We start from the raw sequence: 143,068 nt of genomic DNA on the forward strand, positions 1-143,068 counted from the left end.
CGTGGATTTAGGATGTTCACCAGCTGGGACGTGTCCGAAGGAGGCCATGCCAGCTTCTGTGGAAGGTCCTGTGCCCTTCCCAGCGCGGCTGCGTCGGCAACCCTGGGGCTCCTTCTGCTGCACTGAGCCCACAGAGCAGGGCAGCATTTGCTGATGGACTGAGCCATTCCTAAAGACCCTGTTGGGTTGTCTTAGACACTTGGGGTGAGAGATTCCTTCCGAGCTGGGCCATTTTGGGTTGGCTGGGGGCAGCCCCAGGGCAGGGCAGGGTGTGTGCAGGGGCCCTTTGTGACATGGTGCAGCACGGTCACTGTGGCATGGAACGGGTGTCCAAGGGCCCTTTGTGACACATAGGAGCTGGTGGTGACAAGACCACGCCACAGCGCTTGGATCACACGACGGGGCAGAACGGGACAGAACGGTGCCGTGAGGAGGCCCCGCACAGCGCACTCGTTCCTGTCTGACCCGGAGCCTTTCCGAGGCGTTAATCCTGCAGCTGACCTTGAGGACAGACCACAGAACTTGGTACCCCAGAGGCATCTCCCATCCCTGCCTCCAGTGCCCTCGAGGCCAGACCACAATCCTTGACAGGAGTCTCCTGCCCTTGTGGCAGGAGCCCTCGAGACCACAGTGCAGGACTTTCTGTCCTGTAGCCTTTCCAAGGCTTCTGTCTTGAAGGTGCCTTCCAGGCAGGACTGCAGGACTTGCTAACTCGGAGCTTTTCCGAGGCATCTCTCCTGCAAGTAGCCACAAATCCAGTCACTGACATGGAGCAAAGACCCCCAAGAGTGCCCAAGCTGGCCTGGCTGGAAGAGGAGGAAGAAGGCCCTGGAGTTGCCCCAGCACATCAAACCAAAGAGGTGGTGCCACTTGAGCTGCCGCAGGAGGGTGAGTGCCAGAGCTGGGCCACAGGGTTGGTGCCTGCACCAGCTTGGCGCCTTTGCATCCCATCCCATCCCATCCCATTCCATCCCAGTCCCTGGGGACGTGCCCATGGACAGGACAGAAGAGGGGCCAGGCAGACACCCTGCAGGGGCCGTGCTCCATCCCCTGAGCCATCCAGGGACTGTCCCTGCCTGGGGAGTGCAGGGCTGGGCCGTGTTCTCCGGCCTCTCCCGCAGCCCCTCAGCTCTGGCTGCGCTCGCTCTTTGCCAGGTGCAGCCCTGCAGCGCACACAAGAGCAGGACCCCGCCCGCGGCCTCTTCCGCAGAACAGCCCAGGTACCTGCAGCCATTCCCACCTGGGCTGGGCCTGCTGGCACCGTTCTTGGAGCATTCCCTGCAACATCCATGGCTTCTTGCCCTTCTCCTACAGCTGGTTTGCCAATTCATGAGGAGAATTCGGGAGGAAGAGGCCAGCCCCATGGGCACTGGGCTCAGAGCATATTCGCACATCTTCAAAACCAAGACCTGTGCTGCCCTGCTGGATATGCTCGTAGAGGAGGGCTTTACCAATCCAAAGCAAGTAAGCTGCCTGTGGCCAGGGTTTGATCCTCCCAGCAATTGCTTGACCACACCTGCTGGTTACTGGAAGCCTTTGAGGCCATGGCAGTGTGGTGGGAAGGGAAGCATTTCGCTGGGGACATTCCTCCCTCTGGCAGCTTTCCAAGTCTCCCCGTGCCTTCTCCAGGTTCCTGCCCTGGTCAGGTACATCCACCAGTGGCTCCTGGCCAATCAGTTTGCTGAGCACAGGCTGAACAGGACCCTGCTGGATCTCACGGAAGCACAGCCCGCTGACGTGGTCATGACGCTCCTGCGTGTGGCCCCGTCCTGTGACAGGTATGGGCCCCACCTGCCCAGAGGGCTCAGGGCTCACCAGCCCATCAGCCTGTACAGCCTGGCCCAGGTGTCTGACCAACAGAGAGTTCCAGGGCCCTCTGGCTGCTCCATTGGCCAGCCCTAGCACGTCAGTCCCCGAGCCTGCTGCCGTGCTCCCTCGCTGCCCCTCAGGGGCCTGTCCCCACAGGGCTGGGCTGCCTGGGTGCTGCTGGTGAGTGGCAATGGGCAGAGGCAGAGCTAGCAGCCAGCTCAGGCCCCCACTGCTGCCCAGGCCATGGTGCTATGTCTGAGACCCCCCTGAGACAGAGCTCTAACCCCACAGAGCTGCTTTGACCATGTGGAAGAGCATCATGTGCTCGCCCAGGACTGCAGAGCCGGCGCTGCTCATACTCCTGGATGTCCTGGGGAGCTGGCCAGAGCACAGCACGTGCACCTCCGATGGGGACAAAACGGGTGTCTTTGTCCTGGCTGTGAGTTTCTGTAACGGCCTTTGCTGGCCCCAAGGCTCCCTCTCCAGCAGCTCTCCATCCTCCTTCCCCCAGTGCATCTCCCTGCCTCAGGCGCTGGGTTGAAACCCGGCCCAGGGGCAGTTTCAGGCCCACCAGGCCCCGTGCTCCCGTTGCATGTCTCTGGGCCTCTCCCTCCCCTGCTCAGGCCCTGCCACATGGACACCTCGGCACTGAGCCCTGTCTCGGGGTCTTTGTCCTTTGCAGGCAACTGTGGTGATGTGGAAGATCCTCCAGGTGCCCTGTGTCCCACATATGGTGACGGTGTATTTCCCTCGCTTCTTTGTACATCTGCTCTCCCAAGTGTTCTTGAGCACTCTGGATATGCCAGAGGAGGTTGATGCATTCTGGAAGGAATGCCAGGAGGAATACGGCCTTGCCACCAGCCCCAACAGGTGCTCCATCCTACTCCTCCTGTCTCTGCCATGTCCCTGGCCAAGAGCCAGTGAACCCAGCATGACCTGGGCTTTGCTGTGCACGCAGATTTGCAGTGAGGACCCTGAAGTCCCTGCTCTGCCGAATGCAGCACGAGGATGTGGTGGTGGCAATGGAACGCAATTGTGGCTGGGACACGCTGCTGTGTGCTGACACCCACCACTATGCCGTGGCTCTGCTGGCCAGGTGAGACCCCCTTCTCCCCACTGCCTATGACATTTGTGCTCCGTGCCCGGGGAGCTCCACACAGTCCCCAAGGTTGTGGGCCAGAGGGCCTTGTCACTGAGGGATGGCCAAGCAGACTGGAAAAGGCTGGCAGAGGAGGGTGCCCACCAGGAGCTGCCTCCCAAATAGCCCAGGGCCCCTTGCAGGATGCTGGGGAAACACCAGACCTCTGTGTATCAGTGCTGGCAGAGGCTTGTGCCTATGGCCCACAGTCTTGGTTCCTTTTCCTCCTGCCAGGGAGATGTGCTGTGTCTCCATCCCCTTGTGTTCCCGGATCGCTCGCTACCTGCTCCGGCTACTCAGCACACAGGAGCCACGCTGGGAGCTGCCTGCCCTGGCGTTCCTTGTGGAGGTGAGCCTGATGGCCAGCGCTGCCTGGCTGAGCTGCCTCCCAGCTCTCTGCCCTCTCGGTGCCCGCGCCCTGTGCTGCTGCCTGGGCCCAGCCCCGTGTGGCTCTGGGTTCCTGCCGGCCGGGTCCCTGTCACTGCCCTGTGCCTTTCAGGTCCTCGAGTTCCTGGACTTGAGTGAACATGGTGCTAACAAAGTCCTGCAAATCTTGTCAAGGCAGCTGCAGAGCGAGTGCAGGGAGAGGCGTCGCCTGGCGCTCAGGGCCCTTCTCGAGCTCATTGAGGAGCCCTCAATGGTGAGAAGGGGGCAGCGGCTGAGGCTGAGCTGGGGAATGCACTCGCTTGGGCTTGGCAGGGCTTTGAGTGCTGGGGCAGCTGCTCCCAGCTCTCCTGGCTTCCAGTTCAGCTGCCCGAGTGCTTCGGGACAGGCCTTTGGCCTCTGGGCCCTGCGGCAGCAGGATGGCGTTTCTCAAACTTGTGTTCCACACAGACCAAAAAAATGTGGAGCCTGACTGAAGGTCTTGTGGAGTTCCTGTGGGATGCAGATGGAGAGATAGTTTTAATGACAGTCATGCTACTCAGCTTTATCATCTTGGACAATGACATGCTGATGCCCAGCCCCATCACACTGCAGCTGCTTGAGGCACTCCTGCCACTCTTTGACCATGTAAGGCTCACTGCTCCCAGCCACAGCCACTGGGTGTTGCCCGGACACTTTGTGCCCTGTGGATTTGCAGGCCTGCGCCAAGCTGAGCCCCGTGCAGCCTCAATGCTGAGGTCTTTTTTTCTTCCTTCCATACGGAACAATAGCCAGGTGCAGCTGCTCTCCATACTGCTCTCCCGAACACTGGTGACTCTTCCAGAAAGGGAAAAGGAAAAAAAGGCCCTGATGACACTCCTGCGCAAGAGCCTGCTGCCCCTCTTCTTCCACTGCCATGATGAGAATCGGCTTGTGGCACAGGTGAGGATTCGTGGGCTGCTGCTGTCCCCCTGGCAGGAGGCTCGGCTGCCTCCTGCCCTGGCACCTGCCGGGCTGCAGCCTCCTCCAGGCCTTGGCACAGGGACACGGGTCCTGCACCCTGGGCTGTGGGGCCATCTCTGCCTTTCTGCTCTTCTCCAGGCTTCTCAGGAAACGCTGCTATGTGTGGCCGAGTTCCTGAAGAGGAGGGATCTTGAAAGACTGGTGAAGAACCAGAATCTGTGGAAGTTCAGCGAGTGTCTGGTAAGGACGGCCTGCAAGCCCCACCCTCAGCCCGGAGAAGCTCCCTGAGCGCGGTGCTCAGTGTGCGGGCCGGGCAGCTGTACCCCTGCACCCAGAGGCCCCGCGGGCTCTTCTCCAGGCTCCCGATGGAGCCCTGGCCCGGCGGGGCTGCGGGGCTGCGGGCCGGAACCGCGGCTCCCCGGGCAGCAGCCGGCCCTCTGCCCCTCCCTTTCGGGAGGCCGGCGCCGGCGGCTCCTGGCCACGCCTCAGGGCTCTGCGGGCAGGGGAGGCCGGGGCTGGATGCAGGCAGCGCCCGGCCTAGGAGCTGAGCCCGCGCCAACCCTTCCCTCCTGCCGCTCTCTCCAGCTGGCAGAGGACAGGAGCAGAGCGGCCGAGCACCTGCACCGGGCCCTGCCCTACCTGCAGAGCCCACAGGAGCCCCTGCGAGCGGCGGCCATCAGGTTCATCGGTGAGCAACGAGCCCGGGCTCCCTCCCCGGCCCGCCACAGCTCGGCCCCAGCCCCGCCTGCTGCCCCGGCAGCGCCAGCCGGGCCCGGTGCCGTGGAGCCCCGCCTGGCCTGGGCATTGCTGCTTCTGCCCTCTGGCAGCCGTGCCCTGGGGCGGCAGCGTGCGGCAAGGGCGGGCTGAGCCCTACCGGGCCAGCAGCCCGTGTGGTCACAGCGCCGGCAGCGCCGCTGGCAGGGAGCTGTGCCGCTGGCGCCGTGACAGGCTCTGTGTTCACAGGGATGGCCGCGCAGCACCTGAGGGGGAAGAAGGTAGAGCTCTGGCTCATCTGCAACGGTGAGTGAGGGCAGCGGGCTGGCAGCTGGGACTGCCGGGGGAGCTGCAAGCCCTGCCCCGGCTGCGGAGGGCTCTGCTCCCTGTGCGGACCAGGGGCGGCGTGGGCAGAGCACACAGAGATCTCAGGGCCACCTGGGCGATTCATGGCCAGCAGCTTCGGGCTGCTCCCGTTGTTCCCTGCTCCCTCCTGGCCATGGCTAGAGCCGGCTGGGATGGCCCTGGCAGGGGGCCCTCCTCGGCTCCGCGCAGATCCGGGATCTGACCATGGCTCTGTTCCTTTCTCTTTCAGCCCTTGAACACCTGACAGAGGACATCAGCAGTGCCGTGTCAGATCTGGCACTTGAAACATTGTATGTCCTCCAGGCACTGCGGAGTGAGCATTATTCCATCTTCCAGAGGGTGCAAGATCAGCTCTGCTGGGCATGGAGGACACGGCCTCGTCTGTCCGGGCTCGGCTGGCTGCGCTGCTGGAGCTCTGCAGAGAGCTGATACCTCTGTCTGCTGAGGCCACCTGAGCCAGCGGGAATTTTCCATTTCTTAAAGATTTTTCTTTTTGTTCTCTTCTATTTGTTTTTTCTTTAGGATATAAATATGGAGTGTGTTATAATACACAGACTCCCAGGAGCTTTCTTTTGCTGCCCAGGGTCTGCAGGGCATAGGGGAAGAGGGGGAAAAGGGTCCTTGTGCTCAGAAAGCTGCCCAGGCGTGCAGTGTTGCAGGGAAAATGGCCAGAAGCCCCTTAGCCTGTGGTGGTTCTGCTGAAGCCTTTGTGCTGGTGACAGAGCGGCTGGGCAGGGGCCAGGGCTGCGGGGATCCCTGTGAGAGCAGTGCCTGGAGATGGCCACAAGCCCTGTGCCAGGCAGGAAGCGCCATCCGTGTCCTCCTGCCCGTGTGCTGCTGGCTGGATTGCTGAGGGCTCCCAGATGCCTCTGGATGGGGCTGCTCTGGAGCTGCTGTGGGGCTGCGGCGCTGCTGCTGGGCAGCTTGGCCGGGCTGGGGCAGAGCCTGAGGGGACGGGGCCAGGAAGGGAAGAGGGGCTGGGAAGCCCTGACAGGACACGGCAGAGGGAAGGCACGGGGGGGATGTGTGAGGGAGTGGGTGGCTGTAACATTGGCTGGGGGGCAGTGGGTTGGAGACAGAGAGAGCACTCACCCCATTGTTCATGTGGCAAACAGAGAGCGTTTATTCTCAAGCCCTTCCTTCTAAAGGGCTTTTGAAAAACCCAGTCTGGAGAATTTCATTGCTCTGATCTCTATGCCTTGTCAGATTCTGGCCAGTGAAATGCTGCAGCCCTGGGAGAGATGTGACTGGGCAAGGCCCCTGGCAGTCAAACCAGGGCTGGTACATTCACACAGCATGAGCCAGCCTGCACTGTGACACATGGCCACAGAGTGCAAGGCACAGCTCCGGGTGCTCCCCAGGAACCTCACCTCTGGGAGCACTGTCTCCCCCAAGCTCCAGAGGCTGCAGTGGGAGCCCGGCTGGGCTCTGCCCTGGGGCCATCCTGCAGGGACAGCTGGAAATAAGGAGCATTCCCTTGCCACAAACAGCCAAGCCAGGGCTGCAGGGCAGCTGCTCCAGCCCGGACTGCACTGTTGTGTGCTGTGCTCTGGGGCTGGGGCTCCCTGCACAGGGCACTGGACTGATGTGCCACAGGAGACAGAGAAGCTTCAGCTTCACCCTAACTGAGGGAGGTGCATGGGCTGGGAAGAGTGGGGAGGCTCAAGGGGATTCACAGAGCTCATCCTGCTGCAAGGATGAGGAAAAGGGAGTGGGAGCTCAGCAGTGAGGAGAGCTGAAGGCTGGAGAGTGGCTCTGAGTGACACTAAAATCCCACTAAAATCCCACTGGACCTCTGAGACATTGCTGCTCCTCAGCCAGTGACAGGATGAGTCCCTAAGCCTGGGGCTCTGCCTTCCTCGTGGAGAGGGGCACCAAGGAAGGCAACAGTGTGATGGAGACTGCAATGGCCTGGGAACTCACTGCGGGAAAAGAGGGAGCAATTGGGAAGTAAAAGGCAGGTGGGGGGTAGAGAACTGTTCAGAGAAGGGCTGAGCTACAGCTTCAGCAAGCTGAAAAATGTCATTTGGGGTCCTCCCAGATTGATTTCATTTCAGAAGTTACTGAACAAGTTTATTTTTTGAGGGGTGTCATGTTTTCCCTTGGAGGTGTACACTCTGCAGACTTGAGCTGTGCTGCCAAAATGCTCAAGCAAGTCTGTGCTGCAGGTCACACCATTTCTTCTTTGGCTGATTCCGGCCCGGTGCTGAGCTCCAGCAGAGCCCTGGCAGAGCCCAGAGCAGCCTCAGCACCCACAGAGCCCGGCTGCAATGAGAGAAAGCAGAAACTGCCCGTCAGCTGAGGGCTCCTGTGCCCTTGTCCCAGCCACCCGCGGTGCCCAGGCCGTGCTGGCCGTGCTCAGAGCGGTGCCCAGAGCTGCCCATCCCTGCTGCCTTTGGCACCGAGCAGGAGGGCAGGACATGTGCCCAGCCTGCAGCCAGCCAGGGCACATGTGACGGTGGTCAAAGGGGTCTTTGCATGCAGGAAGAGACGAGGATTTGACTCCATATTTCAGAAGGCTTGATTTATTATTTTATTATATATATATGTCATGGTTTGACATTGGCACAAAGCCAGTGCCCCCATGAAAATACACTCTCTCTGGTTTCTGCTGTGAGATGTGACCAGGAATAAGCAAAGCAGGGCCGCACTTGGAAATAAAGAAAAGAAAACTTTATTAACGACACTACAAGTAAAAAGAAACACACAGGGAAAATGAAAACCTTCCAAAAACATTTCCTCCTCCCCCCACCAAATTTCCAATACATCCATCCCTCAGATCACCAACTCTCGGTCCATCACCACCCTTTAGATAATCAATTCTCTGTTCATCAAGAGGAGAGGAGTCCTTCTTGTGCCATAAGTTTCCCCAGGAAACACCGTCAAAACCTCATGTTTGGTACGCTGGCAGTTTATATACAGACGCGAACAGGATGGGGCTGCTTTGATCAGTGTCTAGAGCTTTTTATGTTTTCAGCATCAGTCTCATTACATAGTTATGACAATGGAAAGATGCGTACAGCTCGCTGACCAGGCAGCAGGCCAAAGAAACTTAATGTTTATACGTCTCAGCCAATTACATAGAGCAAAAGCATACCAACAGTAGTTCTATCCAATCATCTTAAACACACGTAGCTTTGCTTAAAACGATAGGGGCCAATTCTCCAAAACAATGGCTTGTTTATAAGAGACAACGAATAAAGCTGTATTCATAAGCACAACCTTCTAGATATATACTAAATAAACTTGTTGCAACTTATCAGGCCCATTACACAGCCCTGCTGTCTTCGCTACAGCTTATATATCTCTTTCTGCTGCTTTAGCACTTCACAATTCTTGCTGTTTCTGCGGCCTGTCCTTTTTACAACCTTCCTAAAACTCTCTGATTTTTATGGATTCCCACACATGTGTTTCCATGTCACTGGTGGCACCACCTGGAGAACATCTGCCATCGTGACCTCTTCCTTCCATGTCCAGTGCTCTCACCACTGCACATGGACCAGAGCTGCTTCTAGGGTTTTCCTTTTAAGGATGCTTTGTCCCGGTCCAAAAAGAGCACAATCTCTCACTTTCGGGACACCTGTCCCCCGCAAATTTCACCCCCTGGGGCCAAGGTATCTCATCACTTAACCCTCTTGGCTTTGAGCCATTGCCTCCCCCTGGATGCAGTCTCTGTGTCACAAGAAACATGATTCTGTCCAGGGCTATACAAGAAAAGACCAGCTAAGGCCACTGCATCATCTCTTCTCACCTAAGATTCTTCCCCACTCTTCTGACATCTTTCACTTGCAGGAACTTTCATCACACTTGCCCATTTCTTCCTCTGTTTCATCTCTATCTCTCTTCTAGGAAGGTTACTGTTCTGCAAAGTTTTCATTGTCCAAAATAAGGGTTAAAATCTCGGGCTCTGCCTGCCCAGAACTCCCATAGCAGCCGGACACCTTCTTGCTGCACCCCCCGCTCCCTCCCTTCTCCTTCTCATCCGTGCTGCGGGCACACGTTATCAAGTTTCAAGGTAGCACAGGCACAGACACAGGCTGGCGTGCTCTCTCGCTCTCTCTCTCTCTCTCTCTCTCTCTCTCTCCTGGGGGTGGGTGGCTGCCCGATGCCTCTCGGTGCTCTTCCACCCTTCCACCCTTCCATCCTTGGGGCCAGACCTTCCTCACCTGGCTGCATGGCTTCCCCTACCCCGCCGAGCAGGCAGCTGGGCATGGGAGCTCGGACCTGCTTCCCTCGCCGGAACCCAAGAGAGCTTCCCCTGGGAGTTCTCTCTCTGCTTTTAACTCCTGTGTTCTCAGAGATGTATCCATGTCCACAGTGGCCACACCAGGTGCCAATATTCAATCTGAGCACCCATTGGTTAGACCACAGCATCCCAAAAACCTCACTTCCTCTCAAACCACGACCACGACGTATGACTTAAAGTTTGTAAAAACTATATTTTAGCATTGATCTATGATCCTTCTAATAAGCTGTGTTCACACCCTTGGCATACAGAAGAGAAAGTTTAATGGGACCAGAACTTACGTTTCACCTTCTAATGTCTTTATCTGTTCACTTTTAGGCCACCCAAGCCTCCAGATACTACATCAGCTCAACTCAGAGGATGCTGCCGTTTGTTGCCGCTGCCGCAGGAATCTGGATGCTCTTCCCTGAGCCGCGTGCCTTCAGCTGGGTGCTTCCACAGTCAAGCCCTAATTTCTTGCCCAAGGCCATGGCTGTCAGGCATTTGAAGGCATGTGTTTTTTCAACCTGCTGTCACAGAGGGAGTCAATATACCAGAGCATCCAGCTGATAGAAGATCAAGGAAACAAGATCCAGATGGAAAGCAACAACGACTGGTTCAGTGGACTTTTCAAACACTGGGGGATCAAAAGCTGGCTCTCATCTCTAGTTAAGACTGTTTTGTGGGCTTTGTTTATTGTATTCATTGTGCTGGTTATTGTATCCATTTTTGCTAAATGCCTGCAAAACGCTGTGGCAGAAGCCTTCTTGATAGAAAACAAAAAGGAGGGAGAGGTGAGGGCCCAGGGGCCTGCCATTGGAACTGTAATACCTCAGGGCAAAGTGACCAAGGTAAAAGAGAGACACCGCTCTGAATGCAATGGTGACACCCATGGGCATTTGCAGGCTCATGCTGATGCCGCACGTTTTGCTGGTATCACCCAGTTCAACTGCTGAATTTTCCTTATATGAAGTCCCTCTAGAACGTTCCCCACTCTCTTATACCCTATTGGTCCTGGCTTACTGTAATGCTCTGCTGCCGTTCCCCTCCCCCATATAAAACGCTGTGACCCCAGCCCCATTTTGTCTCCCAGGACCCTCTTCATCGCAATACACAATGTTTGGAGTTCCACACAAAGATCCCTTTAGATCCTCATTCACCAGAAGTTTGAGCAAGCGTGCTCCCAGCTCTGGGAGTGCAGGTCACTCACTGAGGCTGGCTGTGGGCAGGCCACCACACAGGAACTGAGTGCACCAGGGAACATGGCCTCCAATAAAAGGCATGAATCCCACAGCCCACCCAAATCAATGCCTTGCATGTCTCTACTTTTTCCTCCTACTCTCATCTCTCTTGTCACGGGAAAGAGAGATTTTATCTGAGTGGGAGCTTGGCTTCTCTCTCCTGTCTGCAGGTTCAGCCACACGTGTGACCCTGCAGGAACAGCCTGACCCACAGGGAAGTGGGAGAGGACTCTTTGTCAGGAACTGTAGTGACAGGACACGGGGGAATGGAATCAAACTGCAAGAGGTGGAAGAGATTTGATGATGGGAAGAAGTTCTTTACTCTCAGGGTGCTTGTCCCGGACACCGGGACCAGTGCAGAGAGGCTGTGGATGCCCCATCCCCAGCAACATCCAAGGCCAGGTGGGACAGGGTCCACAGCAACCTGGTGTGCTGGGAGGTTGCTCAGCTTGGAACCAGATGATCTTTAGGGTCCCTTCCAAGCCAAACCATTCAAGGATTTGATCATTCTGCCATCCCCATCTCCCACTGCGCAGCAGCCCTGAAATTTCAGTGACATCACAGCTCCCAGAGGGTTGCAGGTGGAACGTCCAGGACCTGGAAACGAGCAGAGCAGGCACTTCACTGGCTGCCAAGGGTCAGTTGCCACTCGCTGTGTGCTCTGCCCCTCACTGCTGAGCTGTTGCTGCTGACTGGGCTTTTCCCACTGCCTGCTCTGGAGCATCGATCCAAGCAGGATGTGCACTGCTGGGCCAGTGGAGGTACCTTGCCATTCCAGGCAGGGGGGCACCCGGCTTGGGCAGGCTGCAGCCATGTGGGAATGGATGGTGTGGGACAGGAAGCCCACTGGGAGATTGTGCTGCCCCTTGCAGAGTGCCAGAGACTCTGTGGAGGAGATGGAAGTGGACATGGTGCTGGAGAGGGAAGAGAAGATGGAGGTGGACGAGGAAGATCCTGTGGAGGACATGGAAGTAGAGGAGGAGGAAAACATAGAAGAGATGGAGGTTGATGAGGAGGATTATGATATCGAGGACATGGAAGTCGATGACGATGATGAGGAGGAGCCCATGGTCCTTAGATGAAGATGGAGCCCCACAGGTAAGACAGGCAGCTGCTTCCCACGCCCTGCCCACAGACGCACTGGGTCCCCTGACGCCAGGTTGGGGCTGGGCTGGATGGCCCCACTAAGGGACACGGTGCCCGCAGGGGGCCTGGATTGTGGTGGCACAAGCACCAGCCCCGGCCTGTCCTGCGCTTGCCTGGGGCCACGCCAGCCCTGCCAGCCCCGTCCAAGCCCCTGGGGCTCAGCTCCCAGCCCTGCTGGGCCCAGTGCTGGCAGCTGAGTCAAGCCCTGCTGCTTCCTTTCTTCCAGGACTGATGCAGACGATGGCGCAGATGCCACGCCTTTGTAAATATGTTTGAAAGCTTCAAGTTTCTTGTAAATATGTTCACTGCCTTCGAAGATTTCTGTAAATATGTTTTGAAGATTGTTAGTCCATCGGATCCCATGTAAATATCTTCTGTACATTGTTGTTGTTATAAGGATTTTTCAAATGAAACATGTTCTGTAAATCCGAGCTTTTGCCAATGTTCGGCAAATAAATACTGTTTCTTTTAAAAACATCTCTACTTTTTGCCATTCTTTTGGGCACAGGCAGCGTTTGCACACTTGTGGGTTCCTCTTGATCCGAGTTCCCAGGGCTGGAGGTCCCTGCGGGTGGTGGAACAGCCACCCTGGGGCTGGGGGTCCCTGTGCACAGGGGCTCCCACTGACACCACTCCTGGCACTGGGCATTGCTGCTCTTCCTGCCCTGGGGCACAGCGCTGTCCCCAAGAGCTCAGCTGTCACCAGCTCTCACCCAGGGGGCTCTCACAGCACTGGCCCCTGCAGCCATGCCACCAAAGCAGGCAGCAAACCTTCAGCCACCCTTCCTGCTGGAGCCACAGGGGCTCCTGGGCCCAGAGCCGGCAGCAGGCCACAGGTATGCAAAATCCACCTGCATGCTCTGAACACCACCACAGCCTTGGCAACTGGGGCACCTGCATTTGGGCTGCATCAGGGGCTGATCTTTAAGGCTTGCAGCTTCCAAAGACCCCAGCCTCTGCTTCCCCGCCTGCTCTGCACTGCCCTGAGCCCGCATTGTTCAAGAGACAAATACCAAGCCAGGGCATCCTCACCCTGCCCGCATTCCTGCTGCTGCCAGCGGCCACTGGTCCTGGGCCCCACTCGGGTGACAGCTGCAGGGACAGGGCAGGCTGTGCTGGGCAGGGGGCACGGGGCTTTGGCCCCTGTGGCTGCTGCTGCTGCTGCTGCTGCTGCTCCTGGGGGCCATGGGCCCAACAGGGCCCCGAGCTCAGCCCCTGCCCGGGAGCTGCCCCCAGAGCCCCACACTCCCCAAGCATCCCCATCACAGCTGCCAGGGGGAAATTCCACGGGGTTTAGGAAAGAAATTCTCCATACCTACTAAACCAAGGGCTCCAAGGGGAAAGTCAGCACCAACTGATGTTTACAGCACCTTTACAAAGGTGGCTGCAGAGCAGGTGAGATCTCCAGGGCCTCTGGCAGTGCCTGCTCTGCTGGTGAGGCTGTGGGCCTGCTCCCAGTGGGACACAGCACAGGGCTCAGGCCAGCACTCAGCCCCTCACAGCTGATCCCAAGGAGCAGGCTCAGAAAGCAGTTTCAGACCACTTGCTGCAGATATTTCAAAGGACTAAATGTCATTCAAAGAAGCCACCTTGCACATTTAGTTTTGGTGTTGTGGCATGAGAAGCCATGTAGGTGCGTCTGAATGTGCACTCAGGGCACTTCCACTGCCATCCCAAAGGGAAGACAAAGGACAGGCCTCTGCTTTCAGCACTAGTGAGCTACTCCTCCAGCAATGAAATCTCAGGAAGACGTAGGAATTGTGTGCACCAGGGAACCTGGCCTCTAATAAAAGGCGTAAATCCCACAGGCCACAAAACCCAAAGCCTTGCATGTCGATACGTTTTTCTCCTTCTCTCATCCCTCATGTCACTTTCCCCAAAACCTACCATTGCACAAATGGTTGAGGCATGCACCCTTAGGGCATCCTAACACCTTTATGCCAGCCTAAATAAGGCTACCAGTCAGAGTGTATTTGTGGTGCTAGTAGCCTCCCAAGTTATTTCCCAACATATACATGAAAAAAGACCTTGCATTAAATGTGGGGAAATGAGGCATTTTCAACAGAATTGTAAAAATACAGGCTATTACCAGGGACTTTCTAGGTGTCACAACCACTGTCCTCACTGCCCCCCGCATCCACATGCTTTCCAAAACCAGCAAAACCAGTAGTCTGCAGGAAACCCCATACAGACGTGGAAAGGCCCTGCGCAGTGACACCAAATGCGAGGCTGTTCAGCCCTACTCTCCCCAACATCGGGAAGAACCAGCCCAGCGACCTTCTCAGATCCATCGGAACAGCTCGATTGCTGCAGAAACTCGACAGAATACAGCTCTGCCCTGGAACCCAAAGGCAGCTGGTAGGAGCGTTTTCAGATCTAATCCACAATATTTATGTTCACCATATTCCAACAGGCCAATACGGGCCTGAAGAACGGTGCAGAGACATTTTGATTTTAACCAACACCAGGGAAAGGATGGAGACACTCACTATATTATCTGATATAGTCGCCTTGACATTTTTGCAGTAGATAACTGTCCAGGCTCTATTCTTAGATCCTCCCTTTTTCATTTCAAAAGGAACAGTTACAGCCAGAGCCTACCTCCTACTGGACATGATCACCACACCAGCTGATCCAATGGTGATGTGGGCACAGATTACGGGCCAAATAGACCCGTTCTAAAGCATACTATGTCGTGTTAAGGGAGAAAAAATGTCTTTCACGATTATTAGATACAGGACCTGACATCATGATAATTTCCTGCTCTGATTGGCTAAAGGATGGCCCTGGTTCCAAATCCTGGGGAAATTTTAGCCATCGCGAGAGCCACTACCAGCTTCTGGAGTCTAGACACCATCTGCATGGAAGGTCCTGAGGGCACAGTTGCTGCAGTAAGATCATTCATCACCTGGGCACCAATAACACTTTGGGGAAGATACCTCTTGTCCCAGTGGGGGACAAGGCTAGAGATCCTATCAACACCTCAGGGTTTCTAGACGGGGCCACTGAGCAGTGCGCCACCCTACAGTTAACCAGGAAGACCAACGACCCCATATGGGTGGATCAGTGGCCCCTCCCAGGCAGAAAGTTAAAGGCCCTGCAGTCCCTCGTGCAGGAGCAGCTTTCTGTGGGCCACATTGTACCATCTACTAGCCCCTGGAATGCGCCTGTCCTTGTCATACAAAAGCCTGGCAAAGACAAGAAGCGGCTCCTGCAGGACCTTAGGAAAATCAATGAGGTCATTGAGGACATGGGTCCCCTCCAGCCCAGCCTGCCCTCAGCCTGCATGATACCCCGAGATTGATAGACGGTTGTTATAGAACTAAATGATTGATTTGTTGACTCCCCCTTGCACCCTAATGACAAATCTGGTTTGCCTTTTCCATCCCTCTACCGACAAGCACCTTTACAGAGGTACCAGTGGACCCTATTTCCTCAGGGAATGAAGCAGAGCCCTGCTATTTGTCAATGGCTTGGAGCCCAAATTCCCTTACCCATCCAGAAAAGACATCCTCACACTATCATTTTTCATTATATGGACGATACACTCATTTTTGCAGAAGCTCAAATCATTTTGGACGTTGCAGTAGAAGACGTCATCACTGCAGTACAGGAGAAAGGTTTTGAGATTGCAACAGATAAAGTCCGAAAGAGAGCCCCCTGGATGAACCTTGTCCTAAAAAGCACAGAGAGAACCATCACACCCCAAACACTGCAAATCAAGGACAACCCAAAGACTCTGCGAGGACTCCAAAGGCTCTGTGGAAGCATCAGTTGGGTACATTCACTGCTGGGAATCACCACAGAAGATCTTGCGCCACTGTTCCTGCTGCTCCTTAAAGGCAGTGAAGAACTCAACTCCTCTTGATCACTGACACCGGCAGAGGAAGCAGCTGTACAAAAGGTACTCCAGGTGATTCAAACTAAACAGGCACACGGATACCACCCTGATTTTCCTTTCTCCCTGGCAATCCTTGATGTAAGTCCAAAATTGCATGCATTTATGTTTCAGTGGGACTCAACTACCTCAGATCCCCTGACCGAAATGCAATGTGTTTTCAGAGCACACCAACCTTCTAAAACTATTATAACCCCACAGAAAGTTACTGCAAAACTGATCAGGAAAGCTAGAGAGCGTCAGTGCTCCCTTGCAGGAACAGACCTTGTGAATATGTACATACTTCCCACTCAAAAACACCTCAATTGGCTACTTCAAACATCTGAACCACTTCAATACGCCCGAGATAGTTTTGGAACAGGCTAGGATCAGCCATCACTTTGATAATCAAAATATTTCTGTGCTGCTTAGGATCTTCAAAATTACCTGAGACCAGTCAAGATCCACTGGAGCCACCTGCCCAAATGATCAGGAACATGGCCTTGCTTCTGTCAGAGCTGGAGCCAATCCAAGTGGATGAGAGAGTCTCCACATCTGGCCATCAGACATCACACACTAAGGCACTTTGGCAGACTAAAATACATCCACGTCTCAATGGATGCCTTTTCCAGTGCGGTTTTTGCCTCTGCCCATGTTGGTGAAGAAATCAAAAGACACCATAAAACATCACTTTTTAATTTTATGCACCTTAGCAGTTCTACAGGAGATTAAAACTGATAATGCTCCTGCTTATACCTTCTACTGATTCCAACACGTTTCTCACCACCGGGGTATGAAATATGAGACAGGCATACCACACTCTGCCACAGGACAGTCCCGAGTGAAGAGGGCTCACTGATCCATCAAAAGGATCCTTGATCACCTGGGTGGGGAGTCCAGATATTATCTCCCTTTGAGAGACTGGCCAAGGCTCTTTAGATATACAACATTTTGAACAACTCATTGATGGAGAAAACTCCCCCAATCATTAGGCATTTTACTTATTCAACTGAAGCCCAATTAAAAGAAAAGCCACCTGCGTTGATCAAAGAACCTGAATCTAAAGAAATTATGGGCCCGTTCCCATTAATTACTTGAGAAAGAAAATACACTTGTGTCTCTCCAGCAGCAAACCCAAGACGGACCCCAGCAAAATCATAAAACCATTTCTGGGAACGGCGAGGCAAACACTAGGGCCACCATCAGAAGAACAGAATGAAAGCCGAAGAGTGAGACCAGCAGCCTGAGAAAGAGAAAGGATAAAAGGACAGACAAAGATCTCCTAAGCAGCGTTGACCACCCACACCAAGACCAAGATAGCTCACACAGCTCTAACCAGGATATATGATTTGACATTTGTAAAAACTAAATTTTAGCATTGATACATGATCCTTCTAATAAGCTGTGTTCACACCTTTGGCATACAGAAGAGAAAGTTTAGTGGGACCAGAAGTCACGTTTCACCTTCTAATGTCTTTATCTGTTCACTTTTAGGCCACCCAAGCCTCCAGACACTACATGAGCTAAAGTCAGAGGACGTTGCCGTTTGTTGCCACTGCAGCAGGAATCTGGATGCTCCTCCCTGAGCCGCGTGCCTTCAGCTGGGTGCTTGCACAGTCAAGCCACAATTTCTTGTCCATGGCCATGGCTGACAGGCATTTGAAGGCATGTGTTTTTTCAACCTGCTGTCACAGAGGGAGTCAATATGCCAGAGCATCCAGCTGCTAGAAGATCAAGGAAACAAGATCCAGATGGAAAGCAACAACGACTGGTTCAGTGGACTTTTCAAACACTGGGGGATCAAAAGCTGGCTCTCATCTCTAGTTAAGACTGTTTTGTGGGCTTTGTTTATTGTATTCATTGCGCTGGTTATTGTATCCATTTTTGTTAAATGCCTGCAAACCTCTATGGCAGAAGCCTTCTTGATAGAAAACAAAAAGGAGGGAGAGGTGAGGGCCCAGGGGCCTACCATTGGAACTGTAATACCTCAAGGCAAAGTGACCAAGGTAAAAGAGGGACACCGCTCTGAATGCAATGGTGTCACCCATGGGCATTTGCAGGCTCATGGTGATTCCGCACGTTTTGCTGGTGTCACCCAGTTCAACTGCTGTATTTTCCTTGTATGTACTCCCTCTAGGATGTTCCCCACTCTCTTGTGCCCTATTGGTCCTGGCTTACTGTAATGCTCCGCTGCCATTCCTCCCCCATAATAAACGCTGTGTCCCCAGCCCCATTTTGTCTCCCTCCCTGGACCCTCTTCATCGCAATACACAATGTTTGGATTTCCACACAAAGATCCCTTTAGAACCTCATTCACCAGCATTTTGAGCAAGCGTGCTCCCAGCTCTGGGAGAGCAGGTCACTCACAGAGGCTGGCTGTGGACATGCCACCACACAGGAACTGAGCGCATCAGGGAACCTGGCCTCCAATGCAAGGCATGAATCCCACAGCCCACCCAAATCAATGCCTTGCATGTCTCTACATTTTCCTCCTACTCTCATCTCTCTTGTCACTTTCCCCATTTTCTCTGAGTGGGTACATGGCTTCTCTCTCCTGTCTGCAGGCTCAGCCACACGTGTGACCCTGCAGGAACAGCCTGACCCACAGGGAAGTGGGAGAGGACTCTTTGTCAGGAACTGTAGTGACAGGACACAGGGGAATGGGATCAAACTGCAAAAATTGGAAAGGATTGGATGATGGGAAGAAGTTCTTTACTCTCAGGGTGCTTGTCCCTGACACAGAGATCAGTGCAGAGAGGCTGTGGATGCCCCATCCCCAGCAACATCCAAGGCCAGGTGGGACAGGGGCCACAGCAACCTGGTGTGCTGGGAGGTTGCTCAGCTTGGAACCCGATGATCTTTAGGGTCCCTTCAAAGCGAAACCATTCAAGGATTTGATCATTCTGCCATCCCCATCTCCCACTGCGCAGCAGCCCTGAAATTTCAGTGACATCACAGCTCCCAGAGGGTTCCAGGTGGAACGCCCAGGACCTGGAAACGAGCAGAGCAGGCACTTCACTGGCTGCCAAGGGTCAGTTGCCACTCGCTGTGTGCTCTGCCCCTCACTGCTGAGCTGTTGCTGCTGACTGGGCTTTTCCCGCTGCCTGCTCTGGAGCATCGATCCAAGCAGGATGTGCACTGATGTGCCAGTGGAGGTACAGTGCCATTCCAGGCAGGGGGGCACCCGGCTTGGGCAGGCTGCAGCCATGTGGGAATGGATGGTGCAAGACAGGAAGCCCACTGGGAGATTGTGCTGCCCCTTGCAGAGTGCCAGAGACACTGAGGAGGAGATGGAAGTGGACATGGTGCTGGAGAGGGAGGAGAAGATGGAGGTGGACGAGGAAGATCCTGTGGAGGACATGGAAGTAGAGGAGGAGGAAAACATAGAAGAGATGGAGGTTGATGAGGAGGATGATGATATCGAGGACATGGAATTCGATGACGATGATGAGGAGCAGCCCATGGTCCTTGGATGAAGATGGAGCCCCACAGGTAAGACAGGCAGCTGCTTCCCACGCCCTGCCCACAGACACACTGGGTCCCCTGACGCCAGGTTGGGGCTGGGCTGGATGGCCCCACTAAGGGACACGGTGCCCGCAGGGGGCCTGGACTGTGGTGGCACAAGCACCAGCCCCGGCCTGCCCTGCGCTTGCCTGGGGCCAGGCCAGCCCTGCCAGCCCCGTCCAGGCCCCTGGGGCCCAGCTCCCAGCCCTGCTGGGCCCAGTGCTGTCAGCTGAGTCCAGCCCTGCTGCTTCCTTTCTTCCAGGACTGATGCAGACCATGGCGCAGATGCCACGCCTTTGTAAATATGTTTGAAAGCTTCAAGTTTCTTGTAAATATGTTCACTGCCTTCGAAGATTTCTGTAAATATGTTTTGAAGATTGTTAGTCCATCGGATCCCATGTAAATATCTTCTGTACATTGTTGTTGTTATAAGGATTTTTCAAATGAAACATGTTCTGTAAATCTGAGCTTTTGCCTATCTTCGGCAAATAAATACTGTTTCTTTTTAAACATCTCTACTTTTTGCCATTCTTTCGAGCGCAGGCAGGGTTTGCACACTTGTGGGTTCCTCTTGATCCGAGTTCGCTGGGCTGGAGGTCCCTGCGGGTGCTGGCACAGCCACCCTGGAGCTGGGGGTCCTGCGCACAGGGGCTCCCACTGATACCACTGCTGGCACTGGGCACTGCTGCTCTTCCTGCCCTGGGGCACAGCGCTGTCCCCAAGAGCTCAGCTGTCACCAGCTCTCACCCAGGGGGCTCTCACAGCACTGGCCCCTGCAGCCATGCCACCAAAGCAGGCAGCAAACCTTCAGCCACCCTTCCTGCTGGAACCACAGGCGCTCCTGGGCCCAGAGCAGGCAGCATGCCACAGGTATGCAAAATCCACCTGCACGCTCTGAACTGGGGCACCTGCATTTGGGCTGCTGCAGGGGCTGATCTTTAAGGCTTGCAGCCTCCAAAGGCTCTGGCCTCTGCTTCCCAGCCTGCTCTGCACTGCCCTGAGCTTGCATTGTTCAAGAGAAAAAAGCCAAGCCAGGGCACCCTCACCCTGCCCGCATTCCTGTTGCTGGCAGCGGCCACTGGACCCTGGGTCCCACTCGGGTGACAGCTGCAGGGACAGGGCAGGCTGTGCTGTGCAGGGGGCACGGGGCTTTGGGCCCTGGGGCTGCTGCTGCTGCTGTGGGGGCCATGGGCCCAACAGGGCCCCGAGCTCAGCCCCTGCACGGGCAGCTGCCCCCAAAGCCCCACACTCCCCAAGCATCCCCATCACAGCTGCCAGGGGGAAATCCCACGGGCTTCAGGAAAGAAATTCCCCATTATGGCAAAACCAAGGGGTCCAAGGGGAAAGTCAGCACCAGCTGATGTTTACAGCACCTTTAAAAAGGTGGCTGCAGAGCAGGTGAGATCTCCAGGGCCTCTGGCAGTGCCTGCTCTGCAGGTGCGGCTCTGGGCCTGCTCCCAGTGGGACACAGCACCTGGCTCAGACCAGCCCTCAGCCCCTCGCAGGTGATCCCAAGGAGCAGGCTCAGAAAGCAGTTTCAGACCACTTGCTGCAGATATTTCAAAGGACTAAATGTCATTCAAAGAAGCCACCTTGCACATTTAGTTTTGGTATTGTGGCATGAGAAGCCATGTAGGTGCGTCTGAATGTGCACGCTGGGAAAGTCCACTGCCATCCCAAAGGGAAGACAGAGGAGAGGCCTCTGCTTTCAGCACTACTGAGCTCCTCCCCCAGCAATGATATCTCAGGAAGTAGTAGTTTTGTGGAGGTCCTGGGGCCTACCACTGGAACTGCAATACCTCAGGGCAAAGATAATGAATTAAAGTGAGACACTCCTCTAAATGCAATGATCTTGCCCAATGGCTTTTGCAGGCTAATGGGGATTCAACAGGGTTTCTTGGTATCATGAATTTCTTTTTTTCCTTATATGTACTCCCTCTAGGATGTTCTCCCCTCTCTTAACCCCTATTGGTCCTGGGTTGCTGCATGTAAGACCCTTTTATCCCCCATATAAACCCTGTGTTCCCAGCCCCATTTTGTCTCTGGCCCTGGACGCTCTTCAGAACAATCCATAGTGTTTGGACTTCCACACAAAGATCCCTCTGTTGCCTCACTCACCAGCAGTTTAAGCAAGCGTGCTCCCAGCTCTGGGAGGGCAGGTCACTCACAGAGGCTGGCTGTGGACAGGCCACCACACAGGAACTGAGTGCACCAGGGAAACTGGCCTCCAATAAAAGGCATGAATCCCACAGCACACCCAAACCAATGCCTTGCATGTCTCTACTTTTTCCTCCTACTCTCATCTCTCTTGTCACTTTCCCCATTTTCTCTGAGTGGGTACATGGCTTCTCTCTCCTGTCTGCAGGTTCAGCCACATGTGTGACCCTGCAGGAACAGTCTGACCCACAGGGAAGTGGGAGAGGATTCTTTGTCAGGAACTGTAGTGACAGGACATGGGGGAATGGGATCAAACTGCAAGAGTTGGAAAGGAGATGTGATGATGGGAAGAAGTTCTTTACTCTCAGGGTGCTTTTCCTGGACACAGAGACCAGTGCAGAGAGGTTGTGGATGCCCCATCCCCAGCAACATCCAAGGCCAGGTGGGACAGGGGCCACAGCAACCTGGTGTGCTGGGAGGTTGCTCAGCTTGGAACCAGATGATGTTTAGGGTCCCTTCCAAGCCAAACGATTCAAGGATTTGATCATTCTGCCATCCCCATCTCCCACTGCGCAGCAGCCCTGAAATTTCAGTGACATCACAGCTCCCAGAGGGTTCCAGGTGGAACGTCCAGGACCTGGAAACGAGCAGAGCAGGCACTTCACTGGCTGCCAAGGGTCAGTTGCCACTCGCTGTGTGCTCTGCCCCTCACTGCTGAGCTGTTGCTGCTGACTGGGCTTTTCCTGCTGCCTGCTCTGGAGCACCGATCCCAGCAGGATGTGCACTGCTGGGCCAGTGGAGGTACCTTGCCATTCCAGGCAGGGGGCACCCGGCTTGGGCAGGCTGCAGCCATGTGGGAATGGATGGTGTGGGACAGGATGCCCACAGGGAGATTGTGCTGCCCCTTGCAGAGTGCCAGAGACTCTGTGGAGGAGATGGAAGTGGACATGGTGCTGGAGAGGGAGGAGAAGATGGAGGTGGACGAGGAAGATCCTGTGGAGGACATGGAAGTAGAGGAGGAGGACAACATGGAAGACATGGAGGTTGATGAGGAGGATAACACCGAGGAAATGGAGGTCAATGAGGAGGATGAGGAGGAGCCCATGGTCCTTGGATGAAGATGGAGCCCCACAGGTAAGACAGGCAGCTGCTTCCCACGCCCTGCCCACAGGCACACTGGGTCCCCTGACACCAGGTTGGGGCTGGGCTGGATGGCCCCGCTCAGGGACACGGTGCCCACAGGGGGCCTGGATTGTGGTGGCACAAGCACCAGCCCCAGCCTGCCCTGCGCTTGCCTGGGGCCACGCCAGCCCTGCCAGCCCTGGCCCAGCCCCTGGGGCCCAGCTCCCAGCCCTGCTGGGCCCAGTGCTGGCAGCTGAGGCCAGCCCTGCTGCTTCCGTTCTTCCAGGACTGATGCAGATGATGGCACAGATGCCACGCCATTGTAAATATGTTTGAAAGCCTTAAGATTCTTGTAGATATGTTCACTGCATTAGAAGATTTCTGTAAATATGTTTTGAAGATTGTTAGTCCATCGGATCCCATGTAAATGTCTTCTGTACATTGTTGTTGTTATAAGGATTTTTAAAATGAAACATGTTCTGTAAATCCGAGCTTTTGCCTATCTTTGGCAAATAAATACTGCTTCTTTTTAAAACCTCACTTCACTTTGCCATTACTTTGGGCGCAGTCAGCATTTGCACCCTTGTGGGTTCCTCTTGATCCGAGTTCCCAGGGCTGGAGGTCCCTGGGGGTGCTGGCACACCCACCCTGGGGCTGGGGGTCCCTGTGCACAGGGGCTCCCACTGACACCACTCCTGGCACTGAGCACTGCTGCTCTTCCTGCCCTTGAGCACAGCGCTGTCCCCAAGAGCTCAGCTGTCACCAGCTCTCACCCAGGGGGCTCTCACAGCACTGGCCCCTGCAGCCATGCCACCAAAGCAGGCAGCAAACCTTCAGCCACCCTTCCTGCTGGAGCCACAGGGGCTCCTGGGCCCAGAGCCGGCAGCAGGCCACAGCCATGTAAAATTCACCCGCACGTTCTGAACGCCACCAGAGCCTTGGCAACTGGGGAAACTGCATCTGGGCTGCTGCAGGGGCTGATCTTTAAGGCTTGCAGCCTCCAAAGGCTCTGGCCTCTGCTTCCCAGCCTGCTCTGCACTGCCCTGAGCTTGCATTGTTCAAGAGAAAAAAGCCAAGCCAGGGCATCCTCACCCTGCCCGCATTCCTGCTGCTGCCAGCGGCCACTGGTCCTGGGCCCCACTCGGGTGACAGCTGCAGGGACAGGGCAGGCTGTACTCGGCAGGGGGCACGGGGCTTTGGGCCCTGGGGCTGCTGCTGCTGCTGCGGGGGCCATGGGCCCAAAAGGGCCCCGAGCTCAGCCCCTGCACGGGCAGCTGCCCTCAGAGCCCCACACTCCCTGAGCATCCCCATCACAGCTGCCAGGGGGAAATCCCACGGGCTTCAGGAAAGAAATTCCCCATACTGACTAAACCAAGGGGTCCAAGGGGAAAGTCAGCACCAGCTGATGTTTACAGCGCCTTTAAAAAGGTGGCTGCAGAGCAGGTGAGATCTCCAGGGCCTCTGGCAGTGCCTGCTCTGCAGGTGAGGCTGTGGGCTGCTCCCAGTGGGACACAGCACCTGGCTCAGACCAGCCCTCAGCCCCTCACAGCTGATCCCAAGGAGCAGGCTCAGAAAGCAGTTTCAGACCACTTGCTGCAGATATTTCAAAGGACTAAATGTCATTCAAAGAAGCCACCTTGCACATTAAGTTTTGGTGTTTTGGCATGGGAAGCCATGTAGGTGCCTCCGAATGTGCACTCAGGGCTCTTCCACTGGCATCCCAAAGTGAAGACAAAGGACAGGCCTCTGCTTTCAGCACTACTGAGCTACTCCCCCAGCAATGAAATCTAAAGAAGAGGCAGGAATTGAGTGCACCAGGGAACCTGGCCTCTAATAAAAGGCATAAATCCCACAGGCCACTAAACCCAAAGCCTTGCATGTCAGTGCGTTTTTGTCCTTTTCTCATCCCTCATGTCACTTTCCCCAAAACCTACCATTGCACAAATGGTCGAGGCATGCACCCTTAGGGCATCCTAACACCTTTATGCCAGCCTAGATAAGGCTACCAGTCTGGGTGTATTTGTGGTGCTCGTAGCCTCCCAAGTTATTTCCCGACATATACATGAAAAAAGACCTTGCATTAAACGTGGGGAAATGAGGCATTTTCAACAGAATTGTAAAAATACAGGCTATTACCAGGGACCTTCTAGGTGTCACAACCACTGTCCTCACTGCCCCCCGCATCCACATGCTTTCCAAAACCAGCAAAACCGGTGGTCTGCAGGAAACCCCATACAGACTTGGAAAGGCCCCGCGCAGTGACACCAAATGCGAGGCTGTTCAGCCCTACTCTCCCCAACATCGGGGAGAACCAGCACAGCGACCTTCTCAGATCCATCGGGACAGCTCAATTGCTGCAGAAACTCGACAGAAGACAGCTCTGCCCTGGAACCCAAAGGCAGCTGGTAAGAGCCTTTTCAATTCCAATCCACGATATTTATGTTCACCATATTCCAACAGGCAAATACAGGCCTGAAGAACAGTGCAGAGACATGTTGATTTTAAGCAACACCAGGGAAGAGATGGAGACACCCACTGTACTACCTGATGTCGTCGCCTTGACATCTTTGCAGGAGATAACTGTCCAGGCTCTATGCTTAGATCCTCCCCTTTTTCATTCCAAAAGGAACAGTTATAGGCAGAGCCCACCTCCTACTGGACATGATCACTACACCAGCTGATCCAATGGTGATGTGGGCACAGATTACGGGCCGAAATAGACTTGTTCTAAAGTGTGCTTTGTCGTGTAAGGGGAGAAAGAGATGTCATTCAGGATTATTAGATACAGGAGCTGACATCATGATAATTTCCCGCTCTGACTGGCTAAAGGATGGCCCCTGGTTCCAGCTGCTGGGGAAATTTTAGCCATCAGGAGAGCCACTACCAGCTTCTGGAGTCAAGACACCATCTGCATGGAAGGTCCTGAGGGCACAGTTGCTGCAGTAAGATCATTCATCACCTGGGCAACAATAACACTTTGGGGAAGATACCTCTTGTCCCAGTGGAGGACAAGGCTAGAGATCCTATCAACATCTCAGGATTTTTAGACGGGGCCACTGAGCAGCACGGCACCTTACAGTTAACCTGGAAGACCAACGACCCCACATGGGTGGATCAGTGGCCCCTGCCAGGCAGAAAGTTAAAGGCCCTGCAGTCCCTCGTGCAGAAGCAGCTTTCTGTGGGCCACATTGTACCATCTACTAGCCCCTGGAATGTGCCTGTCCTTGTCATACCAAAGCCTGGCAAAGACAAGAAGCGGCTCCTGCAGGACCTTAGGAAAATCAACGAGGTCATTGAGGACATGGGTCCCCTCCAGCCCAGCCTGCCTTCAGCCTCCATGATACCCCAAGATTGATAGACGGTTGTTATAGAACTAAATGACTGATTTGTGGACTCCCCCTTGCACCCTAATGACAAATCTGGTTTGCCTTTTCCATCCCACAATCAACAAGCACCTTTACAGAGGTACCAGTGGACCCTATTTCCTCAAGGAATGAGGCAGAGCCCTGCTATTTGTCAATGGCTTGGAGCCCAAATTCCCTTACCCATCCGGAAAAGACATCCTCACACTATCATTTTTCATTATATGGACGATACACTCATTTGTGCAGAAGCTCAAATCATTTTGGACATTGCAGTAGATGACGTCATCGCTGCGGTGCAGGAGAAAGGTTTTGAGATTGCAGCAGATAAATTCCAATAGACAGCCCCCTGAAAGTACCTCGATCTAAAAACCACAGAGAGACCCCTCTCACCCCAAACACTGCACCTCAAGGACAGCCCAAGGACTTTGCAGAACTACACCAACGCTGTGGAAGCAGTTTTGTTATCGTGGCATGGGAAGCCATGAAGGTTCCTCTGAATGTGCACTCAGGACACTTCCACTGCCATCCCAAATGGAACACAAAGGACAGGCCTCTGCTTTCACCACTGCTGAGCTCCTCACCCAGCAATGGAGTCTCAGGAAGAGGAAGGAATTCAGAGCGCCAGGGAACCTGGCCTCTAATAAAAGGCATGAATCCCACAGCCCACATAACCCAATGCCTTGCATGTCTGTACCTTTTCCTTCTTCTCTCTTCTCTTGTGCCACTTTTCCCATTTTCTCTGTCTGGGAGCTTGGCTTCTCTTTCTCCTGTCTGCAGGTTCAGCCGCATGTGTGACCCTGCAGGAACAGCCTGACCTGCAAGCAAAGTTACATTGTTTCAGAGCACTGAGCGGCTCCTGCTTGAGGAGGAGTTGGGAGCTGGAGACACATGCTCCTCCTTGGGAGGAGCTCCTCCCCATCCCACACAGTCAGGAGTGGGATATCCACCACTGACCCCCCTCCCATCCAGCAGCACCCCTAAAGTGCTGCTTTTCCTTCCCAGAAATGCCACCCTGAGCTACAAAAGGTGTCCCCCTGCTGCCAGGCTGGCTCTGATCCACAGTGGAGGTGGAACCCTGAGCCCAGCAGACACTGGTTCCTTCCTCCCTTCTAGCCCAGGTCCTAGCAGAGCACTAAAACTCCACACCAGGAGTGGATTTGGAGGCTACATGGAGAAAGGGGAATTGTTGTTGATTGGGGCAGACAGAATAAAATGCAGCTGCCAAAGAGAAATCAAAGCATCCCACAGGGTACAGCCAGGTATGCTGCACATCAAGGCTGTGTTGGTGTGGAAATACTGTATTAAAAGGAATTTAAGATCACTACTATCTGCCAACAAAAATACGCAGAATACATTAAGCTTCCGTTTTAAGTGCAGAAAAGATAAGAAATTCAGAGTGGTTTTCATCAGTTCACCACAAACACATCTCAATGGCCAGCCCAGCACTGGGGTGAAGGGGAGGCAATATTTGGTTGCTACCTCTTATGGCCTTTCTTCTTCTCCTAATGCAGGAATTTTGCCTGCCCAGGACAGTGAGTCTGCAGGTGAACGGCCACAGAGCTGCTCACAGATGGACAGACAGACCAAAGCTGCTCACCCTCCCCCCTTATGTGGAGGATTCCTTATTTAGCTTTTCCTATCTCTCTTCCTTTTACCTAAAAAGACACCTGGGATAGAGTAACAGCTTGCAGGAGACAGGGAGCATCTCCTACCAAAGGGAAGTGAAGGCAAGGGTAATTATTTTATAGAATAAATACATGTACTCAGAGATAAAAACTCTGGTCTTGGGAACAAATGGATCAATCCCTCCCTGTTCAAGACCAAAGAGACATTTCCCTGATCAACGGACCTGGTCCTTCCTGTGTAAGACTGGGATGTTTGTCACAATTCAGACAGAAACATTTCAAAGTCTGTAGTCATCCAATAGGTATAAATGCATTTGGAAAGTGCAGGAAAATCCATCTTGGAGGATTTCCTATTAAAACAAGGTTTGCATTTCTGGAAGACTCTCTTTCTCGCCATCAGTCCTGTCCATTGGAAGTTGCATTGGTTGGATATGTGAGAGGACAGGTGTGATTATCTCCCTATTTTAGGGGAGAATAGGCTACATGGGCCTCCTCCACACTTGGAATGCTTTCCATGGACAGATCCCAACCTCCTCCTGCTCCTTACATTTGTGATACACAGGACCTTTAATCTCTGTCTATCTATGGGAGCATCCTCCCACGCTGAGAAGTTTGGCTCTGCAGGAATATGGTGCCATCACCAATCTGTGCCCCTTGCTGGTGGTGGAGTGCTGGTCAGAAAGGAGTTTGTAGGATCTCCATGAAAAGAGCAACATCACATCTCCTGTCCCTGGCTCGGGCAACACCAGGACAGGGCTCTGCCAGCAAGGAAAACACGGCCAATGCCAAACCTGCTCTAGTGGGAGACGTCCCTGCCCACGGCAGGGAGGTGGAACAAGGTCAGCTGTGAGGTCCCTTCCAGGCCAGGCTCTGTAGGATGAAATGCCATCGCGGGCTGAACGGGAGGCGGGAGGACGATCCCCTCCTCCGCAGACACCGCCGGGGCCGGGCTGCCTCCCCACAAAGCCCAAAGCTTTCCTGACTGTGCCACCAGCGCTGGGCAGGCCAGGTCACAGCCCCAGCAGTGGCTGTGGCAGCTCTGGGCTGTCACACAGCCGGGAATGGCCCCTGACAGGGAGCACAGCACAGCTCCAGCTGCATCCTGCCAGGGGAGAGGAAGGAGGGGGATGGAATCCCATCGAGGGAATCACCCAAAGGGAAAGCACAGGAGCAGGCTCCAGAAGGGTGGGGGGCTTGGGGGCCCAGCCCTCTATTCTCAGTGTGAGAAATGCTACTCACTTCCAAAAACTTTAAAAGGTTTATTAAAACCCTATCAAAAATACAACGGAAGACTGAATAGAGAAAATATGACAGTGCTGGGAGCAGAGGATTTTCCCCACCATGTGCTCACCCACACCATGGAGGTTTCACCTTTTAACCCTTTAGCCCCCCCAAAGTTCTGTCCATCGACTCCTCCTTCCCTGCCCAGGGGTGGAGATCCCTTCCTGACACCTTGAGTGGGGGTCAGGTGCTGCCACAGCAACGAGTGACCCTCCCAAATGTCCCAAACCCAGGGCACCCCTGATAACAACACAAGGGGGTAAAACACAACCATAAAACTTCTCTTAATATTTTCCTTTTAATTGTGAGAGTCAACCATGGCATTACTCATCTGTCTCATCAGCATGCAGGAAACAAAATGAAATCCAGGCCTGGTGCTCATGAGCTGCACCCCCAGCACAGCCAAATCCCCAAGGCTGCATCAGCCAAGGCACAAACCCTTCCTGCTCCTCCTTTGCACACTAAATGGGATTTAACAAGGAGCATCCGAACCCCAGAGCAAAACTCACAGCCCTGATGTGTTTAAGCAGCTCTTGGTGCTCCAGAGATTTCCCCTCTCCACCCAGCACAGCAGCCCAGGTTCATTGCACAGCAGGACAAATGTGCTGCTTTAATAAATAAACCATGAAAAACATCTCTGTTTTCAACAAAAAGATTGACACTGACACTTAAAAATGTTATAGCTGTTCAAGGAAGGTCTTCTGTCTTATTTAGTTTGGGGTATTTTGAAGTCAAAAGTGTGTTTTAGGGTGGGTTGGCTTGAATAATGTGATTAAAATTGCTGATTTAGACGAGTAAGCTGGAAATCTTGAATTTTAGTCATATTTCAGTATGTAGCTTCTAGACAATTCCCTTAAAAATAGTTGATTCTCTTTGATTCCTATAATTTGATACTATTCAACAACTGGGAGCACACACTGGAGCAATACATGTGTAAACAATTACACAGCTTCACACGCTGCTAAAACAGAGCTATTCTGTTAATAGCTCTTTCCCGAGAGAAATTATTTTTTACTTATTGTTTGCATTAAGTTGCATTTGGGAAATGAAACTCAATTAAAAAAATACGAAACCACTTTTTCATTTAAGCCATTTCGTAACATTTTTTCTCCTTGACACCTCAGACAAATAAAATATGTGTATCCACAGGTAGGCACTGCATAGATGTGTTACTGAATCATCCCTCTTCCCTGAGAGCTGCAAATCCTACAGCTGCCAGACCTCATCCCTTGCTCCTCATAAAGGGAAAGAAGAGTTTCCATTCTAGTTAATTTCCCAGCTCTAAATCAACTACCCAGTGAGCAGAAATAGCTGTGAAATCCCCTCCACAAACCTGCGAGAAGGGTTCCAGCTGTGGAGGGGGAAGCAGCAAACTCCTGCTCCCACAATTGGTTTGGAATCCTTACCAATTAAAAACTATCCCACTCTTGGGATTTTTTTAACCACAACTAAAATAAATTAAAATCAATTAAAAATAAGATCACAGAATCCCAGAATGGCTTGGGTGGAAAGGAACCTTAAAGCTAATCCAGTGCCACCCCCTGCCATGGCAGGGACACCTCCCACTGTCCCAGGCTGCTCCAAGCCCCATCCAGCCTGGCCTTGGGCACTGCCAGGGATCCAGGGGCAGCCACAGCTGCTCTGGGCACCCTGTGCCAGGGCCTGCCCACCCTCCCAGGGAACAATTCCTCCCTAATATCCAATCTGAACCTGCTCTCTGTTTGAATAGGTGTTATTGCATTGCCTTGGGATGATGGATCAGGAGAAAGCCCCAGGGCGTGAGCAGAGCTCCCAATGCTTTTGCTGGGGACGTGCCACCCACCTGCCCCTCAGTCACTCAGCTGCCTCACAGCCAAAAAGACAGTGTCCAACAGGAAAAGTACTCCCAGAGGATGAAACCCTTGTCACTGCACAAATGACAGGTCTTTATTGGAAAGAAATGTCAAAGCAGAGCGACAGCGTTTATTTTCCAAGCAGGAGACACTGATCCTTTGGCGACACTGCAGGGATGGTGTTATTCCTGTTCCTGGTTTATTCCCTTTATCAGCTGCAGAAGCACCAGGACAGGCTTTGGTCTCCCATGCCAGCTCTGACTGACTGTCCCCACAGGCTGTCCCCACCCCTGGGTGCTGCCTCTGCAGCCCAAAACACCTGGAGGTCCCTCTGAGCACTGGCACTTCTTCATTTGGATGCGCGCTGTCCATAAAGACACTTAAAGAGACGCCGAGGAAGACTTTAATTTATAGCCCCATTCTTTTAATCTCGGTCAGCCAGATTTTTTCAGACATCTGTTTATATCTCCTTATAATATATTGGCTGGAGCAGCAGCACCAGGCAGCAGCTCCCTCGCAGGGGCTCTGCTGGTATTTATAAACCAAAGCGATTTCTATCATGTGCTTTGTGTTATCAGCTAAACCTGTCCACTTAAATTATTGCCTTGTAACCAAATCACAACTATTTGTTACTCTGCTCTGTGCACCTTTCCCAGGCTCTGTACCAATATCAAGCTTTGCAGAGGCTGAAAACAAGATGATAAATTAATGAACAAATGGAAAAACGGACATGTTTTCACTAGGCTCACAACTGAGGGAGGATCGGGCACGTTGTGCACCACATTAGTAAAAGCAGAGGGCTGCTGTGTGGAATATGCAGCACGCAGTGATAACCAAAGAACCCCATCTCTCTTCTCCTAGAGCAACCAAATGACCAGCTGTGTTTCCTCACTAAAGGAGAAAGGTCTCATCCTGGGCTCCTTTCCAGCACATCATTCCACATTCCACAGGTGGGTTTGTGTTCCAGCATGGGGACAGGGCTGAGCCCCAACTCACTGCACAGCTACAGGCTGGCAAGTTGTACATCACACACTGACCTGCAAACCTCCCACCAAGGTTCTGCAGTAACTCACTGCACTCCTGGCAGTGGCTTCCCCATGCCATGCCATCCCATCCCCTACCATGCCATGCCATGCCATGCCATGCCATGCCATGCTATGCCATCCCATCCCATCCCATCCCATCCCATCCCACGCAATCCCCACCCCTTAACAAAGCTGCCAGCCACTGACTGCCCATCAAGAGGAGCCCAAGAGGGACAGCAGACTCTCCCCTGCAGCACCACCCTGTCCCCCTTGGCACAGAAATGTCCCCTGGGAAGGCTGGAGCAAGCAGAACAAAGGTGATCCAGCTCACTGAGGCAGATTCCTGGCTTGTCCCCAAGTGTGCATCCTTGTTTGCCATTGTAAAAGAATTCAAAATCTATTAAGGGTTTGAAAACAAGCCCCAGTTATGAGTCAGTAAGTGGCTCTGCAGCTCTCAAAAATTACCTCGGTGTGTGAGCAAGCCTCAGATAACATCTACCTTCCTTTACTCTTTTTTTCTCTCCACGCAGGGAGTGAGGGAAAAGCGACTTTCTTTCTAGTACCGGCAACAAAGGAATTTGGAATCAATATGTGAATGTTCCAGCAAAACACACTGGCAGTGCTGCAGTACTGAAATAATCACACCGCCAGAGCATCCATAATAAGTTCTCTGACGGCACCACACCTTCTCCCTTAATATAATAATTATTAAAAACTACCAGGAGACAAATCCCAGCGAGCAGCGGACCTCCCCACAGCTGCGTCCCCAGCTCCAGGAGCCACCAGTGCCAGGGCTGGGGACCTGGCTGAGGCTGGGGCATCCCGTGCTGGTGGCACACAGGGGACACTGTGCCTGACTCCAGCACTGTGCCTGGGTGGATGGGATGTCCCACACCAGCGTGCTCAGAGGAAAACAGAGGAGCCAGGCCCAGTCTGGGGGCTCAGCTCACACCTGACCCCAGACTCTGGTTAGAGCTGCTGAGCAAGGAAGCAGCAAAGCCTGCCTCCATTTTTCTTTCCTTTCTTTCCTACAAAGGCAAGTCTACCACTCTCCAGATTGCTTGTTACTTCAAAAAAAAGCATTTTTACACACAAAAGGAAGACATGTAACAGACACAGGTAAGAATGAGATGGATTACTGATGGGAAGAAGAGGCCCAGAGCCTGAATCTCATTTTATTTCTTTCTGTCCCTTCTTCACTCAGCCTTTTCCATTAGTTCACTGTCTGGCATTTACTGCTCCTCCCAGTTAAGTGCCACTGGAAAATGTCATTAATATGCTCTATGTCACCTCCTCCTGATAGCTGATGGAGAGGTTTCACAGCACCAGGCCTGGAAGCTCCCCCAGCAGCTGCCCCAGCACCCCCAGCATTCCCCACCTCAGGCAGGGAGGAAGCTCAGACACCTCACAAGTGTGAGTGCACATCCCAAGTACAAACTCCTGTGACAAACTCCTCTTCCTGGGGAAGAAATGCTTTACAAATGCACTCCCTGGGCAGCTTTTCCTCCCACGGCACTGCTGGGGAGCCAGAGCTGCCTGCTGAGTGCAGCATCTCCTCAGAGCAGCACCAGCCTGGGCACTGCCTCTCCATTGCTCAGGTAACCAGGGACAGCAGGGGCTCTGCAGGGGATGGGATGCAGAAGGAACCCCTGGGGTGATGCACCATGCCCAGTGCCATGGTGCCACCTCTCCCAGGCGCTGCTCAGCTCGGGCTGGATGAGCTGGGCTGCCTCTGCCTGCGAGTGACCAGCCCTGGTGCTGCCAGCCTGTTTCATCGCTGTTCTGTCTGATCATTGCCCAGAGGGATGACAAGGACAGACATGTCCTTCTCTTCCTGGGATTGCAGAGGAAACCCTAAGAGAGGAGTTTTGTCCTTACAGCATGAGCAAACAATTGGCACTGCTGCTTCCTTCTGCCTCCCAGGGCACCCAGATGGAGCAACACAGGGGTTTAGATGGTGGATGCTGCTGCCTATTTCCCAATAAGCATCTCCTGTGGAAAAGCTGCTTGGGTAAACATTTAGGGAGAGCAGCCAAGTCCACACACCAGACTCACCATGGCCAGTTCAGCCACGAGAGGCAGAAGGGCCTTTTGTATGACAAATTCCAGCAAAGGTTTATTCCAGCACGCCAAAGGGGAATCGGAGACAAAAGATCTGGCCATGTGGTGTGCACAGGGTTAATTAGGGGTCAGTGGCCAATGGTCCAAAGGCACTGGGGTGGCACAAAGGGCAGGGCAAAGGGCAGTGCCCTACAGGGAAGACACAGAGCCAGGCACCAGGGATACCACAACCAATGAGGGAACAGGGAAAGGAGAAACTACCAGAATTTGGGACATATGGGGAAAGGAACTGGGGTGGTTCATAGTGTTGTGCAAGGCTCCATGGGGAAGTTTTCTCTTGCAGCCTAGGTGGAGACTCTATAGCATATTCTTCCAGGGCAAGGCCCTGGGGATTGCCCTGAGGGATTCAAAGGATTCCACACCCAGACACACAGGGAGCAGGCAGGGCCTGATCCCCCAGCCACAGACCTTGCAGAGGCTCTTCCAGAAAGGCCTGAATGAGATGAATTGTTGAGAGACTAAATGAAGAGTTCAAAGCACCTCAATAAAACCAAGGAAGTCTCATGTAAGAACTTCAGTTGGCTAGTTTATCTGACAAACCTTTCTGTGACATTCCAAGCTATGTTAATAAACATCCTGAAAATCGACCTGTCAGAATGGTGATGTCTAAGTATGACATCTTCTCCAACATCTGATTTTGTTCTGTGCTGCACTGGAGCAGGGACAGAAGCCATCTGAAATGCTTTCAAGCTTGCCAAGGGTGAATCTGTCCCCTGTCCAACATCCAGCACAGCTGCTGGCAGCAAAGGCATTCCTGGGAAAGCCCCAGAGCCACCCTGTTCTGATACATCCCAACAGCAGGTGTGTTCCTGCCCAGGTTCCTCACAGGTCCCAAAGCAGCAGCACTGCTTTCTGCTTGAACCCCACTTGAACAGGGGCAGGGAAAGAATTGTGGAATGGTTTGGTTGGAAGGGACCTTAAAGTTCATCCAGTTCCAGCCCTCCTGCCACAGTGATGCCACCCCAAAAGGGCTGATCCCGTTGCAGTTTCTCATTTATCGAGAGAGAAGGGACCCACTGGTGCTTGCTGTGCTACTGCTCTCCCGTGGCTGATGCCACAGAGCTCACTGGGTGGACTCAGGGTGTTAAGGGCTGCTCACACCAGGATTACAGGGAGACAACCTCCACAGTAACCCCTGGGAGAACTTTCTTGCACCCAGTGATTTTTAATGCCAACCTTGCTGCAGTGGCCACATCTTTAAGCACCATCCATCAGGCCTTCAGCTCAAACATTTGTTTGGCTGAAAAGGGTTTTAGAGCCACTCTCTTGTCACAGTGCTGAGAGGTCTTCTCTGTAATTTGTTCCTCTTAGCAAATAGAATAAAAACGTTTTTAAAATGATGCCAGAATCCAATCCCTCCTCCTGTGATTCAATCAACAGCTAGCAGAGAACAAAGCCTCACAAGGAAGGGGCTCTCCACTAAGTAACCCTTGATTAGAGATGTGAAAGCACCATTCCATTTGGACACTGGGCTGGACAGCGCTCACAACTGGCCCTTTTCCCTGAGCCAAGGCTCTCCTGTGACACTGGGATTTATGTTCTCCCAGCTGATCAGCCGGTGCCAAGTGCTCTGAACACTGCTATTCAAACAGAGGCGCCCCTCTGGGTGAGGCTGGGCTGGGCTCTCTCCTCACACCGCCTGCCCAATCCACTTGGCTTCTCCTGCAGCTCCTGCAGCAAGAGGGAAGGAGGGGCAGGCGAGCCCCTGGGACAGGCAGGGCCGTGGGGACAGGCAGGCTATGGCTGGCAGTGCCAGAGCAGGTCCCTGTGACTGCCACCCACCCTCCACGGCAGCCAAGGTGACGATGATGATGGTGGCACACCAGGGGGCCCAGCCTCATGCCCAGAGCTGAGCCTGCTGAACACACACCAAACCTCATCCCTCCCGTGCAGGGGAGCCACAAGGACAGGAGGGGTGTCTGTCACACACAGGGCACAGCGTGGCCCTCCCTTGAGGTGCCTGGGCCCCCTGGGAAGTCTGGAAGTGATGGAATTGAAGGTGGAGGCCAGCGAGGAGCCTGCAGAGAAGGGATCTCAGGGAAGGAGGGGTGACAGGAGGGCTCCAGGGAGAAATACAGGGCCTCTGATGGGGGCACTGCTGCAGCATCTGCTGATGTACCTGCTGCTGCTGCTGCTGCAGGAAGGAAATGCTTTCTGTGGCAAAGAGCTCATCCAACAAGTGCTCCATTCTCCACCTCCCTGCTGGGAGGGCCGCTCTGCCTTCAGTGCAACAGCAGCAAACACACCAGGAAAAAATAACCACAGGGCAGGAAGAAGAAGGGGTGCCCTTTTGTAGAGTGGGGTCAACATGCTTTCACTTTGCCAGAAAACCCTTCTCCCCAGTTTCAAGGCAGGCACTGCAGTGAGTTAGGGTGCAGCAGGAGCCATGTGCTGAGGATTTAATACCAGGCATTTGATTTATTTTTTCTTTTGATACTGGGCTTGAAGTCTGTGAACTGCAGCAGTTTAGAGAGTTTAATCCCACAAAGGTCCGAGCAGAAGAAACAGAGAGCCCAGAAGTATTCAGTCACACTCTGATATCCCATCTGTCAAATGGCACACCAGGCTGCACAGACACTGCAGCGACCTTTGTCTCACCATGTCCCCAAGTCAACATCCATGAGAAGCTTACTTACAAAAGCCAGTTTTAATCCCTTTCAAACTCACTACCTTATTTATCCCCAAGCCAATGCTACAATCCATTCAGTAATTGTCATTCCTCAGGTCTATTTGTTACTCCAGAAAGACCATCTGGGATGCTGAAGACTTAGCTATGTTCAGAGAAGATCAATGCAGGATGTAGGCAGAGAAGAACAAGGCAGCTGACCAGGAGAATTGAGAACCTGACAAAAGGAACCGAGGATGATATTAATTTTGTGGAATTTTAGGCATCTAATACCTTTTTAGAGAGACTTCTTTACTATGATGGAGGTTAGCACCTCCAGAACATCATCAACCATCGTGTCTCCCACATGTGTCACTCTCAGAGAGCCTCTCCTCCTCTCTCAGCAATTCAGGAGAGGGCCACCAAAGAACCTGGCAATGTGGAGGCACAAAAAGGACACAATAGGGGGAGATATTCCATCAGGACCAACACCAGTGTGAGAACCAGGAGGTTTAAAACAGCCATGGTTAATCTGTTGTTGGAAATGTGGAGTTCAAGCCCAAAAGGGCTCAACTTGAGGAGGGCAAAAGAGCAAAAAAGGAAACTATTTCCCAGGGAAGGGCTGGGAAGCTCAAGAAGGGAATTCATGATGAGGCCTCAGCACTCTCTGTTTCTGTCCTCAGGGTCTGAGTCTGTAACTCAGTGCTGAAATTGCAAGGATGAGACACGCACGACACAAACTCCCTTCTCCCAGCTCCAGCTCCCAGTGGGAGCGATTCAGGACACGCTGTGCCGCTGTCAGGGCGTGCAGCTGACTGCCTTGGATCCCCTCTGTGCTCAATGGGTGTCAGCTGCCTGCCCTCACCCAGGCCCCAGCCCCGTCCCAACAGTGGTGCCCCCGAGCCCGGAGCCTCCCCGGGGCCGAGGGCTCCGTGGGGCTTGGCCAGCACTGCCCGGTCCAGCCTGGGAGGTGCTCCTCCCACCCCCTGGCTGCCAGACCAGCAGGATGGATGGGAAGAGTTGCCTGCCTGCCCTGCTGCCAAGGCAGAGTGAGAACAAATTTGGATAATAAAAGCTGGAATAAGGAGATGCCTTGGAGAGGGCATTGGAATAGCGCTTTGCAAAGCTTCAATTTAAAGCCTTGTTTCTATAGCTAACGCAGTCGTAAGGGACATTAGCCTAATTTCTGTCAAGAGAACTTGTCAGCACTGCAGTATTTAAGATAGACACTAAAGATGTGTTTTATCTCACAGATAGATCACCAGGGAAGGAAGGAGCTGTGTCACACTTGGTTCACAGGAAAATAAACTGACGTTCTCCCTGGGCCTAATTGGTGGATGCTGTTTTATAACACCACAGGCACGAGCAGCCTCCCATTTTATCAGTGTGCAGCTGAGGTTGGTGCCAAATCCACTAGATAGTGGGGTTAGATACAGGAACCCACAGGGACGTGCTTCAAATGGGCACCCAAAGACACAGAGCTGGGCATTTTCCAGCCACAGAGTATCTGAAACATTGGGCCATGTCCTGAAGGGTCAGGTCCTTCTACTGATGGTGCTCACCAGCTGAGCCACAGCTAGCGGGGTGGAATTTCAGGGTCAAGGGGAGAAAATTGGTGATAGAAGAAGAGAACTGTCTTGGCTTCCTCAGGACCACCAGCAGGAACTCACCTGGCCTGGTTTTCAGAGACGGTCCATGGTGAGTCAATAGAAAGCAAAGAAAAGAGAGGTTGTACCCTGCAGCTTTAGGAGAGCATGCTCCTGCTCCCATCATACCCCACTTTGGGGAACTAAAATATTCCCAGGAGTCCGAGTGTATTAAGGCTGGCATGGCTCCACGCGTCCCACGTGCCAGCCTTGGAGCTGGGTTTGAGACATGCCCAAGATGATGCTGGTGCCATGGCACAAAGGCTTGTCCCAGACCTGCAGCTTCTGCAGTGGAAAGTTGAAAATGCCCTTTTATTTGCAGTTGTTACACGGAAATAACAGCCATGTAACCTTGTCTCAGCCTTGGAACAGAAATCAGCTTGCAGAGGAAGCCTGAGGGAGCGCGACCCTGAGCTGCAGGCTTGAGGGCAGGAGAGTGGCTCTGCTCTGCCATGGATTCTGCCCTTGCAGAAGAACTAAATCACTACAACAGACAGAAATGTCCCTCGGGAAGGAAATCCTCTCAAAGATAAATCAATAACTCAGTGTAATTTTAGCAGCCAGAAGAGTATACATTGCCAGGAAGGCTGAGAGCTCTGCCACAGAGACAGAAGCACAGCATCATCAAACAGCCCTGCAGCAGACTCTGCACAGAGCTCGGGCTCTGGGTGTTCACTGCCAAGCCACGAGGCGGGGCTCTGCATTTTGGGACCCCACAGACCCAAATCACAGGGACAGCAGCAGGGATATGGTCCAGCCAAACTCCCTTGGGACAAACCCACCTTTCCCTTTTCTCCTCTGCGGCAGCAAGGCTGCAATCATGGCAGTGCTGGCAAACACTCCAGATCCTGCAGGGTGAGACACACAAAGCTCAGCTAAACCAGGCTCAGGAGCAGAGGGGGAGTGCTCCAGCCACAGCTTCCACCCCTGGCCGGGGGGTTCCCACCAGCTGAGCCACTCGGGAAACAGCACAACAAGGATGTGCCGCAGCCCCCGGTGATTAATGAGACTGCAATTTATGTAATTATATTAATGCTAAGTACATTCGGAGCAGTAAGTTCAAGGGAACTGATGACACTATAGAGGACAGTTCAACACTGAGCAGTAACTCCAGCAAAAAGGGGGGAGAAAAAAAAGCCCCTAATTATTCAGTAGCTCTTCTCCCAGATTCTCAGGGTCAGCTTGGAGGAGAAGGTGGCCTGAATTATATTTTCATTTCCAGAACACCAACAGAATTGCTAAGTGAGTTCCAGCAGCAGTGTCAAAGCCTGCCCTTGGTATGCGTGCCAGCCCTGTCCCCTCCCCAGCTCTGCAGGGCCAGGCAGGGCTGGGCTGCCGTGTCCCTGCCAGCGCTGCCACCACCAAGCCCTGCTATCCCGGGGACACAGGACCAGCTCCTGTGCCAGTGTTTGTCCTGGTCCCCAGCACGGACAGACAAACTGCAACAACCAATTCCTCAGAAGCCAGGTGTAGCCTGCATGTCTGAAGGTGCAGGAGCCTGTCCAGGATAAGCCTGAGGAGCAAACAGCCCAGTCCAGCCAGCAGAGGTTTGTGCACACCCAGCCCTCTCCAGAGTGCCTGTTGGCACAGCCACAGCCCCTGGCAGATGTGGAGCCTGTGCCAGGGCATGCAGAGCTGGGAAGGACTGTGCCCACACATAGAGCTCTTCCCCTGCATGCCCACCGGGAGCCACAGAAGCATTTTGGAGCCCCCGTGCTGGCCACAGTCCTGTCACTCCTCACAGGTTCCTTTGGTGCCAACAAGCTCTCACACAGATTGTGCCATCAGTGCTGATGAGCTCCAAGAGCCTGAGTCTGCAAATCCAGCTTTACAGCAGCTACCAATGCACACTGGGCTTCTGCATTGCTCCATTGAGACTTGAACCTTTACAGGGGCCTGGAGTGCCAGGACACAGGGAATGGTTTCCACTGCCAGAGGGCAGGGATGGATGGGATATTGGGAATTAGGAATTGTTCCCTGGCAGGGTGGGCAGGCCCAGGCACAGGGTGCCCAGAGCAACTGGGGCTGCCCCTGGATCCCTGGCAGTGCCCAGGGCCAGGCTGGACATTGGGGCTTGGAGCAGCCTGCGATGGTGGAAGGTGTCCCTGCCATGGCAGGGGATTGGAATTGGATGAGTTCAAGGCTCCCTTCCAACCCAAACCATTCTGGGATCCAATGACTCTGCACCTCTGAAATGCTGAGATCTGCCTGCAGAGCTGCCCCACGGGCCAAGGTCAGTGCTGGAAGCTAAAGGTGCCTTATGACCACTCCACACAAAGCCAGGACAATGACTTGTTTTGCTCCTACATCACAGAACACAAAGCTGCCAGAAAAGCCAGGGCAGAAGAACTCTGCAAAGACTACACAAAAGAGGAGACCCCACAAGCCTCATGTGACCCCTGTGTCTGATTGAAAACCAAACCCAAATTAAATGAGCAGTCACAAGTTTGGTGTCTCAGGATTGCACTCAGAGCTCTCCTGGTGCCTTCCAAGATCAGCAGCCGCATCCAGCAACAGGGAACATGCAGAAGGCAACTCAGTGATGATTAGGAAGACACATATGTAGTTATCCATCACAGAACAACCTGTGTGCACCTACATGTCCTGCAGTGCAATCAGAAATCAATAGCAAGATGCAGAAACCCTCAACCACTCAGTAAAATATAAAGAACAATTGTAATATTGATTTTAAAAGCACCTCTGTAAAGACAGTTGAGAAGAAGCCTGAGAAAGCAAAGCAAAATGCCTGAATTGAAACCTTTTTTTTTCCCTCAGAAAGACATTAATAATGGATTTTCAATGCAAGAAGAAAAACTGAAACCCACACCAGATTCTCCTGGTAATATCAGCTTTCTGCAAAGCCCAGCTATTAATGTAACAGGGACGTCCATCAATCAAGCACACAGAAAGTACATTGAGAGCTAAAAAAGAGCATGCAAACATCTGCTTTTGGCAACTTAAATTTTGTCCCTAAGCATAAGGAACATAATAAATTATCAGGAGGTTGGGCTTGACTTGTTTTCCTCCATCCTGGGCCTAAATGCTGAGGATAAGGATGAAGGTACACAACATGCTGCTGCTGAGATTTGTCATGACAAAAAGTGGGCGAAAGGAGCACGATTTCATTTGTGTTTTCATCTGAAAACACTGGTGCAAGAGGCCACCAAGCAGGGGTGTAGCATCTCCCTGTCTGCAGTTCAGGGAGCTCCTGTGAACCCTTTTCCACCTCCAGCATCCTCAGCACATCCAAGACTTCTGGAGTGGTCCCACAGTGGAGTGACAAATGTGCCAGTGTGCTCCAAGGTGCCCATGGCTCCCTCCTCGCCCAGCTCCTTCCCTGCTCCCTGTGGAGCTGTGGTGATTTTGGCAGCTCCTCAGTCCCTCAGTGTTCTCTTCAACCATCAAATCACACTTGGGGTCCATCCATGCAGCCAAGCACTGCCTGGGGTGTCCCAGCAACCCCAGAAAAGCTGGATTGGCACCAGGGGAATGGCTACAGAAAGCAGCTGGGGTGTCCCCACGCCTCCAGTGTCTCCCCCCTTGTAAAACACAGCAGGTCAGAGCAAGTGCTGGAGAAAATGAACACAATTTACGGATTCCAGCACAGGAGGCTGCAGGCATGGCTGCAACTAAGTCTTAATAAATTCTGAAGAGTGACACCATAAAATGGCATTATGGAAGGCTGTATTTATTGTCTCCCCATGCTTCCGTCTCCAAGGTGCCACGTTACACTTAATAACAGTTTTCTCCCCAGCTGCCAGTGTTGCAAACCCTGACAAGCTAATGGTCGGGCCAGCCCTCCCCAAACACACACATCTCACCCAGTACACAGCTTCCATGGCAAGAACAGGCAAAAACGATTAAACCAGTGCTGCCCAGCCTGTCCCCTCCGTGCTGGCTCTGCAGGGCTCCATGCCACGCAGCAGGACAGGACTTTTGCCCCTGGAAGTGATGCAGAGGAGGAGCAGCTGCTGTGGGGTGGTACCTGCATGCCCAGTGTCCTGCTGGGACAGGAGCATCCCTGCCCTGCCCTGCTGGGAACACCAGGGCCCTGCCAGCAGAGCAGCCCCACCTGAAACTGCTGCCTGCTGTCACAGCAAGCTCTGGGCAAGGCACCAGCACAGCCCTGGGGGGAACCATGGGGAACCACGGATCCTCATGGAGAACCAGAGATCCTCATGGAGGACCAGAGATCCTCATGGAGGACCATGGGGAACCAGAGGTCCTCATGGAGAACCATGGGGAACCAGAGATCCTCATGGAGAGCCAGAGGTCCTCATGGAAGACCATGGAGAACCAGAGGACCCCTGGTTCCTCGTGCCAGAAGGACAGGAAGCCTCACCATTCAGCATTCCCAGCTTCACTACAACTGCAGTGTGCACTTCCATGGTTCCATATTTAGCTTTTGGACCGTGGATACAGTTTTTCTGGAGCATAATCTCCACTGAGCTTCTTGTTCTCCCTGCTGGTGTAGTGTTCAAAGCCTGCAACAAAATCACTTTGAGCTTCAGGCTAAGCCTTGGGTGTGGATGGAGACTTGACAAGTATAAAGATGCTGCTGTTCCATCCCTGCCTGCATCGCCTGCACTGCAGAAGGCACAAAAAAAAAATGTGAACCATCTTTAGTTCTCTTCAGAATACAAAAAGGTAACAAAAATCCCCAAACTCACATATATCAGTTTATCAAGTACAGCAAACAGTACAAACAGGAGTGCAGGTGTGTTTGGCCTGAGAAAACTCGCAGTGGATGGAGATGAGTGTGAACATCTCCTCACCCAGTGTCCCCCCCTCTGGCCTCCGTGTCCCTCCCCTCTTGCCAGCTGACAGCGACCACTCTCCTCAGCAGCCTGGCTCTGCTCCTCCTCCAGGACAAGTCCTTTCCCCTTCAGAAAGCAAACCAAAGGTTTAGAGCATCTGAAGAGATCAGTGTGTGGAAGGATGATGAAACAGGAGTCAAGTGAAAAGTGGTAGATAGGGACAGGCGATCGGAAGACCACACGATGTGACGGAAAGTGGTAGGACTCCTTTTCCCCTAATCTCTTAAGATAAGAGATCACTTTAGGAATGTAACTAGGAATGTAGCCCCCCTAACGATAGTAATGCCAGTAACTTTCCACTCCTGGTAACTTTCCACTTTTTACTAACCATAGATGGTATTGCAGACCCCCTCTGACGTAGAGAAGCCCTTAGACTATAAAACCCCAGGAGAAGAGATAATAAAGGCCTTTGACCGGCTACCACATTGGTGTCTGCGTGCTTTTTGGCCCAAGCGACCCTGGAGAGTTTGGTCGCCGTGCTGTTCCTCGAAACCAGGTCGCCTTGCCTTGTATCAGAAGGCAACAACTGGTGCCGACACCCGGGAAGAAGCTCGGGTAACAGGAATTCGCCTGGACAGAGGACGGCGGCTGCAGCGGCGTGACCGTCTGCAGCGGGGGGGACACCCCCGGACCAGCGTGGACCATGGAGTCCATAGCGAAGGTCGTAACTCAGATGCATGCGCAATGGGGTATTGAGTGTAAGATTAAAGATTTAAGTCTTGCATTGCCGAGACTGATTAAGCTTGGGGCTATAGAAAGCCCGATAGATATCCTCCATTCAGGGGTTTGGGATAATTGTACAAAAGCTCTGGCCGAGGAAGCTATGTCCTCAGGCTCAGGGAAAGCCCTAAAATCGTGGGGCAGAGTTATCCAGGCTCTGCAAAAAGCTCAACAAGAGCAAGAAACCTGGAAAGTCGCGCGAGCTTGTTTATTGACCACCCCTCAGTTGGGGGTGGGCGCGGCGATGCAAACCGCGGAGGATTTTGACTCGGGCGAACACATGGAGGCGCGAACGTCAGAACCCCCTCAGCGAGCGGACTCACCATAGGGGGGGGGGGGGAACACGCGCAGGCGTTCTGGCAGGGGCTCGCGGAGGAGGCGCAGAACACGGCCGGATTGTCAGACCCCGTAGGGATCGATAAAAATGCCCCCCCACCCTATGCGTTTGAAAATGGCACCGAACCGCATGGTCAGGGCGGAAAAGAAGACATGGAGGGTGGAAATGCAGTCAGCCTGCTTAACAACGCATGCGCGGGCGAGCGGGGAGAAGGGGCGGCCCCCGCGGAGGAGCATAAGACCAATCAGAGCGCTATATTAAAATTAGGTCCTTATAGGGCAAGGACCTCCCCCAGCAGGAGGCGGGGGGACCCCAGGGAGAGGTTACGGCCCAACCCCCGCAAGAAGGGGCAGGGTCGGAGCCCGAGAAAACAGGTGAGCAGCCCGGAAACGTCCGGCCAGTCGACTTCCGGCTCGGACTCAGACTTGACCTCCGAGCTCGAGAGGGAATTGGAGAATTCTGATTCTGTTTCTAGTTTTAACAGAAAGAGAGCAGCGGCATGTAAGGTCACTAGTCACAGCGCTCCCGCGTGGGTGAAGGGGTTATCAGAGAAAGACTGAACCCCGCTTACAGACTGGCGGAAAATAAAAATAGCGTGCGCGGAGTGGGCTCAGTCTGCCACACTGGTGTTCCCGGTCCGTGTGGGGCGGCATGCGGAAATCAAAGGACCTATTCCCCCGTAAACCGGAAAGACGTGCAGGCAATTCATAAAGCGATTGCAGACAAGGGAATTAATTCTGCCATGGTTTCCACACTCATTGACGGCGTTTTTAGAGGGGACGACATGTTACCCTTTGATATTAAGCAGACCTGCAGAATGATTTTCAATAGGCCAGAGATGATCGTTTTTAAACAAGAGTGGGAGGACGACTGCATAAAGCAGCTAGCCTTGGTAACGGGAGCTGACCATCCACTGCACAGCTCCAGCATACAGAGGTTAATGGGAACAGACCCCACTATGATCACCCCCCAGGCGCAGGCTGAGGGCTTGCGGGCCCATGAGGTTATGACAACAACCCGTGCTGCCCGAGAAGCCATCCGTGTTGCTTCCAAAGTAATAGCCAAAACCTCCCCATGGTCATGTATAAAACAGAGTGAGAGTGAGAGCTTCACTCAGTTTGTGGACCGTCTTCAGGCAGCATTAGATTCCTCTGCATTACCCTCAGAGGCGAAGGGTCTTGTGGTAGCAGAGTGCCTACGCCAGCAATGCAACTCAGCCACCAAGGACATTTTAAGATCACTGCCGCAGGGGTCTAATATAGCTGCCATGATCAGACACGTTGCAATGGAAGAACACCTAGCTCCCATTCAAGCAGCAGTTCACACTGCAATAACCAGCGTGATGGCGTGCCTTAAGTGTGGCCAGGCAGGCCACTTGGCAGTAAACTGCCCCCAGCCAAGACGCTCATCAGCAGCTGCTCCATCACGCCAAGGGGGACTTAGGGGACCATGCTGGGCATGTGGAAGGAAGGGGCATTTAGCTAAGGAATGCAGATCTAGACCTCAGGAAAATGGGAGAGGGAGGGGGCAGCTGGGCCGTATCCACGCTCCTCCCACCTGGAATATGCAGCGGCCCAGCTACAGCAACCCCCAGTGGGGCAGGGGACCCTCATACCCCATGCCCCCATAGGGAGCAGTCAGTTTCGCATCCCCGCCAGCAGCACAATGGCAGAGTTGTGCAGCACTGCCAGTAATACTTTCGCACCCTCCACCGCCACAAGCCGCGCCGGTGCCACAGGGCCAGCAGGGGACGCCTCAGAGCGGGACCCCTGGGTGGCCCTTGCCATGAAAATAGGGAAGGAACCCCTGATGGTGTGGGGGACATGCTGCCTTTATGGCAGTCAAGATCCCCACGTCATAGGATTTCAGTTTTGGATGGACACGGGATCAGACTGCACAATTTTTCCCCAAGCGCATTGGCCCGGACATTGGCAATTCAAAGAAGTCCCTCCAGTGAACGGAGTGGGAGGGCAGTCCCGGGCATGGAAAAGCACCCAGCTGGTGGCTATAACACTTCACACGAAAAAGGGACCAGAACAGACAGTAGCAATCTACCCCTACATTTTGCAAAATTCTCCACCCCTGATAGGAAGGGACGTCCTTGCTATGCTAGGAGTCAGGATTTCAAATTTATCATGAGGGCCACTGCCGTACACCCTCCGCTGCCAATCACATTGACTTGGAAATCATCAGACCCCGTATGGGTCAAGCAGTGGCCCCTGACAGAGCCTCGAGCGGCAGCCTTGCTGGAACTGGTCGACTGCAAACTGCAAAAGGGTCCCATAGAACCCTCCATCAGTCCATGGAACACCCCTGTATTCGTGATCCCCAAAAGGCCCGGAGAAGGTTATCGCCTCATCCACGACCTGAGAGAAGTGAACAAGACAATCTGACCCATGGGTCCAGTTCAGACACTGCTACCCACGAACACAACCATCCCCGCAGGGCAGCCATGCGCAGTGCTGGACATCAAAGACTGTTTCTTCTCGATACCCCTACACCCTGAGGACAGAGAACGATTCACCTTTTCCGTGGCATTTCGGAACAGCGAGCGGCCCAACCTCCGCTTCCAATGGCGAGTATTACCACAAGATCTGGTAGACAGCCCCACTATATGTCAAATCACCGTGGACAAAGCATTGATGCCAGTCCAACACTCCCACCCCACCGTGACCATCATTCAATACATGGACGACATCCTAGTCGCAGCACCATTGGCAAGCCAAGTAGATCACCTGGTGTCCACAATCACGGAAACCCTTCAGGCCAACGGCTTCGAGATCGCAAGCGCAAAGATCAAGACAGGACCCTGCATGACCTTCTTGGGAGTGGGGACCACAAGCTCCTACGTGACACCCCCCAAGGAGAAGGTCAGTCGAGACATCAAGACGCTCCATGACATGCAACGCCTGATGGGATCGCTGCAGTGGCTTCGCAGCATCATCCTGATTCCTCCCGAGGTCATGGACCCTTCATATGACCTCCTGAAAGGAAAGCACCCCTGGGAACCCAAGGAGCTGACGCCGCAAGCAACAAGCTCCCTCGACTTCATCGAAAGCCAGATGACCACTGGCACACTTGCCAGGTGGAATCCAGCCATGCCCCTGGACCTATACGTCCACTTTACACCGAAGGGGGGAGTGGGAACACTGGCTCAAGGAGTTTCCGAAAAGGCCCAACCAATCCAATGGGTGGTCCTCGGAAGACCTGCTCGTGCATTCTCCCCGGGAATCGAATGCATCGCTAACCTCATCATGAAAGGCAGGAAACTTGCCTTGAAACACCTAGGAACCGAGCCGACAAGCATCCACCTTCCATTTCGCGAGCAACCGACCACGGAGTCAGCCACAATATCGGAGTACCTGGCCCTTGCTCTCACCGGCTTCGGAGGAGAAATCTCCTATTCTGCCACACCGCCCTGGACTCAGCTGCTGACCGTAGTCGAAATGGACATGCCGCCGAAGGTCAAGGACCGACCGCAGCCAGGACCAACGGTCTTCACAGACGCTTCCTCCACGACCTCAACTGTAACGGCAGTGTGGCAGGCAGGAGAGCAATGGCATTGCGTCAAAGTGTGTGACTCCACACTGTCAGTGCAACAACTGGAGGCAGCAGCAGTGGTTTTGGTGTGCGGACTCTTCCAAGAAGAACACCTCAACATAGTAATGGACTCTATATTCATGGCAAGGCTTTGCCTGGCCATGGCAGGACCAGGAGTGTCAACATCTGCAGCAGCCCTAATGCTGGAAGAAGCACTCTCCTCGCGACAGGGCACCATGTCAGTCATCCACATCAACAGCCATGACCCAGACAAAGGTTACTTCCAGATTGGCAACGACAAAGCGGATGCCGCAGCAAAAGGCGTATGGACCTTGCAAAGAGCTCGTTAACTGCACGAGTTGCTCCACATCGGAGCCAAAGCACTGGCCAAGAGATGTGGAATCCCAACAGCGGACGCGAAACATGTGGTAGCCACTTGCCCTCATTGCCAGAAGTCACCCCTATGGACCTGCGGGGTCAACCTGAGAGGTCTCAAGCCTTCAGAGATCTGGCAGTTGGACTTCACCTGGTGTCAACTGCTGAAGCCCCGAGCATGGCTTGCAGTGACAGTAGACACTTATAGTGGAACGATCATAGCCACACAGCACCCCAAAACAAACTCCAAGGCCACAATCCAGTGCTGGCTGACAGCCATGGCTTGGCTCGGTATTCCCAAGCAGATAAAAATGGACAATGGTTCCAATTTCACCTCCAAACCAGCACAAGAATTCGCCTACAAATGGGGCATCACATTAGTGCAAGGTATCCTGTATAACAGTACCGGGCAGGCCATAGTTGAGGGAGCAAATCAGACCCTGAAAACCAAGCTAGAAGTGTTGGCGAAAGCAGAGGGCTTTGCCAATTCCATTCCCCCAGGAGATCAGGCGCGTATACTGGCAACCGCTTTGCTAACACTGAATCAATTCCCTAGGGGAGATGAAACAAACAGTCCCGTTCAAAAGCACTGGGCCACCCGAACGCTAGAGGAGGGCCCGCAGGTGGTGATCAGAAACAAGCTGATGCTCACGGGGCGAGGGTACGCAGCTATCAAAAAGGACGGCAAAATCAGGTGGTGTCCACTTAAGTCAATCAAGCCCGACCTTCACAATGAGCGGAATGAGACTGATGAGAGTTGTGAGTTTCTGTTTACAGGACATGCTCATGGGACGTCCTCGTGATGCGTACATCCCCATTCCAGAGGAAAGTGACAGACCACCAAGCCGCCAGGCAGCGCCCGAGAGACCCGCACGGGTGGGACCCAAGCATCAAAGGTGTTTCTGTGTGATTTTGCTGTTGGGGCTTGTCGCCAGAGGGCAAGCCAGCCCAAATCACTACCCCCATCGGCCATTCAGGTGGGTCATGCGAAACCTTAGTAGTGACAAAGTGCTCAAAGAAATCACCCCACCGAATGCCCCATTCTTCGTGTTCCGCATCACCGACCTGTTTCCAGGACAGCCAAAGGTAGACCCCCATTCCCCACACGCCACACACATGTACCTATCCTGCTGGTGCCCAGCTTCAAACCCTGGGAAAAGCTACTGCAATCACCCAGGGTGGCGACATTGTGGGCACTGGGGCTGCGAAACCATTGTCACAGATGCCAGACCGTCAGGGCCTGGGTGGGATCCACAAGAGCCCAACAAATTCTTACAGTTCACCTGGGCACCCACCAGTTGCAAAACACCCATCTTCCTCCACGGAAACTTTTATCGAAACCGTCATAAAATCCCCAAATTTCGGAAATGCACAGACTACAACATGACAGTTTTGCAGCCAGATCACCCTAGCTGGGCCATAGGCAAAACGTGGACAGTAGTCCTTCAAGGGTCAAAAGAGAGGGTGAATGTGCCAATTATTAGGCTCCAACCTTCACCACCCCGAGCAGTCGGACCCAACAAAGTGATTAAAAGCGTGCCAAAAGGGAGAAACACGACCCACCCCAAAGCCTTGCCCACAAGGGTCGCTGATATCCCGACCGGCCATGCGGAAGCCTTTCAGATGGGCCGTTCAGCCGAGTCAGACTCAGACCCAATCCTTCGTATGTTAGAAGCTACATTCCTATCCCTGAACGAATTTAACCCTAACCTAACCGAATCCTGCTGGCTTTGTTACGATGTCAAGCCTCCCTTTTACGAAGGAGTCGCTTTAAACACTCCCTTCAGTTACTCCACAGCAGATGCACCCAACCAATGTAGATGGGACACCCCCCGCAAAGGAATCACCCTGAGTCAAGTCACAGGCCGGGGCAGATGCTTTGGCAATGCAACCCTAGCTAGGCGGAAAGGCAATGTCTGCACCAAAGTTGTCAAACCCAACAGGAAAAACAATAAGTGGGTAGTCCCATCCGCATCTGGGATGTGAGTTTGCCAGCGATCTGGAGTGAGTCCGTGTGTGTTCCTTGCCAAATTTGATGACTCTAACGACTTCTGTGTCCAAGTTCTGATTGTTCCTAGGGTCCTGTACCACGCAGATGAAGAAGTGTATCACCTTTTTGAGGAACCCAGCCGGCTCCACAAAAGAGAAATAATAACAGGTATAACTATCGCAATGCTGCTGGGCCTAGGAGCAGCCGAGACGACCACAGGAGTCTCAGCCTTAGCGACACAGCACCAAGGACTGTCACAGCTGCAGGCAACAATTGATGAGGACCTGCAGAGGATTGAGAAATCCATCTTCTTTCTAGAGAAGTCAGTCTCCTCACTCTCAGAAGTAGTCTTGCAGAACAGGCGAGGACTAGACCTCCTGTTCATGCAGCAAGGGGGCCTGTGTGCCGCCTTGAAGGAGGAGTGCTGCTTCTATGCAGACCACATGGGAGTCATGAGAGACTCCATGGCAGAAATCCGAAACAGACTGGCTCAGAGACAGAAAGACAGGGAAGCCCAACAGGGTTGGTTTGAGTCCTGGTTCAATCGATCACCATGGCTAACCACCCTAATTTCTACCCTAATAGGTCCATTGGCAATGCTACTTTTAGCTGTCACCTTCGGACCATGCCTGCTGAACAAGCTAGTCTCATTCGTTCAGACCCGCCTAGAACGGGCCAACATCCTGTTCATAGGCCGGCAGCAACTGCTGTGAATTCGACCAGGGAACACTGCCAGTCACAAGATCTTCTAAACTTGCCCGGCAAAAAACTTACCCAGGTTTACCAAACCCCTTTTTTTGTCAACAACCTCATGCCTCATCTCAGTACCTATGTATATGACTACCTCGTTCATTTGTGAAAAAGGGGGGGGGAGATGTGGTAGATAGGGACAGGCGTTCGGAAGATCTCGCGATGTCACGGAAAGCAGCAGGATTCTTCTCCCCCTAACGCCTAGTGATAAGGGATCACCCAAGAATGTAGACCACCCTAACACTAGTAACTTTCCACTCCTTATCAACCAATCACAGTAAGGTAAGACCCCCTGACGTAGAGAAAAACCTCCCAGATTATAAAACCCCAAGAAACGGGGCAATAAAGGCCTTTGGACCGTCCACCATATTGGTGTCTGCATGCGCCTTTGGCCCCAGTGACCCTGGGCAGTGGTTCGCCGTGCCGTTTCCTCAGAACCAGGTCGCCTTGCCTTGCATCAGAAGGCAACACCTTTCAGGTTAGTTTCTGTGTGTCTTCTATTGGGGTGGCTGTTGCCTCTATCACTTGCACACAGGCTGGCCACCCTCTGGCTACTGGATCTGGTAACTTGGAGAGAGATGTGACTGGCTTCCTGCACCCTCCCCAGTCCTTTGTAAGGACTCCGCAAGCTATCCCCTCTTCCATGTTTACCAATAGGTCAAAAATCTTTTAAAGGTCTGGCAGGCTCAGTACAGGGGCAGAGGACAATTTAGTTTTCAGATTCCGAAGCTGTTCCTCGTCATTTGAGGCCCAGGTTACAGGCTCTGAGTCTATCAATTTTTCATATGGAAATTTAACGCTTTTAGTGATTTAATACTGATCAAGCCATAATCTGCAATACTCAAACAAACCTAATAATTTTCTAACATCTCTTTTGGTCTTTGGGGCAGGGATGGACAGAATTCCCAAAATTCAGGAGGCCACGAAAGGCTTAGACAAAATGAAAATTATTCACTATTGTATGGAAGTCTGGCCTAAGTTAAACCTGCAGGGGGAGTGGCTATGGTATGGGACAAGAGATCCATGGATGTGTTCCCAATTAAACCAACACCTGAAAACCCAAGAGAGTCCCAATCTTCAGCAGTTAACATATGCTGCATGTTCGCAGAGGCATACCACCAGCAATGTATAAAAATCTGTAAACTACAAAAACGGAAGGAAAATAATGAGGGGAGAGAAGAGGTTAGTGTTAAGTGGGACCCCCTTGATTACTTACCTCCTCCTCCATTCCCTCCTATTTACCTGGCAAGGCCCCAGGCTCCTCTCCCAGATCCCCCAATTTTACCTCTGGCCTCTCCATCCTCAGAATCAGCAGCTGCTCCGATCCCATTACCACCTCCGATTAACACTCCTATGGTTATTACTCCTACCCTAACCACAACTCCCTTACCTGCTCCAAACACTCGTGTCCCACCTCCCTCTAACCCAGTTATTTCTCCAGTCTCCCCCTCAGCCTTTTCAACTGTTTCTCCAGCCCCACCTCCAGTGTCCCTTCCTACAGGTTCAGTTTATTTCCCCTTACCTACTGCTATACAATTACTCCCTCCTAACTGGGAGGTGAGCACCTCCATCTCTAACCCAGTTAGACTCAACTAGCCCCACTCCTCCTGTTTCTTCCCAGAAGGGTAACCTCACGGAGGGACCTTACTGTAACACAAGATCTAAAACATCTAAAGTGGAGAAGCTTTTTCCTCTTAGAGACGTCCCCTTGGGTGGGATACGTGGGGGACTTGGGTTTGTGAATGCCCCATTAACAGCCACTGAAATTCGAGGCTTTGAAAAAGAGTTAGGGAAGTTAGTGGAGGATCCAGTAGGTATATCGAACCAAGTAAATCTATTTCTAGACCTTAACATTTACACCTGGGGAGAGCTGAACTCTATTTTTAAAATTTTGTTCAGCGCTGAAGAAGTGAGGATGATCAGGGCCACAGGAATGCGGATCTGACAGTGAGAAAATCGTTCAGGAGATCCCAGTGACCAGAAATTATCCCTACAGGACCCTGAGTGGGACCCTAATGAAGAGAAAGATAGAAGGAACATGGAAGAGTATAGGTCCCTGATGGTTAGAGGAATAAAGAAATCAGTTCCCTGAAGTAATAACACAAAACTAGCTTTTGATAACATGCAAGAAAAGGATGAAACCCCAGCTACTTGGCTTAACAGATTAAAGAGGAACTTCCAATTATATTCCAATATAGATCCTGATAGCTCTTAAGGCTAAGTACTTCTAAAAGTGCAATTGGTTACAAAATCGTGGCTGGACATATGGAGAAAGTTAGAGAAAATGGATGACTGGCAGGAGAAGGGAATAAATGAACTGTTAAAGGAAGCTTTAAGGATATATTTAAGGAGAGAAGAAGAGAAAACTAAAGCTAAAGCTAGAATCATTGTAGATGTAGCCAGGGAAATGATAGGGGTAACCAGAGATCAGCAGGGACAACCATCGAGAATCAGTGAAAATGGACAAAAGTCCTCCTTTGAAACACCCAAAGATAAACCTATACTACCTCCATGGGTGGATACAAACAAGAGACCAGGGACACCACTGAGCGACAGAAAACGTTATTATTGTGGAGAGATAGGACACATAAGAAGGGATTGCAATAAACTCTCTTTGGATGAGGCAATGGTAAAAGAACAAGAAGCTCTTGAGAGACTCCTGAGGGATGACAACAAGGCGTGTCAGGGGCTTTACATGCTAGGGGACCCAATGTACCATCAAGAAGAGCCTCTGGTAAACTTTGAAGTCGGTCCCCAAAGTGAGGAATTTGAATTTTTAGTTGATACCGGAGCAGATAGATCAAGTATAATGGAATTACCTGCAGGAGTGACGACTGGGAGAAAGGTCTGTGAGGTGATGGGAGCAGAGGGAAAACCATTTAGAGCCTCCATAGCTGAAAACGTAGAAATTAAAGGAAACGGAAGGCAGTGTGTGGCTGACTTGATCTATTTACCTAATCTAGAACGTAATTTACTAGGAAGGGACCTACAAGTCTCATTAGGAGTGGGGATTATCCCAAAGGATGGGAGAATGATAGTCCAGATCATGAAATTGACATCAGGAGATACAGAGCAAATAAAACCAGAGGTTTGGGCAGGAGAAGGAAAGAGGGGCTATCTAGACATCCCACCAATAAGAATTGAAATGCAAAAAGGAATTCCTCCCGTTCAAGTAAAGCAATACCCAAGGTCTATTGAGGGAAAAAAGGGACTGACCCCTGTGATTGAGCAGCTATTAGAGGAAGGTATCCTGGAGCCGTGTATGTCTCCCCACAACACCCCTATTTTAGCAATCAAGGAGGCAGGTGGAAAATACCAATTTGTCCAAAACTTAAGGAAGAAAAATGAGAGAACTATAACCAGGCATCCAGTGGTCCCAAATCCCTACACCCTCTTCAGTCAGATCCCAAGGGAGCATGCCTCGTTTACTATTATAGATTTAAAAGATGCATTTTGGGCATGTCCTCTTGCTGAGGAATGTAGGGATTGTTTCGTGTTTGAGTGGGAACATCCAGAGAAGAGGAGGAAACAACAATTAAGGTGGATGTGCCTACCCCAAGGATTTACCGAGTCCCCAGATCTCTCCGGGCAGGCCTTAGAAGGCCTTTTAGAACAATTCAACCCTGAGAGCGAAGTACAAATTCTACAATATGTAGATGACTTATTATTATCTGGAGAGGAACAGAATAATGTCAGGGCAACAAGTATACGCCTGTTAAATATCCTAAGAGCAAAGGGTTTAAAAGTATCTCAGAATAAATTGCCATTTGTGGAAGCGGAAGTTACTTATCTGGGACACATCATTGGGAAAGGATATAAAAAATTAAGTCCTGAAAGAATTTCAGGCATACTATCCATACCAGCACCAAAAACTAAGAGAGATGACAGAAAACTATTAGGCTTATTTCGGTACTGTAAGTTATGGTTAGACCAATATACCCAAAGTGTAAAATTTTTATATGACAAATTAGTAAACGCTGACACCATAGAATGGAGAAATGAGGATGACAAAAAACTAAATAATTTGAAAGATAAACAATCCTCAGCACCTGTCCTAAGTTTGCCCAATCTGGAAAAAGAATTTGACCTATTTGTAAATACCGAAAAAGGAATTGCATATGGGGTGGTAGCCCAAGAGTGGGGAGGGTGTAAGAAACCAATAGCTTACATCTCCAAACTGCTAGACCAAGTAGCTAGGAGGTGGCTCGCCTGTATTCAAGCCGTTGCTGCAGCAACCACCTTAATTGAAGAGACTCAAAAACTGACCCTGCGATGTAAAATAAGAATCCATACACCACATGATCTAAAAACAATTTTAGGGCCAAAGAGCCCAGAAGTGGCTTACTGCCTCCAGAGTATTAAAATATGAAATAATCTTAATAGATACTGATAACCTAGAGCTGGAAACCTCTAAAACTCTAAATCCAGTGCAGTTTCTCTCTGGAGAGCCATTATTAGAACTCGAGCATAACTGCTTGGAACTAGTGGACTTTCAGACAAAAGTTAGGGAAGATCTAGAAAAGATACCTCTACCTTATGGAATAAAATTATTTACTGATGGGTCTTCGAGAGTAGTGGAAGGAAAAAGGATGTCTGGATATGCAATAATTGAAACTACAGAAAAGGAAGACATGAGAATTACCGAGAAGGGCAAACTGCCTTCTAATTGGTCAGCTCAGTGTTGTGAAATCTATGCCTTAAAGAGGGGACTTGACTTATTGGAAGGGGGCCAAGGGACAATTTACACTGACTCACGGTACGCCTTTGGAATCGTTCATACATTTGGAAAGATTTGGGAGGAACGTGGGTATCTGAACTCCAAAGGAAAAAAACTTAGTGCACACAGAACGGATAAGATCAATATTAGAATCTCTACCTAAACCTGCAGAGATCGCAGTGGTACATGTTAAGGGACATCAGCAAGGGGATACCATCGAGGAAAAAGGGAATCACTTAGCTGACCAAGTGGCTAAGGAGGCAGCATTAGACCCAGGGGAGCCAGTGAAATTGCTCAGGTTAAACAAAGTGTTAGGCGAAGAAAGGAAAGGAAAACTAGTATTCAGTGAGAAAGAACTAAAAGCAATAAAAGAATTATAAATGCATCGGGGGAACCAAGGGGAGTGGTTGACACCAGATGGGCATAAATTTTTAAATAAAGCCCTAGCCCAGAAAATCTTAACAGAGATACATGAATCAACCCATTGGGGGGTCCAAGGGTTATGTGATCACTATTTAGGAGAAAATTTATGTATCGGAATACATGAGGTAGCAAAAGCAGTAACTCAGGGGTGCCTAATTTGCAAAAAACTAAATCAAAAAGTGATGAGGCAGACCATACGAGGGGGAAGAGAATTAGCCCAAAGACCATTCCAAAACATTCAAATAGACTTTACTGAAATGCCCCCTGTACAGAGTTGCAAACACTTATTGGTAATAGTTGACCACCTCACTCATTGGGTAGAAGCCTTTCCAACTAGAAAAGAGACCGGAAAAGCGGAAATAGTAGCCAAGATTATCTTAGAATTCTAACATCAATCCCCGATACGGGTTGGTGAACAATATTGATTCAGACAGGGGACCACACTTTATCGCACAAGCATTACATAAAATAATTGAGGTTTTAGGAATAAAACGGAGATTACATACCCCATGGCATCCCCAGAGCTCTGGGAGGGTAGAAAGAATGAATAAAACCCTCACAAATATATTAACAAAATTAATTGCAGAAATGTAGATGAACTGGCTCAAATGCCTACCCCTTGCCCTTTTAAGGATCAGGACAGGACCCCGATCAGATATAGGGGTTCCGCCCTATGAAATGATGTTTGGACTCCCATTTTTAATGACTCCATATAGTAGTGGGGACTATTTAGAAGGGGAAACCGCTACCTGAAAGTAAATAGAAACCATTGGAAAGACCCTAGAGAGTCTGAGAAAAAGAGGAAATCTTCCCCAAACTTCCCCCCTTGATACAGATGTGCACCAAATAAGTCCGGGAGACTGGGTACTAATGAAGTCATGGAGCAATACGCCATTAACTCAAAAATTTGAAGGATCCTTCCAGGTATTACTCATGACGCACACTGCAGGAAGGACACGAGAAAGAGGCTGGACTCACATCACTCCAGTCAAAGGACCGGTACCACCCCCCCCCAAACAGCAGACTGGATCCAACAGCACCAGCTACAGACGCTTCCACATGGGTTGCAATCCCGAACTCAGACAATCTCAAAGTTACCTTTAGAAAGAGACCAAAGGTTGCTTAGAAAGACTGATAAAAGTACAAGAGACTAATAGATTAAAATTGTTATAGTTTTTATTCAAGTCATCATTATTTATTGTTTTTGTTGTTTACTTATGAATGTAGAATTTTTAGTTTGTGTTGGAGCCTTCATTTGTTTTGGAGTATATTATGATATTATTGGATTAGAGATTAGAGTGAACATTTTGTTAACTGTTTGGTGTAAAGATTTCATATATTATCTTGAATATAGAGAATGGGTTCCTCCATCTCTTTTAAACTGTTCAAGGTTACAAGCTGAAGAGTTATAAGAATTAAATGTTAGTATGATAGTTAAGTTCAAAAGGTTCAATAGAGTTCTAATAATCTATTTTTCTCCAAGGAAAACCGCGGGGGTTTCAAACCTACTCTCCTACAGAACATTCCTCAGGAGCTATTAAATTGATAGAAAGTGGGAGGAAAGAGAAGGGAGAAAGTTCCCCAATCCTTAGAGGCAAGGCTGGGTGAGATCATGGCAATGGTTCATATTGGACTCTTGGGAGGACTGGTGTTATTCCTGTTTAAGGAAAGTATAGGGAGTAAGGAAAATCCATGTACTATCACCCCCTACACGATGGGGAGAACCTTGGGTCACTGATAAGGCTTCACACCAATGTAAATCCTTATTTTTTAACTACTCCCAGTTATTTACCTGTCAAGAGGACGGGAAAGTCTATTGGATTGCGAGAAGCATTGCCTCATTTAGGCAATGCTTACTTGGAGAATGCCCTGTAGGAAAAACTTGGTTTTGTTTTGAGCATGAAAGTAATCAGGAAGGACTGAAAGATCCAATAAAGGAAAGACAATTAACAGTAACCACCAAAAAGGATGAAATAGAAATGCCCTTAGGGAAGGATCTATTCCTAGACCTAGATGAAAGAATTAGTAAGGAACTAAATCTAACCAACTGCTGGGTCTGTGGGAGTACTAAAATGACAGAAATTTGGCCATGGGAGGGAATTAGTTTAGGACCATTAGAAATTCTAAGGTGGGAACAATCAGGACAGAAACCTCACATTTTAGGACAAAGAAGGAAAGAACAATGGGACTTAAAATCTGAAGTAATTGGGGAAAAATGCATAATAAGGGCAGGGAAGAGATATAATACCCCAGTGGGAAAGATGGCATGCAAGAGGTATCTAAAGATTGAAGACTTAAATGCTAGATGGATGCCCCAAGAGCCAAATCAATAATGGTCCACTGGGAAAAAGGAAAAGGGCTGCATTTATCCTGAAGGCTATAGGCTGCACAAATGTGCAGAAAAAGGGATAAACCCCTTTTGGGGAATAAGACAAATATGTAAATATTGAGAATACCCTTGGGAAGTCCGAGACATCTTTTGGAAAGTCCCCGATCATCTATTTTGGATTTGTGGCAACACAGCCTATACTACTCTTCCAGGAGACTGGATGGGAAGCTGCACTATAGGTGTCATCAAACCTGCTTTCTTTCTATTGCCAAAGGAATCAGGGTCAAGTTTAGGGGTTCCATTGTATGACAATTTGAGAAAGATTAACCATAAAAAGAGGAATATAATTGACCTGGGGGGAAAACAAACCTGGAAGGGAACAATCTGGACAGCAGAAGAGACAATTAACACATATGGACCTGCAACTTGGGCCCAGGATGGATTCTGGGGATATCGTACTCCAATTTACATGCTCAGTAGGATCATTCGACTCCAGGCAGTACTAGAAGTAGTGCCCAACAGAACATCACTTGTCCTTGACCATATTAATTACCAATTGGCCCAAACTAGAACTGTCATCTACCAAATTTGACTCGCAGTTGATTACTTAGTAGCTGATGAAAGAGGGATATGTGTAAAATTTAATTCATCAGAGTGCTGCCTGAAAATCGATGATAGAAGTGAGGTAATAAGAAACATCTCAACAGAAATACGAAAAATAGCCTATGTGGGAAATCAGGAGTGGACTCCCCTAATAGGCACCAGTTGGTGGGATGATTTTTGGTCTTTTAAAGGGAAATGGTGGAAGAAAGTAATCTTTATAGTAGTGGCAGCATTAATAAGTTTAATAGTCTTACCTTGCCTACTCCCATGTTTAAATAGGATTATATCATCTACAATTCAAGCTAGTACAGAGGTTTCAGAAACAACTGCTCAAGCCAAAACCAAAATAATGATGATTGAAAGTCAAGAAGGAGAACATAAAACAGCTAAAAGTGTTTATGACCAGTATCAGAAGTTAAGGAAGTTTTATGTCCACAAAACAGAAATTACATATTGATGTGGGCTTAAACTGAATTAAAAAGAAAGAGGGGGGATACTGTGAGGAATGAAAATCCTGGAGATGACAGTTCTTTTTCAGAGTAGTAATTGGTAGTTGATGTTAAGGAAGTTGATAAGGTCTTAATTTGAAGTGTTTGGTCTGTTGTTAAACATTGAATGTTAGAGTTCTAGGACTTGACTTTAGTTGCTGTTTATAAATGTTGCTATTTTACCCTCTATTTGTATCTCTCCTCGTCATACTCTCTACTGGTACCCCATGTTAGTCTGCTGCTAAACATTGAATGTTAGAATTCTAAGACTTGCCTTTAGTTGCCGCTGTTAGATGTTACTATTTTACCTTGTATTTGTATCTTTCGCCGTCATACTCTGTATTTGTACCCCTTTCCCTCTCACCCGGGATTTGTATCCATTCCCATGGGGAACCACTTCCCCTGCTCCCCAGAGGATGTGCACCCGGACTGAATTCAAATGAGAGGCTGTGGGAACTATATGAACCCTCTCAAAACAACAAACCAGCGCATAAACTTTGACTTTAACCCACCAGAACCACACTAAGTCAGCCACTCTAGACCAGAGCTGGATTCCATCCTGTCACCATAACTTTGATAGTACCCAACTTGAAAGGTACCCCTGGACTATGAGCCAACATCACCTTCCTAAGGACTCTCGTGAGGACGGAAGCCCCAGCTGTGCCGAAAGACAAAGCTGCACTCCTCCTCCTCAGTGTTGTCCAGTGGGAGCAGTGGCGGTGTGCGCAACCCCTCGGGTTCCCCAACCAGAGCTGACTTTAATAAAGGCCTTTTAAAGGAGCTGGTCTCCTGGCCCTATTTATCACAGCTGGCAGGGGCTGCAGGTTGATGCCATTTGTCCTTGCTGCCCCTCACATCCCCCTGGCCCACCAAGAGCCCCGAGGCAGCCGTGAGGGACAGGCCCTGCTGGCCCAGGCTGGGCTCAGGGCTTGGCCTTTCTGCTTCCTGCAGCCAAGCCAGGCCTTGCTCAGCATTGCAGTTCCCTGCTCACAGCCTTGGGCTCCCTGCAATCCTGCCCTCAAGGATCTGCTCTCACCAGGCCCTGGGCAGCCTTGGGCACTCCCCGCCCTCCCTGGGGCCCAGCCATGCTCCAAGGCACTTGGAGTTTTGCTGCTGACTCCTTGAGCAGCTTCTCCATCCTTCTCTGTGTGCCTGAGGCTCCTGGAGCCAGCCCCAAATCCAGCGTGGTGCTGATTAAAATACAGAAAGCCCTCAGGAGCTCTTTGTCTCCCTTCCATTGTCTTTGAGTCTCCAGGGCTTGTGCAGGGATTGGAGTCAGTTTGGAGTTGTCTTCAGGAGGGAGATTCCAAAATGCACCTCCTGATTGGTTTTTAATCAAGGGTGCATTTTATTGTTTTTCAGTTCATTGAAGAGGTGACAGAAGTGTTCCCCAAGTGATCTTGATGCTGACTGGTTCCTTAGGAGGTCTGGGCATGGATAAGAATGAGCCTCTTGCAGGCTGAGCCTGTTTGGAAAACCTGACCCGCACCCCCAACCTCACTGAGATCCCAAAACATCCAAAAATGTTCATGCAATTTATTAATTTTTATTCTATAATGCATTATTTAATGTTAATATTTTAGTATTTATATATTTATTATATTTATTGATATTTATAACTACACTATTGGTTTTTATTATCTTGTCTTTATATTTATATAGAAAAAATCAAGGCATTTTTAGTAGCCAAGAAAATTAATGCTCAATGTTTCTAAGTAAGACAATTCCCTTTATTAAAAGTGCATATATATGGCTCCATGCAGATATTTACCACATGTATTTTGATTTCTTGATTAGTAGTGCTGTATTAACATTTTAATACTAAATGTAGTCTTGTAATTAAAAGGTAGCTTTTGTAGTTAAAATGGGAACTATGTTAGTGGGATTTTTAAGAACGGAATGAGGCACTCACAGCAGATAGCAGCCCCAGGACACCTAAATATTTCAGAGAAAAAGAATTTTTTGCCCTCTTATCAGAAGAAACAAACTTCTTCCCGCCTCAAAGGCACTGTTCCGATTAGAAGGAAGAATTTGATGATGACCAGAAAGAATCCTGTATTTGAATGGAATTTATGCATCATGTATGAAGTCTATGACTATGCAACGGGCTATTGGTTTAAGGGTTAATCCTTTGATAACGGGTGTCCTTTACTGGGCTCGTGCTGCCCAGAAAAAGGTACCTGGATGTCCGTAACTCTTTCTCTTTATTCTCTCATATTATCCTAATTCAAATTGTCCAAATTATTATCACTCAAATTGTATTACTATTTTTATAACCATTCTAATATTATTAAACTTTTAAAATTTTAAAAACAAGTGATTGGGGTTTTTCACACCTTCATTAATTATTAAGTTCTAGCAGTAATTTATTTATTCCTCTTTCTGGTAATCAGATACATTTGTACTCTTTTTGTCATCTTTTTAAAATTCTTTTTACAATAGAGGGCCGGGGGGGAGGGAGGGTGAAGGAACCTTGGAATCCATGGAGACGTTTCGGGAACACATTTGGGATAGTTTTGGGTCTGGGGAGGGAATTCAGAGAGAGCTTGGGGACACTTGGGGGAGCCGGGTGGGCAGTTGAAGGGGCACTCAGGGATTCTGAGGGACAGTTCGGGGTTCGGGGCAGCACTTGGGGGTCCAGGGGGGCCCTTGGGGGACTCGAACGGGGCTGTCTGGAACGCGGGGGGTGATGGGAGTTGTAGGCGCGGGAATCATACGGTTTAAAGGGGCCACGGAGCATCACGGGAGTATGAGGCGCAGCTGCAATGGCTCTCGGTGGGGCGCGGGGCACGACGGGAGATAAAGTCCCGTCTAGAATAGCGCCGGCGGTTCGCCGCGGAGCATGATGGGAGCTGTAGTCCCGAAAATGGTTTGAACACGCTATTTGGAGGTCAGAGAAGGCTCTTGGGGGACACTTTTCTGTCCGAGCCGCGACTTGAGGGCCTCGAGGGGAACGTAAACGTCTTTGGAGCCCTTGGGAGGAGGTCTGGGATCTCTAACCGGGCTCTTTAGGGCACGGGTCACAGCAGGAGTTTTAGGCGCAGGACTGTGTTCTGAGGGGCTCTGGGGCCGCGGGGGATGAGAGGAGATGAATTCTCAGAAGTGGCTGTACCGGGGATCTGTGGGGTTGGGAGCACTCAGGGGATCCGGGGACGCTTTTGGGGGAGTCCGGAATGGGCGCTGAGGGGGCACTGAGGAATCCTGGAGGGTCTGGGAGACACTTATGGGACAGATGGGGGCGGATCCCCGGGGTTGTTTGGAGCGCAGGGCATTTACGGGAGTTGTAGTCCCGGCTTCAATGGGGCTGTATCCGGCCGTGGGACATGATGGGAGATGTAAGCAAAAAGAAATATGGTGCCACTCTAGGCACCGCCCCCAGACCCGAATGCCAGGTGCTGATTGGCTGCAACTGCTGATGGGCGGGAGCCTCGGCAAGTAGGATGCGTTGTAGGTGGGAACAGCCAAATCACCCTCCTCCAGTCCCTCCCAGTACAGCCCAGTTCATTCCCAGTACAGACCAGTATAACCCCAGCAAAGTCCATTTCATCCCAAGTAGAACCCAGTTCAACACCAGTGCCCCTCCAGTTCCTCCCAGTGCAGCCCAATCTATCCCAACACACCCGAGTTCATTCCCAGTTGTTCCCAGTTCCTCCCAATGTCATCCACAGGATGCCCCAGTGTCCCCCAGTCTTCCCTGCAATATCCCCAGTGTCCCCAGTTTCTCCCAGTATCACCCAGTGTCACTCCCAGTATGTCCCAGTGTCTCCCACAGCGTTCCCAGTGTTCCCCAGTATGTCCCAGTCCTCCCCAGTGTTTCCAAGGACAGTTTAATTTCTCTCGGTGGCCGTGGCAGCCAAACCCAGCAGTGGGGTCAGTGCAGTGCCCATGGCCACAGCCCCTTGCAGTGGCCCAGTGCAGCTTGGGCTGATGATCCACCCTCACAGCTGGCCCAGGGCAGCTCTGCAGTGGCTTTGGTGGCACCTGGGGCTGGCACACACCTGAGCAGTGTGTCTGTTTGCAGTGGGGAAACTCAGGAGTTTCAGATTGCTTCAAAAAATCCCAAAAAGTGAAAACCCCTCTTAGGCTGAGTGCAGCCAGCTCTGCAAGCATAGCAGGTCCCAGGGGAGTGAGGACAGACAGGATGGGGCTGGGCAATGTGGAGCAAGGTTGTCCACACTGGGTCAGAGCTCAAGGCACAGCTTCTGTGAGCAGGCCAGAGCTGCTGAGGAGAGACCCTGGGTCAATATCAATCACAGAATGCTGCAATCATCTCTGATGTAAAGAGAAATAAATTAAAATACTTCATTTCAAATAGGAATGTGTATTTCTTACAAGTTCTTTGAAATCTTTCCCAATAACATGACTAGCAAAAATTTAATGACCCTCACAGGGCATTGATGTTGTTTACATCAGACTCAGTGACTGAGAGTGACTTCAAAAAACTTCTCAAGAACTCAAAGTTAAATTGAAACTCCAAAGTTCCTTGAAGTTTTAATGGGTCCCACTGAGGGACACAACTCAGAAAGTGTCCCCAGGTTCCAGTTAGAGCAGAACACTGGAGGCAGTGATGACAGCTGGGGACAAACAAGGCCGAGGTGTCTCTGGTGCTCAGCAAAGCTGGATGTGTTTGAGGAATGCAAAGGGCCAAGGCCTGAGCCCCAGCCCCTGACCAGGCAGATGCTGTCCCTCCCTCCTTGCTCAGGGCTCTTGCCGGGATGGGCACTGGCATGTGGGGATGTGCAATGGCAAGGGCAGGAGCATGGGGCGGCCCCTGCCAGGCTGCTGAGCAGGGACAAGGAGGCAATGAGGCCCCAGGCCTGCAAGGGTCGCTTGTCTCCTGCTCCTGCCTCAGGCCCAGGCCCAGCAGCCATGGCCAAAGTGCTGCCCAAGGTGGCTCTGGCAGGGCTGTCTTGCAGCTGCTGCACATGCCTGTGCCCTGTGCAGCCCAGGCTGTGCTGCGGTGTCCCTGCCCTGCACCTCTGTCCCTGCAGGCTGTCAGCATCCCCCGGCTGCCCCACCTGGCTGGCCCCTTCCTTTGCTGACAGCTCTGCCTCCTGCCTGCCCCTGCCTGCCCACACAAAGCCTGGGGCTGATACCAAAAGGCTTCATTCCATGTTTACCCTGCCTGTGAACTCTCAGCACAGGAACAAGGCATGCAGGGGCTGCTTCCCCAGCAAGGATGGTTGGAAGAAAAGAAGAAGACATCTGGCTCAAGGGTGCAGGGATAGAGAAAACAAGGAGTGAATCTGGGAACTTGGAGTGGGTTTTTTGGAAGTGGGTAAATTGTAATTCATATTTAGGGTCTGTATATAAGGAACACCCTGGTACAATTACATGTACACATATGGTTAGGAGTTATCCCATTTTGGACCTTAAGCCTGAATAAATGATTCCCTCTTAATTGGAAATTAGTGGTAGGGAGCCTTATTCTGATATTTCAGAGATTTGGTGATAGTGGTCCCTCACAGACCCAAGGAGTCAGCTGTGACACTGTGCAAACTCATGGAACAAAGGGTCCATGGTGACACAGCAGAACCCCACAGAACCAAAATCCATTTTGGCACCTTGGGGCCACATTGAACCAATGATCCATTGTGATGCTGTGGATCCAAGGAGACCATTGTGACCTGAGAAACCTCTTGGAACCAAGGGACCATTGTGATGCAGGAAGGCCTGGTGCAACCAGGAGCCAGGAGCAGGAGACAAGTGACCCTTGCTGGCCCGGGGCTTCATTGCCTCCTTGTCCCTGCTCAGCAGCCTGGCAGGGGCCGCCCCATGCTCCTCCCCTTGCGTTGCACATCCCCACATGCCAGTGTCCATCCCATCAAGAGCCCTGAGCAAGGAGGGAGGATCAGGATCTGCCTGGCCAGGGGCTGGGGCTCAGGCCTTGGCCCTTTGCATTCCTCAAACACATCCAGCTTTGCTCAGCACCAGAGACACCTTGGCCTTGTTTGTCCCCAGCTGTCATCATTGCCTCCAGTGTTCTGCTCTAACTGGAACCTGGGGACACTTTCTCAGTCATGTCCCTCAGTGGGACCCATAAAACTTCAAGAAACTTTGGAGATTGATTGTGACTTTAAATTCTTGAGAGCTTTCTTCAACTCTCTCTTAGGGACTGATGTTCAGGGACTCAGCACCCAACCCACAAGAGAAGTCCTTGTGCAGTGTCTCTGCTGCTGGGATGGGCCAGGCTCCTGGCACAGAGGCAGCTCCTGGCAAGGGCAGCAGAGCTGCAGAGAGACAGCTCTGGCCAGGAGCAGCTCCTCTCCCAGCCCAGCAGGGCTGGGGCTCTGCCTGCAGCCACCCGGGCACAGCACAGAGGCACAGAGAGAGCAGAGGCAGCCTGGGCTAGGAGGGTGATTGAGCTCTTGCCAGGGGACAAATTTTCCCAGGGTTTGAATGAATAATTCTCTGCCTCTAGGAAAGTTAAAATTCCATTCCTGGAGGCTTCTCCTAAGGCTGGCACATCCCACAGTTTCCATGATCTTTTGCAAGCCCTCACCCAGTTCCTCCTCTGCAGAGGAGGCGGCCATAGGGCAGACAGGGGAGTATCTGCAGGCGGCAAGGGCAGGCAGCACAAGTGACGAAGAGGTTAAAGGTGTGGGGTGGGCAGACAGGAGAGACCACATCAGGGGAGAAATCTGCACAGCCCCTGGACACAGTGAGTCTCTGGCTGCAGAGCAATGCAGGTGAGTTCCTGGAAGTGTCTCTGACAATGCCAGCACTGACAGGACCTGTCAGGATGGCTCTCCTGGATGTCCTGGTGTGGAGCAGAACAAGCTCCAGAGTGAGGCTTCCCTGCTGCCCCCTCAGAGGCACAGGACAGGTCCCTGCAGGGACAGGCAGAGCTGCCCCAGGGCCGTGGGGTGGAGATGGGCTCTGTGAGCCCTGGCAGGGAGCGGAGCTGGGCACAGCGAGACGCTGCTGGCAGCAACAGCCCCACTCAGCAGAGACACGGGCAGGGAGGGACAGGGAGCTGCTGCCACAAATGCTGGCCTGGGGGATGTGGCACCTCCCTGCTGTCCCTGTGGCTCAGGCACCTTCCCCCATCAGCTCCTCCCTGGGCTCCTTTCCCATCCTAAACAGAGCCCCTGCCCTCATCCCACGGGGGCTCGGCTGTGCAGAGCCCCTGCAGCAGCCAGAGCCCAGGGAAGGAAGGACAAGCCCCTGATTTCCATCAGTCTCTATGTCCCTGCTGTCCCCTGGCAGGAGCATTGTGACATTTCTCTGCCATCTCCAGGTGCCTGTGCTGTCCTTTTTGCCACCATTGGGGTTTCTGAGGCAGAGCCAGGGTTTGGGGCTGGCAGGTGCCCGTCCAGGCAGGGACCCCTTGGATCCTGCTGCGGAGATGTGTCTGTGGGAGCAGAGTGCCCAGGTGCCCTCAGGGCCGTTCAGCTCATTCCCTGGGTGTCCTGCAGGGCTGCAGGGTGCTCTCCAGAAGGGCACAGCTCTCCTGTGCTGTTTCTGGGCTGCCTGGGATCCCCATGGAAGAGACAGCTCAGTGGCAGGGCCAGGGAAATGCTGCTGGGCAGCTGCACCTGGGCACTGCAATGATCCCTCTGTGCACCAGCCTGGCAGGAGACAGCTGAGATCCTCATGAGGCACTCTGGGAGAAGGCGAGGGCTCTGTCCATGTGCTCTCTGCCCAGAGCCCTCTGCCCTCAGCACTGCCCTGTTTCTCTGAGGGGAACTCCTCTGGGTGCCTCTCCTTCAGCTCCAAGCTGCCAGCAAGGGGCAGCTGAGAACAGCCCTGATGGGCAGAGCTGGTCTCTTGTCCCTGCACTGAGAGTCCATCCCTGTGCCTCTCACACCCACACGGTTTCACCTGCAGTGCTTTAGAAATGTCAGGGATTTCAAACACTCGCAACCAGTCCTAACTGTGGCAGGTGCAACTGGATGAAAAAAGACAAGGACTTTCCTCAGCTCAGTTCTTCAGATGGGCAAATTGTAAACAGCAGGACTGAAAAGCATTCTGGTGTTTCAGGAGTCCATTTAATTGGTGATCACCCAGCCTTCTCAGTTGCCTCTCACTGAACAAAAAGAAGGAATCCTCTGGAGCCTGTTTGGGAGCCCCTGGTCTCAATGCCTGAAAAACCCAGGTCCCAGGTGAGGAGAATGCAGAGAAGTGGTTCCAAAAAGAGAGATCCTGAATGTTGAATTGCTGTAGGATATGCAATATATCTTGCTCTGTGTTGAGCCCGGCTCTGTCCTGCCTTTTCCTCCTCAGCAGAAAACCATTTCCTAAGGCAGCAAATGTTCAACAGCAGCTCCATCAGGCACTTCCTCCTGCTGGCATTGGCAGACACGCGGCAGCTGCAGCTCCTGCACTTCTGCCTCTTGCTGGGCATCTCCCTGGCTGCCCTCCTGGGCAACGGCCTCATCATCAGCGCCGTAGCCTGCGGCCACCACCTGCACATGCCCATGTTCTTCTTCCTGCTCAACCTGGCCCTCAGCGACCTGGGCTCCATCTGCACCACTCTCCCCAAAGCCATGCACAATTCCCTCTGGGACACCAGAGACATCTCCTACTCAGGATGTGCTGCACAGGTTTTCTTCTTTCTCTTCTTTATCACAACAGAATTTTCCCTCCTGACCATCATGTGCTACGACCGCTACGTGTCCATCTGCAAACCCCTGCACTACGGGACCCTCCTGGGCAGCAGAGCTTGTGCCCACATGGCAGCAGCTGCCTGGGCCAGTGCCTTTCTCAATGCTCTGCTGCACACAGCCAATACATTTTCCCTGCCCCTGTGCCATGGAAATGCCCTGGACCGGTTCTTCTGTGAAATCCCACACATCCTCAAGCTCTCCTGCTCCAAATACTACCTCAGGGAACGAAAAGTTTCTGTTTTCACTGTCTCCGTAGCTTTTGGTTGTTTTGTGTTCATTGTTTTTTCCTATGTGCAGATCTTCAGGGCTGTGCTGAGGATCCCCTCTGAGCAGGGACGGCACAAAGCCTTTTCCACCTGCCTCCCTCACCTGGCTGTGGTCTCCCTGTTTTTCAGCACTATCGTGTTTGCTCACCTGAAGCCCCCCTCCATCTCCTCCCCATCCCTGCATCTGGCAGTGTCAGTTCTGTACTCGGTGGTGCCTCCAGCCCTGAACCCCCTCATCTACAGCCTGAGGAACCAGGAGCTCAAGGCTGTAATGTGGAGACTGATGACTGGATGGTTTCAGAAACAATAAACTGCTGGCCAGTTTCTGCAAGTCACTCCTAATAAGAGTCATCTTTGATAGTACTTGGGTTTGGTCGTTTGTTCTTTTTATTCCTTTGTTTTAGTTTTTAAATATTGTCCCCAAAGGCATGCCATTGTTTGTGCCATTTCTCATTTTGTTTCTCTCCATCTTCCCTGTGGCCACAGATTGTACCAATAAGGTCCTGTGCTCTCAGTGGCTTTAAATAAACTAAAGGATCTCCCAGAAAAGTTTTCTGCAGAGATACCCATTTCCTTGCCTACTATGGACCTGCAGCAGCAATGTCTGTGTGCAGAGCTGGGGGTATGTCAGGGGCTGCACAGCAGCTATGCTCCTGCTGGCCACACCACTCCTAATCCAGGCCAGGAGCCATTGGCCTTCTTGCCCACCCGGGTGTGGGATTTCTCAGCTGTTCAGATGGTCTGGGGAAAAGCCCAAAGAGGCCTTGGGCCCCCGGGTTCGAAAGGACGAGAGGAAGCTTCAGATTTGTTCTTGGTCTTGGTGTTTATTAATTGCTTATCTAAAAGATTTTCTCTTGGCCTGACAGAGTTCTGCTCAGCAGTCAGCCATGGGCACACACTGAAAGCCCCTGGGGCGGTCACCTATCTTTATACCCGGAGTTACGTATACAATATTTATCATTTTTCTCCAATACCCTCTACCCTTATTAACCAGTGTTCCCCTAGTAAGGTCCAATCCCGGAGTGCCAACATCACCACAGAAGATGGAGGCCTAGAGGAAGAAGAAGAAGGAGAAGGGCACGCCCCAATCCCTCCATCTTGCCTCTCTAGACCCCCCTGTACAGGGATCTTAAACCCTGTATCTCACACTCCAATTAACTTGTCCCTTCACCATTCACCCCAGTGAAATCCTCCCGTCCTCATACTGATGTCATCTCCCATGTGGGATCAAAGTCCAGCCACCAGACATCTCTGGCAGCATTCCAGGACTCCCGAGCCCCCCAGGGGGGGTCTTCTTCATCCTGCACCCCAGTTCTGAGAGACTGAGATCCCACATCTCCCCCTTCTGTTTGCACCAAAAAGATCTTTTTCGCCATCCGATTCATTGCATGTTTTAAACATGCAAATATGCATGGGACAACAAGTATGAGGACTAGGAGAACTATTAAAACATAAAACCCTATTTTTAAGATTCCTCTCCAAATGGGAGAGATGTCAAAGAATTCTGCCAATTGATCGATCCATGATCCTGTGATCTCACCAAGCTTATTTATGCTGTCCTTTATATTTTTGATATTTTCATGAATTGACTTTGAATGATCTGAGAGATTCATGCAGCACATCCCTTCGAACTCTTCACACCCATGTCCATGAGCGAGCAATAGATAATCGATTGCTGCTCTATTTTGAAGAGTCGCCTGTCTCACACTACCGACGTCTTTTAACATATCATCCAATGTGACAGACACAGACCGCGCATGTTTGCTCAACCAACAACCCATGCGGTCGATCTGAGTCAAGGCCACCCCCGATGCTGTCTGAGGTGAGAAGATTGCTGTAGCAATACTCGTTTTCTTGTCCCAAGAAAACATTTCATCATTGCAATCTGCCGCATATTGCTGTATTGATCTTTTTTCTCTGTGCCTTTCCTCTCTTAACATGTTCAAATCAGGCGATAGCATTGAAATTTCCCCAATGCTGCATGGACCTCCCGTGGCATTAGCAGGAATGCCGTGCCAAATTCTGTCCCCGCAAATTAAGAACAGACCCCGCGGCAATTGCACCGGAACTTGGATCGATCCTTTGGTAGTTCTCTTTGTATATTTACACCAAGCTGAGGCATTCTTATAAAATTCATGAGTGGGAGTTAAATCAATAGTTTTCACCTTTGTGACTTTCGGAGCTTCAAACTGCATGCAGAGTCTCATTGTCATGGACCCAAAAATCTCCAATTCCTGAGGTTCTGTAGAAGCCACAGGAAGCAGGTGTGTCCAAGCACACCACTCTTTTATAGGATTTTTAATGACCTGCGAAATGTTAATTGCAGAGTGCCCTGGAACTGGCCATTGGTCCACTGGCAATCCAACCATGCATGCTGAAAACGGTTTACCTGGTCTTGAATGTGTCAGGCAGATGCTGTCTAAATTCGCTGCCCGAGCTAAAGCCTCCCATACATTTTGCCTTGGTTGACTAACAGGTAAATCTCCCCCACTGCTTACTGCAATGAATGAAAGAACGATGCACATAAGCATCATGAAACCCATTACTTTGCTTTTGTGTGAAAACCCCCCAGAGTCCTTGGTTTCTTTTTTATTTCTCTTCTGGGTCGTTTTTCGCAGTCTGAGTCTCGACTTCTGTCTGAGTACTCGTCTCTCTGCTTCTTGGATCAGCATTCTCGTGTTCTCGCGTTCGGAATGGCTTCACATGCCGCGCTGACACCCACTTCAGACCTCGATCTGTGGAGATACAAGCGAAACCCTTTCCCCAAGCGATTAGTCTGAAAGGACCCTCTATTTGTCCGGTCTCTGGGTTCCTGATCAAAACTAAAGGATTTTCCCTTAGCTTTGCCTGTGTGTTGTTTAGAAAATGTCTCACGATCGGTGGATCAGATGGATAATCCCTTTGTCGTGTTAACATTGTTTTCTTCGAGGCGCTTTTCTTTTTATATATTGTTGGAAAAAATTGCTGCATTGTTGCAGTCTCGCCACGAGATGGCGCTGTGGCTCCGCCGAGCCGACCCGGCATGTCGTGCACTTCTGCCCTCCTGCCACTAGGTGGCGTTGTCACCGGCCTCCCTGGCTCGGATGACGGTGCAATCTCGACTACCCTACTTCCTCTTCCGGCTCGGCGTCTCCCATGAAGGGAAGGAACTGAAACTCCGAGGCTCGAGACCAAAGGCGCCAGATCTGGAGACGGAGTGGAGCCCTGGGACGTAGAATCCCTAACACGGCCCCTCCTCACCCGCGACGTCACAGGGGACCGGGCTCGGGCCCGCCCGCGTCTTACTCTCTGCGCGTGCGTGCTCTCTGAGCTACTTCCGGTGTCCCCCAAGGTAACGTCATCATCGTCTCCCCCCTGTTTCACCTCCGAGGTTCCCGCCCCTCGGTCTGTCCCGGAATCCGACCCCTCCTCCTCTGATGTTGTGTTCGCCTCCCCCGCCGGCACCCCGGCTCTACCCGCGATTCGAGCTGATCGTCGCACCGGCTCTGACGTTACACCCGCGCGCCTCCTGCGTCCCGCCGCGGCGGCCCTCCGGGGCTGCGCGTTTTCCCTCAGCCCGCCTTGCGCGCTCGCCGCCCCCGCGCTGGTATGTGAGTCTATCCCCCGGTTTTTGCGAGTTTCGCCCTCCGCGGGCGTGTCCTCATCCTCACCGGCGCTGCTCGCGCCCGCCGCCGCCGCCGCGTCGCCGCTTTCGCCGCGAGCAGGCCCCCCCCCCGATCCCTTATCTTCCTGCTCCCCCCCTTCTGCTCCTGACTCCTCCACACTCTCTGGAGTTTCAGGACGCCCTTGGGGTTTGTTGCATTTTTTGATCGGGGGTTTTAATATTTTTTCCTGCTCTCTTTTTTCGAGAGCCCTTTCCCCCTGGCCTTTCAAAGCCAGAGCAATTTTTTTCCCGGAGCTCTGCCGCTCCGCCCCCTCCTCTGAGGGTGCCGCAGCTTCTCGCTGCTTTTCCAGTTTTTTAGACTGGACTGCAATACCTTGTAACATGATTCTTGCCGGCGAGAGTAGCTTTAACGCTGTCTCATCTTTTTTTGTTGCTAAAATATATAAATGCCTATTAATCTCTTGCCAAAACCCGACTTCGAACAAAAGATATGTTTCTGCAAGTGGGTAATTGAGCCTTGCCCATAATAACAGCTGTTTTAATTCTTTCTTTGGGATCCCTTCTGTATATAATTCTGCTACACTTTGTAAGGTGGATAAGATTTCCCGTTGTTCTTGGGAGAGTGTTGCCCCCATAGTATTATTTTGGCCTTCTTACCGAATCTGTCGCCAGCGTGGTCTGGAGGCCCTTGTTCTCCGTCCAGCAGATTACGAGGGATGGATCAGAGGCGCCTTTCTGGTCCCAGTCCAGGCCGCTCTGCTACGAGCTGTCTTCAGCAGAAGCTGAGAGATGGGATTTCTCAGTGACTGCTGATTTTTGCAGCTTCTCCCGGCCGGTTTTTTCTTTTTCTTCTTTCTTTCTTCAGGCTTCCCTCCTCTGGAGTTATCAGTGCTGTTCTCTTGGCTCTTCAGCTCTTCAGGGCTTTCCCCCCCCCGAAAGGTTTGGTGGGAGATAGCCCGCACAGCGGACGCCAATTGTGGGATTTCTCAGCTGTTCAGATGGTCTGGGGAAAAGCCCAAAGAGGCCTTGGGCCCCCGGGTTCGAAAGGACGAGAGGAAGCTTCAGATTTGTTCTTGGTCTTGGTGTTTATTAATTGCTTATCTAAAAGATTTTCTCTTGGCCTGACAGAGTTCTGCTCAGCAGTCAGCCATGGGCACACACTGAAAGCCCCTGGGGCGGTCACCTATCTTTATACCCGGAGTTACGTATACAATATTTATCATTTTTCTCCAATACCCTCTACCCTTATTAACCAGTGTTCCCCTAGTAAGGTCCAATCCCGGAGTGCCAACATCACCACAGAAGATGGAGGCCTAGAGGAAGAAGAAGAAGGAGAAGGGCACGCCCCAATCCCTCCATCTTGCCTCTCTAGACCCCCCTGTACAGGGATCTTAAACCCTGTATCTCACACTCCAATTAACTTGTCCCTTCACCATTCACCCCAGTGAAATCCTCCCGTCCTCATACTGATGTCATCTCCCATGTGGGATCAAAGTCCAGCCACCAGACATCTCTGGCAGCATTCCAGGACTCCCGAGCCCCCCAGGGGGGGTCTTGTTCACCCTGCACCCCAGTTCTGAGAGACTGAGATCCCACACCCGGGCACAGTGCTGCCTCATGTCCAGCCTGCTGTCCATCAGTGCCCCAGGTCCCTTTCTGCCTGGCCGCTGTCCAGCCACTCTGTCCCCAGCCTGTAGCGCTGCAGGGGTTGTTGTGGCCAAAGTGCAGGACCTGGCACTTGGTTGTGTTCAACCTCACCTTGTTGGATTTGGGCCCTGGATCCAGCCTGTCCAGGGCCCTCTGCAGAGCCCTCCTACCCTTGAGCAGATCCACACTCGCACTCAACTTTTGATATCCCTTGCTTCATGAGCCCCTGGAGTGTCACAAGGGTCTCCATGATTCCAGGAGGTTCCACAGAGTCACAATGGCCTCTTGATTCTAAAGGGCCCCTCGGTTTCACAGTGTTCTGTGTTCTCCCTGGACCCCGCAGTGTCACAATGGCCTCTTAGTCCCAAGGGGCACCACATTGTCAAAACTGTTTCCTTCATTCCATGAGTGTGCTCAGTGCAAAAATGGGCTCTTTGTTCCATGGGGCCCTGCATTGTCAGAATGGCCCCATTGTCACACAAGGCCGCACAATGTCACAACAGTCTCCTCATTTCTACAAAGCCACACAGTGTTACAACAGTCTTCTGAATTCCATGAGGCGGCAGAGTCCCAAAATGGACTCCTTGGTTTGATTTAGCCCTGCACTGTGAGAAGAGACCCTTGGTTTTATGATGCCACGCAGTATCACAATCATCACAGAATCACAGGCTGCAAAAGACCTTGGAGATCAGCAACTCCAACCTGTGACCCAACACCACCTTGTCACCCAGACCATGGCACTGAGTGCCACATCCAGTCTTTCCATAAACACCTCCAGGGACAGCTCCAGTGAGTCCATCAGCTCCCTGGGCAGCCCCTTCCAATGGCCAATCGACTTTTCTGTGAAGAACCTGTTCCAAATGTCCAGTCTAACCCTCCCTTGGCACATCTTAAGCTGTGTCCTCTTGTCCTGTCACTGTTCCCTGTCAGAAGAGCCCGATCCCCCCTTGGCTGCTCCCTCCTGTCAGGGAGTTGCAGAGGGTGAAGAGGTCTCCCCTGAGCCTCCTCTTCTCCAGGATAAACAACCCCAGCTCCCTCAGCCACCCCTCATAGGACTTGTGTTCCAGACCCCTCACTGGCCTTCTTGCCCTTCTCTGGACACGCTCCAGCCCCTCCATGGCCTTCCTAAATTGGGGGCCCAGGAATGGACACAGCAGTAGAGGTGTGGCCTCAGCAGTGCTGAGTGCAGGGGAAGAATCACTGCCCTGCTTCTGCTGGCCACACCATTCCTGATCCAGGCCAGGAGCCATTGGCCTTCTTGCCCATCTGGCTCAGCAGGTCCCCAGCTGCTTCCTTCTGGATTTCAGGCGGGCTGTTCTGCTCCCTGTGCCCATCCACCAGCTCAGGAGAACACTTGTCCTGAGGGCAACCTGTCCTAATGTTGAAAACTGGGGCAAAGAAGGTGTTAAGCAGCTCAGCTTTTCCTTATCCTTAGTTACTCTACTCCTCACTGCATCCAATAAAGATTAGATGTTCTACTTATCCGTCCTTTTGCTATTAATTTATTTTTAAAAACATTTTTTAATATTTTTCACAGAAATGGCCTGGTTAAGATCTAATTGACCTTTCACCACTCTACTTTTCCTTCTGCATGACCTAACAACATCCTTAAACACTTCCTAAGATGCCTGATCTTCTTTCCAATGGTGATTCACCCTCTTTTTTCCTGAGTTCCCACAAAAGTTCATGCCCAGCCAGGACAATAATTTTCCTCTCTGGTTCAACTTCGGCACAGAGGGACAGGCTGCTCCTTCCCCCTTAAGATTCCTTTCTTGAGGTGTATCCATCCTTCCTGGACACCTTTGTTTTTAAGGGCTGTTTCCCGTATAAAATGAGTACCTGATTCAGTACTCTCCAAATCTGCATCCTGAATCCAAGGTCTGCCCTCCCTAATTCCAGTGATAAAGTTTTGTTGCTGCCCCTCCTTCTTTCACAGAATATTGGAAACTTGATTATTTCATGGTCACTGGACGGAGGCAGCCTTCAACCACCATATCTCCCACCAGCCCTTCTCTGTTTGTGAACAGCAGCAGACAGAGCTCTCCTTGGGAGTGGGATTGTTACCAAAAATTTGGCACAATAATATAACTCCATTACCCCAGTGTAGCATTAAGAAGCAGCATTCTTTATTTGGCCAGATGCACAGGGGGATAGCTCTTCCCAAAGCCATGCATGCTGAGGGCAGGAAAATTTCTGTTTATATTCTGTATTTTGCACACATATTCATTGATTTTCCTGAACTAAACAAACGTATGATAATCATGTCTCCAAAATCATTAACATATGTCCCTCCCCTTTTGCATGCATTCTCCTGTCCTGGGGGGTCTCTGGTGGTCCCTGGTGCTCATGGACCCCAATGTTCCAGTGGGCCTGGCTGAGATGGCAGGACACTGAGGCTGGTGAATTTCAGTTCTCCTTCTCACACAATGGGCATTGTGTGGTTTCCACAGGCCTGGGGTTTTGGAGAACCAGCATTGTGTGTGTTCACCTGGTGTAGACAATTTATCATCTGGTAACATGAGATCACAGAGTGGGCTATGACATTACAGAGTGAGTTATGTGATGTCATCAAGCAGCTACGGCATCATAGGCTGTCTCTGTGACATCACAGAGCCAGCTGTGAAACCACAGGGCAGAGGTCAGACATCATAGAGGAGATAATGACAACACAGAGTTGGCTGTGACATCAGAGACCATCTGTGTGACATTGATAATGAGTTGTGACATCACAGAGCAGGCTGTGACATCACGGGGAGGGGGTGGGAGCGTGACGTCACAGAGCGGACTATGCCACCAGAGGGTTGACTGTGACATCAGAGACCATCTGTGTGACATTGATAATGAGTTGTGACATCACAGAGCAGGCTGTGACATCACAGGAGATCTGTGTAAAGTCACTGGGTTGGTCACTCTGCCCCAGCTCCCCCTCACAGTTTCCCTCTGTGGGATCTCAGTCTCTCAGAACTGGGGGGCTCAGGAGTCCTGGAATGTTGCCAGAAATGTCTGGTGGCTGGACTTTGATCCCACATGGGAGATGACATCAGTATGAGGACGGGAGGATTTCACTGGGGTGAATGGTGAAGGGACAAGTTAATTGGAGTGTGAGATACAGGGTTTAAGATCCCTGTACAGGGGGGTCTAGAGAGGCAAGATGGAGGTACTGGGGCGTGCCCTTCTCCTTCTTCTTCTTCCTCTAGGCCTCCATCTTCTGTGGTGGAGTTGGCACTCCAGGATTGGACCTTACTAGGGGAACACTGGTTAATAAGGGTAGAGGGTATTGGAGAAAAATGATAAATATTGTATACGTAACTCCGGGTATAAAGATAGGTGACCGCCCCAGGGGCTTTCAGTGTGTGCCCATGGCTGACTGCTGAGCAGAACTCTGTCAGGCCAAGAGAAAATCTTTTAGATAAGCAATTAATAAACACCGAGACCGAGAACAAATCTGAAGCTTCCTCTCGTCCTTTCGAACCCGGGGGCCCAAGGCCATCTTTGGGCTTTTTCCCCAGACCATCTAAACAGCCCAGAAAACCAACAACTGGCGTCCGCTGTGCGGGCTATCTCCCACCAAACCTTTCGGGGGGGGGAAAAGCCCTGAAGAGCTGAAGAGCCAAGAGAACAGCACTGATAACTCCAGAGGAGGGAAGCCTGAAGAAAGAAAGAAGAAAAAGAAAAAACCGGCCGGGAGAAGCTGCAAAAATCAGCAGTCACTGAGAAATCCCATCTCTCAGCTTCTGCTGAAGACAGCTCGTAGCAGAGCGGCCTGGACTGGGACCAGAAAGGCGCCTCTGATCCATCCCTCGTGATCTGCTGGACGGAGAACAAGGGCCTCCAGACCACTCTGACGACAGATTCGGTAAGAAGGCCAAAATAAAATCATGGGGGCATCACTCTCCCAAGAACAACGGGAAATCTTATCCACCTTACAAAGTGTAGCAGAATTATATACAGAAGGGATCCCAAAGAAAGAATTAAAACAGCTGTTACTATGGGCAAGGCTCAATTATCCACTTGCAGAGACATATCTGCTGTTCGAAGTGGGGTTTTGGCAAGAAATTAATAGGCATTTATATATTTTAGCAACAAAAAAAGATGAGACAGCGTTAAAGCTACTCTCGCCGGCAAGAATCATGTTACAAGGTATTTCAGTGCAGTCTAAAAGACTGGAAAAGCAGCGAGAAGCTGCGGTACCCTCAGAGAAGGGGGCGGAGCGGCAGAGCTCCGGGAAAAAAATTACTCTGGCTTTGAAAGGCCAGGGGGAAAGGGCTCTCGAAAAAAGAGAGCAGGAAAAAATATTAAAACCCCCGATCAAAAAATGCAACAAACCCCAAGGGCGTCCTGAAACTCCAGAGAGTGTGGAGGAGTCAGGAGCAGAAGGCGGGGAGCAGGAAGATAAGGGATCCGGGGGGGGGCCTGTTCGCGGTGAAAGCGGCGACGCGGCGGCGGCGGCGGACGCGAGCAGCGCGGGTGAGGATGAGGAGACGCGCGCGGAGGGCGAAACTCGCAAAAACCGGGGTATAGACTCACACGCGGGCGCGGAGGCGCCGAGACGCAGGAGGCGCGCGGTTGTGACGTCAAATCCGGTGCGACGGTCGGCTCGAATCGCGGGTAGAGCCGGGGTGCCGGCGGGAGAGGCGAACACAACGTCAGAGGAGGAGGGGTCGGATTCTGAGACAGACCGAGGGGCTGGAACCTCGGAGGTGAAACAGGGGGGAGACGATGACGTCACCTTGGGGGACACCGGAAGTAGCTCGGAGAGCACGCAGGCGCAGAAAGTAAGACGCGGGCGCGCCCGAGCCCGGTCCCCTGTGACGTCGCGAGTGAGGAGGGGCCGTGTTAGGGATTCTACGTCCCGGGGCTCCACACCATCTCCAGATCTGGCGCCTTTGGTCCAGAGCCTCGGAGTCCCAGTCCCTTCCCTTCATGGGAGACGCCGAGCCGGAAGAGGAAGTGGGGCAGTCGAGATCGCTCCGTCATCCGAGCCAGGGAGGCCGGTGACAGCGCCACCTAGTGGCAGGAGGGCAGAAGTGCACGACATGCCGAGTCGGCTCGGCGGAGCCACAGCGCCATCTCGTGGCGAGACTGCAACAATGCAGCAATTTTTTCCAACAATATATAAAAAGAAAAGCACCTCGAAGAAAACAATGTTAACACGACAAAGGGATTATCCATCCACTTCGGGATTTCATGAAGATGATGAAAGCTCAGATGAAGAACAGCTACAAGGAGAAGATGTCATAAGGATCACAGCATCGGAAGGTGTCCCAACATGGATGCTATCAGCAGCAGAAGCAGCAAAAAGCTTCTTGCATTCATTCGATGCAGTAAAGAAGAAATATCAACAGGATCCTCGAGTTTCCTTTTCGGATTTAGGAGCAAGGCCAAAAACCTCAAGGCGAAAAATGAGACACTATGAATCACCGATGACATCTACAACACCATTATTCATGCAAATCCCAATGGAATCTGATGAAGAGGGGTTTCAAGAGCCGGTGAAGACAATGGATTGGAGGCAAATCAGAGAAGCATTGGAAAAGGAAAAGCATTTATTCCCGGGATCAGGGGATTTGACAATGCCAGTGACATATGATGCCCAGGGACAGAATCCAAGGTGGGAAAGGATGGGTCATGAGACACTCAAAGACTTAGGGAAGGCAGCTCAGACTTTTGGGCTGAACTCACAATACTTCAAACAGCTATTAAGAGGGACATTCTCTATGTATGATCTCACACCATATGACATTCGAAGTATTGTGGCAATGATCCTCACTGACACACAGAGTCTTGTCTGGGAAAAAAGGTGGAGAAAATATCTTGCTGAGTTGCGGAACAGATACCAAGGTAGGCCGAATGCGAACCTCACAGAAGGGCAATTAGCAGGGGATCCTCCAGATGATAATCCAGGGGAACAAGCAGCGCGGCTTCCACGAAGAGTGTTAAGCGACATCAAAGAAGCAGCGCGATTGGCAATCATGCAAATTACGCCGACAGGAGCTCCGGATGTCCCGTTCTCTTGCATCAGGCAAGGTCCCACAGAGCCATTCATGTCATTCATCGACCGACTCACGCAAGCCGTGGATCGACAGGTGACAACAGAAGAAGTGAAGAGGCCTCTCTTGGAGAATTTAGCTTTCGGCAATGCCAACCCGGATTGTCAACGGGTGATTAGCACCATGCCAGGACGGCCATCCTTGGCAGAGATGGTGGAGGCATGCAGCAAGGTGGGGACGCCTCAGCACGTCGCAGCGATTGTAAAGGATGAATTAAAAGAGGAATGGGAGAAACAGCTAAAGGGACGCTCAGAAGGGCAATCAGAGGACAAGACATTGGAGAAGATGTTCGAGAAATTGCTCCAGCAACAGGACGAAAATATCAACAAAGTTCTTGCGGCAATGCAGAAAAGGAACAGACCCCAAGGAGGACAGTGCTACGGATGTGGGGAATCTGGGCACATGAAAAGGAATTGCCCACGGACACATATACCAACGCCAGCCCAGAGAGCGGAAAGACCAATTTGCGCACGGTGCGGAAGAGGAAGACACTCTGTGAAAGAATGTTATTCCCGGACAGATGTGGAAGGAAATCCGTTGCCGCATCCGGGAAACGGGAAATTGAGCGCGGGAAACCCCCGGCGCGCTCCGACACAAATACTGGCGGTGTCACAAGAACAGACAGGGCAGTCATCAGTGAGCGACAAGCAGATGCCCTCAGCAAAACCCTCAGTCGATTCCACAGTGACCCAGACCTCCTCCCACCAGGGGCACAGTGTGCATTGGCAGCTTCAAAACTAGTATGCTTTCTAGATGAAAGTCATGCGGAGATACCAACAGGTATCCGCGGGGACTCATACAAGAAACAAGATTTTTTGATAGTTGGACAAGATAAGTGCAGTATTCTTGGGCTCATTGTCTATCCGACAGTTGTCTCAGCAGACAAAAATACAGAGTTAACAGTTTTGGCAAGAGCGCTTCGTCCACCATTGACTGTGCCGGAAAATACTGTGGTTGCGAGAGCCTTCGCATTGCCACCACACGCAGTTGGAGAGGTCATGTCAATCTTCGACGAAGAAGGTCTCCCTATGAAAGAGCATGTTGAAGTACATACAACATGGGTGAAGCACATAGGTCGAGACCGACCCACGCTCACGTGCCAATTGACGTGTGGGGACAGGACAATATCGATCAGAGGTATGCTCGACACAGGGGCGGATGTAACAGTAATATCGTACATCTTTTGGCCACGCAATTGGAGCTTGTTCGCGCCATTGGGCTCTCTCTCAGGCATCGGGGGAGCATCTCTGTGTCTGCAAAGTGAGAATTCCGTCGTTGTCACGGGACCAGGAGATAAGACGGCGATCATTCGTCCTTTTGTCGTTCAAAAGCCGATCACAGTCTGGGGTCGGGACCTTTTGGCACAATGGGGCGCGAAGATCGAAATGGATTTTTAATAGGGGTCACTGCAGCACTCGCCACACTGAAGCTGACATGGAAAACAGATGATCCAGTTTGGGTGGATCAGTGGCCCCTTGAGCGGAAAAAATTGAGTGCTTTGAAAGACCTGGTCCAAGAACAATTGCAGAAGGGACACATCAAGCCAACAGACAGCCCTTGGAATTCTCCGGTGTTTGTCATCAAGAAAAAGCTGTCGGGCAAGTGGAGGTTGTTACACGACCTCAGGAAGATCAACGAAGTCATAGAAGACATGGGGCCACTTCAGTTGGGACTTCCATCTGTCTCGATGATTCCCAGAGATTGGCAGCTTGTGGTCATTGACCTCAAGGATTGCTTTTTCAGTATCCCACTCCATCCAGATGATGCTCCGAGATTTGCCTTTTCAGTCCCGAGTATCAACAGGGAAACGCCTCTGCAGCGGTACCATTGGGTCTGCCTTCCACAAGGCCTGAAAAATTCTCCGACGATCTGTCAATGGTACGTGGCGCGAGCTTTGGCACCAGCACGAAAGAAATTTCCGAAGGCGAAGATCATTCATTACATGGATGATTTGCTCATCACAGCATCAACACGACAGGAGCTGCAAGAAGCTCGTGACTGTGTGATTGCAGGGGTGCAAAAGGCAGGTCTGGAAATCAGCATTTCAAAGATTCAAGAGGTTGCACCTTGGAAATATCTAGGGTGGAAAATCTCAGAGAAAACAATAAAGCCTCAAAAGGTGGAGATCAGCACAAAGGTCAACAATTTGCATGATTTGCAACAGCTTTTGGGAGAAATCAACTGGATGAGACCAGTTTTGGGAATCACAAATAGCGACATTCCAGCACTGCTTGATCTCTTGAGAGGAGACACGGACATTCGTTCTCCCAGGACACTCACACCAGAAGCAAGAAAAGAATTGGAGAAAATCTCGGACGCGATACAGAAAAGGCAGGCACATCGATTTGTTCCATCGTTGCCTTTTCAGTTGGCAGTGCTGGGGAAGAAAACGCAGTTCCATGGTTTGATCTTCCAATGGGATGAATCGCAAAAGGACTCTTTGATAATCATAGAGTGGATTTTCCTACCGCACAGGCCCGCGAAAACGATTCTCACAGATCTGGAGATGGCAGCACAAATCATCATAAAGGCGAGAACAAGGCTGCTGACAATGGCAGGAAGAGAATTCTCAGTCATCAGGTTACCTCTGAAACGAGACTACTTCGATTGGGCAATGCAACAATCGAAAGACCTATTAATCGCATTGTTAGCGTTCCCAGGAACTTGCACAATCCACTTTCCCCAACACAGAATACTGCAATCGCAAATATGCTATAGAGCAAAACCACAGATAAGTGAAGAACCTTTGGACGGGATCACCGTGTTCACGGATGGCTCGGGGAAGGCACACAAGTCAGTGATCACGTGGAGAGACTCAACGACAGGGGATTGGGAATCAGACGTGAGGATGGTTCAGGGCTCTCCACAAATTGTGGAGTTGGCAGCCGTTGTCCGAGCATTTCAGTTGTTCAAACAGCCTCTCAATCTGGTGACAGATTCCGCATATGTTGCGGGTGTGGTCAAGAGATTGGAGGGTTCGCTCTTGAAAGAAGTCAGTAATGAGGTTTTATACTCATACCTGACAAGCTTGAAAACACTGATAGAGAGCAGGGAAAGGGAGTATTTTATCACACACATTAGAGCGCACACAACACTTCCAGGGTTTTTAGCGGAAGGGAATGCTCGGGCGGACAGGTTGACAATGCCCATTTTGCAAACACTGCCGGACATTTTTGAGCAGGCAAGGTTAAGTCATGCGTTCTTTCATCAGAATGCGCAAGCACTGATGGAGTCCTTTCGTCTCACAAAGAGTCAGGCGAGGGAGATCATTAGTGCTTGTCCAGACTGTCAGCTTGTGCAGCCACCTTCTTCTACCGGGGCCATCAATCCGCGGGGGCTGCAAAGTCTTCAGTTGTGGCAAGCTGATGTCACAAAATACCCATCTTTTGGGAAGCTCAAAAATGTTCATGTTTCTGTAGATACATTCTCAGGTGCAGTCTTTGCTTCAGCACATGCTGGGGAAACAGCAGACCATGCTTGCCGACACTTTCTGCAGGCATTTGCAGCATTAGGTGTGCCTCAGGAGATAAAAACAGATAATGGTCCAACATACACAGGCAGGGTGCTTGACAGATTCCTGAAAAGATGGGGTGTCAGACACACGTTTGGTATTCCGCATTCACCCACAGGTCAGGCAATCATTGAGAGAACACATCACACCCTAAAATCCCTTCTGGACAGACAGAGAAGGGGTGAGCCAGAGGCAACACCTCACGTGAAATTAAATAAGGCATTGTATGTGCTGAATTTCCTAAATAGCTCATCCTCGGAACCTGATCCACCGATCGTGAGACATTTTCTAAACAGCACACAGGCAAAGCTAAGGGAAAATCCTTTAGTTTTGATCAGGAACCCAGAGACCGGACAAATAGAGGGTCCTTTCAGACTAATCACTTGGGGAAAGGGTTTCGCTTGTATCTCCACAGATCGAGGTCTGAAGTGGGTATCGGCACGGCACGTGAAGCCATTCCGAACGCGAGAACACGAGAATGCTGATCCAAGAAACAAAGAGACGAGTACTCAGACAGAAGTCGAGACTCGGGCTGCGAAAAACAACCCAGAAGAGAAATGAAAAGAAACTAAGGACTTTGGGGGGTTTTCACATAAAAGCGAAAAAGGTCTTTTGGTGCAAACAGAAGGGGGAGATGTGGGATCTCAGTCTCTCAGAACTGGGGGGCTCGGGAGTCCTGGAATGTTGCCAGAAATGTCTGGTGGCTGGACTTTGATCCCACATGGGAGATGACATCAGTATGAGGATGGGAGGATTTCACTGGGGTGAATGGTGAAGGGACAAGTTAATTGGAGTGTGAGATACAGGGTTTAAGATCCCTGTACAGGGGGGTCTAGAGAGGCAAGATGGAGGTACTGGGGCGTGCCCTTCTCCTTCTTCTTCTTCCTCTAGGCCTCCATCTTCTGTGGTGGAGTTGGCACTCCAGGATTGGACCTTACTAGGGGAACACTGGTTAATAAGGATAGAGGGTATTGGAGAAAAATGATAAATATTGTATACGTAACTCCGGGTATAAAGATAGGTGACCGCCCCAGGGGCTTTCAGTGTGTGCCCATGGCTGACTGCTGAGCAGAACTCTGTCAGGCCAAGAGAAAATCTTTTAGATAAGCAATTAATAAACACCGAGACCGAGAACAAATCTGAAGCTTCCTCTCGTCCTTTCGAACCCGGGGGCCCAAGGCCATCTTTGGGCTTTTTCCCCAGACCATCTAAACAGCCCAGAAAACCAACACCCTCCAGAAGTCCAATGCTGCTCATGCCCAGCAGGGTCCCTGTCCCCCTGGTGTAGTAAACACCACAGGTTTAGCAAAGGAGCCATGAAGGATCTGAACAATAGGAATGCAGACACAGCAGCAAAGAAGCTTCCTGACTCCATGGACATCTGCCCTATAACCTATCCCTATAGCCATGTAAGTCAATATCTTGTTAACCCTACTATTGGTCACTTATGGTCCCTCTAACCCTTTGCCATTGGTCAAGATTGGATTGGGGCCAAGGCTATAAAAGTAGCATATTGTACCCCTACTAACTTAGAAGAAGAAGAAGAAGAAGAGCTGAGACCCTTCACGGACCCCTCCAATAAAGCCATCTTTGTGGAATGGCCAGTGTCTTCTTCTTTCTCCTCTCTTTCCGTCTGCTGAAGCCTCAAGCCAAGGGCAAGCTGCCTAGCAAGCAAAGCTGAAATCATAAAAGCTGGCTAATCACTATAAGAGCTGAATATCCCCCTGCTTGCTAGGGGCTGACCCGCGACCTTGATCTAAGCGAGCTGGCCTCTGGCACTCCGTCCCCTTGGAGGCTGAGCTCTGGAGCTGTAATACCTTGCCCTAGGATAAGACCAATTAAGGCTTCATTACCCCGGAATCCCCCCAGCCCACCTAAAGGCACAGCCCCCCTCAAGGATGTTCCTAAAGATCAACCCCAAAAGCTGACATGAGGACAAGGGGCAAGGGCCGGGTGACCAGGACATCCGGGATGTGGATTATCCAGGTCACTGGGGCCTGGTTTGGGGTCCCAGGACAGGAAAGATGTCTGGCAGCTGGAGCAGGGCCTGGGAAGGGCCTCCAAGGTGAGGCTGGAGCCCTTGGGCTGTGAGCAGAGGCTGAGGGAGCTGGGCTGGTCCAGCCCAGAGCAGGGAAGGCTGAGGGGCTCCTCATCCCAGCCTGGCAGTGCCAGCCAGGAGGGGATGGAGAACACAGAGCCAGGCTCTTCACCGGGGGGCCTGGGGGGAGACAAAAGCCAATGGGTGGGAGGGGAAAGAGGGGAGATCAGCCAGGACAGGAGGAGATGAAATGAGTCAGGCTGGTTTCAGCATTTTCTCAACACCAAAAGCAGCCTGAAACCCTTCTCCATGTACCACTGACAGCTTTGCAAATCAGGAACTGTTCAGGCTGCTTTGCCCCTACTCCAGGATGGGCATCCTGATACAAGAACTTCACTGTGTTTATATCTATCACAGAAACATATTTTTCTAAAAGATATTTTAGTATGGAAATCACTTGCGGATGGTGGACATGTCAGACGCTGCTGAGACCATGCACATGGCTCAGGGAAGAGCATGATTGTTATTGAATTGTGTCCTGTTCAACCATGGTCTGTTGGCCATAAAGAGAAACTTTCTCTGCTCTGAGTCCCACCAGTTCCTGACCGCCAAAGGACACAAACCTGGTGAGTTCTGGCTCCCACTCCAGTGGTGGCACTTGCACCTCCCTCCATCCCCAGAGCAGAGCTCCCTTGTCCCAGAGAGTCCCTGGCAGTGCAGGGATGAAGGAAACAGGACAGGCTGTGGGGATCAGGGGCAGGGCACAGCCAGGGATTTGGGGTGGTTGTGAGCCCAGGGCAGGACGTGGCCCTTGGCCTTGGTGAACCTCATCCCATTGTCCTGGGCCAATGGCTCCAGCCTGGCCAGATCCCTCTGCAGAGCTTCCTGCCCTCCAGCACAGCCACACTGCCACCCAGCTTGGGCTCACCTGGGAACTGACTGAGGGTGCCCTCGATGGCCTCATCCAGATCAGCAATAAAGAGATTTCACTGACCTGGCCCCAATCCTGAGCCCTGGGAACACCCCTGGATGTGACTCCATTCCTCAGCTGCTCTGAGTGACAGGGGTTGGATGAGGGAAATGGTGGGGAGGGGGTAGAGACAAAATGTGATTGATTGCCAGCCATGAAGGGTCTTGATTTTCATATCTGTTCAGACTGCATGAGGAGGGGCTGGGGATCAATATCTACTGGGGATTGCTGATACCAATCTATAAACAGGAAAAGAAAACTAAACACGACTAAATAATTCTGTCTGCATTGTTTTCAATATCGTAGATTCACTTTGAATACACTTCTTAAATTTGTCTAATTAAGCACAGAAGAACTGAAGATTTGAATTATTCCCTCGGCCTTCTCTTGTTTGGGTGTTTTGAACAAATGTTTATGAGCCTTTGTCACTGAATTCCTGAACTGAAGAGCTCAACAAAGAAGAGGCCTCTGTAAAAGTAAAATTTATCACACGCCTACAAGGTGCTGAGGATCCATCCTCATCAAAGCAGAAATGAACAGAAATGGGCACAGCTTTGTGGCTGCCCCAGCTCTGGGATGGGCCCTGGGCCTGGAGCAGGAGCAGCTCTTGAGGGCCCCAAGGCCACGGCTCTTGTGCTGCCCTGGGCAGATGGGATGGCAGCAGGGGCTGCAGAGCTCTCAGCATCTCCTGCAGAGGAGAGCAGGGCACCCAGGGAGCCTCCTTTCCCTTGGCCAGGCACATTCCCCCATGCTGGGGCTGAGTCCTGTGGCAGCTGCAGCTGCTGCTGTGCCCTTGCCAGGGGCTGAGGCCGTGGGGCAGTGCCCAGAGCAGCCTGGCCTGAGCAGAGCTGTGGGGCCAGAGCCAGCTGGGCTGGGCTGGGGAGAGGCCCTTGGTGCTGCCCAGAGCTCAGGGCAGCTGACAGAGCTTGCAGGGAGCTGGGCTGGGCTCAGAGAGCCTGGCCCAGAAACCATCAGTGTCCATCTCAGCCTGGCTGAGCGTGCAGGGGCCAAGAAGAGCAGCCCAGGGTCTGCAAGTTCTCTGGGTAGGAGCTGAGCTTGTGAGCCCTTGAGCCCTGCCAAGTGCTGGGGCTGCACCTCCAGCTCCAGAGGAGATGGGACAGATGGGAGCACAGACAAATCATTCCTGCTGGATTCTTTCTTGTGTTTGCTTGTACAGTGACCAGGATCCATATTTAGAGGAGGTGTTTTGTGTCAGATAACACTGGTAGAGTGAAAAGAATAATATTATGAACCTGAAAATAATATTTCATGCATAAGACACACTGAGGAAACAAAAGACACATATGATCAGAAGAGCAGCTGAGTTTTTTAGAGGATGAGAGACCCATTGATGTTCAAACCTGTAGTCAAACCTGTTCAAATACTTTCCTCAGGCCTTTCTTGAGATGAGAGGTGACCAACAGAGGCCAAGGCCAGCCAGAGCTCTCTGTCCTGGCAGCTTTTGTCATGGATTCCCTTGCATATAGGGAATTTTTCAGAGGGAGCATCAGTTTTGACTGTGAGAACCTGGGAAGACAGATGGTTCTTTTCCACATTAAGGAAAGCACAGAGTCCCAGTTCTCCAGGGGCTGATGAGAGGCAGCCCTCAGCATTCTAAGATCAGCTGGACCTTTTCAGTGGCCCCTGGGAGGCCAAACCAGCCAAACCTGTTCCATCTCCCCTTGGTTCCATGAGGCCCTGCAGTGTCACAATGTTCTCCTTGCTTCTGCAGTGTGGCCCCGTGCTTCCATGAGACCGTGCAGGGTCACAGTGGCCCTTTGGTTCCGTGGGGCCCCACAGTGTCACAATGCTCTCCATGATTCCATGGGGCCTTGCAATTCCACAATGCTCTCCATGGATCCACGGTGCCCTGCAGGATCACAACGGACCTTTGGTTCCACGAGGCCCTGAAATGCAGCAATGGCCTCTTGGTTCCACAAAGCCCTGCTGCTTCACACTGGCCCCTTGGGACCATACGGCCCAGCAGAGCCACAGTGATGGCCTTGGTACCACGAGGCCCCACAGTGTCACCATGATCCCCACAGGAAGGAAACCACACAGCCCCAGTGTTTCAGGAGCTGATGAACTGCAGTCACCAGAGGCCAAGGCCAGGCCTGTCTGTCTGTCCTGGCAGCTTTGTCTTGGAGGAGCTCTTGGATATTGGAAATTTTGAATGTGGAATCCCAATTTCAGCCATTTCTCCCTGGAGGAGAAGGCCAGTTCTTTTCCACAGAAAGGAAAGAATGGAGCCCCTGTGCTTGGAAGACAGGTGAGAGCCAGCCCTCAGGAGGCCAAGGCCAGCCAGACCTGGCTGGACAGGCAGCTTTTGTGTAGAAGCAATCAATGGATATAGGACTTTTGCAGGTGGAATCCCAATTTTAGCCATGAGCACTTGCAAAAACATAGTTCTTTTCCATAGGAAGGAAAGGGTGGAGCCTCAGTCTTTGAAGGCAGGTGAGACCGAAATTTCAGGAAGACCAGGTCAGCCAGACTTGCTGGCAATGGCAGATTTTGTCTGGGAACAATCCCTGGATATTGGGAATTTTGGAGACGGAATCCTTTTTTGGCCATGGATGCTTGAATGAGAAGGGCAGTTCTTTTCCAATTGAAGGAAAGCCCAGAGCCCCAGGGTTTCAGGGGTACAAGAGAAGAGACCTTCGACATGCCAAGGGCAGTTGGACCAGTCAGACCAAGCCAACCAGACCAGTTCCCTGTTCCCTTGTTCCATGAGGCCCTGCAGTTTCACAGTGGTGGTGTCATATTGGATCCTTGGTTCCATCAGGCCCAGATGTGTCACACAGGCCTCTTGTTTCCATGGGGCTCCAGTGTCACAATGGTCCCTTGCTTCCATGAGGCCTGGCAGTGTCACAGGGGTCTCCTTGGTGCTGCAGTGTCACAATGGACCCTTGTTTCCATGAAGACTTGCAGTGTCACAGGGGTCTACTGGACCCATGAGGCCCTGCAGAGCCCCTTGTTTCAATGAGGCATCAAATTGTCAGAATGGCCTCCAGGATTCCATGAGGCCCCACAATGTCCCAATGGACCGTTGGTTCCATGGGGTCCTGCAATGTTCATGGATCCTTAGTTCCATGGGGCCCTAAAGTGTCACAATGGCCTCCTTGGTTCCATGGTGCCACACAGTGTGACAACTGCCCCTTGGTCTGCCAAGACTCCAGAGTGTCACAATGGTTCCTTGCTTGCATGAGGCCTTGTAGTGTCAGAATGGTCTCCATGATCCCAGAAGGCCTTGCAGTGTCACAACAGACCATTGGTTTCATGGAGCCCCAGAGTGTCACTATGGTCCCCTTGGCTCCACAAGGCTCTGAAGTGCCACAATGGCCTTTGGTTCCACAAGGCCTCCAAGTGTAAAAATGGCCTCCATGGTTCCATGTGGCCACGCTGTGTCACAATGGACCTTTGGTACCATGATGCCCCAGAGTGTCACAATGGTATCTTGGTTCCGCAGTGTCAGAATGGACCCTTCATCCCATGGACACCCACAGTGTTCACTGCAGTGCCCTTGATTCCACCAGGCCCTGCCATGCTGTAATGGCCCCTTGGTTCCACTGGGTCCCAAAGTGTCAGAACAGTCTCCATTGCTACATAAGGCCCCGCAATGTCACTGTGCTCCCCTTGGTTCCACAGGGCCCCACAGTGGAACAATGGACTCTTGGTTCCATGAGGTTCCTCAGTCCCAATGGTCTCCTTGGATCCGCAGTGTCACAATTGCCCCTTGGCTCTGTGTGGCCACTCTGTGTCACAACGGATCATGGTTCCATGAGGCCACACAGTTTAAAAAGGGACCCTTGGTTCCATCAGGCCTTGCTGTGTCACAATGGACTTCTGGTTCCATGAGCTCTCACACTGCCAGCAGCAGTCTCCTTGGTTCTGCAGTGTCACCATGGACCCTTTGTTTCATGATGTCCCGCAGTAGAACACGGTCACCTTGGTTCCGTGAGGTTCTGCAGTGCCACCATGGACCCATGGTTCCGCCTGGCCTTGCTGTGTCACAATGGCCCCTTGGTTCCATGAGGTTTCTCAGGGTCACAATGGTCTCCTTGGATCCGCAGTATCACAATGGACCATTGGTTCAATGTGGCCCCAATGTGCCCAAATGGATTTTGGTTCCATGGGGTTCTGCTGTGTCACAATGGACCCTTTGTTCCATGAGTTTGCACAGTATCACAGCTGACTCCTTGGTTCTGTGAGGAACCACTGTCACCAACTCTCTGAAATATCAGAATAAGGGTCCTGAACACTCATTTGCTATTTCAGATTGTGTCATATATTCAGGACTGAGCTCTAGTGAGGGATAAATCCTAATCTTACTTGGACATGTAATTCTACCACTGTGTTGCCTATAAACAGTTAGTAAATGCCACTTAGAATTTACCCACTTCCATAAAACCCACCTCAAGATCCCAGATTCCCTCCTTGTTTTCTCTATCCCTGCACCCTTGAGCCAGATGTCTTCTTCTTTTCTTCCAACCATCCTTGCTGGGAAAGCGGCCCCTGCATGTCTTGTTCCTGTGCTGAAAGTTCACAGGCAGGGTAAAAGTGGAATGAACCCTTTTGGTATCAGCCCCAGGCTTTGTGTGGGCAGGCAGAGGCAGGCAGGAGGCAGAGCTGTCAGCAAAGGAAGGGGCCAGCCAGGTGGGGCAGCCGGGGGATGCCGACAGCCTGCAGGGACAGAGGCGCAGGGCAGGGACACCGTGGGACAGCCTGGGCTGCACAGGGCACAGGCATGTGCAGCAGCTGCAAGACAGCCCTGCCAGAGCCAACTTGGGCAGCACTTTGGCCATGGCTGCTGGGCCTGGGCCTGAAGCAGGAGCAGGAGACAAGTGACCCTTGCAGGCCTGGGGCCTCATTGCCTCCTTCTCCCTGCTCAGCAGCCTGGCAGGGGCCGCCCCATGCTCCTGCCCTTGCCATTGCACATCCCCACATGCCAGTGCCCATCCCGGCAAGAGCCCTGAGCAAGGAGGGAGGGACAGGATCTGCCTGGCCAGGGGCTGGGGCTCAGGCCTTGGCCCTTGGCATTCCTCAAACACATCCAGCTTTGCTCAGCACCAGAGACACCTTGGCCTTCTTTGTCCCCAGCTGTCATCACTGCCTCCAGTGTTCTGCTCTAACTGGAATCTGGGGACACCTTCTCAGTCATGTCCCTTAGTGGGACCCATTAAAACTTTAAGAAAATTTGGAGTCTAAATTTAAATTTGAGTTCTTGAGAAGTTTTTTGAAGACACTCTCTCAGGGACTGAGTCTGAGTCTGATGTAAACAACACAAAAGCCCTGAGAGGGTCATTAAAGTTTTCCTAGTCCACTTATGGAGAAAGATTTCAAAGAACTTGTAAAAAATACGCATTCCTATTTTAAAGGATGTATTTTATTTTATTTCTCTTTACATCAGAGGTGATTGCAGCATTCTGTGATTGATATTGATCCAGGGTCTCTCCTCAGCAGCTCTGGCCTGCTCACAGAAGCTGTGCCTGGAGCTCTGACCCAGTGTGGACAACCTTGCTCCACATTGCCCAGCCCCATCCTGTCTGTCCTCACTCCCCTGGGACCTGCTGTGCTTGCAGAGCTGGCTGCACTCAGCCTAAGAGGAGTTTTCCCTTTTGGGGGATTTTTTGAAGCAATCTGAAACTCCTGAGTTTCCCCACTGCAAACAGACACACTGCTCAGGTGTGTGCCAGCCACAGGTGCCACCAAAGCCACTGCAGAGCTGCCCTGGGCCAGCTGTGAGGGTGGATCATCAGCCCAAGCTGCACTGGGCCACTGCAAGGGGCTGTGGCAATGGGCGCTGCACTGACCCCACTGCTGGGTTTGGCTGCCACGGCCACTGTGAGAAATTAAACTGTCCTTGGAAACACTGGGGAGGACTGGGACATACTGGGGAACACTGGGAAGGCTGTGGGAGACACTGGGACATACTGGGAGTGATACTGAGGAGGAGTGGGACAACCTGGGAATACGAGGAATACTGAGGGGGAATCTGGGTGGACTGGGATGGACTGTGGGGGTTGACTGGGACATACTGGGAGTGACACTGGGGCAAACTGGGGACACTGGGGACATTGCGGGGAAGACTGCGGACACTGGGGCATCCTCTGGATGAAATTGAGGTGAACTGGAAGGGAGTGGGAATAAACTCAGGTGTATTGGGAGGGACTGGGCAGTACCGGGAGGGGCTGGAGGAGGGTGAATGGGCTGTTCCCGCCTCCTCCACATCCCATTTGCCGAGGCTCCCGCAAATCACCGACCGCAGCCAATCAGCACAAGGGACCCGGTTTTGGGGGTGGTGCCTAGATTGGCGCCTTTCCTTTTTGCCTACAACTCCCATCATGCCCCACGGCCCGATTGAGCCCAATTACAGCCGGAATTACAACTCCCGTCATGCCCGACGCTCCACAGAACACCGGATCCGCCCCCATCTGTTCCATAAGTGTCCCCCACACCTTCCAGGATGCCGCAGTGCCCCCTCAGCGCCCATTTGGGACCCCCCAAAAGCGTCCCTGGACCCTTGAGTGATCCCAACCCCACAGATGCCCTGTACAGCCACTTCTGGGAATTCATCTCCTCCCATCCCCCGCGGCCCCAGAGCCCCTCAGAACACGGTCCCGTGCCTAAAACTCCTGCCGTGCCCCGCGCTCTTAAGAACCTGGTTAGAGCTCCCCGAGCTCCCCCTAAGGGCTCTCGAACCATTTAAGTTCCACCGAGGACCTCAAGTCGCGGCTCGGACGCAAAAGTGTCCCCCAAGTGCCTTCCCGGACCCCCAAACATTGTGTTCGAGCCACTCTCGGGACTACAGCTCCCATCATGCTCCGCGGCGCAAGTCCAGCGTTATTCCAGCCGGGACTTCATCTCCCGTCATGCCCCTCGCCCCACCGAGAGCCATTGCAGCTGCGCCCAGAACTCCCGTGATGCTCCGCGGCCCCGTTAAACCGTATGATACCCGCGCTACAGGGGTCTCTGAAGCTTCAGAGCCTCCAGCCAGGCTGGTGATCGCTGCATTTATGCACAAGAATCGGCCCGGGCACAGCAGGATCTGCTCATCTCGAGGGCTGCCCCGAGGCCCCACCTGGAGAGCTCCCAAACATTTCAGTCCCACAGTTAATTTCGAAGGTGACTAATTTTTGTTCATTTTGGAGCTGGTTCATTTTGAGGGCTCTTGACTGAGCTCAGTCACTTGGTTTCAAGTTGATGGCCTGTCTCAGACCAGCCTCTGCTCTGCTCTGTGTGGACAATGAGATGGGAGAGTCCTTGGGCCACCCAGGGGTCCAGTGACTTCGGTGCTCTGGTTGTCATCAACAGAGCTTTGTTTCACTGCTTCAGACCCTCCCTCTCCTCTTCTCCCCGGCATTTTAAATAATCCTATTTTCAAAGTCACCTGCTCTGCTCTTCATGTCTAAAAGCAAACCAAAAAACCTGAAAGGGAAAATACCTTTTTTTTTAGAAATAGCTTTATTTTAGACTTTATTAGAAAATATAGTCTTTATTGCATATATTTTTCTCATGTATCTTTCCTTAGCTGTGCATTTTGGTTTCAAAACAGAGTAACTTAATTACTTAATTAATCCAGCATTTGAGACTTGAAAAGTGAGTTTAATCTATTCCCTGCAGGCACCCAGGAGAATTTGTTGTCTCGAGGCTCCCTCTGTAACCAGTAGAGACAAGAGAACATTTGGAGGCTGGGTGCTCCCATCTGGCACACAAAGCAAAAATTACAAATCTCTCACTCTGCACTTGGGTTATTTGCTATCAATGGCAATGAAGGACTGCATGGGAACAGGTGCATTTTGGTGCAGACAGGAGACAGCTCAGATTGTGACACTCTGTGTGGATCCATAATAAATTCCAGTCCTCATTTGGAGCACTCAAAAACCAAGTTATAATTGGTCCCTATTCTGCCCTCCCCACTCCTTTCCTGACGAGCCAGAGAGGGAAAAGCTGTGGAAGAAAGCAGAGGGTTGCAAAAGAGATACTTGGGATTGCTTATTTTGGAATCAACAGATCCTCAGGGACTCCTGTCCAAAGGCAAGTACTGAAAAGTAGAAACAAGGAACTTCAATGTACAGATTGGATGTAATTTCACAGTTTAGTGTTTGCACTGTAGATGAGAGGTGTTTGGCACATGGGTGTGACAGATTTTGCAGTAGGTCTGAGTGAGCTGGGAATTTCCCACGAAAGGGGGGAAATAGCCAAGAACTCTTTAGAATCCTCTGTTCTGGTGAAAGTGGAAAGTTTTGGGAGTGTTTGGAAAAGGTAGAAAGAACACAATAAACCCCTGGCATCTCTACCTGAAATGGTAAACAGAACAATCAGGGTGTGAGAATTGTTTGAAGCACGATCTCTGTGCTCTATAGCAAGACTGCAGGAAAAGAAAAAAGCAGAGAAGGAAGGATAGAAATGTTTGTCCAGACTGTGAAATTTTCCCACTTGTTTTTGCCATGTTCCTGTCTCAGCAGGATGAGCTGGAATTCAGCATGGGACCAGAAAGTGAAACAGCAGTTACTGAGTTCATCCTAGAGGGTTTTCCAGAGCTGGATCCAAGGCTGCAGGTATTTTTCTCTCTGGTCCTTCTGCTCACGTACCTGACAACAGTGATGGGGAATGCAACCATCATTTTCCTCGTGTGTGTGGATCACCACCTGCAAACCCCCATGTACTTTTTCATCAGCAACCTGGCCTTCCTGGAAATCTGGTTTACATCCTCCACAAGCATCAAACTGTTTGTGATGCTGAGTTCTGGTCAGAACACTCTCTCACTTAGCAGCTGCTTTGCCCAAAACTATTTCTATTTTGCTATGGGCTGCACAGAGTTCATGCTGCTCGTTGTCATGTCCTTTGACCGCTATGTTGCCATCTGCCAACCTTTGCTCTATGCTGCCATCATGAAGCCTCAGCTCTGTGTCCGCCTGGTTGTTGCTGCTTGGATCCTCAGCTTTGCCCTGCTGAGCTACCGGCTGCTCTTCCTCTCTGAGCTGTCCTTCTGTGGCTCCAAGATCCCCCATTTCTTTTGTGACAACTCCCCCTTGTTCAAACTGTCCTGCTCTGACACCAGCCTGCTCTGGAAAATAGACTCTGTCTTCATATCCTGTGTTGTGCTGGGTTCCTTGTGTTTGACTCTGGCATTTTACATCTGCATCCTTTTCTGTGTTCTGCATCTTCCAGCAGCCTCTGGGAGGAAGAAAGCTTTGACTGCGTGTTCTTCCCATCTCATCACCTAATCCATTGCCTACGGGAGCTGCATTGCTCTCTACACACGTCCTGCAGAATCTATTTCCTTGAGCACCAACAGAATTGTAGCTCTGCTGAATACAGTCCTGTACCCATTCTTAAACCCATTCATCTACAGCCTTCGGAACAAACCTGTGATCCTGGCCCTGAGCAAATCCATTGCAAGGGCAAGAACAAAGCTTTTCCCCTAACCATGGTGCATTTCTGGAAAGCCATCCCAAGAATCTGGTGTCATCTGTTACACAATAGCAGTGCCTGTGAGTGCAGCCTCCAAACAGGGCTGCCTCAGGTCAAGAGATAAGAGACTCATCTGCACACCCAGACATGGCACCGACAATGGCAAGAGGAGAAACTCAGTTCATTCTCTGCCCTGGCTGCTCCCAGGACCATTTACTGGAGAGCCACCAGCTCATTAAGGGCCAATCTGCGTAACAGAGAAGAGTTCAGAAGAACAGTGGCAAGTGACAATCCAAATTACAGCTCCTGGGCGAAGGACATCTTGTCCAGCTCCTTCCCTGGGACAGCCAGCAGCCCCAGTGTCTAGGTTTGGAATCGCAAAGTCACTGAGAGCAGGTGGGGAAGACTGGGGGGAATTGGAAAGGGACCGGGAACGAACTCAGGTGTATTGGGAGGGACTGGTCTGTACTGGGAGGGACAGGAGAGGGTGCATTGGCTGCTCCCGCCTCCACCGCCTCCCATTTGCCGAGGCTCCCGCCCATCACAGCCTGCAGCCATTCAGCGCCAGAGGCCGGGGCCTCGAGAGGGGTGCCTAGGGTAGGTGCCGTATTTTCTGGTTTTGCCTACAACTCCCATCATGCCCCGCGGGCCGATTGAGCCCAATTGCAGCCAAAACAACAACGCCCATCATGTCCCGCGCTCCACAGAACCTCCAGGATCCCACAGTGCCCCCTCAGCGCCCATTCGGGACTCCCATAAGCACCCCCGAACCCCTGAGTGCTCCCACCCCCACAGATGGCCGGTACAGCCACTTCTGGGAATTCATCTCCTCTCGTCCCCCGCGGCCCCAGAGCCCCTCAGAACACAGTCCCGCGCCTAAAACTCCGGCCGCAACCCGCGCCCTAAAGAGCCTGGTTGGAGCTCTCCGAGCTTCTCCCAAGGGCTCCCGTGCCGTTTACGTTCCCCCAGAAGATCTCAAGTCGGGGCTCGGACACAAAGGTGTCCCCCAAGAGCCGTCCCGGACTCCCAAACATTTCGTTCCAACCACTTCGTGGACTACAGCTCCCATCATGCTCCGCGGCGCACGACCAGCGCCATTCCAGCCGGGACTTCATCTCCTCTCATGCCCTGTGCCACACCGAGAGCCATTGCAGCTGCGCCCAGAACTCCCGTGATGCTCCGCGGCTCCGTTAAACCGTATGATACCCGCGCTTACAACTCCCATCACCCCCCGCACCCCAGACAGCCCCGTTCGAGGCCCCTAAGGGCCCGCCCGGATCCTGAAGGGCCCCAAATTCCCCTCCGTGACCTCCAAGGGTCCCCCTGGACCCCCAAGTGCTGCCCCGGACCCTGAACTGTCCCTCAGAATCCCTGAGTGCCCCTCCAAGTGCCCACCCGGCCTCCCCAAGTATCCTCCAGACTCTCAAGTTCTCTCTGAATTCCCTCCCCAGACCCAAAACCGCCCCAAATGTGCCCCAGAAATGTCTCCGGGAACCTCGAAGTGCACTGCCCCCCCAACCCTGTCTGAGAAAAAGATGATAAAAAAGATGACAAAAAGACTACAAATATACCTAGTTAACGTAAAGAGAAAGAAATAAATAGCCAATAGAAATTAATTAATTAATTCATGAAGGGAATTGTGTTACTTGGAACCAATGATGAATAATTTTCTTGGTTGCTAGAAATGTATCAAATTTTAATATAAATATACAAATTAGGTAATAAAAATATTGTCTAAGACTATCCTAAATAAAAATAATATAACTATAATTTTGTTATTAATGAATTTTATTTATAAGGAAAAATGATTAAATTTTTCTTTTTTTTTGGGATGTCAGTCCCAGGTGGGCGTTGTCAGACATGGTGAGACTGGGGGTGAGGAGCCGATTGTCCAAACAGGCTCAGCCTGCAAGGGGCTCATTCTTATCCATGCCCAGACCTCCTAAGGAGACATTCAGCATCCAGATCACCTAGGGAATGCTTCTATCCCCTCTTCTCATAACTAAAAAATAAAAAAATTCTGATGTGATTAAAAAACCAAAAATCATGAGGTGCATTTTGACATCTTCCTCCTGAAGATAACTCCAAACTGACTCCAATCACTCTACAAGCCCTGGAGACTCAAAGACAATGGAAGGGAGACAAAGAGCTCCTGAGCGCTTTCTGTATTTTAATCAGCCCCACGCTGGATTTGGGGCTGGGTCCAGGAGCCTCAGGCACGCAGAGAAGGATGGAGAAGCTGCTGAAGGAGTCAGCAGCAAAACTGCAAGTGCCTTGGAGCATGGCTGGGCCCCAGTGAGGGCAGGGAGTGCCCAAGGCTGCCCAGGGCCTGGTGAGAGCAGATCCTTGAGGGCAGGATTGCAGGGAGCCCAAGGCTGTGAGCAGGGAACTGCAATGCTGAGCAAGGCCTGGCTTGGCTGCAGGAAGCAGAAAGGCCGAGCCCTGAGCCCAGCCTGGGCCAGCAGGGCCTGTCCCTCACGGCTGCCTCGGGGCTCTTGGTGGGCCAGGGGGATGTGAGGGGCGGCAAGGACAAAATGCATCAACCTGCAGACCCTGCCAGCCTCTGCAGGGAGGCCGAGGGAGAAGCAAAGTGCAGCCCCTGCCAGGAAAGTTCCTCCTGTGGGGCCTCCAGAGGCGCTGCCCGAAGCCAGGGCACAAAGGCCTGGGTGCCTGTGGCCCTGCCAGCCCTGCCCAGCCCTTGGCCATCTGTCCTGCAGGCTGTGCCCCCTGGGCGTGCTGCTCCTCTGCCCTGGCCGGCTGCACTCGCCCATCTCACTGTGCCCCAGCATTTCTCACCCAGTGTTGCTGTGCCCTCTCTGGGCTCCCTGCACCCAGTGCTGCCGGCTCCTGGCACACAGAGCCCGGCCATGGCCCAGCCTCACGCTGCCACACCTCCAGGACCAATATGCTGCCGTGCGAGGGACTTTGCTTTCTTCTCAGTACCAGGCTGAACCTTCCAAGGTGCACTTTGGGGAGGTTTCCTGCAATTCCCACTGCCAAGGAAAGCTCTGTCTCTTGCTGGTCACAAACAGAGAAGGGCTGGTGGGAGATGTGGTTGTCAGACGCTGTTTGGGGCACAGTGACCATGAATTTATTGATTTTTTAAACATTCTGAGAAAGGAGGGGCATCAAAGAATCTTGTACGTTGGAGTTACAGAGAGCACACTTTGGCCTATTCAGGACTGGTTTGGGGAGTACGACCTCAGGTACTGATTTTTAAAATCAGCCCTTAAAAACATAGCAGCCCTTAAAAACAAACGTGTCCAGGAAGGATGGACACCTTTCAAGAAAGAAATTTTGAAGGAACAGAAGCATCCCAAAAGTGATATGCCAAGGAAAATGAGTGGTCTGGCTGGGTAGGGAGCAAATTAAATTATACCCCTTAAATGACAAAATCATTATGTAGCCAAATGCAGGACAGGCAGGCAACTCAAGAAATGTTTGAGGATGTTCCTAGGTAATGCAGAAAGAAAACTGGAGAGGTGAAAGCTCAATTAGGACTTAACGTGGCCACTTCTGTGAAGGTTAATAAAAATGATTTTATAAATACATTAATGGCAAAAGGAGGGGTAAGGAAACCTCCATTCCTTGTTGGGGGGATATTGTTACCCATCATTTACCACCTGTCCTGGCTCAGCAGGGAGGTCCCAGAGGACTGGAGGTGCCAATGTGAGCCCATCCCCAAGAAGGGCTGGAAGGAGGAGCTGGGCAACTCCAGGCCTGTCAGCCTGACCTGAGTGCCCGGCAAGGTTATGGAACAGATCACCTTGAGTGCCATCCCAGGGCACCCACAGGATGGCCGAGGGATCAGAGCCAGCCAGCGTGGATTTCAATATCTGCACTGATGATCTGCATGAGGGGACTGAGTCCAGCATCAGCAAATTTGCAGATGACACCAAGCTGGGTGTGAGCGTGGATCTGCTGGAGGGTAGGAGGGCTCTGCAGAGGGACCTGGACAGGCTGGATCCAGGGCCCAACTCCAACAAGATGAGGTTGAACAAGACCAAGTGCCGGGTCCTGCACTTTGGCCACAACAGCCCCTGCATTGCTACAGGCTGGGGACAGAGTGGCTGTGATAGTGGAAACCTGGAAAAAGTTAAAGATAGAATCTAAAATGTTAGGCTTTGTGCTTTCCCAGATCAACTGCACCTGCGTAAGCAGTATGATAAATTATATAACTGTTAGATGTGATGATTGTTTAGTAATTAAATGTAATTATTATATAACCATAAGAAGAATAGTGAGAAACTATGTTGGAAATTCAGAGAGGGGCTAAATTTATGTATACAATAGAACAATATAAGTTTAATAATTAACATGAAAGTTATGTAACGATAGAGTATAAAACATGATCATTTGGGATGTATGGTCGGAGTCAGATTTGGGTTGAATATACCCCGATTCCCAGAGCTCTTAATAAAAAGCACCGCATATAATTGCTCCGTGCTTATGTGTTTTTGAATGCTAACAGCTGGACAGCAGCAAGCCAGAAAGGGACCTGGGGCACTGATGGACAGCAGGCTGGACATGAGCCAGCAGTGTGCCCAGGTGGGCAAGAAGGCCAATGGCTCCTGGCCTGGATCAGGAATGGTGTGGCCAGCAGGAGCAGAGCTGCGGTACTGCCCCTTACCTGCCCCCAGCTCTGCTCCAGACATTGCTGCTGCAGGTACAGAGAAAGGAAGAAAAGAGGGATTTCCAAGGAAAACTGCTGGGAGATCATTTAAAGCCACTGAGAGCACAGCTCCTTATTGACACTGTCTAGGGCTACAGCAATGATGGAGAGAAACCAAAAATCAGAAGTGGCATCAACAATTATTTTGTGGACAAGATTAATAGACTAAAACAAAAGTAAAAAAAATGCCTCAACCAAAAAAAAAAAGAACTATCAAAGATGACTTTTTTTACAAGTGATTTGCAGAAACTGGCCAGCAATATAATGCTTCTGAAACCATCCAGTCATCAGTGTCCACACTGCAGCCTTGAGCTCCTGGTTCCTCAGGCTGTAGATTAGGGGGCTCAGGGCTGGAGTCACCACTGAGTACAGAACTGACACTGCCAGATCCAGGGATCGGGAAGAGATGGAGGGGGGCTTCAGGTAGGCAAAAAATGAGGTGCTGACAAACAGCGAGACCACAGCCAGGTGAGGGAGGCAGGTGGAAAAGGCTTTGTGCCGTCCCTGCTCAGAGGGGATCCTCAGCACAGCCCTCAAAATCTGCACATAGGAGAAAACAATGAACACAAAACAGCCAAACAACAGAAAAGCACTAACCACAATAAGTCCAAGTTCCCTGAGGTAATGTGAGTGTGAGCAGGAGAGCTTGAGGATCTGGGGCACCTCACAGAAGAACTGGCCCCGGGCATTGCCATGGCACAGGGGCAGGGAAAATGTATTGGCTGTTTGCAGTAGAGCATTGAGAAAGGCACTGGCCCAGGCAGCTGCTGCCATGTGGGCACAAGCTCTGCTGCCCAGGAGGGTCCCGTAGTGCAGGGGTTTGCAGATGGACACATAACGGTCATAGCACATGATGGTCAGGAGAGAAAACTCTGTTCCAATCAAGAAAACAAGCATAAATAGCTGAGCAGCACATCCTGAGTAGTAGAAGGTGCTGGTGTCCCAGAAGGAATTGTGCATGGCTTTGGGGACAGTGGTGCAGATCATGCCCAGGTCGCTGAGGGCCAGATTGAGCAGGAAGAAGAACATGGGCGTGTGCAGGTGGTGGCCACAGGCTACGGCGCTGATGATGAGGCCGTTGCCCAGGAGGGCAGCCAGGGAGATGCCCAGCAAGAGGCAGAAGTGCAGGAGCTGCAGCTGCCGCGTGTCTGCCAATGCCAGCAGGAGGAAGTGCCTGATGGAGCTGCTGTTGGACATTCCTTCACTCTGGGCATGGTGGACTGTTGAAACAAGATATTGACAACCGGAGACCAAGCTCTTGGAAACAATCCTATGGGGTTATTTTAGAAATTCCCTCAAAACTATTTCTCTTCCTGTGGGGAAGCTTCTGTCAATATTTTATTCTTGATCTTGGGTTTATGCTCCTGAGTTACTGATTCATCTTAAGCACTGCTCTCAGCCTGAATCTCGTGGAAGGCCACAGGGAAAACAGGGCTCCCTCTGCCCCATTGCAGTCAGACCTGCTGGTCCCCACACAGGTGCCCTTTGCACATTCCACCTACCTGTAGTTCAGGGTGATCAAGCTTGAAAAATTAAGTCGAGTTTTTAAAGACTCCAGTTTAAAAGTAAATTTCTCTAAGCCCTTTTCCCTCTCCCTGTGCAGCTGGACAAGATGGGATACCAAGGGTTTTTCTGGCTCTCTGCAGCCTGGAGCTGTGCCTACGGGGGAGCTGTTTCTCTCTATCCAAGCCTTGTGCCTGCCAGTGCTGCCAGAGCCCAGCCCAGCCCTGGGGGCTCAGCTCTGCCCTGCAGACCCCTCCCAGCACAGGGCACTGCCCAGGGGCATCTCCCTGGCAGCAGGGCCTTAAGGGCAGGCCAGACAAACAGAGATGCTGCAAGCCAAGGTGCTGCTGCTGCTGTCTGTAGGGAGAGGAGGCTGAGGAGGCACTTTCTGAGGGAGATCTGAGACCCATCTGCTGGTGCCCAGGGTGACAGTGCAGGAGTCTCAGTGACACAACCAAAGCTGACAGCCCCTTTTCTCTTCCCTTGAGGAGAAAGCTGAGAGCAGCCCTGGCCATGCAGCACCATCTCCAGAGCAGGAGGAATCTGCCCTGATGGGGGTGGCTCCTTCTACCTCCACCTTCTCCCCTGCAGCGTCCATGGGGAGCTGCCAGGCAGGCTGAGAGCTGCCCCTGGCAGGTAGCCCATGCCCTGGGCTGGCCAAGAGCCCTGACGGCTGCAGGAGCTGCTCTGCAGGACAGCCCTGGGCAGCCCTGGCTGCAGCCCCAGCTTCAGCCCCTGCAGCCATCCCTGGCAGCAGGAGCCGTCCTGCCCTGTCCCTCTGACGGTGCCCAGGGCAGCCCCGCTCTGCAGCACATCCTCCTCCTCCTGTTCCTGTGCCCCAGAGAAACTGGGAAGTCGTCCTGACACATCCCCCAGGCTGTGAGTTGTGCTGGCTTCAGGAGATCCCTCCAGGAGCACAGGGGACATTGCCATGCACAGGGCTGTGAAGATCTTTCCCCAAGTGAAGTCTCAGCTCAATGTCTTCCCAATCCTAATTGCCTTTAGCCTGTCTCTGCCTGGCTCCTGTCCCTTAGTGCCTGCAGGCAGAGCCTTCAGCCGGGCTGGGCTGGGAGAGGAGCTGGCCCTGGGAAGAGCTGTTCCTTTAAAGCTCAGCAGCACAGACACAGCACAAGGATGTTAATGAGCCTCTTGGGGATTTGGTGTTGTTTACATCAGACCCAGTCCCTGAGAGTGTCTTCAAAAACTTCTCAAGAACTCAAAATTAAATTGAAACTCTGAACTTTTTGAAGTTTTAATGGGTCCCACTGAGAAAGTGTCCCCAGGTTCCAGTTAGAGCAGAACACTGGAGGCAATGATGACAGCTGGGGACAAACAAGGCTAAGGTGTCTCTGGTGCTGAGCAAAGCTGGATGTGTTTGAGGAATGCCAAGGGCCAAGGCCTGAGCCCCAGCCCCTGGCCAGGCAGATGCTGTCCCTCCCTCCTTGCTCAGGGCTCTTGCCGGGATGGGCACTGGCATGTGGGGATGTGCAATGGCAAGGGCAGGAGCATGGGGCGGCCCCTGCCAGGCTGCTGAGCAGGGACAAGGAGGCAATGAGGCCCCAGGCCTGCAAGGGTCACTTGTCTCCTGCTCCTGCCTCAGGCCCAGGCCCAGCAGCCATGGCCAAAGTGCTGCCCAAGTTGGCTCTGGCAGGGCTGTCTTGCAGCTGCTGCACATGCCTGTGCCCTGTGCAGCCCAGGCTGTCCTACGGTGTCTCTGCCCTGCACCTGTTATAAATGAGAAGCTTGACTTGGCCAATATTCAAGCAGCAATCTGTGCGAGGGCGTTCACGGCCCTAAGTCCGGCTAGCTGAAAGGGTAAAGCGGCCGACGCCCCTGCGCATCTGAGGCCAGCCCCCCTTGGCGTCCTGGCCTCGGGCTGGGCTGGATTGCGGACTTGGGTTCGCGCTGGACGAGACGAGAGAGGAGGCGACCACTTGCTGGGGGTAAAACGTCGGTTTATTGAAGAGCCCACATGCAGCACAGGGCAAACCAACAGGTGGAAAACCCACAGTAAAATGGCCCCGAACACAGGGGGAGACAAAGTTTTACAGGGAAGGGGTGGAGACGGGAGGGGAAGCCCAGCTAACCAATAGGGGAACATGTGGGGAGGTACATAAGAAAACTGACACAAGAACTTATCCAATAAACATAGAACAAAGGAGGGGCCCTGGGACGCCAGCCAACTACGACCCCCAGAGAGAAGAATGTTCTCGAAAGCAGGGAGGAGTGGGGGGTGATTGACTGGGCCCAGGGAGGAGGAAAACTTTACTTATATGGTGGGATAAGGGAGGAGCAGTTATGTAACTTGGGAGATTGACAAATAACGGGGGCAGGGGTAACCGTGGTAACATAACTGCCAAAGACACTGTGGCGGGAAAGCTGGAGGGGGAAGAACCGTCTTACAAAGAACAGGGGGGGAATAATACATAAAATGGGGGAACAAAACAAGAAACTTAAAAACACACTACAACATCTCCCCGTTTCTTAACAAATAAAATTAAATGAACGGAAAAGTCTATAATGAACTTAAAACGCAGGGACCCGCGGCTGGTCTTGCCAAGTGCTTTGCAAAGTCCATCGGCCCATGGATGGCGGACAGGTGAAGTGGTGGGCCCCTCTCCATCAGCGGCTCTCACTGCCTCCGAAGAGAGGTTACAGATGCGGAATCGCTTTTTTCCATGGGACCGAGGTGTTACGCCCTCGCACCCGGCACTGTCACTTTCTCAGGACCAGCTCGCGGATCAGGGGAGCAAAATTCAAAAGTAAATTGGGGAGATGTACTAAAAAGCAAAAAGGTAACAGTTAGACATAACATACTCACAAAAATGGTTCTTCCCCGAACAACCAATTTAAATAAAACATACGAGGGGTAAGAGCTGGAGCAGGGGGCGAATGGAAGGAAACGTGACATAGGAGGTCAAGGGGTGGAGGAGAAGCTGGAGGAGAGGGCTCTTCTGTAACTGGGGGGAGATCCGGAGAGAAAGACAAAGATTGATGGTGTGGTTTCCTCCGCCGACGCCAACAAGCTTGTCGGACCTGTGGTACTGCCTCCCTCTTGGTCGTCTGTTTCGGGACGAAGGGCCTGACCCACTTAGATGGAATCCACCTGGGGCCTGAGGGAGTGGACACGCAGGCATATCCCCTCCCCCAGGTCACCAGGTCAAAGGGGCCCTCCGTCCACCAGGTCTCCGGATCTTTTACAAGAACCGGTGGCCTGGCTTTAGGCTGCAGCTGCTGGTGACTGCCGAAATGCCGGACCACTGGAGGATTTTGGCTGTCAAAAGAGCAATTTAGAAAGTTAAGCGTGTACAATGCCCTTGACAGCCAGACGTGGGGGGTCTCCACCTTCATCGCCGGTTGTTGCCGGGATAAGATCTTCTTAAGGCTCTGGTGGGCCCTCTCCACCATGGCTTGGCCTGTCGGGGAATAGGGGATGCCGGTCTTATGGACTATTCCCCATTGCTGCAGGAAGCTCCGCAGCTCCTTGGAGGTATACGCAGGGCCGTTATCTGTTTTTAGGGCCCTAGGGATGCCCAAGACAGCGAATGCCTGAAGCAGATGCTTCTGGACATCCGCTGCCTTTTCACCTGTGTGGGCAGAAGCATAGATAGCCCCAGAGAAGGTATCAACAGAGACGTGGACGTAACACAATCGACCAAAAGATGGGATATGCGTCACGTCCATCTGCCACACTTCGCAGCTCGCCAAACCTTGGGGATTGGCCCCCGAGGCCACAGTAGGCATCTGATCTTGTTGGCATTGGGGACATGTGGCCACTATCGCCTTGGCCTGATCCTGCGTCAGATTGAATTGCCGAACCAGGCCAGGTGCATTCTGATGGAAAAGTTGGTGACTGATCTTAGCCTGGCCGAACACGTCTGGGAGAGGGGCCTGCGTAACAGCAGCCGCGGCCAGAGAGTCGGCACGACGGTTGCCTTCCGCAATAAACCCGGGCAGATCAGTATGTGATCTCACATGCATAACATAAAAAGGGTGCTCGCGGTGGGAGACTAGCTTGATGAGCCTGTTAAGCAACTCAAATAATCTTTTGTTGGTGACCTCTTGAAGAACCGCAGACTCAGCTCGAGACACTACACCTGCGACATACGCAGAATCTGTAACCAAATTAAAAGGCCCAGGGAACCTCTGGAATGCCCTGACGACTGTGTCCAACTCAGCAACTTGTGGAGAGCCCTCCACAACAACAACATCAGTCTCCCACTGCTGAGTCTGAGGATCCTTCCAAGTCATCACTGACTTGTGGGATTCTCCAGACGCGTCGGTGAAAACTGTCAAGGCATCCAGCGGCTTCCTGCTCTGAACCTTTTTCAGCGATAATTTAAACTCTGAATTGAATAATTTGTGGGCCGGCCGATCTACTGCGATGCGCCCGGTGTAGCTGTCGAGTGCAAACTGAAGATATTCATTAGTTTGCAGCAGTTCTTCAAAGGCCTTTAATTTGAGTTGTCCTGATTCTAATTTAATTGGGATATGTATGCATGCGAAATCACACCCCGCCAGCTCCCTGATCCTCGATCTTGCTTTGAGGATCAGTTCGGCTACCAACTCCTGTGGCCGTGTCATTCTTTTGGACCGATGGTGGCTGAGGAACACCCACTCTATAATTAAGAGGGGATCACCCAGCCCCTGGTCCCTTACACTGGTGTCCCACTGGTGTATCGTGCCATGGAGGTGTGGCAATTTTCCCAGTGTAATAAATTTGAAGGGCAGGCCCGGATGGTAACGGTGGGCCTGCCTGGCCGAAATAACTTTCTGTATCTTCTCCAAAGCCACCTCTGCCTCTGGGGTGAGAGCCCTAGGGGAACTCAGCCCCTCTCCCCCTTTCAACAAATTGAAAAGGGGGGCTAGGTCCTCAGTTGAAATGCCTAGCCAGGGTCTCACCCAATTTAAAGACCCACACAGCTGATGGACATCCGCTAGGGTCTGGACTTTCGTCCTAATAGCCAATTTCTGCGGAACAATGGTCCGCTTTGTGATTTCGAGGCCCAGGTATTTCCAAGGTGGCATCCGCTGAATTTTGTCCTGCTGGAGCTCGAACCCTGCAGCAACCAACGCATTGGTTGTCAGGTCAAGCGCATGAGCAAGCAGACTGTGGTCGGGTGCACACACGAGGATGTCGTCCATGTAATGGTGGATGATGACGGCATCCCCGAGGGCTGTACGTATGGGTGACAGCAGCGAAGCGACATACCATTGGCAGATCACGGGGCTGTTCTTTAGGCCTTGCGGAAGCATTCGCCAATGACAGCGCTTGGCTGGGGACTCACGGTTGATGGACGGAACCGTGAATGCAAAGCGCAGGGCATCGTCTGGGTGCAGGGGAATCTGGAAAAAACAATCTTTTATATCTATAACTGCCAAATTCCAGTTTTGGGGGAGCATTGCTGGGGAGGGCATCCCTGGCTGAAGAGGACCCATGTCCATTATTTGTTCGTTAATTTGGCGGAGGTCGGTCAGGAGCCGCCACTTGTCCTTATTAGGCTTCTTAATGACAAACACTGGGGAGTTCCAAGGTGACATTGTCTCCACCAGGTGGCCTTTCAGTAACTGCTCCTGAACGAGCTCATTGAGTGCTTTTAATTTTTGCTTGTTGAGTGGCCACTGCAAGACCTGTACTGGTTTATCTGACAGCCAATTCAGCTTCCAGGTCTGGCGCTCCTCAGTGGCCACTGCCCGAAAAACCTGGGGAGCCTTTGGGAGGTCAATTCTGGCTCCCCACTGGGCTAGTAGGTCTCTTCCCCAGAGAGGCTCGGTGTAATCTAAAACGAACGGGCGTATAGAAGCCAATTGCCCGTCGGGCCCCTTAATTTGCACAATGCTCTTGGATTGATTGGCCAATTGAAGGCCCCCAACACCTGAGATTGTACCTGCAGCGCTTTGCAAGTCCCAATGTGATGGCCACTCCTGAGAAGGAATGATCGTCACATCCGCACCTGTGTCCAAAAGACCCCTCACGATCTTTCTGTCCCCTCCCAACGAGAGCTGACAAGTCAGGCGGGGCTTCTCCCTCCCCACCAGCTGTGCCCAGGCTACTGTTGGAGGCAATGTCCTCTCCACGGAGTTCTTCCAATGATCTTTATCTGGAACCGGAATAGCCTGGGCAATGATCTGTCCCTTAGGGAGGAAGAGTGGGGGTCGGACACAGTACAGCCCTACCGCGAAACGGTCCCGGTCGGTAGTTACCAGACCAGGGACGATGTGAATGTCTTGCGGTGTGTGCTTTGTGTCCCCGACGACTGTCCACCTGCAACGTCCAAGTTTCCTCCAGTGACCCGGGTGTTGCAGGTCGACAGACACCAGCTGGATGTCACTACTAGGGAGATAAAAGTCCCTAGTTAGCTGCAGCCTGTAGGGAGAAACAGAGGACATGGTGTTAAGCGCAGGTGTAGGCTGAATACCACAGGTATGGGTCAAGTCTGGTACTAAGTAAGACAAATCCGGCAGTGTGTACGGCAGCTCTCTCTCGTCTCCTCCCTCCCTGCTTGTTGTTAAGTGGCCTGCCGCATTTTTGTCTTCGCGCAGGGAGGGGCTGCGCTCCAGGCCTAGTTTTTTGTGCCCTTACTCTCCTCCTTTTCCCGCTTCCTTCTATACTCCAAATAATCTAATCGCATCTGGCATTGAGGCATCCAATGCCCTGTCTTGCCACAGAGGTGGCAGGGGTGGGTGGCTGTTGATCTTCTGCCGGACCCGGGTGTTGGGGGCCCGGCAACGGGGGCAGCTTCCATATCAAAGAAGTCCGGTTCGGGGTCCTCCGCAAAAGCCACTGAGGCTCTTTTAGGCCGCCATGGTAAGGATACCTGGCCTACCACTGCCTCTATCATGGCTTCCACCGTGGGCCGGGGACTTCGAGGGAGCCTCCTGATGGCCTTCCGACACTCTAGGTTGGCGTTGCTATACGCCATCCTCCAGAGCATCTTTTCCCTGTCGTCGTCCCCAGTCGCCTGTGCCTCCACGTATCTGTAGAGGCGCTCGATAAAAACCATGTAAGGCTCTTGCGGCCCCTGCCGGACTTCATCGTCCTCCCATTGGGAGGTCACCACCTCTAGCTTATAAAAGGCCCGCTCTGCTGCCTTAGCGGTCTCTACAAGCTGAGGCGGGAACAAGGCCTTTGCTTGAGCTATCCCCTCTGCCCACTGTCCCTCGCCTAAAAGATGTTCTTGGGAAATTGCCAAACCGTCCGCATCATGAGACACTGAAGGATTCCCCCAAAGAATCGGGAGAACCTCCACTATCTCCCTCCTCCATTCCCCCACCCAGACCCTAAACTCCATGGGTCTTGTTAAACTAGACAAAAGGGCCCTCAGGTCCGCCGGCACCAGATCTCCCTGTGCAAGGGCATTCCGGAGCATACCCCGGAAGTATTCAGACCCGTGGGAGTAGTCCTTCTACGCCTTGCACAGTTTCTTAATCCGGGCCTGTGCTAAAGGCACCCACTGGGCCTGGGGGCTCCCCTCCCCGCTGAGGTGGTACGTAACCGGAGCAGCTTCCAATAAAGGCGCCTGCCCCGGCTTCCAGTCTTCCATCCCCCTCCACCCCGAACACAAGGCGTGAGAACCGGAAGGGGGAGCGTGGGAACCGGAGTTGGAGGAGGTTGAGGCGGGGTCTGGCAATGGGGCAGGGCGAGGGAGTGGGCGCGGCACACCGCCCCTCTCCGCCCCCTGGGTGGAGTTCGGAGGCGGAGCAGAGTATGAAGGTGGAGCAGGGGAGGAGTAAACAGGGGGCTGAACCGGGGGAGGAACCTGGGGAGGAGCCGACGGAGGATCGGAGGGCGGAGAAATGGAAGGAGCAGAGGGAAGAGATGGGGGAGGGACGACCGAAAAAGAGGTTGGGTCCAGGGGAAGGAAGGGGTTGGCATCAGGGAGGAAAGGGTTAGGAGGAGAAGAAAGAGCCCTGGCGGGAGCGGCCGTGTGGCCGCCGCCATCTCGGGCACCAAGGGACCCCTTTTGAGGGTCTTCGCAAAACCGAACAACTTTGGGGTTTGAAACCGGGGACTTGGGGACCGGGGTAGAGGGTAAGGGAAGAGAAGGAGCCTGGCCAGGCTCCTCGAAGGGGGAGGCCGAGCCGGTCGAGGGGGAGCAGGGGCAGGATGGACCCCCTGCCTCTGGTCGGCCCTCAAAATCCCCCTCGAGGGCTCTTGCCTACGGGACGAGGGAAAGGTTTGGGGGACAAGGGCAACTGAACGAGGAGAACGAGGGGACAAACCAGAAACCGCGGGACATTTCTTAGGCTCCACAGGTTCGCCGAGTGTCGCATGCACTCTGCGCACGCAATACGCCACGGTGGCCAGTTTTGTCTCCCCGGAATTTATGGCCTCTTCTAATTTTGCCACAACGGCTGCCCAAAACCGCGGCTCTTTTACGCGTTCCGGGGAGACCTCGGGAAACTTAGAAAATACCCACTTAACTAAACATTTTAACTCCTGCTCGCGGGCTTTTTGACCACCCCCAAGCAACAAACACTTCACAACATAATAAACCTCCTTCTGGGATTTTCCCAAGCCGGCACCCATGGCGCCTTTCTAGAGCAGAAACTGCTACCGCTAGAAAGGGGGAAAATCCTCTGATGACGCAACCGCACGCCCAGGAAACAACGAGAACTTAAACAATGAGCCGCCCGCCGCCGGCCCCTGCCCCCCCCACTGCCCCAAAGTCTGGGTGAACAGCCGGAGGGAAAAAGAGATTGGGTGATGGGTCCGGCCCCACGTCTGGGGAAATCCGGCACCCAAAGGGAAGAGAAAACAAAAACGGCGCGGGGGCGAGGAAAAACCTCAAGGAGAGAAGGCGGGGGGTAGGTCCCCAACGCAGGCATATACCCCTAGGGAAAGTTAAAAAGGCAGAGGGGAAGCCGGAGAGTCCCCAGGACGGGGCCCGAACTCACCAATCCTGCTGCGGCGACAAAGAAAAAACCAGGCGAGGGTCACTCGTCTCGGGGAGTCGTCCTCTGAGGGTGCGAGGAGTCCCGACTCCCTTCCGCCGGGGAGCGCTGCTTCTAAAACGAAGCCTGCTACTACCCGGGGTAGTCTGGCGTCCAGAGGGTAAGTAAATCCCAACTCCGCAGGGTCCAGTCCGTGGTCAAAAGTCCACTTCGTCGGCCCCCACGTTGGACGGCAAACTGCGCGAGGGCGTTCACGGCCCTAAGTCCGGCTAGCTGAAGGGGTAAAGCGGCCGACGCCCCTGCGCATCTGAGGCCAGCCCCCCTTGGCGTCCTGGCCTCGGGCTGGGCTGGATTGCGGACTTGGGTTCGCGCTGGACGAGACGAGAGAGGAGGCAACCACTTGCTGGGGGTAAAACGTCGGTTTATTGAAGAGCCCACATGCAGCACAGGGCAAACCAACAGGTGGAAAACCCACAGCAAAATGGCCCCGAACACGGGAGGAGACAAAGTTTTACAGGGAAGGGGTGGAGACGGGAGGGGAAGCCCAGCTAACCAATAGGGGAACATGTGGGGTGGTACATATGAAAACTGACACAAGAACTTATCCAATAAACATAGAACAAAGGAGGGGCCCTGGGACGCCAGCCAACTACGACCCCCAGAGAGAAGAATGTTCTCGAAAGCAGGGAGGAGTGGGGGGTGATTGACTGGGCCCAGGGAGGAGGAAAACTTTACTTATATGGTGGGATAAGGGAGGAGCAGTTATGTAACTTGGGAGATTGACAAATAACGGGGGCAGGGGTAACCGTGGTAACATAACTGCCAAAGACACTGTGGCAGGAAAGCTGGAGGGGGAAGAACCGTCTTACAAAGAACAGGGGGGGAATAATACATAAAATGGGGGAACAAAACAAGAAACTTAAAACCACACTACAACAGCAATCAATTAATTATTTAATATGGTAAATATGAGCAATACAGCACTGGGTACAATGGGGGAAATTTTCCCTCCAACTGCACACCAACAGTTGAGGCTTACAGGTATTTATAGGGCTATTCATCAGCTTTCTCAGCAGTTTCTTTTCCAATTTTTACTCATCAGCACTTTCTATTCCCAATTTTTCTGTCGCAATTCTATACACTATTGTGATTAAATTTTTCTCAGTATGTATCCCAAAAAGGAGTATGCCCAAATGGTAGTGGTCCAGTTTCTGAAAGAAGAAAGACGGATCCCTTCTGGTCGAGTCCAGTTCCCCAGATGTGACTCCACCTTTTGATTACAGAGACTATAAATCTAACAGTGATGTCAAGCTTCCCTTGGTCAAAAATGTAAATCCTCGAGTTTATGTTCATCTTCCTTTCTCAAGCTGCTTTTCTCTGTTTTGTTAAGGTGTGAGATAAGCAGGTTTCCTTTATATATATTCCAAAGCTATAGTTTCAAGGATACAAGCAATATTCTAAAATTACACTTCAAAAGGTTATTATTGCGGAGCTCTTTATCGATTAACTACAAGCTAAGAGCAACATCCTTAACGCTTTAATTCAAATGCTCCTCAATCAACCAAGGTTAATTGCAAACAAAAGATAGGTTCAAAGGCCTTCTTCCATGCTTTATTTTTCTCAGTTATTATTAGAATTTGCAACCCTCCCATTGTTGGTCTCCACACGTATCGCAATCACAAATACACACATTGCCTGTTTGTACCTGACAGGAAACACAGCTTTGTATTTCACACGTGTCACAGCTGGCACTTGAAACACTGCATGTCCCCTGAGCAATACAGCATGGGTGATATTCCACCATCTAAAGGCTGCAAGATCAGCTGCACAGGGCATGGAGACTCAGCCTCGTGTGTGGGGGCTCAGCTGGCTGTGCTGCTAGAGCTGTACAGAGAGCTGATGCCAGAGGCTCTGTCTGCTGTGGCCACCTGAGCCAGTGGAATTTTCTGTTTCTTTAAGATTTTTCTTTTCTTCTTTTCCATTTTTTATCTCTATTGTAATAAATAAATTACAGCGTATATCAAATTCTACCTATTATTATATATTATAGGTTGCTGTAAATAAATAAATTCTAGAATGTGTTATGATACACAGACTGCCAGTGATAATGGAGCCCTGGAAAAAGTTAAAGATAGAATCTAAAATGTTAGGCTTTGTGCTTTCCCAGATCAACTGCCAGTATGATAAATTATATAATTGTTAGATGTGATGATTGTTTAATAATAAATGTAATTATTATATAACCATAAGAAGAATAATGAGAAACTATGTTGGAAATTCAGAGAGGGGCTAAATTTATGTATACAATAGAACAATATAAGTTTAATAATTAACGTGAAAGTTATGTAGCGATAGAGTATAAAACATGATCATTTTGGATGTATGGTCAGAATCAGATTTGGGTTGAATGTATCCCGATTCCCAGAACTCTTTATAAAAAGCACCGCATATAATTCCCCGTGATTATGTGTTTTTGAACACTAACACTGTCAATATGCTTCTGCTTTGTGAGGTTGGTCAAAAAACTTATAAAGTAAGTTGTACTATTAATTTCTTGGTCTGCTGCTTGGGATGTGAGCTGCTGGCATCTTCGCAATGTCACAACCATGTAATGAAACTGATGCTGAAAAATAAAACAGCTCAAGGCACGTTCCACAGCAGTGTCTTTCCCGTTTGTGATTTGTACATAGCCCCCGGCTCTCTCTATACAAGAGAGACTGTGCAAAGTACTTTACATTATTCGAATTTCATTAATTCTAATGTCATATATATTTCACGAATTGCTCTCAAAAAGAACCAAACCCCCTGTCTTAAGGCACTTTCATAACAACATGTACACACACCTCAAAGAAAGACCTCCAGTACTTGACCAGAATCATGAATCTAAAATTGTTGAAGGGCCATAGCCTCTCATTATGTGGGTGACAGAATATGCTTGTGTTTCTACAGATACAGGACCCCAGTGGATTCCCAGAAGATTTATCAGTCCCTACGTAGAACACAGATCTGAAGACGACCCCTCGAATGAACACAAAGTCAGCTCCCTCTCCCACCATGCCACAGAAGCAGCTTTCTCTTGGAGATGAAGAAAAAAAGCAATTCACATATCCAAACATTGTGGCAAGGACACTCATCACACGTAGATATATCCCACTGATAATGTCCATGTCAACCTCAAATGCCTCAAACACCCCTCCCTTTTCCATCCCTCTACCAGTGACCCTTTATCCCTACCCTTCCCTCTTTCCCCTCTTGAAACTCCTCCTTTTTCCCTGCCTCAAACTTCCCTTAAAAAAGTGAAGGGAGTGATTGGAAGGAGTTGGTATAGGGGGAACTTAAGAATATTTAAGAATGTCTTAAAATAAGTCAACTAATGTGTGGTTTTACCATCCACAAGTGAAAACTACCCAGTGGGAAAGAAGAAGTATGATTCTTCCTGTGATACCCTCCAGGGCACCCCGCAGCAGTACCAGTGCCACCGTTGCCATCGTCTTTATCAGCGCCCTCATCCGTATCCAAATGACCACCAGGTGGATCATCCCTCAGCCAAAACAAAACATCTGGGTCACTTTGGCAAAATCATTAAAGCCAGACAATCTTTGCATGGCCATGGGAAGCGTGGATGATCTAGTCTCAACATGCCTGGTGGAAGTGCCCCTATCACCAAATGAGTACCCATACCTAGGTAAGAAACCCAACCCCGTGGGCACCTGGGACAAATGGACGACGATCCTTCCACACCATGTCTCCACAGGATTTGCTTTTCCAGGCCCTGGATGGTGTTAGGGGCAGTGGTGTGAGGCACAGGGTAGGTCTCCAGCCATCCAGTGGTGGCTTCTACCATGGTCAGCACATAGCGCTTTACTTGAAATGTCTGGGGCAGTGTGATGGAGTCAATTTGCCAGGCCTCCCCATACTTCTACTTGGGCCACCGCCCACTGTACCAGAGGGGCTTCACTCGCTTGGCCTGCTTGATGGCAGCACACATCTCACAGTCATGGATAACCTGAGAAATACTGTCCATGGTTAAATCCACCCCTCAGTCTCGTGCCCACTTATAGGTGGCATCCCTGCCCTGATGGCCTGAGGCATCATGGGCCCATCAAGCTGGGAACAACTCCCCCTTATGTTGCCAATCTAAGTCTATCTTTGACACCGATATTTTTGCAGCCTGACCTACCTGCTCATTGTTTTGGTGTTCCTCACTGGCCCAACTCTTGGGGACATGGGCATCTACATGGCGGACATGCACAGACAGATTTTCTACCCAAGAGGCAATGTCTTTCCATCCATCAGCAGCCCAGATTGATTTTTCTCTACGCTGCCAGTTGGCCTTTTCAGCCAACCTGACAGAGCATTGGCTACCATCCACAAATCAGTATAAAGGTAGAGCTTTGGCCACTTCTCTCTTTCAGCAATGTCCAGGGGTAGCTGAACGGCCTTGAGTTCCTCAAGTTGACTTGATCCACCTTCTCCTTTGGTAGTTTGTGCAGCCTGTCATGCGGGGCTCCATACAGCTGCTTTCCACTTTCAGTTCATCCCTACAATGTGACAGGAACTTGAAAAGAGCGTGGTGTGCTTCTGCTCGTAGTTGGTTGTACAGTGGAGGTTCTTTAGCCCTTGTCACTTGTTCTTGCTCCTCTTTGTCAGTGAGACCAAAGTTCTCAACTTCTGGCCTGTTTGTAATTATCTCCAAAATCCCAGGGTGATTCAGGTTTCCAATATAGGCATGCTGTGTGATGATGGCAATTCATTTACTCCATGTAGCATCAGTGGCGTGGTGGGCAGAGGGAACCTTTGCTTTAAACATCCACCCCAGCACCGGTATTCAGGGTGCCAGGAGTTGTGCCTCCATGCCAGTCACTCTGAGGCCCCTTGAACTACTTCAGAGGTGGCCAAGATTTCCTCCTCTGTGGGAGTGTAGTTGGCTTCGGACCCTCTGTAGCTTCGGCTCCAGAATCCCAGTGGTCAGCCTCGAGTCTCCCCAGGCACCTTCTGCCAAAGGCTCCAGAACAAGCCATGGTTCCCGGCTGCAGAGTAGAGCACGTTCTTCACCTCTGGTCCTGTCCTGACTGGGCCAAGGGCTACTGCATGAGTGATCTCCTGCTTGATCTGGGCAAAGGCTTGTTTCTGCTCAGGGCCCCACTGGAAATTGTTCTTTTTGCAGGTGACCAGGTGGAGAGGGCTCACAATCTGGCTGTACGCACGAATGTGCATTCTCCAAAAACCTATGGCACCCAGGAAAGCTTGTGTTTCCTTCTTGTTTGTTGGTGGAGACTTTGCGGTGTTCCTGTTGATGACCTCAGTGGGAATCTGATGCTATCTGTCTTGCCACGTTACACCCAGGAACTGGATCTTTCGGGAAGGTCCTGTGATCTTGCTTTCTTGATGGTGAAGCCAGCTTCCAGTAGAATCTGGATGATTTTCTCTCCTTTCTCAAACACTTCCATTGCTGTGTTCCCTCACACAATGATGTCCTCAATGCACTGCAAGTGCTCTGGAGCCTCACCCTTTTCCAGTGCAGCCTGGGTCAGTCCATGGCAGATGGTGGGGCTGTGCTTCCACCCCTGGGGCAGTTGGTTCCAGGTGGACTGCACACCCCTCCAGGTGAAGGCAAACTGAGGCCTGCATTCTGCTGCCAAAGGAATGGAGAAAAACGCATTGGCAATATCTATAGTGGTAAAGCACGTTGCTGCCTTGGACTCCAGCTCGTACTGGCGTTCCAGCATGTCTGGAATGGCAGTGCTCAGCAGTGGAGTCACTTCATTCAATGCACGATTGCCCACAGTCAATCTCCATTCTCTGTCAGATTTGTGCACAGGCTAGATGGGGCTGTTGAAGGATGAGTGGGTTTTGCTGACCATCCCTTGGCTCTCCAGCTCATGGATCATTCTGTGGATGGGGATCATGGCATCTCAATTTGTTCAATACTGCTGGCGGTGCACGGTCAGGGTGGCAATTGGCACTCGTTGCTCTTCCACCCTCAGGAGTCCTACTGCAGATGGGCTTTATGGTAGTACAGGCAAGGTGTTCAACCGCTTGATGTTCTCTGCCTCTACAGCAGCTATTCCAAACGCCCACCTGAGTCCCTTTGGGTCTTTGTAGAGTTGTTCCAGAGGAAGTCTATGCCCAGAATCCACGGGGCCTCTGGGCTAGTCACAATAGGATGTTTCTGCCACTCCTTCCCAGTCAGGCTCCCCTCAGCTCCCAACAGGGTCAATTGCTGTGATCGCCCCGTCACCCCAGCAACGGAAACAGGTTCTGCCCCCACATGTCCCGATGGTATCAGGGTACACTGCACACCTGTATCAACAAAGGTGTTGTGTTTTTGTGGCTCTGATGTGCCAGGCCATTGGATCCACATTGTCCAGAAAATCTGGTTTTCCTGTGCCTCTTCCTGACTAGATGTCGCTGTCGAGGCAGTCACAACACAAAGCAGAGACCCCAAGCAGTCTCAGGTGGCAACTCTTTATTATTGAACAGGGCTGATCTTTTATACACTTTCCAATTGTTTATGCTTATTCTATCCTAACTATTGGCCACAATAAGTCAACATAACACTATTGGTGAAAAGTTACAGTGATTTCAACTAACTTTCTAAAAATACTTTGTCCAGCTGCAAAGTTCTCTTATCTTTCTTCAGTTCCTGACTTCTCTTGGTCTCCTTGGTTACAGCCTTGGAGAGAGCTCCTTATCAGCTTCTTCTTGCTTCTCAGCTTCTTCTCGCTCCTTTAGCTAACAGGCCTGCTGTTAGCCCCTTCCACAGCTAGAGGCAGGACACCCCTAGCCCTTGTTATTATTTCTTTCCTGGGCATACATGGTAGAGGTTCCTTCAAGGGGATCTGACAGATCACACCTGGCAGCTCGGTCACGGGAGGTTGAGGCTACTTTCACTTTAGAGGAACTCCCTCAGTTAGTGTTTCCCTCCTTGAGTTGATGCACCCATGCTGCCAGGACAGAAGTGGGTTTCCCACCCCACCTTCCCATGTCTTCCCCATGGTCATGCCAGAAGAACCACAGGTCAGCCCATGGGGTGTACGTACCCTCTCTCTCTGGGTGGGGGACCTTGGGCTCTGACTCTGGGGCCTGTGACTCACACTGATGCCATATGGGAACTGTTCTTCCTCCCTCCACCCTCATCTCTCCTTGTAGGCTCCTAATCACAGCAGAGACATGAGCCTGCATTGGGCCATTGATCACACTCTCACAATATCTAAGCTTGTTGGTGACAGAATCGACTGTCTCTCGGTTGCTATCAGCATTAATCATTGCAATGAAGGTGGTGTATTGGGATGGCCCCAGATTTGCCAGACTCCACAGCATTTGCCCTGTGCACCTGACCTTGTCTGGGTCATTATCATGCTGTCCATCCTTCCCAAAGCGTACCTCCAATACTGCCACTTCTCTCAGCTCTTGGATCCCTTCCTTGAGAGTCTTCCAGCATATTCTATGGTGGTGCTCCTGCATTCTCTCCCTGTGGACAAACCTCTCTCTGACACTCATTAAAAGCCGCTCCCAGAGAGACGGGGACCCTGACTCACTTACAAAAATCTGATTCATACTCGAGTCCTGGGTCAAGGGTCCCAAATTCCTTGCCTCATCACCATCCTGGTGCACACCTGTACCCATAAGATCCCAGACCCAGAGTAACCAGGTTGTATAAGCCTCACGTCCCCATCGTACAATGTCTTTGTGCAGATTACACAGACTTTTGTACATTAGGGACTCGGTGATGATCTCAACCATTCGCTCCCCTGTGGGTTATGGGGCCCTCCTTTTTCATCCTTATCTTGGTGCTCTGGTTTCATCTTAGACCTCCTTGTTTCCACAGGAGTGACTGCTGCTGGCTGTGACTGCTCTTGCAGTTCAGCTGGAACTTGGACAGTTGTAACATCTGTGGGTTCCACTGCTGCACCATCAGACTCTCCTTTTTGGGGCAGGGGGAGCGTTTCTCACCAGCTGGGGAAATGTGCTCCTTCAGCATCTGGCCCATCTCCTTCACCAGAACCCCCACCCAGTCTGGGTGGTTAATTTCTGAGGTGGGCTGTGGGGCAGGGTCAGGCTCTGGGGCAGCAGCATCCCTTGTCTCTGGGGCAGGTGTCAGCGTGGTTTTATCCAGGTTAATCTTCCCTTATCTCTGAATGCTAAATAGAACAGGCCTATCAGCAACACCAACGACTCTATGATATGATTAGCATTTAGAGTGGGTCTGAACCCTTTGAAAACTGGTGGGGCAGACCCAAAGAGCTGGGTGAAGGGCTGGGAGAAAAGTTCCCCAGTGTCATTTCCTCACAGCAAGTACCATTATTAAAGTAAGCCCAAAACCACACAGGTAGTGTGTGATAGCTCTGAATCCATGTGCCTGCCTTCCAGCGGAAGTTAAAGATCCATTAATTCCTCACCTTATTGTGATATATGTTATGGAATAATTTGTGCCTGTGTAAAATATACGTGAAACAAGATGTGCTTGTACAAAAAAATTCTTAAAGATCTAAAACCACAAGCTGCAGCCGGGGACAAGATTGCTTCACAAATTGAGAAATCACAGATGGCAGTGGAGAGAAAAAACTAATTAGCAAACAAAAAGACATGGCTCTGTGCAGAGATGGGCCCTTTCCCAGGACAGTCCAGAGACACCCAAGCAATGAATCCTCAGTAAGTATCTATGATCAAGATAGTCAGAGTCTTCAAGGGTGTGAATCCCAATGCCACGTTCCTGTAACTTGACGATCAGCATTCATCACTTCCCAGAAACAGTTCTGTCCAGCCCAGCACACAGAAAAGGAATCTACATAAATATGTGAAGTGACAAGAAGAATAGGAGAAACTCTGTCCCAGGTGGAAAAAGCTGTATAAAACCAACCCGAAGGAGACAACATTTGTGAGCAGAGGGGATCCAAAGCGATAGAGTTTAGATCAGTGTTCACCCAGCGCCAATCCTGGGCTCGAAGCTGTCCCTTTGATTGTGGCTATCGGAGACCGAATCTTGGTTGCGAATTCAAAAACAAAACAACTTTTTTATTGATTATTGATTTGGGTTATCATTTATTACTTATAACATTATTAAGCCATAAAACAAACTGGATTGCTGGGGAAGATGAAACAGGAAAGCCTTATAAATATGATTGCCTGGCCAAAGATTTTGAGGATATAGAAACTATAAGCAAGATTGAAATGAAAGCAAGCTATGAGATACCACAGTTACTGAACAACTGGAAAACAATGGTATGTCCAACTGAAGGTAATCCCCTTTTGATAAAACAATTCCCCCTGCTTGCAGACAGCTCCAAGGGTCAGAGCAGACCCCACTAGCTTGGCAGAAGGGGTCCAAAGAGGAGTTTTTAGGGTTTAAAATGTAACATAGTATGGTGATGTAATGATTCTTACAGGCTGCATGTAAATGCTATAGGATTTGTATCTTGTACTAGATTGGTTAGTGAGAATTGGAATATTCAACACAGAAGATGATTTATTGTATTGTAACGAGAACCTCGCCCTCTCATCCTCTCTCTCTCTCTCTCTCTCATCTCTTTACCACGCTCTTGCCTTCTCTCTCTTTACCACTCTCTTTACTTCTCTCAGGCCTGCTCCAGCTGCATCTGGCAGCTCCAAGCAGGGCCCAGCACCCACACCCTTTGCAATAAACTGCAAGTTCCACAGCCTGGCTTCAGAGGTCTCTCCAAATCCCTTGGAAGGGAGACCACCTGGAGACCAGAGGAGACCCGCTGGAGCTCCAGGCACAGCTGATGATTGGCACAGCTGAGTCTGTGGGAAGCTCCCATAGCTCCTGCCTTCTCCCTGCCTGTTGACAACTCCCTCCCTCCAGCCCTCAGACCCTACCTGTGGTAGTTGGTGTTTTACAGGTATTTTAACATAAAAGTTAGATTTCCTATGTTAGTCAGTTATAATGGTTTCTCCCTTGTACCCCAATGGTTTCTCCCATGTACCCCATTTTGTTCCCCTTAATGGTTCAGTCCCAACTTGTTTACCACAAAGTTTTCCCACCACTTGTCTGCCCATCAGTGTGTCAGTCTCCCTGCTCCTCCCCTCATTCCCTTATAAGCCTTGTCAATCTCAGTTCTACTACCCCTTACTCTTGTCAGTCTCTGTAGTCACTCCCCTTGTATTCTCAAATGTTCTGTGTCAGTTAGCTATGTCTCGATGGTTGATTGCTTTGTGAGGCTTCTTCCCTCCCCTGAATGATCCTTATTGGAGTTGCTATGTGATCTGTTCCTCCCCTAAGATCCCCTCATTGGGTGAGAGTTGTATCCACCCCTTGCACCATCCCCTCTTTAAAAATGCTAGTCAGACCCATTTTCTTTGTGACTTGCACCTGACCCCTTTCAGGAATAAAGCCTCCTTGGAAACTCAGACAAAGTCCCCTTGGAAACTCAGACAAGTGATCCTTCCTTGTTTCCTTGACCTCTGATTTCTCGTGCTGTGCTCCTGCTGTGTCACCCACGCCGTAGTGATTACCGCCACCCTAGACACCTCTGCCGAGATCAGGGCGCGGCCACTCTCATGTGTGCCGTCGGCCACCAAGGGTGTGCCAACCAGAGAAACTCCATCCCGTGGCTGCAGAGCATTTCCACACCTGCCCATCCCCTTTCTTCCCTTCCAACTTATCCCTTTGCTTTGCCTTCCATTAATAAACTGTTTGGCTTCTTCACTTTACCTGCATCTCTGTGGAGCTGGAGCGATGCAAATCCGCGGCCCTGGGACACTCAGGCCCCTCCTGCTGTTCTCTTCCACGCCGTGTTTTGTGCACAGACACAGAGGAATGAGGACAGATCAGGCTGGAAAGGTCCCTGTGCTGAAGGTCCAGTTCCACAACACTGTGCAGTTACAGATCTTGCTGAGCACTCTGGAGCCCCTGGACATTGGAAGAGCCAAGCTGAGAATGGATGCTCTGAACCCAGCTGTGAGGGATTCCATGGCAAGCATCCATGGAGGGCAAAGGAGCTTGGAATGCTGGAAGAATTCAACAACAGCGTCCTGAAAGCACAGCAGTGCTCCATCCCTGCACAGGATCAGGAAGAGGGCAGAACCAGAGAACATTCTGGTTTAACAGAGAGCTTTGGCTGTGCCTAAGAGCAAATGAAGCAGCAGCATTGTGCCCGAGACTCAGATGCGCGACCGTGCCGGTGCCCGGAGTGCTGTCAGGCAGTGCCGGGATGCCGGCTGTGCTTCTGGTCCCCACAAGTGAGGAATGGCAGCCCCAGGCTCAGACCCAGCCAGAAAGCCAAGTGAGACCAGAGGGAGGGCACCCTTCCAGTTTCTCTTGGGCATGGCCGCAAAACAGCCCCTGCTGCTTCTTCCTCTGCCTGTGTTTGGGCTGTGCTGGTGGCAGAGCCAGCCAGGTTGTCCCAAAGCCTGTTGGCAGCGGGCATGAAAAGCTCTGAGTGCACAGCAGAGTCCTGGAAGGCGCTGGCAAGAGTGTCCTGTGGGGACAGGGCTCTGGGCTCTGGCTGGGAACAGCCTGGTTTTGCTGCTGTGAGCGCAGGCAGGAGTTGAGGCAAGTGAAGAGGCAGCGGGCAGGTTGTGTTTGTAGAGGGCCTGCGGCTGCACCCCTGAACCTCCACCTGGAAACACAATTGGGGGAATACGAGCTGGAGCTGGAGTGCCTGTCCTGAAAGGACCTGGAGTCATTCAGCCTTGCCAGGTTTTCTTAAGGGTGTGTTGGTGTTTCCCTGGAAAGCCACACATTTGGGGAAATGCCTTTGGAGGAAAGGGGCTTGCTTCTCAAGGAAAGTGCTCCACAGGGAGCTCCAGTGAGGTAGGTGCAAGTGTCCCCCTTTGGCTCGCTGTGCTCCTTTCAGTCCTTGAGGCCTGTTGCACTTGGCAGAGGGGCAGGGCAAGGGAGAAGGCTGTGAAGAGCAGGTTTGGCATCCACCTGGACCTGCAGAGACCAACCCAAGCACCTGCAGTAGGGTGTGTTCCCCCCTTTGGACAGAGGTGTTAGCAGGAGCATCTCTGTCCAGCCACGAGCCCCAAAGCTCTCCTTGAGAGCTGTGAATTAAAAGGCCTTTACACACACACTTTTCACATTTTCCCTGTCTGTTGTGCTTCAACTCTTGGCAATATGCATTTGCCTCCTACCTGGTGGAAGCTGCTGTGGCCCAGGGCCAGCACAGAGCTGGGCTGTGTGAGCCAGGCAGCGTGGAGAGCCTTGGCTGATCTTGGTGTGTCCCTGGCCTCAGAAAAGGCTTGGAAGGTTTGCCTCCCAAGGCATCCTGCTCATTGGCTCTCCCTGTGCATCTTGGAGAGAACAAGGTGGGCATTTCTGGCAGCTGGGCATCAGCAGGCCTTCAAATGGGGGCGTGTTGTGTAGCAAGGCCAGCTGAGATACCCTGACAGGAACCCAGTGCTCCTTGCTCCCCTTTGCTGACACGTGAGTGTTTGTGTGGTTTTGGGATGGCCCTGGCTGTGTCAGGGGTGCTACATGGACACGAGACAGCCGGTCCTGTCCCTCTGGGTCCCAGCAGTGCCTCGCAGCAGCCCTGCATCCACGTCAGGATGCTGGCCAAGAGAGGTCCTGGTAGCTGAGGCAGCTGATTTTAAGTTTGTGCAGGTGCCTACAGGTCAAGGCCAAGGGTGTTCCCTCAGGATACAGCAGTCCTGAGGGCTCTCCCTTATTCAAAGAAATCAGCAGACAAATGCATTGTCTGCAAGAAGCCCTTTTATTGACCTGGCAGGAGTGCAGGAGTCTGCACCCCACTAAAATGTTTTTCCACCATGTATACATTTCAGTGGGTTAATGTAGGAATTGTATCAAAAATACCATCTATCTTTACACTGCTGAGGTGATTCGATAGGCAGGGGGTTAGAAATACATTGTGTCAGATTCCTAGACTTGAAGCTGATGTCCAGGCACTGGCCAGGAGCGGTCTCCATGCCCTAAAGCATCACAAAGTCTTCCTCAGGGCTTTCCTGCACTGGGCTGATTCCCTGCTTGCCCTTAGTTCTTCTGGCAGACTATATCTAAAGGTTTTTGTCAAGTCACTCTCATGTCAAGTTAGGCCAGCCAGGTTTTTCTTATGCTAACTGGTGCTTAGCACTTATGTCTGTCTGCACTAAGCACTTGCATACTATTGTGAATTGCTTGTGCTTACTAATGTAAAACAAAGGCCTTGTTCCATTGCCAAAGGTGCCTGAGGCCCCCTGCTCCTTGTGGCACCAGTTGCTTTCCTGTGGGATGTTCTACCTGCCCGGAGAGTAAAGAGGGAGCTGGAGAAAGAGCTGGCCAGGCTGCTCTGGATCCTTTACCAGCAGCCCTGGCTGAGTGGAGCAGTCCGAGCTGAGCGCAGAGGTGCCAATGGAACAGCCGTGCGCAGGAAGGCTCAGTGGGAAGGGTGATCCAGGAACCACAGGCCTGGCAGCCTGAGCTGCCCCCGGGGAAGGCCTTGGACCAGATCCTCCTGAGTGCCATCCCACGGCATGTGCAGGGAACCAGGGCATCTGCTGGAGGGGGGAAAGCTCTGCGGAGGGACAGGGACAGCTGGGGGTCCTGGTGGGGTGTTGAGGGCTTCTGTGGGGGAGTTTGGGGACGTTGGTGTTGGTGGGGTGTTGGAGGAGGAGTTGTCTGGAAGGTGAGAGGTCTAGGCTGGAATTTGAGTCAGTTTGAAGGCAGCATCTGTGGTTTGGCACAGCTTTGATTACGGAGGGCAGAAAGAATATCTGTGATTTTTCCTGTTCATGGTCCTGATTCTTCTAAAGGTCACAAGAGAGGAGAGCTGTACTTTACTGGCCACTTGGATATCTGTACCAGGGGGAGGATTAGCCCCTTCACCATCTACTCATTTGTTTGGGCTACTTTTGTAACACTGAGTGGACTTTCATTTCTTGAGAGCTTTTATCCTTAAGAGAATTAGGATATTATCATCCCTTCACAGAAAACCATTTGCAAACCAAAGAATGGCCTTTTCTTGCCTCTGTGCAGTGTTATGTTCTGTAAAGTGACTCTCAGAGGATGACATTAAGGCAAATGAGTTGCTGCAATGAGAAGGGAAGCAAAATTCCAACTCTTCACCTTCCCCATCCCAATGAATTTGGGAAGTTTGCAACTTTTTGGAACTATGTGAGTTGACCAATGGGAAGTAAAACTTTCCTGAACTGAGGAGTGTTAAATGACAGGTCCTTCTGTGCCTTTGCAACTAAGGTGTTTTTGTGCTGCAGGAAATTACTTCAATGAGAAAATAATTTCAGCATGGAGTAAGAGCTTCTGACAGAAACCAAGTGTTGCCAGCAGTTGCTCCAGGTGCTGCTGCCAACAGCCCCTGCAGGAAGGAGCACAGCCCCCAATTCACGTGGGCTTTGGCTCCCTGTGGCACAGAAGCCCCCCGGGGGCACAGGCCTCTGGGGCAGGAGATGGGCACCAGCGTTGCCAGGGCTCGGGGGTGGCCGCTCTGCTTGGGCAGGGACTCTGCCACACCTGCTGATGTCAGTGCTCGCCAGGCCCCAAAGGGTCAGAGCACCATTGGTGCCCTGGCCCACACGTTCCTTGCCTGTGTCACACCTGTGGGTTTAGGATGTTCACCAGCTGGGACGTGTCCCAAGGAGGCCATGCCAGCTTCTGTGGAAGGTCCTGTGCCCTTCCCAGCGCGGCTGCGTCGGCAACCCTGGGGCTCCTTCTGCTGCACTGAGCCCACAGAGCAGGGCAGCATTTGCTGATGGACTGAGCCATTCCTAAAGACCCTGTTGGGCTGTCTTAGACACTTGGTGTGAGAGATTCCTTCCAAGCTGGGCCATTTTGGGTTGGCTGGGGGCAGCCCCAGGGCAGGGCAGGGTGTGTGCAGGGGCCCTTTGTGACATGGTGCAGCACGGTCACTGTGGCATGGAACGGGTGTCCAAGGGCCCTTTGTGACACATAGGAGCTGGTGGTGACAAGACCACGCCACAGCGCTTGGATCACGCGATGGGGCAGAACAGGACAGAGCGGTGCCGTGAGGAGCCCCCGCACAGCACACTCGTTCCTGTCTGACCCGGAGCCTTTCCGAGGCTGACCTCGAGGACAGACCACAGAACTTGGTGCCCCAGAGGCATCTCCCATCCCTGCCTCCGGTGCCCTCGAGGCCAGACCACAATCCTTGACAGGAGTTTCCTGTCCTTGTGGCAGGAGCCCTCAACACCACAGTGCAGGACTTTCTGTCCTGTAGCCTTCCCGAGGCTTCTGTCTTGAAGGTGCCTTCCAGGCAGGACTGCAGGACTTGCTAACTTGGAGCTTTTCGGAGGCATCTCTCCTGCAAGTAGCCACAAATCCAGTCACTGACATGGAGCAAAGACCCCCAAGAGTGCCCAAGCTGGTCTGGCTGGAAGAGGAGGAAGAAGGCCCTGGAGTTGCCCCAGCACATCAAATCAAAAAGGTGGTGCCACTTGAGCTGCCGCAGGAGGGTGAGTGCCAGAGCTGGGCCACAGGGTTGGTGCCTGCAGCCAGCTTGGTGCCTTTGCATCCCATCCCATCGCATCCCATCGCATCCCATCGCATCCCATCGCATCCCATCCCATCCCATCCCATCCCATTCCCTGGGGACATGCCCATGGACAGGACAGAAGAGGGGCCGGGCAGACACCCCACAGGGGCCTTGCGCCATCCCCTGAGCCATCCAGGGGCTTTCCCTGCCTGGGGAGCACAGGGCTGGGCTGTGTTCTCCGGCCTCTCCTGCAGCCCCTCAGCTCTGGCTGCACTCGCTCTTTGCCAGGTGCAGCCCTGCAGCACACAGAAGAGCAGGACCCCGCCCGCGGCCTCTTCCACAGAACAGCCCAGGTACCTGCAGCCATTCTCACATGGGCTGGGCCTGCTGGCACCGCGCTTGGAGCATTCCCTGCAACATCCATGGCTTCTTGCTCTTCTCCTACAGCTGGTTTGCCAATTAATGAGGAGAATTCGGGAGGAAGAGGCCAGCCCCATGGGCACTGGGCTCAGAGCATATTCGCACATCTTCAAAACCAAGACCAGTGCTGCCCTGCTGGATATGCTCGTAGAGGAGGGCTTTACCAATCCAAAGCAAGTAAGCCACCTGTGGCCAGGGTTTGATCCTCCCAGGAATTGCTTGACCACACCTGCTGGTTACTGGAAGCCTTTGAGGCCATGGCAGTGTGGTGGGAAGGGAAGCATTTCGCTGGGGACATTCCTCCCTCTGGCAGCTTTCCAAGTCTCCCCGTGCCTTCTCCAGGTTCCTGCCCTGGTCAGGTACATCCACCAGTGGCTCCTGGCCAATCAGTTTGCTGAGCACAGGCTGAACAGGACCCTGCTGGATCTCACCGAAGCACAGCCCGCTGACGTGGTCATGACGCTCCTGCGTGTGGCCCCGTCCTGTGACAGGTATGGGCCCCACCTGCCCAGAGGGCTCAGGGCTCACCAGCCCATCAGCCTGTACAGCCTGGCCCAGGTGTCTGACCAACAGAGAGTTCCAGGGCCCTCTGGCTGCTCCATTGGCCAGCCCTAGCACGTCAGTCCCCGAGCCTGCTGCCGTGCTCCCTCGCTGCCCCTCAGGGGCCTGTCCCCACAGGGCTGGGCTGCCTGGGTGCTGCTGGTGAGTGGCAATGGGCAGAGGCAGAGCTAGCAGCCAGCTCAGGTCCCCACTGCTGCCCAGGCCATGGTGCTATGTCTGAGACCCCCCTGAGACAGAGCTCTAACCCCACAGAGCTGCTTTGACCATGTGGAAGAGCATCATGTGCTCGCCCAGGACTGCAGAGCCGGCACTGCTCATACTCCTGGATGTCCTGGGGAGCTGGCCAGAGCACAGCACGTGCACCTCCGATGGGGACAAAACGGGTGTCTTTGTCCTGGATGTGAGTTTCTGTAACGGGCCTTTGCTGGCCCCAAGGCTGCCTCTCCAGCAGCTCTCCATCCTCCTTCCCCCAGTGAATCTCCCTGCCTCAGGCGCCGGGTTGAAACCCGGCCCAGGGGCAGTTTCAGGCCCACCAGGCCCCGTGCTCCCCTTGCATGTCTCTGGGCCTCTCCCTCCCCTGCTCAGGCCCTGCCACCCGGACACCTCGGCACTGAGCCCTGTCTCGGGGTCTTTGTCCTTTGCAGGCAACTGTGGTGATGTGGAAGATCCTCCAGGTGCCCTGTGTCCCACATATGGTGACGGTGTATTTCCCTCGCTTCTTTGTACATCTGCTCTCCCAAGTGTTCTTGAGCACTCTGGATATGCCAGAGGAGGTTGATGCATTCTGGAAGGAATGCCAGGAGGAATACGGCCTTGCCACCAGCCCCAACAGGTGCTCCATCCTACTCCTCCTGTCTCTGCCATGTCCCTGGCCAAGAGCCAGTGTTCCCAGCATGACCTGGGCTTTGCTGTGCACGCAGATTTGCAGTGAGGACCCTGAAGTCCCTGCTCTGCCGAATGCAGCACGAGGATGTGGTGGTGGCAATGGAACGCAATTGTGGCTGGGACACGCTGCTGTGTGCTGACACCCACCACTATGCCGTGGCTCTGCTGGCCAGGTGAGACCCCCTTCTCCCCACTTCCTCTGACATTTGTGCTCCGTGCCCAGGGAGCTCCACACAGTCCCCAAGGTTGTGGGCCAGAGGGCCTTGTCACCGAGAGATGGCCAAGCAGACTGGAAAAGGCTGGCAGAGGAGGGTGCCCACCAGGAGCTGCCTCCCAAATAGCCCAGGGCCCCTTGCAGGATGCTGGGGAAACACCAGAGCTCTGTGTATCAGTCCTGGCAGAGGCTTGTCCCTCTGGCCCACAGTCTTGGTTCCTTTTCCTCCTGCCAGGGAGATGTGCTGTGTCTCCATCCCCTTGTGTTCCCGGATCGCTCGCTACCTGCTCCGGCTGCTCAGCACACAGGAGCCACGCTGGGAGCTGCCTGCCCTGGCGTTCCTTGTGGAGGTGAGCCTGATGGCCAGCACTGCCTGGCTGAGCTGCCTCCCAGCTCTCTGCCCTCTCGGTGCCCGCGCCCTGTGCTGCTGCCTGGGCCCAGCCCCGTGTGGCTCTGGGCTCCTGCCGGCCGGGTCCCTGTCACTGCCCTGTGCCTTTCAGGTCCTCGAGTTCCTGGACTTGAGTGAACATGGTGCTAACAAAGTCCTGCAAATCTTGTCAAGGCAGCTGCAGAGCGAGTGCAGGGAGAGGCGTCGCCTGGCGCTCAGGGCCCTTCTCGAGCTCATTGAGGAGCCCTCAATGGTGAGAAGGGGGCAGCGGCTGAGGCTGAGCTGGGGAATGCACTCGCTTGGGCTTGGCAGGGCTTTGAGTGCTGGGGCAGCTGCTCCCAGCTCTCCTGGCTTCCAGTTCAGCTGCCCGAGTGCTTCGGGACAGGCCTTTGGCCTCTGGGCCCTGCGGCAGCAGGATGGCGTTTCTCAAACTTGTGTTCCACACAGACCGAAAAAATGTGGAGCCTGACTGAAGGTCTTGTGGAGTTCCTGTGGGATGCAGATGGAGAGATAGTTTTCATGACAGTCATGCTACTCAGCTTTATCATCTTGGACAATGACATGCTGATACCCAGCCCCATCACACTGCAGCTGCTTGAGGCCCTCCTGCCACTCTTTGACCATGTAAGGCTCACTGCTCCCAGCCACAGCCACTGGGTGTTGCCCGGACACTTTGTGCCCTGTGGATTTGCAGGCCTGCGCCAAGCTGAGCCCCGTGCAGCCTCAATGCTGAGGTCTTTTTTTCTTCCTTCCATACAGAACAATAGCCAGGTGCAGCTGCTCTCCATACTGCTCTTCCGAACACTGGTGACTCTTCCAGAAAGGGAAAAGGAAAAAAAGGCCCTGATGACACTCCTGCGCAAGAGCCTGCTGCCCCTCTTCTTCCACTGCCATGAGAATCGGCTTGTGGCACAGGTGAGGATTCGTGGGCTGCTGCTGTCCCCCTGGCAGGAGGCTCGGCTGCCTCCTGCCCTGGCACCTGCCGGGCTGCAGCCTCCTCCAGGCCTTGGCACAGGGACACGGGTTCTGCGCCATGGGCTGTGGGGCCATCTCTGCCTTTCTGCTCTTCTCCAGGCTTCTCAGGAAACGCTGCTATGTGTGGCCGAGTTCCTGAAGAGGAGGGATCTTGAAAGACTGGTGAAGAACCAGAATCTGTGGAAGTTCAGCGAGTGCCTGGTAAGGACAGCCTGCAAGCCCCAGCCTCAGCCCGGAGAAGCTCCCTGAGCGCGGCGCTCAGTGTGCGGGCCGGGCAGCTGTGCCCCTGCACCCAGAGGCCCCGCGGGCTCTTCTCCAGGCTTCCGATGGAGCCCCGGCCCGGCGGGGCTGCGGGGCTGCGGGCCGGCACCGCGGCTCCCCGGGCAGCAGCCGGCCCTCTGCCCCTCCCTTTCGGGAGCCCGGCGCCGGCGGCTGCTGGCCGCGCCTCAGGGCCCTGCGGGCAGGGGAGGCCGGGGCTGGATGCAGGCAGCGCCCGGCCTAGGAGCTGAGCCCGCGCCAACCCTTCCCTCCTGCCGCTCTCTCCAGCTGGCAGAGGACAGGAGCAGAGCGGCCGAGCACCTGCACCGGGCCCTGCCCTACCTGCAGAGCCCACAGGAGCCCCTGCGAGAGGCGGCCATCAGGTTCATCGGTGAGCAACGACCCCGGGCTCCCTCCCCGGCCCACCGCAGCTCGGTCTCAGCCCCGCCTGCTGCCCCGGCAGCGCCAGCCGGGCCCGGCGCCGTGGAGCCCCGCCTGGCCTGGGCATTGCTGCTTCCGCCCTCTGGCAGCCGTGCCCTGGGCGGCAGCGTGCGGCAAGGGCCGGGCTGAACCCTACCGGGCCAGCAGCCCGTGTGGTCACAGCGCCGGCAGCGCCGCTGGCAGGGAGCTGTGCCGCTGGCGCCGTGACAGGCTCTGTGTTCACAGGGATGGCCGCGCAGCACCTGAGGGGGAAGAAGGTAGAGCTCTGGCTCATCTGCAACGGTGAGTGAGGGCAGCAGGCTGGCAACTGGGGCTGCCGGGGCAGCTGCAAGCCCTGCCCCGGCTGCGGAGGGCTCTGCTCCCTGTGCGGACCAGGGGCGGCGTGGGCAGAGCACACAGAGATCTCAGGGCCACCTGGGCGATTCATGGCCAGCAGCTTCGGGCTGCTCCCGTTGGTCCCTGCTCCCTCCTGGCCATGGCTAGAGCCGGCTGGGATGGCCCTGGCAGGGGGCCCTCCTCGGCTCCGCGCAGATCCGGGACCTGACCATGGCTCTGTTCCTTTTTCTTTCAGCCCTTGAACACCTGACAGAGGACACCAGCAGTGCCGTGTCAGATCTGGCACTTGAAACATTGTATGTCCTCCAGGCGCTGCAGAGTGAGCGTTATTCCATCTTCCAGAGGGTGCAAGATCAGCTCTGCTGGGCATGGAGGACACGGCCTCGTCTGTCCGGGCTCAGCTGGCAGCGCTGCTGGAGCTCTGCAGAGAGCTGATACCTCTGTCTGCTGAGGCCACCTGAGCCAGCGGGAATTTTCCATTTCTTAAAGATTTTTCTTTTTGTTTTCTTCTATTTGTTTTTTCTTTAGTATATGAATATAGAGTGTGTTATAATACACAGACCCCCAGGAGATTTCTTTTGCTGCCCAGGGTCTGCAGGGCATAGGGAAAGAGGGGGAAAAAGGTCCTTGTGCTCAGAAAGCTGCCCAGGCGTGCAGTGTTGCAGGGAAAATGGCCAGAAGCCCCTTAGCCTGTGGTGGTTCTGCTGAAGCCTTTGTGCTGGTGACAGAGTGGCTGGGCAGGGGCCGGGGCTGCGGGGATCCCTGTGAGAGCAGTGCCTGGAGATGGCCACAAGCCCTGTGCCAGGCAGGAAGCGCAATCCGTGTCCTCCTGCCCGTGTGCTGCTGGCTGGATTGCTGAGGGCTCCCAGATGCCTCTGGATGGGGCTGCTCTGGAGCTGCTGTGGGGCTGCGGCGCTGCTGCTGGGCAGCTTGGCCGGGCTGGGGCAGAGCCTGAGGGGACGGGGCCAGGAAGGGAAGAGGGGCTGGGAAGCCCTGACAGGACACGGCAGAGGGAAGGCACGGGGGGGATGTGTGAGGGAGTGGGTGGCTGTAACATTGGCTGGGGGGCAGTGGGTTGGAGACAGAGAGAGTACTCACCCCTATGTTCATGTGGCAAACAGAGAGCGTTCATTCTCAAGCCCTTTCTTCTTAATTGCCTTTCAAAAACCCAGGCTGGATAATTTCATTGCTCTGATCTCTATGCCTTGTCAGATTCTGGCCAGTGAAATGCTGCAGCCCTGGGAGAGATGTGACTGGGCAAGGCCCCTGGCAGTCAAACCAGGGCTGGTACATTCACACAGCATGAGCCAGCCTGCACTGTGACACATGGCCACAGAGTGCAAGGCACAGCTCCGGGTGCTGCCCAGAAACCTCAGCTCTGGGAGCACTGTCTGCCCCAAGCTCCAGGGGCTGCAGTGGGAGCCCGGCTGGGCTCTGCCCTGGGGCCATCCTGCAGGGACAGCTGGAAACAAGGAGCATTCCCTTGCCACAAACAGCCAAGCCAGGGCTGCAGGGCAGCTGCTCCAGCCCAGACTGCACTGTTGTGTGCTGTGCTCTGGGGCTGGGGCTCCCTGCACAGGGCACTGGACTGATGTGCCACAGGAGACAGAGAAGCTTCAGCTTCACCCTAACTGAGGGAGGTGCATGGGCTGGGAAGAGTGGGGAGGCTCAAGGGGATTCACGGGGCTCATCCTGCTGCAAGGATGAGGAAAAGGGAGTGGGAGCTAAGCAGTGAGGAGAGCTGAGGGCTGGAGAGTGGCTCTGAGTGACACTAAAATCCCACTAAAATCCCACTGGACCTCTGAGACATTGCTGCTCCTCAGCCAGTGACAGGATGAGTCCCTAAGCCTGGGGCTCTGCCTTCCTCGTGGAGAGGGGCACCAAGGAAGGCAACAGTGTGATGGAGACTGCAATGGGCTGGGAACTCACTGCAGGAAAAGAGGGAGCAGTTGGGAAGTAAAAGGCAGGTGGGGGGTAGAGAACTGTTCAGAGAAGGGCTGAGCTACAGCTTCAGCAAGCTGAAAACTGTCATTTGGGGTCCTCCCAGATTGATTTCATTTCAGAAGTTACTGAACAAGTTTATTTTTTGAGGGGTGTCATGTTTTCCCTTGGAGGTGTACACTCTGCAGACTTGAGCTGTGCTGCCAAAATGCTCAAGCAAGTCTGTGCTGCAGGTCACACCATTTCTTCTTTGGCTGATTCCGGCCCGGTGCTGAGCTCCAGCAGAGCCCTGGCAGAGCCCAGAGCAGCCTCAGCACCCACAGAGCCCGGCTGCAAGGAGAGAAAGCAGAAACTGCCCGTCAGCTGAAGGCTCCTGTGCCCTTGTCCCAGCTGCCCGTGGTGCCCAGACCGTGCTGGCCGTGCTCAGAGCGGTGCCCAGAGCTGCCCATCCCTGCTGCCTTTGGCACCGAGCAGGAGGGCAGGACATGTGCCCAGCCTGCAGCCAGCCAGGGCACATGTGACGGTGGTCAAAGGGGTCTTTGCATGCAGGAAGAGATGAGGATTTGACTCCATATTTCAGAACGCTTGATTTATTATTTTATTATATATATATGTCATGGTTTGACATTGGCACAAAGCCAGTGCCCCCATGAAAATACACTCTCCCTGGTTTCTGCTGTGAGATGTGACCAGGAATAAGCAAAGCAGGGCCGCACTTAGAAATAAAGAAAAGAAAACTTTATTAACGACACTACAAGTAAAAAGAAACACACAGGGAAAATGAAAACCTTCCAAAAACATTTCCTCCTCCCCCCACCAAATTTCCAATACATCCATCCCTCAGATCACCAACTCTCGGTCCATCACCACCCTTTAGATAATCAATTCTCTGTTCATCAAGAGGAGAGGAGTCCTTCTTGTGCCATAAGTTTCCCCAGGAAACACCGTCAAAACCTCATGTTTGGTACGCTGGCAGTTTATATACAGACGCAAACAGGATGGGGCTGCTTTGATCAGTGTCTAGAGCTTTTTATGTTTTCAGCATCAGTCTCATTACATAGTTATGACAATGGAAAGATGCGTACAGCTCGCTGACCAGGCAGCAGGCCAAAGAAACTTAATGTTTATAACATACCATAAATGCGTCTCAGCCAATTACATAGAGCAAAAGCATACCAACAGTAGTTCTATCCAATCATCTTAAACACACGTAGCTTTGCTTAAAACGATAGGGGCCAATTCTCCAAAACAATGGCTTGTTTATAAGAGACAACAAATAAAGCTGTATTCATAAGCACAACCTTCTAGATATATACTAAATAAACTTGTTGCAACTTATCAGGCCCATTACACAGCCCTGCTGTCTTCGCTACAGCTTATATATCTCTTTCTGCTGCTCTAGCACTTCACAATTCTTGCTGTTTCTGTGGCCTGTCCTTTTTACAACCTTCCTAAAACTCTCTGATTTTTATGGATTCCCACACATGTGTTTCCATGTCACTGGTGGCACCACCTGGAGAACATCTGCCATCGTGACCTCTTCCTTCCATGTCCAGTGCTCTCACCACTGCACATGGACCAGAGCTGCTTCTAGGGTTTTCCTTTTAAGGATGCTTTGTCCCGGTCCAAAAAGAGCACAATCTCTCACTTTCGGGACACCTGTCCCCCCCAAATTTCACCCCCTGGGGCCAAGGTATCTCATCACTTAACCCTCTTGGCTTTGAGCCATTGCCTCCCCCTGGATGCAGTCTCTGTGTCACAAGAAACATGATTCTGTCCAGGGCTATACAAGAAAAGTCCAGCTAAGGCCACTGCATCATCTCTTCTCACCTAAGATTCTTCCCCACTCTTCTGACATCTTTCACTTGCAGGAACTTTCATCACACTTGCCCATTTCTTCCTCTGTTTCATCTCTATCTCTCTTCTAGGAAGGTTACTGTTCTGCAAAGTTTTCATTGTCCAAAATAAGGGTTAAAATATCGGGCTCTGCCTGCCCAGAACTCCCATAGCAGCCGGACACCTTCTTGCTGCACCCCCCGCTCCCTCCCTTCTCCTTCTCATCCGTGCTGCGGGCACACGTTATCAAGTTTCAAGGTAGCACAGGCACAGACACAGGCTGGCGTGCTCTCTCGCTCTCGCTCTCTCTCTCTCTCTCTCTCTCTCTCTCCTGGGGGTGGGTGGCTGCCCGATGCCTCTCGGTGCTCTTCCACCCTTCCACCCTTCCATCCTTGGGGCCAGACCTTCCTCACCTGGCTGCATGGCTTCCCCTACCCCGCCCAGCAGGCAGCTGGGCATGGGAGCTCGGACCTGCTTCCCTCGCCAGAACCCAAGAGAGCTTCCCCTGGGAGTTCTCTCTCTGCTTTTAACTCCTGTGTTCTCAGAGATGTATCCATGTCTACAGTGGCCACACCAGGTGCCAATATTCAATCTGAGCACCCATTGGTTTGACCACAGCATCCCAAAAACCTCACTTCCTCTCAAACCACGACCACGACGTATGACTTAAAGTTTGTAAAAACTATATTTTAGCATTGATCTATGATCCTTCTAATAAGCTGTGTTCACACCCTTGGCATACAGAAGAGAAAGTTTAGTGGGACCAGAACTTACGTTTCACCTTCTAATGTCTTTATCTGTTCACTTTTAGGCCACCCAAGCCTCCAGATACTACATGAGCTAAAGTCAGAGGATGCTGCCGTTTGTTGCCGCTGCCGCAGGAATCTGGATGCTCTTCCCTGAGCCGCGTGCCTTCAGCTGGGTGCTTCCACAGTCAAGCCACAATTTCTTGCCCAAGGCCATGGCTGACAGGCATTTGAAGGCATGTGTTTTTTCAACCTGCTGTCACAGAGGGAGTCAATATGCCAGAGCGTCCAGCTGATAGAAGATCAAGGAAACAAGATCCAGATGGAAAGCAACAACGACTGGTTCAGTGGACTTTTCAAACACTGGGGGATCAAAAGCTGGCTCTCATCTCTAGTTAAGACTGTTTTGTGGGCTTTCTTTATTGTATTCATTGGGCTGGTTATTGTATCCATTTTTGCTAAATGCCTGCAAAACTCTGTGGCAGAAGCCTTCTTGATAGAAAACAAAAAGGAGGGAGAGGTGAGGGCTCAGGGGCCTACCATTGGAACTGTAATACCTCAGGGCAAAGTGACCAAGGTAAAAGAGAGACACCGCTCTAAATGCAATGGTGTCACCCATGGGCATTTGCAGGCTCATGCTGATGCCGCATGTTTAGCTGGTGTCACCCAGTTCAACTGCTGAATTTTCCTTATATGAAGTCCCTCTAGAATGTTCCCCACTCTCTTATACCCTATTGGTCCTGGCTTACTGTAATGCTCTGCTGCCGTTCCCCTCCCCCATATAAAACGCTGTGACCCCAGCCCCATTTTGTCTCCCAGGACCCTCTTCATCGCAATACCCAATGTTTGGAGTTCCACACAAAGATCCCTTTAGACCCTCATTCACCAGAAGTTTGAGCAAGCGTGCTCCCAGCTCTGGGAGTGCAGGTCACTCACAGACGCTGGCTGTGGGCAGGCCACCACACAGGAACTGAGTGCACCAGGGAACATGGCCTCCAATAAAAGGCATGAATCCCACAGCCCACCCAAACCAATGCCTTGCATGTCTCTACTTTTTCCTCCTACTCTTATCTCTCTTGTCACAGGAAAGAGAGATTTTCTCTGAGTGGGTACATGGCTTCTCTCTCCTGTCTGCAGGTTCAGCCACACGTGTGACCCTGTAGGAACAGCCTGACCCACAGGGAAGTGGGAGAGGACTCTTTGTCAGGAACTGTAGTGACAGGACACGGGGGAATGGAATCAAACTGCAAGAGGTGGAAGAGATGTGATGATGGGAAGAAGTTCTTTACTCTCAGGGTGCTTGTCCCTGACACGGGACCAGTGCAGAGAGGCTGTGGATGCCCCATCCCCAGCAACATCCAAGGCCAGGTGGGACAGGGGCCACAGCAAGCTGGTGTGCTGGGAGGTTGCTCAGCTTGGAACCAGATGATCTTTAGGGTCCCTTCCAAGCCAAACCATTCAAGGACTTGATCATTCTGCCATCCCCATCTCCCACTGCGCAGCAGCCCTGAAACTTCAGTGACATCACAGCTCCCAGAGGGTTCCAGGTGGAACGTCCAGGACCTGGAAACGAGCACAGCAGGCACTTCACTGGCTGCCAAGCGTCAGTTGCCACTCGCTGTGTGCTCTGCCCCTCACTGCTGAGCTGTTGCTGCTGACTGGGCTTTTCCTGCTGCCTGCTCTGGAGCATCGATCCAAGCAGGATGTGCACTGCTGGGCCAGTGGAGGTACCTTGCCATTCCAGGAAGGGGGGCACCCGGCTTGGGCAGGCTGCAGCCATGTGGGAATGGATGGTGTGGGACAGGATGCCCACTGAGAGATTGTGCTTCCCCTTGCAGACTGCAAGAGAAACTGAGGAGGAGATGGAAGTGGACATGGTGCTGGAGAGGGAGGAGAAGATGGAGGTGGACGAGGAAGATCCTGTTGAGGAGATGGAAGTAGAGGAGGAGGACAACATAGAAGACATGGAGGTTGATGAGGAGGATAACACCAAGGAAATGGAGGTCGATGAGGAGGATAAGGAGGAGCCCATGGTCCTTGGATGAAGATGGAGCCCCACAGGTAAGACAGGCAGCTGCTACCCATGCCCTGCCCACAGACGCACTGGGTCCCCTGACGCCAGGCTGGGGCTGGGCTGGATGGCCCCACTAAGGGACACGGTGCCCGCAGGGGGCCTGGATTGTGGTGGCAGAAACACCAGTCCTGGCCTGCCCTGCGCTTGCCTGGGGCCACGCCAGCCCTGCCAGCCCTGCCAGCCCCTGGGGCCCAGCTGCCAGCCCTGCTGGCCTCAGGGCTGGCAGCTGAGTCCAGCTCTGCTGCTTCCTTTCTTCCAGGACTGATGCAGACGATGGCGCAGATGCCACGCCTTTGTAAATATGTTTGAAAGCTTCAAGTTTCTTGTAAATATGTTCACTGCCTTCGAAGATTTCTGTAAATATGTTTTGAAGATTGTTAGTCAATCGGATCCCATGTAAATATCTTCTGTACATTTTTGGTGTTACAAGGATTTTTAAAATGAAACATGTTCTGTAAATCTGAGCTTTTGCCAATCTTCAGCAAATAAATACTGTTTCTTTTTAAAACATCTCTACTTTTGTCATTCTATTTGGCGCAGGCAGCGTTTGCACACTTGTGGGTTCCTCTTGATCCGAGTTCGCAGGGCTGGAGGTCCCTGGGGGTGCTGGCACAGCCACCCTGGGGCTGGGGGTCCTGCGCACAGGGGCTCCCACTGATACCACTCCTGGCACTGGGCATTGCTGCTCTTCCACGCCTGGAGCACAGCGCTGTCCCCAAGAGCTCAGCTGTCACCAGCTCTCACCCAGGGGGCTCTCACAGCACTGGCCCCTGCAGCCATTCCACCAAAGCAGGCAGCAAACCTTCAGCCACCCTTCCTGCTGGAGCCACAGGGGCTCCTGGGCCCAGAGCAGGCAGCAGGCCACAGCCATGCAAAATCCACCTGCACGCTCTGAAGGCCACCACAGCCTTGGCAACTGGGGCACCTGCATCTGGGCTGCTGCAGGGGCTGATCTTTAAGGCTTGCAGCCTCCATAGGCTCTGGCCTCTGCTTCCCAGCCTGCTCTGCACTGCCCTAAGCCGGCATTGTTCAAGCGACAAAAGCCAAGCCAGGGCATCCTCACCCTGCCCGCATTCCTGCTGCTGGCAGCAGCCGCTGGCCCCTGGGCCCCACTCGGGTGACAGCTGCAGGGACAGGGCAGGCTGTACTCGGAAGGGGGCACGGGGCTTTGGGCCCTGTGGCTGCTGCTGCTGCTGCTGGAGGCCATGGGCCCAACAGGGCTCCGAGCTCAGCCTTGCCTGGGCAGCTGCCCTCAAAGCCCCACACTCCCCGAGCATCCCCATCACAGCTGCCAGGGGGAAATCCCACGGGCTTCAGGAAAGAAATTCCCCATACTGACTAAACTAAGGGGTCCAAGGGGAATGTCAGCACCAACTGATGTTTACAGCACATTTATAAAGGTGGGTGCAGAGCAGGTGAGATCTCCAGGGCCTCTGGCCGTCCCTGTTTTGCAGGTGAGGCTGTGGGCCTGCTCCCAGTGGGACACAGCACCGTGCTCAGGCCAGCCCTCAGCCCCTCACAGCTGATCCCATGGAGCAGGCTCAGAAAGCAATTTAAGACCAGTTGCTGCAGATATTTCAAAGGACTAAATGTCATTCAAAGAAGCCACCTTGCACATTAAGTTTTGGTGTTTTGGCATGAGAAGCCATGAAAGTACCTTTGAAAGTGCACTCAGGGCACTTCCACTGCCATCCCAAAGGGAACACAAAGGACAGGCCTCTGCTTTCAGCACTGCTGAGCTCCTCCCCCAGCAATGAAATCTCAGGTAGAGGCAGGAATTGAGTGCACCAGGGAACCTGGCCTCTAATAAAAGGCATAAATCACACATACCACTAAACCCAAAGCCTTGCATGTCAGTATGTTTTTGTCCTTCTCTCAGCCCTCATGTCACTTTCCCCAAAACCTACCATTGCACAAATGGTCGAGGCATGCAGCCATTAGGGCATCCTAACACCTTTATGCCAGCCTAGATAAGGCTACCACTCAGGGTGTATTTGTGGTGCTCGTAGCCTCCGAAGTTATTCCCTGACATATACATGAAAAATGACCTTGCATTAAATGTGGGGAAATGAGGCATTTTCAACAGAATTGTAAAAATACAGGCTATTACCAGGGACCTTCTAGGTGTCACAGCCACTGTCCTCACTGCCCCCCTCATCCACATGCTTTCCAAAACCAGCAAAACCGGTGGTCTGCAGGAAACCTTATACAGTCGTGGAAAGGCCCCGCGCAATGACGCCAAATATGAGGCCGTTCAGCCCTACTCTCCCCAACATCGTGGAGAACCAGCCCAGCGACCTTCTCAGATCCATCGGGACAGCTCGATTGCTGCAGCAACTCGACAGAAGACAGCTCTGCCCTGGAACCCAAAGGCAGCTGGTAAGAGCCTTTTCAATTCCAATCCACAATATTTATGTTCACCATATTCCAACAGGCCAATACGGGCCTGAAGAACGGCCCAGAGACATTTTGATTTTAACGAACACCAGGGAAGATATGGGGACACCCACTATACTACCTGATGTAGTCGCCTTGACATCTTTGCAGGAGATAACTGTCCAGGCTTTATGCTTAGATCGTCTCCTTTTCATTCCAAAAGGAACAGTTATAGCCAGAGCCTACCTCCTACTGGACATGATCACCACACCAGCTGATCCAATGGTGATGTGGGCACAGATTACAGGTCGAAATAGACCCGTTCTAAAGTGTGCTTTGTCATGTAAAGGGAGAAAGAGATGTCTTTCAGGATTATTAGATACAGGGCCTGACATCACGATAATTTCCCACTCTGATTGGCCGAGGGATGGCCCCTGGTTCCAACTGCTGGGGAAATTTTAGCCATCGGGAGAGCCACTACCAACTTCTGGAGTCAAGACACCATCTGTATGGAAGGTCCTGAGGGCACAGTTGCTACAGTAAGATCTTTCATCACCTGGGCAACAATAACACTTTGGGGAAGATACCTCTTGTCCCAGTGAGGGACAAGGCTAGAGATCCTATCAACATCTCAGGATTTCTAGATGGGGCCACTGACCAGCGCACCACCCTTCAGTTAACCTGGAAGACCAATGACCCCACATGGGTGGATCAGTGGCCCCTCCCAGGCCTAAAGTTAAAGGCCCTGCAGTCCCTCGTGCAGGAGCAGCTTTCTGTGGGCCACATTGTACCATCTACTAGCCCCTGGAATGCGCCTGTCCTTGTCATACAAAAGCCTGGCAAAGACAAGAAGCGGCTCCTGCAGGACCTTAGGAAAATCAACGAGGTCATTGAGGACATGGGTCCCCTCCAGCCCAGCCTGCCTTCAGCCTCCATGATACCCCAAGATTGATAGACGGTTGTTATAGGACTAAATGACTGATTTGTGGACTCCCCCTTGCACCCTAATGACAAATCTGGCTTGCCTTTTCCATCCCTAAACCAACAAGCACCTTTACAGAGGTACCAGTGGACCGTATTTCCTCAAGGAATGAAGATGAGCCCTGCTATTTGTCAATGGCTTGGAGCCCAAATTCTCTCGCCCATCCGGAAAAGACATCCTCACACTATCATTTTTCATTATATGGATGATACACTCATTTGTGCAGAAGCTCAAATCATTTTGGACGTTGCTGTAGAAGACGTCATCACTGCAGTACAGGAGAAAGGTTTTGAGATTGCAGCAGATAAATTCCAATAGACAGCCCCCTGGAAGTACCTTGGCCTAAAAAGCACAGAGAGAACCATCACACCCCAAACCCTGCAAATCAAGGGCAACCCAAAGACTCTGCGAGGACTCCACAGGCTCTGTGGAAGCATCAGTTGGGTACATTCACTGCTGGGAATCACCACAGAAGATCTCGCGCCACTGTTCCTGCTGCTCCTTAAACACAGTGAAGAACTCAATTCCCTGTGATCACTGACCCTGGCAGAGGAAGCAGCTGTACAAAAGGTACCCCAGGCGATTCAAACTAAACAGGCACACGGATACCACCCTGATTTTCCTTTCTCCCTGGCAATCCTTGATGTTAGTCCAAAATTGCATGCATTTATGTTTCAGTGGGACTCAACTACCTCAGATCCCCTGACAGAAATGGAATGTGTTTTCAGAGCACACCAACCTACTAATACTGTTACAACCCCACAGAAAGTTACTGCAGAACTGATCAGGAAAGCTAGAGAGCGTCAGTGCTCCCTTGCAGGAACAGACCTTGTGAATATGTACATACTTCCCACTCAAAAACACCTCAATTGGCTGCTTCAAACATCTGAACCACTGCAATACGCCTTAGATGGTTTTGGAACAGGCTAGCATCAGCCATCACTTCGATCATCAAAATATTCCTGTGCTGCTTAGGATCATTCAAATTACCTGAGACCAGGCAAGATCCACTGGAGCCACCTGCCCAAATGGTCAGGAACATGGCCTTGCTTCTGTCAGAGCTGGAGCCAATCCAAGTGGACGAGAGAGTCTCCACATCTGGCCATCAGACATCACACACTAAGCCGCTTTGGCAGACTAAAATATATCCACGTCTCAATCGATGCCTTTTCCAGTGCGGTTTTTGCCTCTGCCCATTTTGGTGAAGAAATCAAAAACGCCATAAAACATTACTTTTTAATTTTTTGCCCCTTAGCAGTTCCACAGGAAATTAAAACTGATAATGCTCCTGCTTATACCTTGTACTGATTCCAACACGTTTCTGACCACCGGGGTATAAAATATGTGACAGGCATACCACACTCTGCCACAGGACAGTCCAGAGTGAAGAGGGCTCACTTGATCCATCAAAAGGATCCTTGATCACCTGGGTGGGGAGTCCAGATATTATCTCCCTTTGAGAGACTGGCCAAGGCTCTTTAGGTATTCAACATTTTGAACAACTCATTGATGGAGAAAACTCCCCCAATCATCAGGCATTTTACTAATTCAACTGAAGCCCAATTAAAAGAAAAGCCACCTGCATTGATCAAAGAACCTGAATCTAAAGAAATTATGGGCCCGTTCCCATGAATTACTTGGGGAAGAAAATACACTTGTGTCTCTCCAGCAGCAAACCCAAGACGGACCCCAGCAAAATCATAAAACCATTTCTGGGAACGGCGAGGCAAACACCAGAGCCACCATCAGAAGAACAGAATGAAAGCGGAAGAGTGAGAGCATCAGCCTGGGAAAGAGAAAGGATAAATGGACAGACGAAGATCTCCTATGCAGTGTTGACCACCCACACCAAGACCAAGATAGCTCACACAGCTCTAACCAGGATATATGATTTGACATTTGTAAAAACTATATTTTAGCATTGATACATGATCCTTCTAATAAGCTGTGTTGACACCTTTGGCATACAGAAGAGAAAGTTTAGTGGGACCAGAACTTACGTTTCACCTTCTAATGTCTTTATCTGTTCACTTTTAGGCCACCCAAGCCTCCAGATACTACATGAGCTAAAGTCAGAGGACGTTGCCGTTTGTTAGCACTGCAGCAGGAATCTGGGTGCTCCTCCCTGAGCCGCGTGCCTTCAGCTGGGTGCTTCCACAGTCAAGCCACAATTTCTTGTCCATGGCCATGGCTGACAGGCATTTGAAGGCATGTGTTTTTTCAACCTGCTGTCACAGAGGGAGTCAATATGCCAGAGCGTCCAGCTGCTGAAAGATCAAGGAAACAAGATCCAGACGGAAGGCAACAACGACTGGTTCAGTGGACTTTTCAGACACTGGGGGATCAAAAGCTGGCTCTCATCTCTAGTTAAGACTGTTTTGTGGGCTTTGTTTATTGCATTCATTGGGCTGGTTATTGTATCCATTTTTGCTAAATGCCTGCAAACCTCTATGGCAGAAGCCTTCTTGATAGAAAACAAAAAGGAGGGAGAGGTGAGGGCTCAGGGGCCTACCATTGGAACTGTAATACCTCAGGGCAAAGTGACCAAGGTAAAAGAGAGACACCGCTCTAAATGCAATGGTGTCACCCATGGGCATTTGCAGGCTCATGCTGATGCCGCACGTTTTGCTGGTGTCACCCAGTTCAACTGCTGAATTTTCCATATATGTACTCCCTCTAGAATGTTCCCCACTCTCTTATACCCTATTGATCCCGGCTTACTGTAATGCTCTGCTGCTGTTCCCCCCCATATAAAACCCTGTGTCCCCAGCCCCATTTTTTTTCCTTCCCTGGAGCCTCTTCATCGCAATACACAATGTTTGCATTTCCACA

General features: G+C 52.0%; 2 protein-coding genes across 2 annotated transcripts; both read left to right on the plus strand.

The window, feature by feature from the left end:
• Positions 1-43,906: 43,906 nt before the first annotated feature.
• Positions 43,907-84,113, plus strand: LOC128949409 (olfactory receptor 14J1-like). The gene is made up of 5 exons (XM_054294272.1): positions 43,907-43,956; positions 44,774-44,891; positions 46,765-46,869; positions 67,848-68,309; positions 84,105-84,113. The coding sequence occupies exons 1-5, from the start codon at positions 43,907-43,909 to the stop codon at positions 84,111-84,113; spliced, it is 744 nt and encodes a 247-aa protein (XP_054150247.1).
• Positions 84,114-94,392: 10,279 nt separating this feature from the next.
• Positions 94,393-95,337, plus strand: LOC128949439 (olfactory receptor 49-like). The gene is given in 1 exon segment (XM_054294299.1): positions 94,393-95,337. A coding segment is annotated over 1 exon segment (945 nt).
• Positions 95,338-143,068: the final 47,731 nt, after the last annotated feature.

This window comes from Melozone crissalis, unplaced genomic scaffold (genome assembly GCF_028551555.1).
Source record: "Melozone crissalis strain CALT ecotype California unplaced genomic scaffold, PUWL_Pcris_2 ptg000231l_1, whole genome shotgun sequence".
Lineage (NCBI taxonomy): Eukaryota > Metazoa > Chordata > Aves > Passeriformes > Passerellidae > Melozone > Melozone crissalis.

Excerpts from the sequence above, each read along its gene's own strand:
- LOC128949409 (XM_054294272.1), top strand. The coding sequence starts at position 43,907 with ATGCAAACCGCGGAGGATTTTGACTCGGGCGAACACATGGAGGCGCGA. Across the intron at positions 43,957-44,773 it reads GAACACATGGAGGCGCGAAC|AGGGGACGACATGTTACCCT; the intron begins GTCAGAACCCCC and ends CGGCGTTTTTAG. Across the intron at positions 44,892-46,764 it reads GCATAAAGCAGCTAGCCTTG|GCCAACGGCTTCGAGATCGC; the intron begins GTAACGGGAGCT and ends GAAACCCTTCAG.